This window comes from Excalfactoria chinensis, chromosome 5 (genome assembly GCF_039878825.1).
Source record: "Excalfactoria chinensis isolate bCotChi1 chromosome 5, bCotChi1.hap2, whole genome shotgun sequence".
Lineage (NCBI taxonomy): Eukaryota > Metazoa > Chordata > Aves > Galliformes > Phasianidae > Excalfactoria > Excalfactoria chinensis.
This window is the reverse complement of record NC_092829.1, coordinates 46689041-46814851: the sequence shown is the minus strand read 5'-3', so window position 1 is coordinate 46814851 and position 125811 is coordinate 46689041. Positions and strand designations below refer to the sequence as shown.

General features: G+C 42.2%; 4 protein-coding genes across 8 annotated transcripts; 3 read left to right on the top strand and 1 right to left on the bottom strand.

Annotated features, from left to right (window-relative positions):
- Positions 1 to 6507: 6507 nt before the first annotated feature.
- RAG1 (recombination activating 1) lies at positions 6508 to 9709 on the bottom strand. Its single transcript, XM_072339250.1, has one exon. It carries the CDS (start codon positions 9634 to 9636, stop codon positions 6508 to 6510), a length of 3129 nt encoding a protein of 1042 aa, XP_072195351.1. The 5' UTR covers positions 9637 to 9709.
- Positions 9710 to 16013: 6304 nt separating this feature from the next.
- TRAF6 (TNF receptor associated factor 6) lies at positions 16014 to 33165 on the top strand. The gene is made up of 7 exons (XM_072338763.1): positions 16014 to 16152; positions 21812 to 22137; positions 26952 to 27102; positions 27544 to 27702; positions 28188 to 28259; positions 28913 to 28990; positions 30862 to 33165. Exons 2-7 carry the CDS (start codon positions 21842 to 21844, stop codon positions 31741 to 31743), a joined length of 1638 nt encoding a protein of 545 aa, XP_072194864.1. The 5' UTR covers positions 16014 to 16152; positions 21812 to 21841; the 3' UTR covers positions 31744 to 33165.
- Positions 33166 to 36485: 3320 nt separating this feature from the next.
- PRR5L (proline rich 5 like) lies at positions 36486 to 95289 on the top strand. 5 transcript variants are annotated; one of them, XM_072338166.1, is made up of 12 exons: positions 36495 to 36534; positions 36772 to 37512; positions 37897 to 38000; positions 38173 to 44064; positions 61815 to 62088; positions 63446 to 63526; positions 66676 to 66724; positions 74119 to 74176; positions 77304 to 77395; positions 85256 to 85396; positions 86551 to 86677; positions 92614 to 95289. In XM_072338166.1, exons 5-12 carry the CDS (start codon positions 61919 to 61921, stop codon positions 92994 to 92996), a joined length of 1101 nt encoding a protein of 366 aa, XP_072194267.1. In that variant the 5' UTR covers positions 36495 to 36534; positions 36772 to 37512; positions 37897 to 38000; positions 38173 to 44064; positions 61815 to 61918; the 3' UTR covers positions 92997 to 95289. The 5 variants fall into 5 exon arrangements, with proteins under 5 accessions (XP_072194265.1, XP_072194269.1, XP_072194267.1 ...); XM_072338164.1 differs by having other exon boundaries at positions 36486 to 37512; positions 37897 to 44064; XM_072338168.1 differs by lacking the exon at positions 38173 to 44064 and having other exon boundaries at positions 36488 to 37512; positions 77304 to 77410.
- A 1002-nt stretch (positions 95290 to 96291) lies between these two features.
- On the top strand, positions 96292 to 114598 carry LOC140253323 (dystrotelin-like). The gene is given in 18 exon segments (XM_072338840.1): positions 96292 to 96377; positions 98191 to 98276; positions 99140 to 99228; positions 99903 to 99974; positions 100310 to 100473; positions 101346 to 101457; positions 103505 to 103650; positions 105251 to 105281; positions 105283 to 105420; positions 107059 to 107087; positions 107089 to 107127; positions 108611 to 108770; positions 110401 to 110567; positions 110569 to 110622; positions 110624 to 110880; positions 111446 to 111467; positions 111469 to 111585; positions 113296 to 114598. Coding segments are annotated over 17 exon segments (1767 nt in total). The 3' UTR covers positions 111584 to 111585; positions 113296 to 114598.
- Positions 114599 to 125811: the final 11213 nt, after the last annotated feature.

The following is a 125811-nucleotide window of genomic DNA, read 5'->3' as shown; positions in this document are numbered from 1 at the left end:
GTTTTTCAAAGGAATAAGTGAAAGTTAGAAAGAGAAATGAAAGTCCCTTCAAACTGCTGAATTTCAATAGACAATATCCTCTTTTGTTGGTTAGTCATAGGTATTACTCAGCCAAATTGTCATTAAAATATACATTCAGCACATGTTACAAACTCCATTTACATCAACAACAAACAGTCTCCACATTAAAATTCAAGAACATCATCACAACACCGACAGGAAAACAATAGATGCACACAACAGAAATCCACCCCTCATCCCTCCACCACTGTACAGCAGTGAAGGACTCCTCACAATTACTTTCAGTCCCTGGCAATAGCCAGTTTGCATTTTGCCTGTTACCCAGTTGCTACTGATATCTCCAATTCCTGAGGAGCCACACTGGGCAACAAATTTGTTTGGTCTATGACTTTTTTAAATGTATGTGTCACTTCATAAGGAGGGAGAAATCGCTTAGTCAAACCATGTCCCAGCCTTGCAACGAAGGGTAGTAGAACAAGCATTAAATCACATCTCAGAGTTACTGCTGGAAGAGTAAATCATAGGTAAAGTAAAAGATAAAATTCCTAAGGACTCAGGGATAAGGAAGTGTGTGACCAGTGACCTGTAAGTGAAAATGCTTCACATAGCATTCAAGGTTGCAGAGAATATTTAATTATTTGATAATTCTGATGAAGCTTTTGAGGCATGTACTTGTTGGAGCATTGATCGTCTTTTAAACCAGCTAATCAATAATCAGTTTCTTTCTTGTGCAAGGTAGAATTAGAGGATAAAATTAAGCAGATTTGAGTGCAGAGCTAAATCCCTATTGTGTCTGCATCCTACTGACCTGTGTGTTTTATAACCACAACAAGCAGCATCAGGGTTCCCAGTCACATTTTAGTGTTGCTGTTGTTATCATTAGCTTTTAAGATAATAGTATATGGTTTTCCTGCTTGTGGAAGGTACTTAAATGCTGAAGTGTCTAATTAATCTACAGGAAAGGCACAGCACAAACTTTAGTGGTAGCACTAAAACGTGTCATAGTTCAGAGTGACTCACTGTGCCAAAAGACCATTGAAAAGACTGAAAATAATGCCACTGGGAGCCCAAAGCAAAAGAAAAAGATTGTGCTCAGATTGAAAAGGAAACTATAAGGTTATTTACTACTAGGTTTAGTGCAGTGCACACAAAAGGACTTGCTTAATTGTTGTAAGGATTGGAGACTCTGGCTCCGTATTTGATTCCTACCCTCTCCCATTTCAAGCAAGACTAACTTCTGAGAAGAGCTTGAGAAAACTCCTGTTTTGTGCCTGTATTTGGGTTTTGGAAATTGTCCCTCTTTAACAAAAAAGCAAGATAAACATTGCAAGATAAAAGATGCATTGCATCTCAAAACATGCATTAGCCACTGCGATGTGTGCAGAACCACCCTTTTGTTGGTACTTATTGTGATTTCTCTTGTTCAAAATGCCCATCTTAAGAGGAAAAGCTGTGGGATGAAAATACAGCAGTTTTACCTTTTGACATCTCTGCTGGTGTTGCTAGAAAATCTGCTAATTAAATCCTTTCTAAAGTGTCTTTTGGGACTATGGGCAATATTAAGCTTGATGACGAAGGTAGAAAAGCTCCCATACTAAAGAGTTGGAGCTGATCATTTCTTTGAAGATTACACTATATTCGATCACCTGAAACAGCAGTTTGAAGAACAGTGGTGGTAGACCCCATTACTCTTCATCTGATTCTGATTCTGGTGAGAATACACGGAAAGTAAATTTCAGTCAGTTATTATGGCCAGTAGGGAGAGGAAGGTGATTGTCCCCCTCTACTCTGCCCTTGTAAGTCCCCATCTGGAGCACTGCATCCAAGCTTGGGGCCCCCACTACAGAAGGGATGCAGAGCTGTTGGAGTGGGTCCAGAGGAAGGCCAAAAAGAAGATGAAAGGGCTGGAGCACCTCTCCTGTGGAGAAAGGTTGAGGAGGCTGGGTTGGTTTAGCTTGGAGAAGATTCCAGAGAGACATTATGCAGCCTTCTTATACTTGAAGGGAGCTTACAAGCAGGAAGAGAACTGGATATTTACATAGTCTGATAGTGATAGGACAAGGGGGAATGGTTTTAAACTAAAACAGGGTAGATTTAGGTTAAATGTTAGGAAGAATTTTTTTACTCAGAGAGTGGTGAACTAGAACAGGTTGTCTGGGGAGGTTGTGGGTGCCTCATCCCTGGATGCATTCAGGACCAGGTTGGACAGTGCCCTGGGCAGCCTAATCTAGCAACTGGCAACCCTGCCTGTGGCAGGGAGGTTGCAACTAGATGGTCTTTAAAGTCTCCTCCAAACTAAGCCATTTTGTGATTCTATGATCATTAATTTGGGAATAAAGGAATGAAATCATCCCAATTTACCAGGAAACTGTCTGGGAGGGTTGGCTTTGTTTTTGTTTTCCTCTTTAAATGAGTTCAATTTTTTCCGTCCAGGAATTTTTATTTATTGTCAGCTGATAGAATTAAGTTGGTTATATAAAGTCTAGAAATTAGGTACCTAATTACCTGATTGCATCAGGAAATCAGGTAGCTAATAATGTAAATGCTCAATTTGCTCAGCATTAATTCCATCCAGACTAGTTGGTTTATGTAAGTTACTTGACCCTGAGATATCAATGGAAGGAAAGCAAATGGAAATCAAAAAGCACGCACAATCTAAATGAAAAGTGAGACTGTTGTCACAACCTTATGTGCACAGTCAAAAAACTATAAAGAAATACAAATTCAGAAACTTAAATACCTATAAAACCTTTATTTGAAAACAAGTAACAAAACTAAAACAATAAGTAAAATGATGAAGCTGTGCTGTGAGACTGCACACGGAACTCGGTGCAGTGAGAAGCTGGGATGCTGTAAATATCTAAAGTTTGTGTCTGAATTACCTGAGTACAAATCAAAGCTGGATTGCTTAGAGTCAATAGAATTATTCCAGTGAAGAAAAAACTTGTGAGACCACAGTCAAGACTTCTCTTGTATTCACATCATTTCATAACAAGGCAATTCATAATCTGAAGCCCTTGAATAAAACTAACAAAACAAGATACATAATGTCATTGTACGAAGAATGCAGTCAATACAATTTCAAAAAAGAAAAAGAAAAGCATTCACCTTGAAGTAATTACTGACAGATTTTTACCAAGTATTAGCATAGAAAAAGAAAATATGAAGGTTTGAGAGAGTACCATGAATAAAAGTGTCTCCACTTTTCTGAAGCCTCTTCAAAACCAAAAAGCTTAACAATAGGCTGAGTAAACAAATGATGCACCTGTCTGCAGTCAAAATGTGTTTTCTCTGGGATACATGCCTGTGTGCATGCAGCATTCTTATTTTATTCCTGTTTACAAAGCTCCACTTGCAGGTACCTACCCTTTCAGTTCTGTTTGTTTTAATGAGTTCAAAACTCTCAAAGAGTCTCTTGATTTACACAGAATGTTAACAATGAGGAAAAACAAAGATTAAAGTAGATTCAAGCCTAAAGAAAAAAATAAGAAAATATTAACAATCTCCTGTGTCAGTTGTTCTGCCCATAGTTGGTGGGATGTGAAACGTGTTTTGGGGGCTCCATAGCATTTCACAAAAGAATACTTCCTTATCCTCCTCCATGCCTGTGCCCCAGTCCATGCACTGTTCAGCCTGATGAGTACATGAGTTCGTTGTGAGAAATCAGACATATATGGATGAGATGTACTCAGCGCATTTGAATGGAGTGGGACAAATTGCTTGCTCCTATGTAAGTAGTGTGTTAAAATGAATTCGGAATTTGAAAATGACAGTGGAGTCACTGAGATTACGTGTGCAAAATGACTGAAGTCTGGCTTGTCTCTGCAGTGGTGTGTACGCAGTGCAGGAAACAGGTTGGGTTTATTTGTGGGTGAAATTCACTCTTGTGCAAAAGCAACATATGCCGCTTAAACAAGGTGAAAATCACCATGAGCTCAGTCAGGACTATTAAACTAGACCTTAGGCTATTCAAGCAAAGGAAGAATGAAAACTAAGGTAATACAATTGCCCTAAATAGGCATACAACAGGGAAAAAAAAGTGTGCAACTATTTGCATAATGAAATATAGTGTACTAAAAATACAAAGCGTGTCTGCATTTACTGCTAAAGGATATTCTTTGCCATACAGTTGATACTCATACTCCACGGGAAACAGTTGTACTTGTCTGCACTTATTAGTAAAAACTGTTACTAATGTAAACCTGGCATTTATGCTCAATGGGAAGTACTTGTTTTATTCAAGGAACTGAAAGAAATAATTTTATCTAGAAATGAACACCCAGTAAGTGCAGAGGTACATGGTAAGCCATGAAAAAGACTGCTGTTCTTATGACTCCTTAGAAGATAAAATGTAAGAAAAAGGTACTATTGCTAGCCTCAAATTTTGACATAATGTTAAACTATATTTAAAGAAACCCTATTAAAACTAAATCCTAAATTACAAAATACCTTAGAAATTTAAAATAATAAAATAAAATAAAAGACATCATCAGAATATTATTAATTTTTATACTTGTTTCTAATGCTTAACTCTACTTCTTCATAGTGCATAAATAGCAAATACCAGACTCTCAAAAATTTAGTAAATAACAAGAGCAAGATGTTACTAACAAAAACCTCAGACCAGTAGTCCTTTAAGTTTGTTCTTCCCTTACATTCGCAAACCAACTGCTGCCACATTAAAATAAAAACAAAAAGCACTGCTTTTTTTGATCCACGCTTTTGATTGTTTGTTCACTTAATCTTGTTTCTGAAGTATTTCTTCAGACACAATTGTGCCCTCGCTACAGGTGCTAATGTGAAAGGTTAGGCCATTTAGGGATATCTCAGATATTTCTGAATATATTTCTTACCTATGTCATTGAATAAAATCCATATTATTTTAACGTTTAATTTTTGTTAGATGTAAGCTACCACTAAATGCTTACATTATGTATGCATGCGTGCATTCAGTGGTCAAGTCACACTTGAATTTAAGCTTGCATTTGAACACTGCTGAATAAAGGTCTAGACTTGTTCATTTGCACTGGTGATATGTCCAGAAATAATTTAGTTTCCAAACCTCATGGTTTATACGCATTAACTTTTAAATCCTTTTATCTGTTTAAACCAACATTACCAACAAGAATTACTGGTGGAATCTCATCTGATCTGAGCAGCCTTCAGTCGTGTAGCAATAACACTTCAGAAAGGCAAATACTACCAACATAATGGTGCTCCTGATAGAGTTCAAAATATGAGGAATGCTAACTAAATATTGTTGTAGTAATGTAAAATACACTATACAGTAATTTCAAGGCAGCACATTGTTCTTTTCCCTATGCCTTTATATAAAATATCCTTGAGGTTAATAAACATCATTCTTGACATTTTATATATCTAGAAAATGAAATAAGTGACATGTCCTAGAAGAGAAAAGGCTCAGCATAGCAGAAATGGTAAAGGAACAATTTAAAGGAGAAGATCAGAACACCGACATGTACCTGATAAAGTTAACATCCACCTCTTGAGAAATGGGTCTGCTATGACTTTTTGTCATCGGGTGAAATTGTGGGCTTGCATTCAATGACAATTTAGTGGTGACTTCAGTAAGGCCAAGAATTTACCCAGTAAGATTAAAGTGGTACAAAGTCTACTACATACTGAAGTCACCATCAAAATCTGAAGTCTGTGTGAAGCAACAGGCTGCATAGCAGAGCTTAAATGTATTTTGTATAGTGAGATAAACACAAGACACTATAATGCTCATTTAGGAGCACAAGCACAGGTTTTCATTTTAGAGTAAATGCACTACAATAAAAATATACTAAAAAATCATAGCTACCTTTCTTTTATCTTCATATAGTAAATTAGCATGCTGATACCACCACCTGCTCCTAAGCAGAACTACAACCTAAACATTAAATGTTTTAAATGTTTGAGATCAAAGTTTGTATCTTTAGTCAGTATATTGTGTAAAAATACCCAAACTTTGTCCATCCCAAAGCAATTACCTAACTGTCTCACTACCAAATCTTGACTTATAAAAGCCAAAGAGCCATCAGTAAAATAATCAAACCCTCTTGAAAAGTAAGTAGCAAAATAGCTTATAAAATGCAAGCAGAACAAATAGCCATGCTTGGTTTTTCAGCCAGTGTCATAACTTTCCAGTATTATATTCATTCCAAAATACTGTTCTATATAAAACCTTGTTTACTCTGTCTTCCTCACTCGTAACCAACACTCCGAGACCAAAATAAATTCATGGCCCTTCTTTGCAATTTGTTTCAACTTCCATCTCACATAACAACAGGTAAACTCACTGCTGCACTGCTTCTGTTCAAAGCTTCCAACAGACAAGACATTTCATTAAACTCCACTCAGCATCTTTAAAAGGGAGTACAAAAATGAAAGCTTCAACCTTCCCTGTACCTCTACAGGCCTGAAAAGGAAGCTGTTTCCACTCAGAAAGACTATCACAAGCCCAACACCAAGTGTATTTTACATTTAGAGTTCCACTGAATCATTGCTTTCCAAACAGATCTCTGGTGGCAAAGAATCACCTAATCCATCATCTGGATCTATCACAAAGCCCTGGTTTTTTAACATTTTATGAGCATTCATGAACTTCTGGAGGTACTTAGAGGTATATAGCCAGTGATGCTTTAAGACATCCTCCATTTCATAGAATTTGGACTGTCTGGCATTCATTTTTCGGAACCTCCTAAACAGTTTGTTTCCAGACTCATTTCCCTCACTTGCCCAAGCACCAATGGACCCATCTCTTTCAATGATTTCAGGTACATGAGCAAGGGTTTTGTGGAAATAATTGGTAATCTTGCCCTCATATCTATATTTAAACTTTGTAGACAGAAGCTCTGCAAAACGCTGTGAATTGTAGCTGTACTGGCACAGCAATTCTGGACACTCTTTGGCAGGGCACGAAGATCGCCATACTGGTTTCATTTTCAGATAAAGGTCCATTAGTTCTTTAAGGGCTTCATGCCTTTCCTCACACTTTATTAATTCACATACTGCCTCTACTGTCTCTTTGGACATAAGCTTTCTGGCAAAGTTCCCACTCATCCTCATCATAGGTTTTAATTTCATCTTCTTCCTGAGATGTTTGTCAAGAGTCAGCTGCCACCTCTTCCTCTCTTCTTTAGATGCATCAGGATTCTTATAGACTTCACCAATCTCCATCTGGAAAATCCTGTAAAATTCCGTTGCATTGCCAATGTCACAGTGCAACGCATCTATGGAAGGAACAGTCTCTATAAAAGGTTTGGCCGAAACACCCTTCACTCTGTCACGGAGCTCATCAACAGATTCATGATATGGGTTGGACCTCCATATTTCATATCGCTCCAGATTTTCAGCGTGGCTTCTGGTGATAGAGTGGAAGACCAAATTCTGGGAGGCCTCCAGACGGGTTGCATCACAGAGGGTACAGATATAAGTGGAACCTGAGGCCTCCAGCCCTTCCACTTCCCTTACAAGTTTCTCATCATAGCCTGTACCTCGAAAAATGAATTTGAATGTTCTCAGGATGCCTCCCATTTCAAGAAGCAGTTCGCTGTTCTTCATAGCCTCTCTTTCTGCTATGAGAGGGCTCAGGATTGCTGTCAGAATTTCATGGTCTGATTCATCAGCCAGCATAAGGCACAAGGGTTTGCAACACAACTCTGAATTGGGCTTTACTTCTTCAAAGATCCTTATCCTTTCATTCCCATGGTCTATAGCAATGTTCATGACTGTAAATGAAAAGCGTACAGCCTTCTCTGGGACAGCAGGACCACTTCCATGCTTCTCGCTGACATCTCCCATTCCGTCACAGCACTCTTTTACTACCACAGTGAAGGGACCATTCAGATAGTCATCCAGGTTTTTTGCCTTCATGCCCTCCAAGATTTCTTCCTCCATGTCCTTTAAAGCAGAAACCAAGGCTGTATCATATCGAAATCTTTTTGCAATTGTGTCTATTGGGTAGTCATCAATCGAGAGGGGTAGTCCTGATAGTCCATCTATAATTCCCACTTCTGTGTTAGTGGATACATTTTTCAAGGGAGGTTTCCATTCAAAAGGATGATAGCCTGGCAAGAGGGCTTTCTCAGCAGTGCGAAGAGCATGCAGTGGCTGGAAGATTTGCCTCCCAGTGACAGCTTTTACAGTTCGGTACATTTTGTGATATTGGCTACAGCTGAGAAATGTGTTGATTCGGATTGCCAGGCAAACAGCAGGGTGAAGTCCAGATCCTCTGCCTTGCATTATAGCCTCCAATTCATCTGCTTGCTTGTGTTCATTTTTTGCTCTTAAAGCTAGCAGGAACAAAGTCATGCATACAGCCTTTATATCACCACCCTCTTCTTTCTCAGCAAAAGCCTTGACTTGACGTTTTAGTTCTCTCAGACGATGTTTCTGAGCTCTTCTGGTCAATGACAGAAGATGCAGCCTTGGTCGGCCACCTTTATTCACAGGGTTATAGAGCTCTTTGTCTTTCATCTCCTTGTGGTTAGAGAAGTGTTGACCATATTTTCCGTGTGAGATCTCTTCATCACATTCTGGTACAGGGCATCTTATGCTCAGGCTATCAAGGATGTTCAGGAAGGATTTCACAGGGGTTACCAGATCAGTAGGGAAGCAAGGATACCAGCAGGAGGGGCAGTAGCTGCCCATAACTTTGATACAACTGAGAATGCAAGTTCTGCAAAACAAGTGTCTACATGTTGTTTCCACTGGGTCTGCCAAAATATGCTCACAGATCTGGCAAGAGACGGATTTAATGAAATCGGCTGGATAATCAACTGCAAGCAGCTTGGTGCTGAGATGTCTGTTCTTGCAGTTGGTAATCTCTTTCATTACATTTTTGTTATTTATCAGTGCTTGGTTCTTTATGCCTCTGTTAACTCGAGCACGTTCTGCAGTGATCTTCAGACGTTTGCCATGCTGTACGTTGGGTGGTTGGCTTTTTCTCTTGACTCCCCGACTGGGCATGTGGCACACTTTGCAGTTTGCAGAGTGGGGCTGCCACTCCATTGTGCTGTTCCTAGGAAAATAAACTTCACAGGGAGTATTACTGAATTTCCTGTGGATAATGCTCCAGCAGTTGTGACAAAATCGAGTGGGATGGATAGTGTCAACATCCCCTCTCACATCAATCTTAAAAACTTTTGCAATAAGATCTGGCCAAGAGGTTGCTTTTTTCTCTTTCTTTCTCAGAAGCCACAGAGTTTCATCATCTACTGGTCCATGTACTGGATGAGTTCTCTTGTAGCAATCAGTTTTAAACGAAACTCCACAGATGCGGCAAAGATGCTTTAGGTTGTTCTGGTGAGCTGCGTTGTCTTGTATTTGCATGTCATTGGCATCTTTCTCATGTGCTTGCATACTGCCCATGAAGTCCATCTGTGTCAGAATTACCTTTTCTCCTCTTGGAACTTCTTCATCTTTATGCAGTATGTTGTTTTTGTCCGTAGAAGTTACCTCTTGTTCTTGATTCTTGTTTATGCATTGGTTCTTATCGGAAGGTGCTTTTTGAAATGGTCTCACTTTAAACAGCTTAAATTTCCACTCTGAAAATTTTGCATATGGATGCTGAATCTCTTCGGGCAGGTCCATTTGTGATGTTATCGACATCTCCAGTGTGGCAGAAACCAGATCACCTGAGAAAGAAGCTGCAAGTTAGCTTATATTCCAAAATGATAAATAGTGCCAGTGCCTGAGCATGTGCTCTTAACACAATATCATCATAGTATCATGCGAGTTGGAAGGGACCTTAGAGATCATCGAGTCCAACTCCCGGGTTTCGAGCCCCCTGTGTAGCGAAGCGGCACTTCTACCCCTGCGCCACAGGGGGGGGATTCGAACCCGGGCCCTCCAGTGCCGCAGGCAGCAGCTTATACCACTGCGCCACTGGGGGCACACTGGGGGCAATAACTTTAATCACTTTAACTGAGGAATGCTTTTCAAGTTCCTTTGCCTAAGACACCTACAAACTGAGAGATCCAAATGTGTCTATCCGCACAGTACCTCAGAGAAGTACTTGGTTGTGTTTTGACTTTGATCACGGACGGGACATCCATAGTCTATTGTACCACCAATGCATAATGCATACACCCATCATCAGGTCCTAATTTCCCAATATGCCACCTTCTTCTTATAACTGATTTTGCAGTAAGTAAAGCTATGATGGACAGCAGAATTATGTTCTGAAAGTGTGGCAAGTTCTTCATATGAAAGATTGGTGGCTTCAAGACATAATTTTTTCTGTCTTGTGCTGTATTATTTAAATCACTTGAGACTACTGCTGTCACACCACTTTTTGGTCCTTGATTCTGACCTGAAGTGTCTAATGCATGCCTATGCCTTCCTACATAGGCAGAGCAGCACACACCAATTGGTCCCTATGCAGACTTTATTCAGACCTCAATTTTGTAAGGTACTTTAGTATACGGATGCTGAATGTGAGTGGTTTCATTAAAGCTGTAGGAGCGTAAACTCTGTTGATGTAAAGTGCAATGGTTCCCTGGACTCTAAAGGAGATATGGCAATTTATACTCACTGCATATTTGCTCTAGAGAGAATATTTATACATTTCAAGTTAGTCATATGTTTAAGTGCCCTGCTGAGAACTCTGTTTGTAAGGATTACTGGTACTGGAAAGCTGAAAATGTCTGTTCAAATTTGACCCCAATTGTAGCTTTCATAGAGATGCAACCAAAAGTAATATCAATGTGGTTGCCATGGGAATATGGTACTGTATAAAAATAAATAGAAGACTTTCACCTCAGACACTGAAACTTTGTGCTACTGCATTAGACTTAGAAAACAAAATCACATAGAAGCAAATATAGAAGTGACTAATGTATTCTTGCTTATCTGACAGCAAGAAGTGCAGAAGGTGAACAAACAGCATAGAGAAGATTAAACCGTGTTCCCTGATTGTTTCATCTATTTTACTTTAATCTTGCTTTACTGATCCGATTGGGATGAATTAAAAAAGAAAACTATAATAATAGAAAAACTATACATTAAAACTGTGTACTTCAAACTAGAAATTACATTGGCATGGCTTTGATTTCTCTCATTATATCTCCCCCTTAGCTAGTCACTAAACTTGCTGGAAATCTGTTCTGTGTCTATGTGGAAAGTGTTCTTTATATGAAATATATCCATGCCATGATCTGGTGACGCTCAGGATGTTTCTGAGATTGTTTTATTGATAACCTTTCAATGAAGCAACATCACTGTACAAACTTTGAGAGTCCACTGGGAAAGGACAGCATGCTTTGATAAAGTTATAGATCCAGAATGACAAACCAGTCTTCTCAGCTTTCCTTAAGAGCAGTGTTTAGCTTCTAAATTGTTCATTAGGCCTTGGCAACCGAAGCTAACATTTGTTTTCTTTCTACTTTCTCTTCATTTCATCCTACTGAGAACAAGCTGCCCATACCTATGTCCCCATCTGCCTGCGTTGCTTGGTCCAGCTGCCCAAGCCACTGAACATCGTGAGCTGCACTGCAGCCCCCTGCTGTCCACAGCTGAAACAGCCTGGCAACGTGCTTGCTTGTGCTCTGCTGCCAGTAGATCTGTGATCTTCTGCTGTGCCCAGTTGTATTCAGATCATTTCTACTGCCCACTTGCTTGGCTGCATCCTGTGGCAGAGGTAGTAAAACCTATCCACTGAGCAATAACCTATTTGCCCCTGAATCGTCTTGCATTCCTACAGGTACGTGCTCTATTACCTGCAGCACTGGCTGCCCTATGCTGTCTGCAGCTCTCTTTCTGTGAAAGGAAATTTGTGTAATTTCACCATCTCCAGCTGCAATTTCAGAACATCTCAACCCATACGCAATGTTTATTCAGGGCAATACCTAATTCATTGTAAAGAAACAGCCACCACTGAGTACATTTAAAGCAAAATATTTAATACTCTCCCTCCTCAGCTATCCCTTAGTCTAAGTGCCACTTTGGTGCCTTACTGATCTCCAAAACTATTAATTACCAACTCTAATGAAGCTTTGCCTTCACTAAAGAAAAGTTGAACAATTTATTTATTTATTTATTTTCTCTCTCTTTCATTGAACATTCCCTTGAAGAAATGGATGATAAAGAACCCCCTAAGGTCCTGGCCTTAGCCCCTTGCAGGAGATAGTAGCAGCCAACAGGCTACTCATCAGACACTTTAAATGGCCTGGCTGCCAGGCAGTAGAGTTTCAAGCGGCTCTCCTGGGAAAGGTAGAAATATCCCCAGTGCTAGGAATATTTCCTTCTAGATTTGCCTTTGGTCTGTTAATCTAGTTGTGGGTCACAGTGAACAATCCTTCTCCTCACTGTTTATCCCACTCAGATTCTTACAGAGTGAACCTCAGCCATGAACCCCAGCCATGGTTATTTAATCAACTCTGACAGCTGTATTCAGTATCACCTCTTTTTACCTTGAAAAGGGAAAAGAAATCCCTTTTCTTCCCAGCTCGCAATATTTCATACACTTCTGAAGAAAAGCAAGACTGTGATATTCTTAGTCATGTCAAGGAAGACCTTGCTTTATGAACAGACTCACTGCACATATAGAATGAAATTGACTTGCACATTAAAACAGGAAAATGAATCAACATTCAGATGTCCTACAAGCATTTGAGTTGCTGTCATTATTTCAGCCAGCCTACCTTTAGCTCCCTGTCAGTGTGCAGAGCTGCTGTTATGTCTGTTCAGTTTGCTCAACATGTCAAGCTTGCTTGCTCTCCCGTGTGCTCTTGCTCTTTCTTTGTCCCCTCCGCTTTTTAAAGACACTGCAGTGCTGTTTATCTCACTTATCCCTGAGCCTCTGAGCTCCCAGTACCACTTTGGTGCAAACCACAGGTTACTTCAACTAAACACAATGCAGAACTCTCAAATCCAGGTGGCACCTGGCAATTTATGAGGCTTAACCACAAAATTCATAAAAACAAGGTCTTCTTGTGTGAGACTCTAGGGCTCTGAGATAAGTATGCAGACTCTCTGAGGAGCACCTGCATTGTTAGGACAACGTTTTGCATTTCGCTTTCTTCTTCCAAGCTTCAGAGCTTGTTTCCTCACTGTCAGCTATCAGAGAGAAGAACCTGGTGTCTGTTCACACTACAGTCACACACCGAAGCTGTTTCACTGAAGGCCGGGCTGTGTTAACAACAGCCAGGCCACTGGGGTCTGGGACCACAAAATGTCTTTTCTTCTGATCCCAGTATCTCACTTTCAGAGATATTACCTTCCTGATGGCATCCTGAAGATCCTTGACAGGACAAGAAATGAACAGTATAAAAGCTAGTTCTGCATTCTGAGTAACTGGTCAATAGTGCACCAGGCATAGGCAAGTGTCCACAGATGGTGGGCAGTGAAGTTCAGCACTCACACTCAGTTTTGACAAAGCAAATATGTCTCAGAAACTCACTCCAAGTGAAAAGAAAACAAAATCTCAGTTCTGCTGTAGAAACAAGTACACGTGAGTGTCAGGACAAGGTGGAGCAGAAATCACAGTAGTTGCCCCCAGCCCAAGGCAGGTTAGAGTAAGATTGTCCTGACTCTGGTGCTTGGTCATCAGTGAGAAGGTGGCATAGCCCAGCTGTAAGCACAGCATTTCTGCTCACCCCATCTTGCCACGACTTCCTCACAACCTGCCTGTCTTCACTGTCCCCTCACTAACATTTGGAGAGACCTTTTCAAAAAGATATCAGGTCCCTCTGCAACACCAGATATCAATCAAAATAACTCTCTGCAGACTCACGCTGGTTTCCTCCCTTATCTTGAAGCAGCAGATGCAGCTCACTGACAATGTGCACTGAAGGATCAGGGGCTCTCAGAGAAGTAGTTTAGCACATCTGTCGCGCTGTGGCACCCATTCAAAACCTCGCCCAGGCAGCTGCCCACCAACTCCATTCCCTGTGAGACTGAGGTCTGGTGTGAACAGCACCGGATGAGAGCAATCTGATCACCAGCACAGCCAGGTGAGCATATGTAAGCAGTCACACACTTAACTTCCAGCATACTCAGGAAATCACCTTGAAAAAAAAATGTTTTCTGGGAGGGATACTACGGGAAAATAAGGTTTTAACAGATCTCCAGTTGAAACAGCTTTGAGTGTGTTTTATGTGCATAAGAACACAATTGAGCTGCGCAGTCAGTGCTGGAAAATATTTTCCCTGTGCAGCTGGCGCCACCATGTGGATTAAAGCATTTATACATCTTTTTATGTTGCAGTATAGACACGGTACATGACCATTGGACAAGTTTGCCAAAACACATGAATATTTGGGAACTGCGCTGACCAAAAGATATTTCATTTACATTTGGGATAAAAACTCCTATGTTTCTTGTCTTCCTTTCTAATCAAATTGAGCTGGATATCCATGCTCTGACTACCTGACATATGGCTAAAAATGGTGGGATTTTGCTGCAGAAAACACCATTGAAGGATATCTATTTTATAAATCTATGATACATTTCCTCATTTAACAGATGATGAAAATAACATGTAATTTTTCCACTCCACAGGGAACAAGGATGGCTCTGCAGTTCAGCCAGTTGTCCAGCCAAGGGTCCACAAAGTTGGTTAAATTATTCTTAATGTAACTATTTGTTTCTTGTGATATGTCAGAGCCCCACATGAAGACCTGGCAAAAATAAATAAATACATAAATGTAACAAATACTCTGATGGCCAAAAGTGATACTCAGAAGGCTGGATTCAGGGCTTCTATAGGTCTTACTTCTCCTTACAGCTCCCTGAAAGGAGGTTATAATGAGATGAGGATTGGTCTTTTCTTCCATGAAAAGGATGTAAGAAAATAGCCTCAAGTTGCACAAAGGTAGGAAGCGGGCTAGGTTGGATATTAGGACTTTTTTTTTTCACAGAAAGAGTGGTGGGTGATTGGAACAGGCTGCCCAGGGAAGTGGTGGAGTCACCATCCCTGGGGATGTTCAAAAACTGTGTAGATGTAGCACTTAGGGACAGACTCAAGCAGTGGGCCCTGGTGAACCTCGTGTGGTTCAACAAAGCCAAGTGCAAGGTCTTGCACCTGGATTGTAGCAAACCCTGCTATCAGCAAAAGCTGGAGGATGTAAGGATGAAGCATAGCCCTTATGAAAGGGACTTGGAGGTACTGGCAGATGGCAAGCTGGACATGAGCCAGCAACATGCCCTCACAGCCCAGAAAAGCAAACATATCCTGGGCTTCACTTCTTTTGAAAGAGTGGCCAGCAGTCAAGGTTGGTAATTCTGCCCCTCTACTCTGTGTGCTGGTGAGGCTTCACCTGGAGTACTGCACCCAGTTCTCAGTACAGGAGAGATGCAGACCTGTCGGAGTATGACCAGAGGAGGCCCTCAAAAATGATCCAAGAGATGGAACATCTCCTGTGTGAGGATAGGTGGAGAGAGCTAGGGCTGATCAACCTGAAGGATAGGAGGCTCAAAGACCTGACAGTGGCCTTTCAGCGTCTAAAGAAAGGAGCGTTCCAGGGACCAGTTCTTCACTGAAGATCTGGGGCCCTGGATCAGAGACAAAGTTCACACACGCTAGGCTTGGGTACTTGCCAAGGACAGGCACAGATGCACACAGTGAAATTCCCCCTTCTGTGTTTAGGGAAACGAAGCTGTGTTTGCATTCGTGCTGTCCTAGTTTTTCACTTCCTTAGAGCCACCCACTGTCACATGCTACTGGGAAAAGCCAACATCCCCACTGCCTCAGGTAGCACTGTATCCTTAAGCAAGCCTGGCCACGTCCCCACGGCACCGAGGGGCTGCTGCCACCAAGCAGCTTGTCCAGGGCAGGTACCACAAAGATGTAACCGAAAAGCTCAGATGCTTCTAGGCTGCGACGCATTGTTTCCAGGTGGGATGGCTTTCCCTAATCACATCACGCCCTATCCAATCAATGCTTTCTGCCCCGCTCTCCTGTCAGCGCTGTTATGTTTCACATCACGCTGCGCTCCAGCGTATTTTGATCCCTCCACAGGCGGCCGGAGCGGAAGGAGGAGCAGCACCCCAGGCCTTAGGCTGGTGACCCCACCGGGCCGGCAGGAGGCGCTGTAGCGGGTTCGGGCTCAGACGGCCGCCGCACCGGCTCGTCCCGAGGAGAAGGCGGAAGCGGCGCCCGGCGAGGAGCGGCCGACGAGGCTGGCGGTGAGTAGAGGCTGGCGCCGAGATTACGGCGGACCGGGGTCGACGAGGGCGCCGCGCGGTTGCATCTCGTTGTGGGACACCAGGAGCGTGAGAGCTCGGGGCCTGCGGGATGGGGCTCTGGGCGTTGTGTGGCGGCGTGAGTTCGGCTGGTCCTCAGCGAGAGCGCGCTCCGACACTCGGGCTTCGCCAGTGGGAGCCGCGGTGCTGAAGGAGGGCGGCTCCGTGGCTGGGGCACGTCGGGCTGAACGTCGGGCTGAGCTCCGCCGAAACCGAAAGTGAGCCCCGTGCCGGGTCAGCGCGCAGCTGGGTGCTGGGCCTGGGCCGGCAGGTACGTGGTGGGGCCGCGCTCTGGGTGCTGGTTTCTGTCGGCCTAGAGGGGACGAGCGCCACTTTTCTGGCTGTAAAGCGGAGACGATCGGTTAAGGGAGCTGCAAGGCTCTGTAATAAGGTCCTGCGGGAATCGGTGTTTCTGAAACTAAGAGCCTCCCTCTTATGTTAGAGGCTGGCAGATCTGCACGTTTATAGCACACTTATGAGTAGAAGTAGGAAGTTATGATTGCAGTAGTGCTTTCCATCCCTGTAACCTGGTTTAGAGCAGTAACTGTGAGTCTTCTCAGGCTTTTCTCCTCTGTAGGTGAGAGGATAGTGTTCTAATGATACCCCTTATGCCCAGCAGTTTGGGCTCACTGAAAGTAGCTCTGTCCTCTGATGAGTTCTTCAGGCCGAAGGCTGTTGCTATTGGCAGGGAAGCCATGAGCCACCAGCTGTGTTAGCACCTGCGGCTGAATGGTATCACCTTCCTAATTACAAAGGGGCCAGAAAAACAGCCCTGCAACCCGCTGCTATCAAAAAAGAAGTCCCAGCAGTCTATTGATTAAAGCAAGTAGGTGACTTCTTTTCTGGCAGGTATTGCTCTGGGTATAGCTCAGGGGGTGCTGTATCTCCTCCAGCTCTTCCAAGCACCTGGAGAGCTGCAGAGCTCAGGCAGACTCTGCTGTATGAGAAGTCAAGGGGTGCAAGTGGTGGTTTGAGGTTTGTAGTGCTCTAGCATTGCAATGCTGCTTTCTGTTTTGAAGGTTTGGTGCTATATTTAAGAAAACGTGTTCATTAAGTATTAGAACCTCAGGGTGAGAAAATGGCTGAGATAAATGAGCTTTTTCTTCACTTGTAGGACTTCCATGACTTTAACACGTGAGTAGGGGTAACTTTTGCTTCCCTGCAGTACACGTTAGGTAGGCAAGTATAAAAAGTTGGTCTGTGGAAAACTAAGGGTGCAAGATTCTGAGTACAAGGCACATCAAAAAGAAAAGTAAACGCAGGGCAGAGTGGAAAGGGGAAATGCCTGAGCTGTTTCAGAATGCGTGCTCAGTTCACCGCTTATTTTCCCGGTGTCTCAAACGATTTTACAAATGCTAGCTACAAGCAAACTGCTAACAAGCATCAACAGATGTAGATGATAATAAAATCCAGTTTGGAGGCTCTGCAGAAATGATGCTTGTTCTTAACCATATTTTTCCTGCCCTTTCTTGAAGTACTTTCTGTCCTGATGTTTACTGTGGCAGCATCTCAGCGGAACCCTTGCAGGTTTTTAGAAGGAACCAGAAGTTGTTTTCCACAGTTATGAGTTCTGCATGAATCTCCTGTTGCGTTTACTTGACTTGCCATTTGATAGCTTTGGAATGAAAGTGTTTTATAGGTATTAATTAAAATAAGCTTGTGTAATTGCATGTGTTTTGCCAACTTAGAGCCACAGTGTTGATAGTTGTACACCTAACAATGCAAATACTGCTTATCAGTTGTCAGACGGTTGATTAATCTGCCTGGGAGTTGCAAGTATTGCTTCATAAACAAATCAGCCGAAGTCACTCTGGTCTGACCCAGAAATCTGTATGACTCATGCATCTGTATGTACAGAACTCTTCTTAACGGGCCAGAAGAAGGAAAAAAAACACAAAGTTTGGCCTGCGGTTTGCTTGCATGACACTGAACGCATTGCCCTCTGACTTTGTCCCAGCTGAGCTGAAAGCAGTTTCATTAGGTTTACAGCTTCAAGTAAGGAAAGGGTCTTGGAAGAACCCTCTGTGCTGATTGTCCTGGCTGCTTGGTAGGAATCTTCTTGGAAAGGTCATGCTGAAATTAATTGTTTTCAATATTTACTAATTAATACTCAACATTTTCTGTACCATAACTCGTAAGTTCCCTGTGTAGCGGGTCCTCTGTGCTTGCCAAATGGATAGATATCATCTCACATTTTGGATAAGCAGGGTACGATGCTTAGACCTTATTGCTTTGTAAGGCAACAATGTAAATAGCAATGCAGAGCATGTTCCCTGCTGAAGAGAGGTTTCATTATGATTTATTTGGAAAAGCGGTGTGGGGACTCCATAGGCCCTACCTGTGTCTGCTCTGCTTTGGGGTCTTGAGAGTTGAATCATTACAGATGGAGCATTCTGGAGTCCTGCAGCATAAAAAAAATGATCAGACAGCCTGGCGGTACTGGTTAGGCTGGAAAGCACCTTCTTGTCTTCTGTCAAACAATACAATGTTGTGGCATTAGAGGGGAAAAAAAGAACACCTTCGGTGGCCCAGGGACTTGTGGTGCCTGGTGTGTGCAAGCTAAAACCTGCTGTCTATCTGCTCAGTGAGTGTGATGGGACTTCCCAGTGCTGGGAAATAGTGTTTCAGCTGCACTGGCAAATGTAGAGCAAATGTAGAGCTTGGGTTTTCTCTGACTGAGAAACTTCATGCTAACGGGGATTGGAATTGCCCTGTGGTGCTCTGGTTTAACTTCAGCTGTTCCTCAAAGTGAAGGCTGTTAGATTGATTACCTGGTTGAATACCAGGGTACTTAATGTGTTATGCTACTGATATCAATAAACTGGATGGACTTAAAAGGTTTTGATGTAGACAAGATAAAAGAAAATCTTTTTTTTTTAATATAGTTACATTTTGTTTGAAACTTCTGCAGGCCAAAATGTGCAACAAGAAACAGGGCATCCATATTACAGCACTGAAAGGCTGTGCAGGAATTGTTTTCAGCTGTGAAGAGGTAATTAGGCTCTGACTGCTGATCTGAGAGAGGGCTGAGTGGGCTTTCGTTAGGTATCCTGTGCCCCATGCCCATAAATGAATGGGGAGGACAGAATTTCCTCCCAGCTGAAGTGAAATGAGCAGAGCAGAAGGAGGAATCCTGTTACACATTTTATGAAAAACATGAGCAGAACTCAAGATCTGACTCTTAATCACCCTATTTAAATTTCCTCCTCTTTACAGGTTGGGAAATTTGGGCACAAGCAGATATGAGACTCGCGCTTCTTCTTTGCTCACCCTTTGGTCATATACAGACCAAAGTCTCCATGTGGGAGCAGAGTTTATCATTGCACAGGGGGATTTTTGTGAGGCCGGGATGTTGGCTGGTCGCACTGACTCATGCACTAGAATGACTCTGGTGTAGGATTTCTGTTTCCATAGACTCAATGTACATACCTGTTCTGACTGTAGAAACGGACAAGCAAGAAACACCACTTGCACAGCACTTGAATCTACGGCTGTTGAGATTTTTGAGTAAGATGATGTGATCTTTCTTACAAGAACAGTATTTCAAACAGTATGTTTTATTCTGGAAGCCTCTTAAGGGAAGAGTAGCTCACTCTGCAATTAACGTGACAACTGAGTTTGGGTAAAGCTGTGATATTTTCTTCCTCGTGACTTCCTGAATTCCTTTGTGATGTTGCTGAAGGATTTGTGTTCCTTTTCCCTTAATCTCACTGAATATCCCCCTGTGGTATGGAATAATGTGAGTTTTTCTAGTCCCATACTGGCCTGTGGATTCTAACCTTGCATACCCACCTACACACTCCATCAGCCCAACTTAATTCCTGTGCCTTTTTTTCACGAAATGTGGACTCATCATCCTCTGCCACAGCGCTTAAATACAAGTTGTTATGAAGGCTGCTATGTTAGATGACATATAGGGATAATACATGAGGACGGAGAAGAGGAATAGAAGAGTGAACTTTACCCCTTGGATGCAGCTCCAGGCAGCTGTGTTCTGGGATGGCTTCTGCATGAAGTAAGCAGTCTGGCTGCTTCACGCCTGTCCTGGGTGCTGCTTTGAGACTCTGTACCATAATGCTGTCCTGGCCATGCCAGAAGCACTGCTCTCAGATGCTGTTTGCACTTCTGCGTGCTTCAGTGAAATGGGAAGTATTGCACAACAGAAGAAGTTATGTTTTGATTCTAACCTTAACCTGTATATAATGTGTATAGCCTTTATATACAACCTGCTAATTTTGCCTGTTGAATGGCTGGCTTTTTTTTTTTTCTTTTTTTTGTAGATCTACCTTCATTTTCTTTCTGTCTGAATACACGGAGGAAAAATAGCTCTTTTATATATATATATATATATATATATATATATATATATATATACACACTGTTAACATGGTGGTGTTGCAATAGTTAAGGCTATCGTGCAGGTGGCCTAAGGCGCATGTGTGTAACACTGTGTTCACAGGCTTCTAGCTGAGGCTCCTTATGATCAGCATTTCTGTTGGAGTCTTCAGGTGTCATGTAGTAAGTGCCCAAATAAAACAATCTATGTCTCATCCTCCCTTTATCTGTGAATGCTGTTAAAATGGCTTGTGACGCTCCAATTCTGATAAAGGCAAGAAGTTCTGTGCCCTGAGCTTGTGGTTGGGTTAACCCTCGCTCTGCATCCTCACTGCCCATGGATGCTGTAGCAGTGATGCATGCCAGCAGTCCTTGCAGCCCAGCTCCAGGCTGATCCTTATTTTTCCATCCTGGATGTGCAAATGATGTGATAGTCTTGCTGTGAACGCGGGGGGGAGGGGGATGTTTTCTAAAAAACAGGCCTGGCCATGTCATGCACTCCTCCTCAGGGAAATGTGATTTTTATCTGACATTCTTACAGCACTGTCACTTGCCCTCCCTCCCACCTATACCGGAAGAGGGATGGCAGAGCATAAAACCTGTTTGAGCACTGCTGGCTGGTAAATAACATTCTGAGCTGCAGAACTATTAGCCTTATCTTCTGCGCAGCTTCTTACTCAATTTCAAGTCCTACTGACAGTTCTGAAGCGCTATCAGCAATGCCGCGCATTTGCATTTTGTTTGTGGCGTGTCCTTTGCTCTGTGTGGCTGCCCAGACCTACCTTTTATCTGTGGATTTGCACCTAAACTGAATTGAAACCTGTACTGCAAATCTCTGTATGCAGGAAATATTAAATAACATCTCTCAGTGCAAGGAAAATATGGAGCTGCGATATTGCTGCACTCCATTACAGGGCTTTTTGTGGATACTCTTTGAATGCTTTAAAAGAAAATATTGCCAAAGGAAGAGAGGCTTTTCTCAGTAGGCGCAGCAAGGAGAGGCAGTGTTTACAGAAATCAAGTAGTCAGATGAATCAAGTGGCAGGGAGGTGTGTGTGTGTCAGTTTTTCAAGTGACAGGATGCTCTGCTCCTTCTTATGAGTTATGAGGTAAGTATGAAAAGATGGAGAAATAAAGCCAGTGGTTGTGTGGAGAACCAAATCTGTAGCACTGCTCCATTGCTTGTGGCTGCTGCTGGATCTTTTCATGACTGGAAGGGGAGATCTTGGAGTATTTTACATTAACACATCTTTTTATCACCTTGCAGGGCATTCTTTGTGGCACTTGACCAGCTGCTATGAGCTTGCTGCACAGTGATAGCAGCTGTGGAGCCCGAGACATGGATGGCGGCTGCTGTGCGGCCATGGCCAGTGCCTGCAGTGGGGGAGCAAAAGAAGACAGCGTGAGCGTCAGCAGCGGGACTGGCAACCCTCCCAGCTCCTTCACGGAGGAGACGCAGGGGTACGATGTGGAGTTCGATCCACCCTTGGAAAGTAAATATGAGTGTCCCATCTGTCTGATGGCCCTCCGGGAAGCAGTGCAGACACCATGTGGGCACCGTTTCTGCAAAGGCTGCATTGTCAAATCAATAAGGTAAAGGCAAACTTATGGAAACTGTTGTTAAGAAGTCACTTGACTGAGCAAGCATTAGTTAAAAATAATGACTTATTTGGAGGATTCAGACATGGTTTCTATGTCCCTTCTTCAGCCCAGGTTTGTAAACCTTGTCTTCTACCTGTGAGTGCTTAGGTAACCACAAGCAGCTACTGACAACATGGTTTCTTGGCGCCGATATGGCAATTTGTACTTTCAGTTCTCCCCTTTCAGTCTGCTTCCTTGTAGGACTGGAGAAAGTAATGACAAAATAGTCTGGAACAAAGAGTTGAGAAACTGCTGTATGGGAAGGATGGGAGAGAAATATGGAGGCAAGAATAGGCTGAGCTTGTAATGCTGAATGCTTGAGAGGAGAACGGAGGGCAGAGAGCATGCTGACTTGTAGACTGTACTTCCCTCAAATGTGGAGTACAGTCATCACTGTCCCACCTATGCCAGTGACTATTAAATCACATTGATAGAAAGTTAGATATTACTATATTTTTAATTCTTGACCCAAGCCAGATTTCTTACTCATGGATCAGTCCCTTAGCTCAAATGTCAAGGTGCTTTAGTAGGAGTCTTAACTGTGTGACCCACATATGGAATTGGTTAATTTCCCAAATTACTTTGCATGCCTTTGTACATAAAATCAGACTGTCTTCAATGTTACTTTAAAATGTATTTTTATTTTCTCCATGCAGTTGTTTTTTAGCATGCAAAATAGGCAGTACTTTCTTGTTTGGCTTTCCATACGTTATCCATAGTGGGTTTTTTTGTTTTGTTTTGTTTTTTAATCCATAGCTCATCATTTTTAGCTCACTAAATTAATTGCACGCCAGCAACAATGTTCTCTGAAGGCATTGTTTTGTGGACTTCTCTGTAGTTTCTGCATTGGCTGATACTAATGTATTTCTTCACAATGTCCCTTTTGGATGGAGGAGGAAGGTGTTGGAGCTCAGTAAAAGATGAACGTAATTCATCAGCATTCTCTACTTCTGACAGCAGAAGGGCAGGTTATTCTCTAGAGAGCCTGAAACTCTGTTTGCAGCTCTGCTTTGTAACATGAGTTTCATCAGCATTTCTGAGGAAAGGATGCAAGTTCATTATCCAGAAAATGCAGAGTATCCAAGTTGTTCACGCATGAAAAGTGACTCCCCTGTGTGTGCTGCAGTGGAGGCTCAGAGATGCTCAGTTCTCCAGTAACCTTGCCATGAAATCACTCTGCTTCATTGGTTTCTTTCCTCATTTGCTACATTGCTACTTCTGGAGAAGGGAAAAAGTAAGTCAGATCTTACCCAACTGCATTACTCAATGTCATTCATGTCAGCCAAGAGCATGGAAGAAAGCAAAAATGAAACTAAACCTGTCAGCTTTAACTGTAGGTGTCCAGTTTCCTGTGTATAATCAGGTGGCATCGATTTCTGGCCTTTGCTTCACATGTTTAATCATAAATTATTTCAAGTGGTTGTGATGCATAAATCCATGTGTGATTGTAAGCATCAATTTAGACTTCCATACTAATAGAAGCTGCTACATTGTGGAATTCCTTATTTGGTTTTCTGGTGTTTGTTTTGCAATAGTTTTTATATTCATTAACTTGGGTATTGCTGGAAGAACCAAAAGATAAGAAATCTGAAAGCCTTTGAACGTGAGGATGTTGCCTACATTAGTCAGTACTGAGTGTTAGAAATCTTTATTCACCAGTCATTTCAAAGATAATCATATTAAAGTTACCAAAACTGGGTCTCTCTGGTCTTTTATCTTCTGTAGTGATCCTGTTTTCTAATCTTCCTGCTGCAGATCTACCTAGATGGCCATTGGTAGAACTGACCCTTGTGTTTAGTGAGGAACTGCAGTAAGCTTGTGTTCAGAACAGAGCATCTCATAACAGGTAGAGAAACTTTTCTTAAACCTCAGGTGTGGGAAATGGTTTCTCTTCTGTTAATTAACAGAGTATCTGTTCTGCTCAAAGGTTTGGATCTATAAACAATAACCAGAGGTTTTTCCTTTTTGTATGCTCTTTTTCCCCTTTGTACTTTATCTCTGAAATTACTACTGGCAATTTCAGTGAATGCTAAACAAGAGTGTTGAGCATTCCTTGCCTTGGAGACTATCAGTCATCACTGTGATATTTCAGATGTTTCAATAACAGTAAATCTTCTCCCTCATTCCCCACCAGCATCTATCTGGGATTCAGAGAGCACTTAAGGAATCAGAGCCAGAAAGAAGTGCCGGACTGTTCTGAGGTGCTGAATTGGGATGCATGGGCTGAGCTATTGATTTGGACTGTCACTGTAGTATCCACAGTCCAACACTTATTTGAGGTTTGTGGTGTCTACAGTACAGTATTAATGGATGTCATTGAGAAGTTTGTATAGAATTAAAAGGGACTGGAAAGTGACTTTTACTGAGTGATATTTTTTTCATTAAGTGATAATCTTTCATTTCTGCTTCCCTGCTATACAGTCTGAGTGAGCACTGAGGATTAAGTGATACAAGGTGGTTGGACAGGTAGTTGTTGAGCAGATGCTTCTTGTGACATAGACAACAGTTGTAGTTGCCCATGCTGAAGAAACTACCTGCAGCTCAAAAGATTTATGCCTAAAGAATAAGGGGAGAGAGAGCTTTTAAGTGCTGTAGTCTTAGATCTTGTAATGTTAAGGGCATGGTTATGCCAGTTGGTTTTGATCACAGTAAGCATTTGCTTCCCAGCAAACCTTGGCAGAGTGAAGTGCCTTAAAGTGCAGTGAGTCACAATAGTGAAGAAGCTTACCTGCTTTAGTAACTACAGATAATAGTTTACAAACATTGCTGCATACAAAGTAGTTGATAAGAAATTTTAGGAAAACTAAGTTCAGATGCAATAGCTAATTAAACTTCATTCTATTCTCCTTTGTCGTACACCAAAGCAACTTAGGGCTTACAGTGGGGCTCACCAATTTTCAGAACTGTCTTTATCTGATCAGTGAATTACAAGCTGAGAAAGGGCAGCAGTGAAAGCTTTGGGTGCTAGCAGTTCATTAGGTAACTCACATGGCTCCTATTAAAGTATACACAGACTGCTTTGCTTCTAGGCTAAACTGACTAGTTGTTAATCACAGAGCAGATATTTCTTCAAACTAAGTTATTTCTGCCTTTTTATAGAAAATGCCATTCATTCTTAACTTTACTGTTAAACCGCTTCTTATTTAAACAAGAGATCTGGTCATGGTTATATATAATGAATATGTTCTTATCTTTCGTGTGTGGAAGTCAAGCTGCTGCTGTACCAGCAGGCCTACCAAACTACCACTGCACTGCATTAAGCGAGGTATTTGTGACCAAGCTGTCAAAAAGTGACTGCCTGTAGATTGTGTGTGATCTGGGGGAACACTTCTGGTCTGTGATAAAGATCAGCATGTTGCTAAGGGAGCTGTGAAATGAAGCTGCTTGCTAGGTGTTGTCTTTTTTCCATTTGCTTACGAGCGTGGTGGTCGGACTTGTGGAGAGCAACTCTTGTAAGCCAAACCTAGGAAAGGAAGTTCATTGTCATTTTCTAAACTCTGATTGTTACCCCTCACTTCCTCTGGCAGCATTACTGCTGAAGGAGTGCTGACCCATTATTTCCTTTTCCAGCAAAGAGCACGAATTCACTCCTGTCCTCCAAAGCACGTGGGGTTCTTCTTCCCCTCACACTTGGAAGCAGTAATAACGTACTGGCCTTTGATCTTTGCACCACAAGCGTGCTCTCACATTTTCCCACCCCATGGGTTTTTCCATATTTTTGCTATTTCCAGTTGAGGAAAAAAAAAAATAGAATCATAAAATATCCCAAGCTAAAAGGGACCCACAAGGATCAACGAGTCCAGCTCCTGGCTTTGCACAGAACCACCCAAAATTCAAACCCTGTGTGGTTGTCCAAACAGTCCTTGAACTGTGGTAGCCTGGGGCTGTAATCACAGCCCTGGGGAGCCTGTTCCATTGCCTGACCACCCTCTGATGAAGTATCTTTTGCTGATATCCAACCTGACCCTCCCCAAATGCATCTCCATGCAAGCAGACAGAGCCTTGTGAAGTGTTAACAGGCTGTGAGTTTTCTTATGCAAGTTGCATGAACCAATGCTCCACCATTGGACTCCAGGGTTCCACCAGTTAGCAAAGACTGCCTGGTCATAAAGGCTTCAGGTACAATATGCAAATCCAGCACTGTTTTCATAGTTCTTAGTAACTTCTGTGTCAGGAGTTCTTTACCCACATTGCTGTATAAATACATAAATTGAAGGGTGGCCAACTTATTGAGTGGTTGTACAAAAAAAACAGAGATAGCTTTTCAGAGAGTTCCAGATTAACTTATTTCACAGAAAAGATTGCTTTCTATCCCAGCAATGATCTCCTTGGCTGCTCATAAAGTGAGAAAGGAGGAAGAGCATGCCTAGCAATTTCTAAAGGACTGCTTTGGAATTGTGTGAGAAATATTTCCATGTTTCAGCTGTGTGAAGTACTCACAGAAACAAGGCCGTAAGTTCTTGTGTTCTCTGCATCCTCCACAAGCTTATTTGCAGGGTATCTATCATGTCATTTGGACAGTTAAAAGCTACTGATTTAGAACAGCTCTGCGATCTCAATAGTATTACCTCAAATGAAACTTTATGCTGTCAGTTTTTTCTAACTGATGTCATATAACTTTAGTAACTGTCACATAAATGCTTTTATTTTCCAGGACTTTCTTCACGTTTTGTTACCTGGCTGCTAATGTTTTGGTAGTATAAAAGTACTTTAAATTAAGGGCAAAAGAAACTCAAAATCATTTTCCTTTCTTTCTGGCACTGTAGAGATGCGGGGCACAAATGTCCGGTAGACAACGAAATTCTACTTGAAAATCAACTCTTTCCAGACAACTTTGCTAAACGGGAAATCCTTTCGTTAACGGTTAAGTGTCCCAACAAGGGCTGCAGTATGAAGATGGAGCTGAGGCATTTAGAGGTGAGAATTAGTTCTGACAACACAGAACCTTGTTTTTTATGGACGAGGAAAAATTCAGACTAACAAAAGGGGTCATACCTGTTCGTACTGATTGCATTCATTCAAGCCTATTGCTGCACTTTTAGTTTTGTTCTGATGAGCATATAGTTGTCATTCGCTGATTCTCAAAACAAACAAACAAAAAAAAACCCATGGAGTAAAGGAAGAAACAAGCTGAGTTTTAGTGGTGAGCATTCTTAGAGCTTTCAATATGTGAAGTCCTATCTTGGCCATAGAACATGGAGTTGTCATTGGTAAAGTCAGTATAAGCACACATAGGGGTCTTCTTGGAAAGAAAGGAGGGTTGCTGTTAGTTCCTCTTGTGCTGTGCCTTATCTGAAAAGCAGGTGACAAATCAGCACTTGTTTTCAGTATCAAATCTCTCTTTTTGTCCTTGCTCAGGAGCACCAGATGAATTGTGATTTCACCACCGTGGAATGCCCGCAGTGCCAAGGAGCCTTTCAGAAGAACCACCTCAAAGAGCACATGACACAGGAGTGTCCGCGGCGTCAAGTCTGCTGTCCAAACTGTGCCACATCTATGGCTTATGAAGATAAAGAGGTACTTAGTAGGAGTCTTTCAGCCTCCATTCATATGGGTTTGCTCATAAATGTGGCATCAGGTCTTGTAGAGAGGAAAAAAAAAGCTTTGGTCTAGAGGAGTTCTTTGAGCTGCATAGGTGAGAAGCTCTGAACACCAAGGCATTTATCTGGGAACCTTGCAGTGTGAAAAGATGTCTAACAGCTGTTGCTTTTCAGCCTCCTCATCAGAGAGGGGCAGTACCTACTGGCAAGTAATACACACAACAGTATCCCACACTTACAGTTTGTATACCTGGCAGAAAGGATCAGGAAGTGATCTTCTGAGGATACCTGCTGCTAAGACATGAGAACAGGATCACTTCAAAGTTCTTCTCCTAGCTCTACTTTTTTAACTTTATTTCTCAGTTGCATTCAGCTTTAAAATGTCTCATCAGAAGTGATTAGCGTTCTTTTAAATTGCGTAATGTTATTAATTTGTTTTCTTCTACTGCTGTTTGTTAACAGCTTCATGACCAAACCTGCCCTCTCGCCAATGTATTCTGTGAATATTGCAACACAATGCTCATCAGGCAGCAGGTAAGAAACTACTTTTTTGTGTGTGTGCTTTATCCAGGCCTGATGTTTTGTACTTAGAAATGCGGACGTTCTCTGCAAAGTATAAGCAAATATATAAAGTAAATACAAGCATGTTTGTCCTTAAGATAGCTGTGCTGCAGCCACTTCTTTACAGAACAGCTTTTGTGTTTTTCACAAATCTCAAATGAAATCTGAAGAAATGGTTTCTCTCCTGGCTGTTAAATCTCTCCCCATCTCTCTTAAAAAAAGTTGCATCCGCTGCAGGTGTAATAGTGATTTAAATGCTGTTAAAAGGCAAGCATCACTTCAGATTAAATAATGAACTGTGAAACTGTGTAACAAGAGAATGCGAAATAATAGGTTGATAGATGACCTGTACTGAGCTTATAAACAGTCTTTGGCCTGAGAAACCTGAAATTATCCTTTATTCTAGTCAGGGCTTGCAGGGCATCAGCTGAAGCTGTCCAGCTTTTTGGGATGAGGATGAACAGGGAGAATTTGGAGCAATAATTGGGTCTGTAAGACAGGGACTGTAAGGAAGATTGAAGTAATGTGGTCTTATTGAGAAGATAATAAGCAAGCCAAGCTTTTACAGTGCTATAAAGAGAATATTCTTGATGCAGAAAACTCATTTCAAACCTGATTTGTTTTAGATGCCTAACCATTACGACAATGACTGTCCTACTGCCCCAGTACCATGCTTCTACAGTGCCTTTGGGTGTCCTGAAAAGGTAAGCCTTGTCAGAAGCATGAGCTGCAGGTATCTTGCATGGCTGGTTGTCTGTTCCTACTGTCTCATCTACCAACCCAAACTTTCAGTGATTAGTGGAGTTTGGAGGCATTCTAATTCTAAAACACTGCATGTTGATCCAGTGTCTTTCGAAAGCCTTTCTCAAGTTTAGAGAACTTGAATGATGTACCTGATGAATGTATATGATTTCATGATTGTATTCTCAACTTTATACCAGAGAAGTAACTTCAAACATTTCTTACAAAGTTCTGACCAAATACAGTTATAATTTGTCAGGTTTGGTAAAGAAGACTTGAGAATGTTTTAAATATGATTAAATTCCAAAACTACGTGATCTGGTGTCAATGCTTTATGGGCTGGTTCTATGACTAGCAGGGCGAGAGCATGCACAGACTCATACACTGGAAATGGGGAATCATAGCAGGACTTGAGTTGGAAGGGATCATCAAGCTCTAACACCCTGCTTGTAGGCATGGCTGCCAACCTCCAAATATAATAATAGACCCGGCTGCCCAAGGCCCCATCCAACCTGGCCTTGAACACCTCCAGGGACAGGGCAGCCTGTTCCAGCACCTCACCTCTCCCTTGGTAAAGAACTTCCCCCTGACATCCAACCTAAATCTTCCCTCCTTCAACTTAAAACCATTTCCCCTTGTCCTGCCATTATTTGCCCTTTCAAAGAATTGACTCCTGTTTATAGTCTCCCTTTAGGCTGCAATAATGTCACCCTGCAGCCTTCTCTGCTCCAGGCTGAACAAGTCCGGCTCCCTCAGCCTGTCTTCGTAGGGGAGGTGCTCCAGCCCTCTGCTTATCTTTGTGGCCCTCTGGACCCTCTCCAACAGCTCTTTGTCTTTTTTGTATTGGGGGCCCCAGATCAGGAGGCATTACTCCAGATAGGGCCTCATTAGGGCAGAGTAGAGAGGGAAAAATCGCCTCCCTGTCCCTCCTGACAACTAAATAATAAGGGAAAGGGTATGGAGATGGGCCTAAAAACAAAACAGCAGCAACAATCAGAGGAGAAACCAGCTAATATACTAAATAAAATATCAGAATGCAAGCTAATACTCTATGATACAATGTCATACAATATAATTAGAACTGAAGCTAATAAATAAAATGAGAATGTCTGAAGGCCTTACACACTTAGTGCTGAGGTGAGATGTCTAGCCAGGCCAAGAAGAAGGGAAAAAGGAGCCATCTTGTGGTATGTGAATGGTTTTATCTTTCCCTCTAAACAGCACAGTCATCTGGGGGATGTAGTTTGTAGTTGTTCTTCTCTTCTGAGTACTGGGTACCCAAAACTACCCACGATCCACAGAATTGGAGCATTAACTCTTTAACTCCTGGTGCACTGTATGATGTTACGATATGAAGTACTGATAATAAAAACCATAAAGCCACGACAGCTGGATATTTTTATTTCTCTGTGCAATTACTCTGAAAATTAACCCTCTCATCCTCTTGCCATCAGTTCTCAAAGGTCTTTATCATCTGGTACCAGAGAGCCGTTCCTGCAAATCTACAAGGAAATGCAGTGCTGATTTAGCACACAAATACTTTTTTTGTTGCTGATGCTTTTTCACTAGGTGTATATTTTGTCAAACAGCATTTGTCCCTTGACGTTTGAATATATTTTTTTCATTTATTGTAGCTGGTTTTGGATTTGAAGCCCTCCGTTGGTACTCACATCACCTTTGCTGCTTTGGCTCATTGTTTGTCTTTGACTTGAATTCTGTTTTTTTCTCTTATTACAGGACTTGTTTGATTTTTATTTATTTTACTCCTTAGCACCACGTTTAGGGTGTGATTAATGTGTGATAGATTCTTACTGCTACGTCTCTTTACTCCTAGATGCAGAGGAATGAACTGGCACGACACATGCAGGAATTCACTCAGGTTCACATGAGAATGATGGCTCAGAGCATTCAGAATATCAGTGTTACTGCTACAAACCCTGTACCCTTTATCAACGGCCTACCGTTTGAGCCTGCCCTCTTCTCCCACGTGACACGTGCCCCATATAGTTGTAATCCAGAAGTTGAAAACTTTAAAGAAACTATTCAGCAATTGGAAGGCCGTCTGGTGAGACAAGATCACCAAATCAGAGAACTCATTGCAAAGATGGAGACGCAGAACACTCACATGGCAGAACTCAAACGTACTATCCGAGATTTGGAGGGAAAGATTACTGAAATGGAGGCACAACAATGTAATGGTATTTACATCTGGAAGATCGAGAACTTCAGTGGACTTCAGAAAGCCCAGGAAGAAGAAAGACCTGTTGTGATGCACAGTCCCGGCTTCTATACTGGAAAACCTGGCTACAAGTTGTGTTTGCGCCTGCATATCCAGTTACCAAATGCTCAGCGGTGTGCTAATTTTATATCTCTGTTTGTCCACACGATGCAAGGAGAATATGACAGCCATCTGCCTTGGCCTTTCCAAGGCACTATACGACTTTCTATTTTGGATCAATCGGAAGGCCCTGAAAGGCAGAATCATGAAGAAGTGATGGAAGCCAAGCCAGAATTACTAGCCTTCCAGAGACCAACAATTCACCGCAATCCAAAAGGTTTTGGTTATGTGACTTTCATGCACCTGCAAACTTTGAAGCAAAGAACCTTTGTAAAGGATGATACCCTTCTGGTGCGCTGTGAAGTTCTAACACGTCTCGACTTAAACAGCCTTCGCAGGGAAGGATTTCAAGCTCGCAGTACCGATGGAGCTGCGTAACCAAGTCTTAAGCAGAGGGATGGAGCCCTGGTCATACTCTTCCACCACAGATACATGCACGCTCCATTGTCCATATAGACTGAATGAATAAGATTGTAAATGCCACCATAGTTGATCTTCACCTGAATAGCTCTATGAGGTCACGTGCTTGAATACTAGCAATTGTTCTCTATTAAAGTTGTAAGCTACTTCTGTAGCAAGCTAACTAAAAGCGTGGTTAATCAAAACTTAACTGCCTACAGAAAAATCCTACTGAAGTACCTATGCATTTCTGTTTGGCAAGTGTGAGCCGTATCAGAAAAGACCTGTAAATCTTTGCAGCTCAGTGCCTTGGTGTAGATACTGCAGCAGGGAAATCATAGGTAGGTAAATTAATAAAGATGAGGGCTGGGCTTTTTTTTTCATGGAGTTTGGGAAAGCTTTGTCTTGAGTGAAATGGTTTCTATATTGACTTACCTAGGATTTTTGACTGTGCTTCTCTTGAAATCTGAAGTCAAGTTAAGGCTTTGCTGACATAACAAGGTGAGATACTTTGAACCTTTGCTACAGTTAGAAGTTGTGTGTCAGTATCAAGTTGATGGTAGAATTTCTGAAGGCAGGTGGTTGTGTTGTTGAGGAAGGCTAAGAGAGCCAAGATGGTCCTAAAGTGCTACTCCCCACTGCTCTCTGATCCAAACTTTCCTAAGTGAGTGTATGTGGTGTGTGTTCCAGGCCCAGAATCTCAATCATTGTCACTAGAGGTAAGTGTAGCATTAGACTGAGGTGTTGTCAGGAGGTGGGTAGATACATGAGCAAAGGTATACAGTAACCAGGCAGGGTTGCAGAATTTGTTGCATTTTTTTTGTTGTTGTTGTTGAAACCTACATTTGAAGCAGTGTTGAACTTGGGATCTGCATCTGAGTCATCCCTTCCCTTGACGTTCTGGGTAATATTAACTATGTAATCTCTTAATACTCAGTGGACAGCTGGCCATGTCAGCTTACAGCTGTTGTGGCCATTTCCTGTCCCATTAGACAATAGGTCCTTGGGCCTCCTTAACACTTCGGGAGAGAAGAAAAGCCTATTAATTAGTGTGAAGGAAAACCTGCAGTCCTGTTTGTACTCAGGAAAAAAACCTGCCTTCCGTAACAGCTCTTTAACCAAACACTAAGTTCACTGGTTCAAGGATTCGTGAGCTTCCTCATCTTACATGTGTTGCTGTTTCCTCTACTTCTTATTTATATGCCATATAAATACTAGTTTTGACCAGTCAAAGCAGAGTAGGTGAGTTCATTGGTGCTAATAATTTACCATAGTAAAGCATCCAAAGCATGGATCTTTTCCTTCAGAAACCGCAAAGAGAAGTATTGCTCCCTAACTGAAGTGTACGGCTTAAGGTAGAGTGAAGCAGTAAGCCCTACAGGAGCATCTCTTTTCCATTATTTCTGCAAAGAAAAAAAAAAAATAAAATAAAAATGGTGTGAAATAGGGTCAGGACTCAGGATGCTGCAACTTAAAAGGCACTGAAAAGCAGCCCAAGTATGCAGCCCCTTCAGAGCAACCTCATGGGGATCATCATTGGGAAAGTGCATGTAAGTGCATCTACTTAATAGGCACCAGACTAAGGAACAAAAACTAAAGTACATTGATAGGGGAGATTTCTTCACCTACTTGTAGGAACTTAAAAGTTGCAGGCCCCTCCACCTTTACTGGTTTGTTCAGCTGGATACAATGAACCAATTCATTTTGCAGATGGAGCCTAATAACTGCAGAGAGATAGTTCAGTTAAGTGTTGTTGCTGCTGAATGCTGAACTTCTGGCTAATTGTGACAGTCACAAGTGACTTCTTAGTATATTTGTTGTATTTGGAGGACAAGTTATCTTATATTACTCAGTAACAGGAAAAGTTCCATGCTTTGCATCTGTCTATTTTAACCTCTTAAGTCATACTGCATAGCCTCATCCCATTAACTGAGTTAATGTGTCCCCAGTTAAAGCAGTGGTGATAGTTCAGCCATTCTCAGTGACAAGCTTTTAGTACGTGTAACAGTACTCAGATCTGCGGTAGCCAGAAGACAGTTCTTTACACTGCACAGCAGTTCTGCAGTCCTTTTTGGACTGTTTGTTACCCATCATTTTCCAAGATATTCAAACATCACCGTTCTCCTTTTTCTGGGTGGGTCGGTGGAGAAAGGCAGAAGAAGGACTGCTAAGTAGTAGCAGGAAGCAGCTCTCGGTTCCTTACCCTGGTGATGTTAACAAAAGGGCCCTGTCTGATCTAAGAGTTTATAACAAAGACCCACTAAGTGCATTAATACTTTCCGTTTGAAGCTTTGTGTTAGGAAACTTTCAACTACAACAAACTGAATTCTTGCTTTGAGCCTTTTCTGCTACATTAGATATAGTTCTGCTTCAGGAGGAAACTCAGTGTGGTGGCAGGTTCAGATGTTTAAATGATTCAGGTTAACATTGTACAATAGCACAACCCAATAGCGAATAGAAAGCACAATAGAAAGCATGTATTGACCATGTAAGTAGGAATGCTAGAGTCACTGCTGCTATTCTACTCATTTCTGTTTTGTTATTATCAAGTAGAATTCCGAGTGATGCCAGGCTACCATAATGCCAGAGTTTTACCTAAGCTTTGACAGCTAATGTGCTAAATATTAATTACTTCTGCCCTGAAAGAGAAATGTTAATGAAACATTAACTTATGTATTAGTTCCGTTCCCTTTTCTTTCCCCACCTTTAACTGCAGTTCCAGTGTTTTCTCTTTCAAATAAGAGCAGCATCTTCAGCCAATGGAAAAACTGAGGAGTCTGGATTGGTCCCATCTCACTGTACTTGTCATGACTCTGACCCTTTATTCACACTTTCCCAAGGTTAGTACAAAAGTGCTCGGTTTCCATATGGAAATAGTCTTATTTAAATAGTCTCTTTATTTTTCCAACCTTAAGAATTTGATCATTCGTTTTAAGAAATCTTTATGGTGAGGTGGGCTGAGAACTCCTTTAAAAATGGAAGCAGAATAGCGGGCAGCCTTGAGAGTCATACCTGAAACAAACAAAAATAGGAGTATTCAGTCAGTTTCCTGTCTAGTTCTTTCAGGAATGAGGTTCTCTACCTTTCTGCCACTCGTGATGCTTTGCAGTATTATTGGATCTCAAGGTGTTTCAGTAAGGGGCTTAGCTTTGTCTTCTGAATTTCAGTCATCTTGAATGTGCTTCAAGTCAGACTCTTAGTACATGCATTTGCAAAGCTGCTATGGCACATTTTCCAGTTATAATATATTGCAGATGTGTTCTCTTTTTGCCTCTGAATGTCTTCCCCTGCAGGGCAGGGAAAAATGTACTGAAAATGTTGGTATGTGATGTATATATGTGGGAGCTCAGCATGAGCTACCTCGTGAAGTGGTCTCATGTTATGCCTGTTTGTGTTTGCTGGCGAGGGCTTCAACTCGCTAATGAAAGAAATCAGGGTGGCCTTTCTGCTCTTCTCTAGAGAGACTCTCATCATCGAGTACCTTAATGATAGATGCAAGAGATTATTCTGGGGTCAGTGTTAGAAGTTTGTATTGGTTTCCATTTGAACAGAATTTAAGGTACTCTTGTTCCTTTTAAAGTATCAATAGATTAATATATTTTGTAATTAATACACACCTATATTTCTGACAGGATTTTTTTAAAAAATAAAGTAATTAAACCATGCGTTGTATGGTACATCTTTATTCAAAGGGAGAGCTGTATAAAGCATCAGCTGCTCCGGAACTTGGTTCTCTCTCTGTCTTGTGGGTTTTAGTTGGCTGTGTTATATAATACTTGCTCTCCATCACTGTAAGTCAAAAATGCTGCATGTATTTCAATAGGGAAGGATTGTTGTTGTTTATTAAGGGCAGTGGCAGCTTTAGTCACTGTTAGAATGTATTGAAAGAAAATTGTTTGGTGATGGTCCTGTAATGTAAGCATTGAGAACCATTTAACACGGCCACCTGTTTGGCCACAGGAAAGGACAGACAGACAGGGGCTGAACTGGGGGTAACAGAGAATAACTGGGGACACCAGGGACCAATGGGGGATAACCAGAGACAACATGAAAACTGGGGACCAACCAACAGGCAACAACAGGAAGAGACAGAAGACAAGGCAAAGACACTGACTTTTGTTGGCTCCATCTGAAAGGACAGCGTCCGAAGAGCAGACTGGTGCCGCCACCACCCTTCCACCATCCAAGTCTTTACTTCAGGGTGTCTGTTCTTTGAGGTTTGGGGTTGGTTTTTATTGTGTTTTTTTTGTGTGTGTGGGTGTTGGGGGGGGTTAATTTTTGCTTTGCTGACTTAATTTTTATTATTATTATTATTATTCTGAGACCTCACCTATGCCAACAATACCCATCTATGTGAAAAAACACACGTCCCCAGTTAAGCACTGTTCCTGTGAGTGTGTCAGATCTCAGAACAGCAGGAGGTTGTGCAGTTTCTGCCATCTCCTTCAGTTCAAATGTTTTCCTTTAAGGCATAACTGCCTTTGTTGCTTATTGTTAATTTCCCCTTACCCATAAAGAAGCAGTTCTACCACAGTAATCCCAGCTCGTAATTTATTCCAAGCAGACCCATTATCATTCTCATCTGTTATAGTTCCATCTGGGAAAAAAAGTATTATCTCCTTGACTTTACTTTTGTTTTGTGACATCAGCCGGACTGTTCTATAACACACGTTTGCCGCTGCGCTGCGACCATTTGTCCCTCGCCTCTTGCCGTACCTCTCGCGAGACTTGCGGAGGGCGGCTGGGTGTCATGGCGCCGTCGTGATCGAGGTGACCGCTCTTGGGCGGCGGAGCGCGGTCCTCCGCAGTCCCTCTCGCGTCGCGAGCTGTGCCGAGCCGCCGCACGGTCACCGTCCACGAGGCCGCTGGGCCAGCGTGGGTTTGCACGGCGGTGTGGCCGCCCCGGGCAGGCTGTGCTGAGCAGGGCAGCGTGCAACGGGTGGACCTCGGAGCTCTGGTATCAGTTCCGCTTCACTTACGTCAGTGATTTTTATGTTCTTTTCCCAGGCCGTTTTCCAATGGTAGGATTTGCTCAGATGCCTGATCTTGAGTTAGCATTTCACATCAGTGTGCAAGCCGCTGGCAAAGATGAATAATAAGATGGGTTACCTGTTGAATGCGGGCAGGTACTTGTGTAGGTGCAGCCCCGTGCCCAGACCATTAGCTGCCACAAACAGGTGTGTTGTACGGAGCGGCAGGCACTGGGATTGCCTGGAGAATGTGAACTGCAGGACGTTGTTTCTAAATACTTTTCCCTCTCTACGTGGATCACCTCTGATTTCTGTCCCAAAAGGCAGATGTTTTTGGCGCAGGTGATGAAGTACAGCAGGAAAAAAGGAGAGAGGCTGCGGTGAGCAAGCAGGCTCCGCAAAGCTCCTTGGAACTGCAGAAGTTGGAGGGCGATGTGCAGAACTTCAGAGCGAAGGCAGCGCTGGATCAAAATGAACAGTTCTTTAACAGACTCCATAAGTGTGCCTGTCCTAGCGATGTGCTGGATTTGGCCTCAGAGTCTGCTGTCTCCACTAAGCAGTTCACAAACTGTTTAACTACCATTTGGAAGCTCCTGAGAAAGATGTCAGAAGACCAGCAGCACTGTGAGAAGCGGCTCATCTTTGAGAACCCGGCCTTTGTCAGGCTTTGTCAGCAGCTGCTGTAGGACTCCTGAAGGATGACACGGGGTGACCTGGTGTTCAGTCTGCACGCTGTGCTGAACCTCTCTTAGTCCAGACTTTGTTGAGGGTGTGCCAGGTAAGCATCAAAATCCCTCATGGATGTTTGGGCTGAAACACCGGGGTTAGTTTATGGAGGGTGTACAACATCAGGGAGGTTTGGGTTTACATCTCTGGTTTAGTCTGATGTTCAGAGGAAACAGGGCTCCCTTAGTCTGTATGCACATTTAGTTTCCTTCATTTTTTTAAACCACTGCCTAATTTCACACGTGTAACTGAGAGAAGGCTGAAAAATTGTTACCCTTTCCAAATGAAGTAGGGGACTGTGGAGATCAGTGGAGGCTTAAGCTTATGAACTGACTTCTGATGGGAAGACAGGATGACAGGTACAAACTAAGAGGTTTGCTTTTCAGAAATTGTTACTGGTCTGAAGTAATGTAGCATTGTTAAACTCCTTTAACAGGAAAAGCTCAATCAACTGGATAGCCGCTGTGTGTCAGTTTTGGCAACTACGGTAGCTGGGATGGATGAAGACAAGAATGTGAGCGCTCTTCAAGCTGGATTACAGTGAGAAAAATACCTTACACATGTTATTAGTATTTAAATCTTGTTTGAATGTGTGTCTTAAAAATCACGGAGGGAATGTCCATGCATTAAAGACGTATTGTGGTTTTAGGATCTAGATGTTATGTGAGATGAGGGCAGTACAATACAGTGATTTTTGGCATTGTCTTTTCAGTTCTAGGCAGGAAGGCTGCTGGTAGCGTAGGATGTTAGACCACTCTACAGCGCTGCATATTCTGGCTGGATCTCCATCAGATCAATGTTTTGTTTTGGTCAGGTTCCCTGACATGCCTCTGTTTTACCTGTGTGTAAAAAAGAGGAAATAAATCTGGTTTGAATGATGAAGTATTTTGATTTATCGTGATGATAAATACTGTTCAGCTGTCAAGGAGTATTTCCTTTTAATTTAGTAAGGAAAAATTAAGATGAAAACAAGTTCTGATTTTGTCTGTCTGTGACTGCAGCAAAGCTTTCTGGCGAGTGCTTTATCAGAATAACTTCTTTGATTGTCATGATTTTCTCTAGGCCAATGAGATTAGTGTGGTTATCCAGTGCTGATTTAAATGAGTTTCTTTTTACTGAGGCTATCACAAAACTTGCAGTAGTTTAGTTAGAAAGACTGAGATATATTTTTCAGTACTGTCAGAAGAAGACAGTAATTATACAGCATCTCCTATGACAAGTCGATGGGAAACAGATCAGCTCGTTGTGTGCATCCTCAAAGTAAAGTGACAGTGAAAAACAGGATATTTTAGTAAAACAGCTGAATTATCCAACCCCCTTATTCATTGGAGCAGAAGACTAGGATTTAAGGCACATTAGTCAGCATGCTGCTGTACTGACCTTGCTTGGTAATGATTCTGACTTGAAGATACACCACAAGCCTTCTGAAGCCACGAAAGAAGATTTACTGGAAGATGTTTTTTCTCTTTGTCAGAATTAAGGTGACAATTAAAAAGGAAAAAAAAAAAATCATGTTGAATTCTGTCTAGTTCTAGTTTGGATTTAAACCAGGTGGAGTCAGCATGGAAGCTAGACGTGAAACTGGGAAAGCTTGATGTGATGAGCTGATGTTTGTGGGGAGATTCAAGTGTGTAAGATTGCTTTTCTTCTTAAAATTCCTGTCCTTGAAAGTTACATTCAGCTCAGGAGAAAATCTGGAAGGAAGCAGCTACCAGGATTGAACTCATCACTACATGGTAGTTATTCAAAACATGGTATGCTTCAGTATGGGACTTTCAAACAAAACAGTTCTAGCTTTCGTCTGTCGCTAAACATACAGTGTGCAGGTAAGTCACAAATAGCTGAGGACTTGTGTGGCACAAGGTTAAAACAATAACAAGCAGGTCGAATCATTTGAACACTGGAAATCACTTTGACACCAGGCCAAAAGCTTAGCTTGTGATGATATCAGTATGGGATAAAAAGAGGATGAACTAACAGGCTTAGTAGCCAGCTTGTTGGAGTCAACATATAGTATCTATACTTCCAATAGGAGGGCAGATGGTCGTATATTTAAGGAAGCACCAGATAAGGAATCAGGAGATCAGAGTTCTATTCCTGGCTCTGCAGCAATGTTCCTATGTCACCTTGGGGACTCACATTTTTCCTCTTTTTTTTTTTTCTTAATCTTTTAAGTAGCAGAAATAATATTTACTTGTTGCAGGGTGAGGGGTAGTTGAGAGTCTAAAGTGATGCTGAAAAAGTGCTTTGAAGCTCTAGGAAGAACGTATGCAAGATCTGCAAAGCAGACTGTTTGGAAGAAAGGACACTATATGACTTCACATAGCCATATGCATATGACCTTCCCTCTTCTCAGAACATCCCATACCTCTTCATACACAGTGTATGGGAAATTGGTAATCACAGCCTGAACCTCTGATTAATCAGCTGAGGCAAGTGTTATGGCCTTAGTTGATACCGGGTCAGAAACATCAATAATATATGAAGATCCAACAAAATTCAAAGGTGACAGAGTGATGATCGGAGGCTTTGGGGGACAGACCATTCCAGTTACCCAAACCTGGGTAAAATTGGGGGTTGGGCGTCTCCCACCACGGGAGTATGAGGTATCTATTGCCCCAGTTCCAGAATATATACTGGGGATAGACATCTTGTGGGGTCTGGCTCTCCACACAACAGTGCCTTTGAAACATTTGTACTATTCTCCCTGAGTCTCTGAGCCTCTAGGACCACCGGAGGATGATTCATTTGGGACTGATGAAACACAGATAGACTTGCACCTCAAGATGGCTTGTCTCCAGTGACACCTATCAAGCACTGACCCACAGAAGACTCTGAATGTCCATCAAATCATCACTCAAATTATATCAACAACCATTGCGACGGGAAATTGTGTCAGCGTCGTGTTGGATCTCTGTAATAAGAAAAAACTCACCTAATCATTGAAGAGGTGGAGTGTATGGGAAAGTGGTAATCACAGCCTGAACCTCTGATTAATCAGCTGAAGCAAGTGTTGGGTCAGCTGTGGGAGCACAGGTGAGAATAGTTTAGCTGTGCCCCCGGAAGGAGTGGAGCTTGACTCCACCTCCTCTAGACCTCATTTAAGGACTGACCACCACTAAAGCAACATCTCTTGGAGATGGTTCCTCAGTGGAGGTTGCCTCAGTGGTTCCCAGCAGACCGAAGGCTTCCATATGGGTGAGTTTTTCCTGTAAATAACCTTTTGGGTATTTACAACTACTATCTTTTCATTTTTGTCACCGTACACACAGTTTTCCAGAAATGAATAAATGGATTAATCTGTATTCCATATTTGCTAGAAAGATAAACAGCTGCCAGTGAGAACCTGACCAAAGAACAGACTTTATTAATGAGAGACATTATTTATATCTGAGAGAGCAATAGGCTTGTTGATACTGTTTGTCCCAATATACTTTTACATGCAGAATAACATCTCTGATGGCTTTTATTCTGAATTTGCTGTTCTTCTTGCAAGCTTAACATTCAGTACAAACTTAAGTATCCTCTTTTAAGAATAAATCTTGTGCCAAAGTCCCCCCCAAAATGTCTACTTTTTAGAAACCAGTCAGTAGTGTCCCTGATTATAGAGGACATTATAGAGCCCATTAAAATCAGCTAGTCTTCAAGGGATTTTTGAATCAAAGACCTAGCAAGCAACTGTCATTTATTCTGAATCCTATGCCCAGTAAGTAAATGACCCTACCTTCCCTAATAACTAGTTGGCGTCAGAGGTGTAATGCTTTCACCACAGAACAAAGAGTTTCTTCTTTCAGAAAGAAGGTGTAAGCTTTGGGTTGAAGTTGAATTATAGCACAATCATGGTTAGTGCCATTTGTTGTAAGAGGGGAAAAACAACAACAACAACAAAAACATTATGAAGCTTTTTTTTTCTTTTTCTTTTTTTTTTCCCCTCCGTTATGTCTCCATTTTTCTTGTTTCAAGATTCCATGTCCCCGCTAAGGGTTTGAACCCCATTCCAAGCCAGTTCTGGTAAAAGGGAACAAGAAACACCATGGAAAAAATGCTTTGGTAAACGTTAGACAATATGTGTAGAAAATGTGTTAATTACAGAAAAATACACTGCATTTTCAGAAGTCCATACTAGAATTTTGTTTGCCCGTGAAGCAGAAGGAAACAAGAAGCATAATTCTTTTAATATCTCAATTTATTCAAGTTTTATTCAACTAGGGAAGAAAAGCCTGTTGTAAAAAATAATGATAATTTTAAAGCCCTCTTTCCTTCCTGGCACAGGAAATGTAAAAATAGGAATGGTTTACTTCCAATTCCTGTGAAAAGAGGTGAAAATCTCTCTTTTACCCTCTCATTTAGTTCTGAAAAGACAAATATAGTTCCCTAATCAGTTTCAGCTATAAATATGCTTATTTGCTCTGTTTGAAGTGACATAAAAAAGACTAAAGTACACAGAGATGCTATCTTGGTTTGCAGTATTGCCATCACATGCTCCAAAACTGTGTCGAATCAATTTGTGTGCTGTGAACCACTATCCATCCATAAGACATATGAGCATTCAGTGAAATGACTTCTTATAACTCAGTGACTTCTGACTACTGAAAGTCAGTTAGCATTATCAGTACTGCAGTGAAAATGACTCTAAATATAACATGTAACTTTTTTTTTTGTAAAAATAATACAGTTTTATTAGCTAGATGTCAAATACATAATTGCTAAACACCAGCAGTATGGAATATGCTCCACAGACTTCTTATTCCTTTCTTCTTTTTTTTTCCTTCATAGAACTCCTTGTCTCGTTAGTAACAAAAACTTGATTACTGCTTTTCTTCTGGCCCGGGTTTGTGCTGAGGTATTGATTCCTAGTTGCAAACTTCCCATGCCCCACCTCTCTGTTCTCTTGGTCATATTAAATCTATAGCTTGAAAATGAATGTCTTAGATTTTCAGATGTCCAAGAGAAGCTTCATTTTCAGAACCAAAATGATTTCTAATCCAAATACATATGTCTCAAATACTGTGCAGCTTGAACCCATGTGTCTTGAAGCAGGAGCCTTAGATTCTAGAATTCTCCTTCCCCTGTACTCATGGACAGCTCTTCCATTTCTCAAGATAAAGGAGCAGGAGAGATATTTTGGGCCTCATACATGACTTGACTATAGAAGCAGTCAGATTTGGGGGGGGCTTGAGGAAAAGATGAATCTCTCTCAATTGCTAAGGCCAACTCTCCTGTCATCTAGTGCAGGGAGATTTCTTCCAGAATACTTTCTCGGTTGTGTCCTGCAGCATGTATTCATCTCCTTCTGCAAATATGATCTACATGATTAGCTGGAACTGAGTCAACAACGCCAGACTAGGGCACAGGATACAGGAGGATTTTATTACGAGTTAGGTTTCCTGGAGGGAAGTCCAGTTAAAGAGGAGACTCACATTCTCCTTAGTCTATTGTTCAGTCCAACTTGGACCCTGGCTTCTCCTGTTTATTTATTCAGACAGCTCACCACCTTGCATACCATTCCATATGTGTACAGTAAACACTGGCAGCTCACTGTAGTAGTAAAAATATGTTGCAGCTATGACTGTCCACATCTTCCTAAGGTCAGCCGCTAATTGTGGTTCCTTCTGCTCTCTTTTCCCTATTGACAGGCTAATGCAAGTAGGTACATGCTTGCAGTCTGTATCCTGTGCACAAAGACTTTCATTCCCTTGAGCACTAAAGTATACTGGAACTTTCATCAGATAAAAAAAATACCTTTCTGTCAGCAAAATGTTTCCTTCAGGGGCAGTGGGAGTGACAGAAGAATTCATTGCTTAACCTTCTGTATTAATTGCAGAGGAAGACTTCATTATGGTGCCCTGTGCTTCCGTAATTCAAACACCCCCCTGCCCTGAAATCTGGCATTGTTCCCTGCCAGGACCAAGAGCCACTATAACTCAGTGTGATAGATGGCAAAATGGCTTTTATTGGGGGTAGTTAGCACCTTATATACTTTAATCGCTTTGTCTACGCCTCCTTGAGTGTATATTTGAAATATACGCCCAACATAGCAACAGCCCAGTTATGTCCCTATACCTCCTCCCAGGACTAGGTGCCATCCTTGTGCTATGGAATTTTCCTCAGCAAGGTATCTATCCTTCACAGACTTTGGGTAGTGTGGATGTGGAAATGAATTCAGATATGTTTGCAATTGCGAAGGAGTGATTGAAGAGCAACAAACATTCCTTGCTAGCTTTAATTTAGCTAATACAGGTAAAAATAGTGGTGGAGATCCATTCTGGCCATTAATATGCTACATTGCATATTGGGGTCCCTGCTAGCCTGCCTGAGCTGAGATTTATGCACTCAGGTTGCCAATTTTCAGTTTCTTGTAACAACAGCAAAATTAGACTAACCAAGAATCTGTCCTATGTAAAACTAGCTTATGAGCAGGTTGGTCATTCACAGTGAAAATGAATCTATCTGATAACAAACATACAAATGCACTTGCTTTTGCCTTTCACTTCAAAAATCCTATGCACAGACTTGAACATCATCCTTTCCATGCAGATGAACCCCACGTACTGGATGCAGTTTACCACGATGTCCTTTTGTATGACATGTTCCTCAGCTGCAGGTGAGTATCAGTTTGTTGCCCTCTGCCAATATGTTCCACCTGACAGACCTGCTGGCCCGTGATGTAATGTAGTATTGCTTAGACATTGCTTTATTTATGTCTCATAGAAGGTATTTATTCCACAGTTTGGGACTGTGCCTTTTGTTAGTCATGACCTTGGCAGATGTCCCTTCTGTTGCAGAGAGAAGATATGAGTGAGGGCATGCTCAGGGCATGATACACTTGGCATTGTTGAGTGATAAACCAGAATTGCTGATTAATTGACATGTTTTTGTCACTTTGATTTCACGTTTCAGCAAGGTGTGAAAATGATGGGGAAGGGAGGGAGGCTATTCTGTTGAATGTTTTTTAGAAGTGAAGCCTGAGTGTTGGCCTTGTATCTGCTCTAGTGAGTTAACACACACAGAAAAAACCAAAAAACTTGGGACTCCTTTATGAATGATTGAAATTCCAGTCTTGCCTGGCACAAGAGTAAGTTTCACATAAAGAACTGTCTCTGTGGAGGGTTTTTGAAAAGCAACCAAAAACCTGAAAGACTAAGAAAAATTCTAATAATTGGAGATGTGACAAACCACATTGCCCAGCTTCATCTTGGCACAGTTAGGATATGAGTCTGATCCACAACATGTACAGCCCTAGACAGATTCCACAGCTGATATTCAAACACCTATATAAGCTCTCTGTAGGAGAATATGTCTGTACACACAGTCATTTGGCCACCTCACAGTGCTGCTCATAAGCAATGTGAATGCACATGTGCGGGGTTCTCTAGGTAACTACATTTATACTGGCAATCATGAGCTGACTTCTACAAGTGCATAGGCTAATTTTGATTGTGAAATGTTATCACATGCAGACTTCACCTTCATTTAAGTAGTACTTTTATCATATCTTATTTCCCTTGCAAATACTATCTCAGCTACTCTAGTGTAGTTTATGGTATCTTTGTGCCCCAAAGATCTGTCTCATCACAAATAATTTGGGATAAAATGCATCTGGTAATCTGGAGAAATAATCTTTGGAGCTGTCCTTCACTTTACCACCCGTATAGCTTTCACAATCCATGCATATTCTGAGTAATTGCATTTTACTAAGTGTATCTTTCAAATACCTCTCTGTGCTCCAAAACTTCTCAGCCTCTCCACTTCAAACTTAGAATATAGCCTCACTCATCACTTCTGTTCCACACTGAGCCATTATAATCACTTCTAGTGCAACTCGTCATTTTCTCCTTATCCTCTGACCAAATCATTTTTTGTGCCAGTCAGCTCAGGAGGTGAATGTGTCCTGCTGTGTCTATGTAGATTCATCAAATTCAGCTGGCTCTGAGGACTACATAAAACCATGTTGAATAGGGTTAGACATTTTAAAGGGGAAAACTTGTGTTTCTGACTGTGAGATCTCCCCACAGTAGTGGCTTTTACCACATCAGAATGCTTCTGCCTCAGCCATTTCGTACCCACAGAATGTAACATGGTCAGCAAGGAAGATGTGGGAAGTTAAAAAAATAAAGTAAACCAAAAACCAGTGGATGAATCACAGCAAGATGGGTTGAGTAGAGAAAGACATATTAGAAGCCTCTTGTAACTAGAACTGGGCAGTCTGACATCCATTTACCAAGAAGAGTCATCTAACACCTACTGATTCACTTGTTTTGCAGTAAGGAAAATGCCTTATACCACGTGCGTACTCTTTTGGGTGTGCAGCTCTGATACAGAATGTAACCTAAAGTTGTTGCCAGCAGATAGCTGATACATGAAATATCAGACTTCCTCACAACTCATGACTGAGCCATCGGTCACCTTGCCAAAACTACCACTGCGGTGACCTCTATGCAGACACAACCAACAGAACAGTCTGTAAATTAAGTGAGAAGCTGAGTCAGTGATATTTGTAGCCATGTTCTTTGTGGTTATGAGTGAGTCTTCACTCATATCATTTTTGAAGGCTGGAGGAAGAGGTATTACGGTCATTTTGATATGAAGTGACAACTCAGGCTGAGATGTGGGATAAATAAGGAGAGTATTTGACAGAAGCTACTAAAAGCATCTGGAAAGTTTAAGCATTGCCTGAATATGAAGATCTAGAGAAAGAAAGGCATGAGTCAGAGGCAGGAGGAGCCAGATCTTACATATATTATGCTATAAAATGGAAAAAAATAAGTGCTAAGATAGGAGAGTATAAACATGAATTGGTAATTAATTTCTTGTGCGTGTGTTTTAAATTGTCTGGATACAAGATGAAGGAGAAGAAAAGCGACCAAAACACAAAGTCCTCCCTTAAAAAGATACAACGATAAGGCAAAAAATAGGTAGGAGAACACAAAGCACAGAGGAATTTTGCAAGAGAACAGCCTTGTTGAGAACAGCCATGGATGGCACGTTGGAGGTCATGGGAACCAAACTGAGGATTGACTGAAAGGTATTTAGAAAATTTGGCATACCACGCTGAGATCTAGCGTATAGAAACCAGGTTGGAGAGGTTTTAGGATGGATGTTGAAGACTGTAAGTAGTTAATTTAAACATTCTGTTTACTGACCTTCGGGATGAAAGCCAAGAGGGAGAAGAAGCAGATAGAGATGCTAGAGAGACGAAGTCAGGAGATGTGAAAAATTAAAGCAGGATAATGGAAGGAAGGGTTTATTGTGCTTTCTTGTCTCCTTTGGAAATTTATATTATGGTTTCTAGCAGAGGTCAGTATAAAGAAGGCTGGTTGCCACTGCTTTTGCTTGACTAAAGAAAGCTGGTTGCTGTTTCTTTTGCCTGGCTATGATTTGTGACTGTAAAACATCATACACAAACATGCTTTAGTTCTTTTCTTCATTTAGATCTTCTCTCCCGGAGGGCTAGTTTGTTTGTCTTCTCCCTCGGTGGTTTGCCACTGACGTGACAAACAGCACTCTATGCGGGAGAAACACAAGCATTAGAAACACAGAAATTAGAGATGGAAAATTCCACTGTGAAAGAACAACTAGCCCACTGTGCTTTGTAATCCAAGGCATAAACAATAGTATTGGACTTATTTAAAATACCACGAGAAGTGCCCCTGAGCTACTTCTCCACCAGGTGATGGATCTTATAGCCTAATTATTGCAACAGTGCTCATCGTAATCTTTGTCATTTCACCCTGTTTTCTCCTTCTTCACAATAATAGCGCTCTCACTTTTGCATACCTCATTTGTTCCACTCTCATGGTGCTTTATTCCATCTCTAATTTTCTCAGCTTTGCATCTTGTACCTCATGCACAGCACAACCAGCTGTGTTTAGCTCTTTCAGCTCATGCGACAGTGTCTCTAAATCAGTACTTACAACTTCTACTTTTAAAATATGAATTCCTATATATTTGCTAATGTTTTTCCGATGAGATTTTTAGGACAGAATGCAATATTCTATTGGGGTAGATGAGAACTGTTAGGTCATGACCTGAACCAGTGATTGAGTGCCTGTTGAAGGGGCGTTGCCAGCCCTGAAAGCACAGGTGCAAACAACTTACTGGTATGACTGGAAGGGTCCACCTGTGCAACTCAGGGCCCACCCCTCCCTGACCTTAATTAAGGGCTGGCAGTTGAGAGGGGTTCACTTCAGTTTGAAGGCTACATCCTGTAGAAGTTTCTAGTGAGTACTGATCCCTGGAAAGGGGTAAGTTATTCCTTTTTTTATTGTGACTACTGTGTTTCTGGGGTGACCCAAAATTGGTTAAAGGTAACAATATTTTTTGTCTCCTATCCTTATGTGAGATTGCACTACAGTACCACCGACAGAGGTCTTTGTTTTAATTCCCACTTATGAAGCATACTCTTTGATTGTATTTGTCTGTTCCTGCTAATTTGCCTGTCATCTCATCTTACAGACATGTCTGATTTACTGTGTGCTGTCCTGTTGTTTTAGGTGCCTTCAGCATTATAAATTTTGAGAACCCTCCTTCTGAATGAATAGCTTTTATTTCTCTATGAATATAAAATATGTTTCCCCCACTCAGTCCCCCGGTGGAACTGCAGTTTCCTGAACCTCGTTTTTGCCAGAGCTTTGATCTGTAAAACTAATGAAGTTCTCTCAACCCTGCAACTTGGAGATGTTTTCTTTCCTTTCCCTTCCAGAGCTTGAAATCATAATTTGAATTTTCAACTAAGGAGAAAAAAAAGTCTTTGCAGGAGTTGTTTAAGCTTGGTAGCATCTCAAATACACAGAATTTTGTCCTCAAGCTGTAAAAAGGAAGGTGAAAAGAACTGCTGAACAACGTTTGCAGTGTCTGAACCTTGGATAGGAGGTTACAGTTGACAGCTTATTCTCAGCCATCTGCTCCAAGCTCTTTAAGTTAACCTCAAGTGAAGATTCTCCCTAACCCTTTTCTATTAAAACCATCCACTTAAACTCAAGTTGGTTTTTTGTTTGTTTCTTTTTCTTTTTTTTCTTTTTTTTAACTGTTTGCTTGTGTGCACTCTCTTTCTTTTGCTCATTTGACAGCTAGCAAATATCTGCTATCCCAGCAGATGGAAAGGGAAAGAGATCTTTGGACAAAATAAGAACAGATTGAAAGATGGCGACTACTTAACGTGGTTCAGCTGCAGCTCTCAGCCCCTTGAAGATTAGTGCTAGAATTAGGAACGCTCTTCAGGCATTAAAGTTCTCCTCATTGCTCTGCTAGACTATGCTGTGTGTATTTTGTTGTTGTTTTCTTTTTTCTTTTTATTCTCAGAACTCATTTCTGAGAAGCATATGGTATTGAAAACCTGTCAGATCACACAGACAAAGCGAAGGCTTTATGCCATGGATTCTTCCCATCATCGAGTGCATTATAAAGCAAGCCAATTAAAGGTCACATTTGTTAGTCACAATTCTTGTGGTTTGGCTCTTAGTGAGCAGCAGGCTATGTGAGAGCAGGACGTGTGTGTGCTCAAGGCTGTCTTGCAGTCAAGTGCTGCAGAGAGGATGTGTGGTGTCAGAGCAGAGTGTCAAAAAGAAAATTAAGGCTGTAGCTATTTCTCACATATCTGCTCAATATCAGCACTTGTAGCAGCATCTTTGATGTTGTCAGTTTACTTGCTGTTTAGTTCTTTTAGACACTGCTGCATAGCTGAGCAAGGCCAAAGAGACAATTCCTTGCACACAAACCAGATAGCAGACTGTAGCACTTGTAGGCTCCAATGCTAAGAGCACATGTTTGTGAGTTATCACTTGTCTCTGGTTTCTGAAGAAAGTTTTGTGCTTCCTACATTATTTTTTTCTTGGTGATCTCACTGAAGCCGAAAGTAAAAATGGAGCTGCTGAAGGTCAGTTAGGTGTGTTGCAAAAGGTGCTGCCTTAACTAATCAGCTGAGACATATGGACTTCTCCAAAGGGTAAGCTCCTTCCTAAAGATGCAGTTACAAGGTCGACCCGCTTTCTTACTAGCACAGTTGCAGCAAATTTCTTTAGCTCCTTCTTTCATTTTCCCCAGTAAGTAGCCCATCCATAAAACAGGATGGCTATAGTAAGTTTGTGTTGTGGGAATGATGTCTTGAACTTGAGACCCACTGGTCTGGTGGACAGCTCTCACCTAAACCTTAGGTTACAGACTTCTGCGTGTTCAGGTGTCTATCTCACACCTGATTCATTCTCAGGTTTTAATTTGTAACCATATGGGTTTAAATTTGGGGAAAGATACTGGCTCCTGTGGATTTTTTGTTGATTTTCTTTTTTTTATGCTGAAGACAGAACTTACTGTGTTTGTGTAACATCAGAAGCTGAGACCTGCTCTATGGTTTGTACTGGTTTGACCTGAATACTTCTCCCATTTCTTGCCCTGTTTCTCTCAGAGCATAGCATTGACCAGGTATATCAGGTCACCATTTGCTAATATGTAATCTTTTTTGAGTTCTTTTGCTGGCTCACGAAGACGAATCACTTGAGCTTTGTTTCTCCAGTCGCCTGGCATCTTTAGTTTCCTGGCTAGATTGTGAACCACAGGTTGGAGACCACCACTCTGACTCTGCTTTTGCTATGCTGTCACTGAGGGATTAGCAAACATTGGCTTGAAAAGCAGATTCAGAACTAGTGGCAGCGTGTGCTTTCAATTGTTAGTAGGTTACCAGATAAACTAAAATTCTGTGTGCTGGAGTAGTTATCAACTGTCATCATATACTTCATCTTTCTGGGACAGGAAACATGTTTTTCTGTTGCATTCGTAGTCTGCAAGTTCCAGGTACTGATTTTGTGTTCTTAAGAGTAAATCTTTATTTGTGTTCCCTTAGCAGTAAGAATAGGCAGTAGGTTAGGGTTACAGCGCCCTCAGTGAGGCTTTGTTTTAAACATCTAGATTTGGAAAAGGAGAAACAGAGCCACATGCAGCAAGTGATGTCCCCTGAGCTCTCTAGGGCCACCTCCAGCACAGCTCAGTGTCAGATCCCAGTATGACCTGATGTGAGAACACAGCACTTCTAGGGCAGCACTAACTTTTCTGATGCTCAGACCAGACTCGACTCAGTTGTAAAGCTAGGATTTTTCTTAAAAAGCAGAGCTTTACCAGGAAGCAGCAGCAGCCCTGTGTGCTAATGAATTCCTAGAATTCTCTTAAGCACTCAAAATGGCTGTTTTGCCAACATAAATGTCTTCTTCCCGTGCTTCAAGGTCTCAACTCCTTCAATGGAGCTTCAAGTAGCTCTTCACACTTTGGCGTGACTGCCTGATGCTACTCTGATATGCGACTGCAACTCCTTGTGGCTTTTTAATCTCTTGAAGGTTTCAGCAGCTTCCTGTCCGATACTTGCAGCAGAAAGTGACAGCTGAACACCGGCACGGGGCTGCGGCTGCCGCAGCGTCCTTGAACCGTAAGGTTAACGTAAAACCCGCCCTAGCTTTAAGGGGCAAATCCAGCGCACCCGAGGAGCAGTCCGTGTAACGCGGTGCCGAGGAGGGCTCTGCACGCCGGCTCGGGCTGGTGACGGCCGGGCTGGGGCCGGTAGCAACCTCAACATCTCCGGCCCGTCGGGGTCAAGGGCCTCCGAGCTCCTGCAGCGTCGTTTGCTTTCTCTAACGGCCGGAGGAATTTATTCTTCCTGACCCACCGAATCGGGGCGGGATCGGTAGCCGGGGGAGCAGCTCCCGTAGCCCCGGGGCGGCTCGGCTCGGCCGCCTTTGTCTGAGCTGGGAGGAGCCAGCGAAAGGCAGATTGTAAAAACAAGGGCTGGCCGAGAGCCAGGAAGTGTGGAATCCTGGCCGGGTGGTGGCAAATTTCGGCAGATCGCGGCCAGAGGCAGCGCGTCCTTCAGCCCGCGGCGGGGCGACGGCGGGAGCGGAGCGGAGCTGAGCAAGGAGCGGAGCAGCGGGCGCGGTGCAGCGGCGTTCGCTGCCGCCCTCCCCGCAGTGCGGCGGCGGTGAGTGCAAAGGGAGATCCGGGCCGGGCTGCCGGGGAGGGGGCTACGCCACCGGAGAGTGGGGCTGGTGCGGGAGGTGCGGCCCCGAGGATGTGCGCGGGGCGGCCCGCGGAAGGCACGGGGCTGAGTCTCCGAAGCAAAGCGCCGGCGTAAATCCCGAGCAAGTTTTCCATTTGAAAATATTAAAAATAGACCCGTTCCATAGTGCCGCCGAGTGAGTCATTTCCAAACCGAGTGTGTCCGCCTTCCCCCTCAGGGGACACAATAATTCTGAAACCGAGGGCGAAGGGAAGGAGACTTTTCCCCTCCTCTAAACAGACCGAATTTACACGTAGCCGCTGCGAGAGGAGACAAAAGCCTGAAGCGGCGGGCTGCCTGCTTAATGCAGCGCGGTGCGGCTTCGTCCCTTTCTCTCCTCGCCCCGCGATGATGCCACCCGCGTTCCCCTGCGAGGCTCTGGGACGCTCACAGCCGCGTGGACAAACCCCACTGTTTTGTTCCTTCAGCTGTCAGACCCGTCCCCCCGTCACCCCTATGGGACGTCAGCCACAGCCATAGCAGTGACCGACGCCTCTCCTGGCTGCCTACGCTGAGAAGCGGCGTCTAAAACGCGGTTATTTTTCTCTGCCTTTCCCGGTCATATGATGATTTGTTCATGCAAGCAGGCTGTCTCGAGCGGAGGGACTCTTTGTTTGTCAGCAACAAGTGTTGAGCGTATTTATAGACAATGCTGCAATTCTTTGTTGTGGAGGGTTTCATTTATGCAGAGCTCAGAGCTACCCAGATCTGCATCCGAGAGCTATTTACATCTTTCTTATGATGCTGTATGTACACACATATTCAAAGTGTATGTCCATGGCTCTTATTTCACAGCGAGGCAGTATGCCTTAGGTACAGAAGCTGATGTGCAGGCTGCGTTTTTCTTCTCAAGCAGAAGCTGCTGTTCGACTATGAGGTAGTTTCTAATGATGCAGATGGACTAGCGGAGACAAAACCTGATAAACTGCCCATCTTTTACATTTGGAAGCACCTAGCTGGGGGCAAAGTCCTGCCATTTGACCCCTAGGAAGAATTAAGTTAGCACTCTGGCAACAAAAATGACCTATAGCTGAAAATATGTGCAGTAAGTTATGCCAGCTATTTCACAGCCTTGTGAAGGATATGAGGTTTGAGAGCAAGATCTGTGGTAGCAACCCAAGCCCAATGCTGTTTCTTGGTAAGTAGAGAACCGTGATGTAAAAACCACTTGCATTCTCTTTTTGCTGTTTAGGTTCAGTTTCTTTTAACACTATTTATATATTTTACAGCCAGGGGAGGCTACTATGATTTATTGACTTGTCACATAGGGTGCAGGGTACTCAGACATTCCTGCAGTCTGCAGTGTTTCTTTTAGCTGTTACATGTAGGAGATTCATCTACTTAAAAGTGCCTCCGAAGTACCAAACTGGGGGGGTGGGGCAGGTGGAAATAAAGTAGACATCAATCTTGTGTTCCAGAAGACAAGAAAAAGCAGACATAGCATCCCATGAAAATGAAAACTTGCTTGTAACTTAAGATATATTATGCACGCTTCATAATGAATGTATGGTGTTGTTGCTAAGTATTTAGCGCTGTGGGCTTCTGTAACATCCTGGAGGGAGGAAAACACTTCAACTAGAGTCCAAAATCAGCTCTTTTTGGTGAAACTTGGAAGAAATTTATCCAGAGGTCTGTTATTCTGTAGTTGTCTCTGCGGTTGTCCTGAATCTCTGACTGACGTAGCTGTCAAGTTGCACTGAGACCTACACCAAAGGTTTGCAGTGCTGGAAGTGGTCAGGGATGTTCAAGCAGACAGTTCCACGTGGGACTATTATTTTCTATGTCAATTTAGCAGCAGTGTTTCCTTTTGGTAGTTTTACAGCAGACTTCAGGTGGCAATTCAGTGGCATATCACGTTTAAAGTCATATCTTCAGCCTTTAAGATTATCCGTTTAGATACTTAGATGAATTTCTCTGTAGTTATTTTCTTGCCGTATATTTACAGGCTGTCTGATATCTGCTCAGAGTCTGATATGACTTCCAAGATTCACTTTCAGAGCTCATCTGGAGTGCAGGTAACATCTACTGACTCCTCAGCTCCATTTGGAAGAACTTAAATTCCTTGCACTTCTAGCGATGATGGGCACAGAATAGATGTGATAGTTCTCACTTAAAGTGAGAAATTAATAAAGGTAGCTTCCATTCCTTATGGAAGGAATAGAGGCCCGAGACTTGAGTAGATCATTGAAAGCTTGGAAATAGCAAGTAAGCACTAAATGCGTACCTTTTGTACTCAATGTGTTCAGCTTCATGTTACTTTTCCAGGCCTTTGTAGGTTTTTTTGCTGTTGTTGTTGTTTCTTGCACACATAATGTATGGCCTTTTGTCCTCACTGTTTCTGCTGGTGTGAATTCAAGCATAAATATACATTGATTGACTATGTGCTGGACTCCAGAGCTTATTCAGTAGGGCGTAACAACCTGTTCTTCCATTAGATAGAGCTAAGTGTAACTCAGAGTGTGGAAGACTGTACTGAAGACTTTGGCAAACACCCTGTGATACCAGAGGTGGCCAAGGCTGGGCTACCATGTAAATCAGGCTACTCAACTGCTGTGTTTTGTAGTCATAGGGTTCAAACTAAGGAGTGTATTTCTGTTTTTAATAATAACAATAGGAAATGTGAAAACAAGGAAGGGGGGAAAAGAGAAAAAGGAATATGTATGAAGTGCAAGAAAACACAAAGATGATAGCCATTCTACTTGCAGTGTTCTGAATATTATTGCAATTGCCGACATTTTGTTTGGTCTTGAAGGAGGGTATCTTGTCAGCTTTCTGATTCATGTTACTAGAAAAGTGAGAATGTCATTATGGTCAGATTTGATACAGAGTTTTGCTTCTGAATCTGTGTTCCCCTTCCTCATTATTTATTTATTTATTTATTTATTTTTTAATGGATGACCTTCATCCTGGTGTCTTTAAGAAAGCATTACTGTCGTTCTCCTTTAATCTGTTCTCCTCTTGTAACTTTAAGAATTAGTGAATTTCACTGCACTTGACCAAGGAAGAAAAAGTCAGAAAGGATAAAGTTTCTCTGAGCTTTGTGAAAGCATTTTTAGAGCTTGTGCTGGAAGCTCTGGAGGGACTTATCCCTTCCTGCACACGTGAAACCCAGAGGGAGCGCTCTAGTTCTGCTGCTCATGTAACTACTGAATATGACCAGCTTATTTGGTGAGCTGCTACATTATTTTTTTTTTAATTATTATTTTTTATTTTTCCCACACAGCTTCTCCACATGCTAAACAAAACTCCTCTGATCCCTACAGACTGCTCAATGTACTTTGTAACTTGCTCTGAAAGAGTTAACACAAGTATTTCCTGAATTTTGTAGCAAATGCTACTGGGGAGTTATTGGAAACAGGTTGAAGCTGCTAAAAGTTTAGTTCATGTGTTTGAAAACACATTTGTCATTTCCATCTTAAAGCCTTTTGTACAACAAAAAGTCCAATAGCTTACTCATGCTGTTGTCATTCTAGTGCTGCATTCTTGGCTTGTTTTGCTCCATCCAGGAGAGGTGCCCTAACTGGTGCATCTGCTAAATGCTATTCCAAACAGTGGAAGGAAATAATTATTTATGTGTGTTGTCTCTTTCTGGTGGAAAGTGTTCTTGTGCTGGGGCTTGTTCCAGTGTAGCTGTGCTCATTAAAAGACATTCTGGTAGTCAACAGAGTTTAAGGCTTGAACATCAACATGAAGTAGGCCAGAACTGATGGGCAGCTTTAGGTGCTGAGCTCTTTGGATTGCTATTTTGCTATTAAATCAGTTGTGTTTTTAGGCTGTAATAGTTTGAGGTTTTTCGTGTGTGTGTATAATCTTTATCTCTTTTTTCTCATTTAACTGGCTTGCACTGTGCCACTGCCATTTTCATGCTTTGTTCTATAGGGAACTGTATGCATGTTTGTATGAATGTGAATTAGTCTTCCTTCTAATATGCCATGAATTCCAAAAGGGCTGCGGTGGTCTCTGAATTACAGAGAAACATCTCATCCCAGGATGGGATATAGGCAAAAGTGTGGGGTTTTTTTGTGTTGGTTTTTTTCCTGCTCAATCTGACTACAGTTTCACTTTGAGTTTCAGGTTTACTTTAACCTCAAGAACTCAAAGCACAACTAAGTGGAAACCACTGAATTTCTTTTCTGTTGCCATGTAGCTCTGCTACTAAAGCCCAGTTAGAGAGATCCTTCTGTTTATTTATTTGTTTGGGATATATAACAAATAAAAGCAAGATGCAGGCCCAGTTGGGGGAAGAAAGTATGCAGAAAGAGTTTAGTGTATAGATGTAATTTAGGGGAAGTGAGATCTTGTTTTGGGTAACTAAAGAATAGTAGTAGAATTGTCAGATATATGGGTGCATACCAGAGGGTTGACATGGTACTGGGGAAGGCTCTATTCTCATATTCTGTAGGACCTCTTTTTTTTTTTTTCCCCTCATATGTTTCATCTCCACAACTAGTTGAATTAGGGATAGGTGGGGATTGAACACTTTCAGATTACTTATAGGCCTCAGAGTTTGTGCCTTCGTAGTGGATAGCCCAGTAAAATAATAATAAAAAAAAAGTTGGCACCTTTTGGTATTGAGCTACTTTTGAATAGAAGAACAAGGAATCATCTGATCTACCTCTTTACAGCTCAATGGAATCCTTTTAAAAGGCTTCATTAAAGGAGCTTAGAGGCATATTTTTATTTCAGTTTTTTTTGGTGGGTAGGATCCTGGCTTGGGAGGTGGAAGACCTGAGTGAGTCATCTTGCTGGCTTTGCAGCTTCATTTCCTCAACCAGAAAACGGAGATAATGATTTTCACTCTCCTTATTAATAATCCTCCTAGAGCTCTTGATGAAAAAAGCATTTTGCAGGGCTGAACAACCCATCCATGTGGGGCTGAACATGCATGGTCTGCCTTGGGGCTTTCCCTTACTGTGGGATGGGTGGGCTGGAGGTGTAGGGCAGGCAGGTGTCCCTTCAACACTTGGCATTGTGTGCACTGGGGGCAGCCAGGGAATGGCAGGAGGTGTGTGGTGGGGCTGCAAGTAATGTGCTTTAGCTTGCTGAAGCTGTGTTTACCAGCTGGCATGGAGTGTGCGCTGAGAGACTGAGGGATCAACTTGTTTTCTTCTGTGGGACAGCCTGGTGAGGTGCTGGTGGAGCATGTTCCTTCCTCCTGCACAGATCCTGTTCCCAAGTGTAGGTGTGATCTGCAGTCCTGGATTGTAGCTTAAACAGAGGTTTTTGTTGTTGTTGTTTGTTTGTTTATTTATTTTTAATAACAATGTTTTTGAGCTGATTTTTGTCACTGGGATTTTGGAAACAAGGGGCAATTATATATAGGGGGGATGTGGGAAGAAGCTCTTTCCTGAAGGCTGTAACATGAATCAATCCTAATGATGAAATTGCCAGACCAAAATACTGGCCTTGCACCATTCCGTTTATCTTTCTGACCTTGGATGGTCTCTTAGAAAGGACTGTGCCCCTGCTAGTACCATACGCACATCTGAAGGTGTTCTGCTCCTTGCGTGAGTGGCTGCTCCTGTGACAAAGTATCTGTACTTTGCCTTGCTGGTTTGTGAATTGATCCAGAATACGAAGGCCAATGTTGATGTTCTTATTGTTCTCGATGGGTTGTGTGTTAGAAACTAAAACCGTCATGAGTCAGATTTCCAAAGTTGTGAATGAGTAGAAAGATAAGGGGTTTAGGAAGGACTATGCCTTGAGATTGGGCCCCAGCCTGCCCTCAAACTATTGCTGAGACTCTTGATTTCAGTAACTCTAATGTATGTAAGATATGGCTTCCAATCACACTATCCAGGAAGGAAATCTTTTTAGTTATGGAATAACTAATGCGTTTTTCTTAAACTTATGCTTGTTTCACACCCAAAATCATTATAAAAATAAAAATCTGTCACATGATGCAGAATCCAGACTTATGGGTCATCAATAAAATTACATTGTTGTCAGATTGACTCACAGTCCAGCTCTACGCCCCCAGTTTTGGACACTATCTTCTAACTTTCAGTTATTTGCGTGTTTGAAGACCTGGGTTTTATACAGGTAATATCTACCTTGTTTGATATCTAGAGGATTTGAGCTGCTAATCACAAGTAAATGGGGGCAGAAACAATCAAGAGAAGAGGAGGAAGAACAATAAACGCATCTCTCCTTGAGTTAAAACAAGCTTGCCAAAAAGAGGAATGCAGGGTCATTAGATGAGAGAAGACGGGGGTATCCTCTGTAATCAAGCAAACAACTTGGCTCTGTTGCCACCCCAAGTGTTGCCCTAGCGGTTGGAGCATGTGGCAGTGGGAGATTATGTTGGTGTGGCACTATCTCTTGTGCTGGATCTGAGTTTTAGCCTCCAGCTCTTCTTCTCTTTAATGATTAATGATAAGAGAGAGGGTGCAGCTTGGTGGCTGCAACCACTGGCATCCTGCTGCCTTTCTTCTCTCTGTGGTTGATAAATAGTACGATTGTAATCATTAGATGTAGGTTTTGTTTTATAGTCTTCAAAAACAATTTGATCTTGGGAAGAGGAGATGTGAAGGATTTTGGACTAAAGGCCTCTGGGGAAAGAATATTTGTGTAAATCTTTAAGACTTTTCAGGGCAAATTAGAGAGGAAAACTGTTCTATAATGCGTTCAGTGCTTTGCGTAATACTTTTCATTCCCACTAGCTGAAATAGCCCTAAAACCACGAGGGTTTCTGACTAACCTGTATTAATACCCCTCCAGGAACAAGGGTAGTTTCCCTCAGGGAAAGAAAAAAATGAATAAAATTGCAGGCTACTGAACACATAACATGAATATTACTGACAAACTGCTAATGGAGCTCTCCTGCAGAAACAAAGCAGTGTTTACAAGGGTGTCTTGTTCTTGGTGAAACTTCCAGTGGGAACAGAAAATCTGATCTGAAGGAGCTGTGGAGATGGAGTGCTTCTGCAGCTATTGCAGAACAATTATGTAAGATTGGGGTCTGGTTTGAGGGCTTTGTTTTATTATGTTCCGATGCATGGGATTTGCAAAATGCAAATACATTGTGCCAGAAGTCTATTTTCCAGCCCATGCTCTCTTACCTCTGGCTTTTTGAATCTCTGAAAATAGTTTTAAGTAGGCTGTGGGGATGGTTATTTTCACAGACCTTGGTATTTCAGTTCTGATAACATGATAACCAGTTGTACTTGATACTGCTCTGGTGGCTAGCTTGTATTGAAAGGAAGCATGCTATAACTGCTGTGTAACAGCTACCTTTTTAGGTAAACTAGGAGAGGTTGCTTTCTCTGAATCCTGAAGAAGTGAATCCCAGACTCTGGATTTGGCCTAAAGCTGATGATCTTTTCTTAAATCCCTGATGAAAATCTAAAATAAAGTTATCTTAGTCTGCAATCCTCAGTACTATGGGTCTGGGGTGAAAAAATGGGGAAGAGGATCATCTTATATGCTCATCACAGACAGGAGCTTGTTATTATCTGTCTGGGTAACTTTAGCAAGGGTTAAGGAAAACAGTGTATATGTTTCCATGAGCAGAAGCAAGCATATTCCCTTGGTAAGAAGGAAGCGTTCAGGAAATTTGTCATGGGGCCCTGTGTTCTGCTGCTGTGGAATCAGGCTCGTAAAACCAAAGACCAAGTCTGGGAGAGGCCTTTGTGATGGCATTGTTTCACCTCTGTGCAGTGTGTGCAAAAGGACTTCCTACGCAACATTTAAGTATCTGTATACTAAGTTACAAAGCTTGTTCTCCTTACTTGCACTTCTGAATTTAAACTTTCTCCGTGCAACTTAATGCAAGTTAATACAAATACAGCTTTATAGGTGGCTTTTATTGCTGGGGATAAGGTACTGTATGCAGTTATAGTGCTTGGAGTACTGACAGGAGGGTTAAAGGTTAGCACGGGCATCTTAACTACCACTTTCTAGCTCTGTTAAGTGTCTATGCCTGATCTAAAGTAACACTTCTCATTATATAGCTCTGAAGAACTTCTGTTCTCTTCCCTGTACAAAAATTGTTGAAAGAGTAGTTTTAGTTTACTGCTGGGTGAAGTCAGCTGTCACTCATTCAGCTCTTCTCACTGTCAGCTTTGGGACTTGATGGTGGCAAATATCGGTACAATTACTTGTTTTGCAAGAGAAATATCTGTTATGCTGACTCTGCCTCCCAGGTACCTCTCAGTGTGTCGTGAGTGAAGTCTGTCTGCCCTCAGCTCTCCAAGGTGCTTCAGCTTTTCTCTTCTGACAGTTTCTGATGTGGTTAGTATTGCCAGTAGAGAAACTGCTAGCAGACTGAAAACACTGGGCAGTGAAGCTGTTGAGGGGCCTGGAGAACAGGCCTTATGGGAAGAGGCTGAGGGACTTGGGATTGTTTCCTCTGGAGAAAAAGAGGCTCAAGGGTGACCATATTTCTCTCTACAATTACCTGAAAGGAGGTTGTGGTGAGGTGAGAGTCAGCCTCCTCTCCTATGTAACTAGGGATAGGACTAGAGGGAATGGTCTCAAGTTGCACCAGGGGAGATTCATGTTGGATGTTAGGAAATACTACTTCTCCAAGAAAGTGGTCAGGCACTGGGATAGGCTGCCTAAGGAGGTGTTAGAGCCACTGTCCCTGAAGGTGTTCAAGAAACATTTAGATGTTGTACTGAGGGACATGGCTTAGTGGGAGATATTGGTGATAGGTGGGTGGCTGGACTAGATGATCTCTGGAGGTCTTTTTCAACCTTGATGATTCTATGTGGGCAGCATAAAATGAACAGAATACTGTTTAAAAAGGCAAACATAAGACAGTGATTTAGTTCTATTATTATTATTTTTTTTAATTTATTCTTTATTTGTAAATGTTATATTGGTGTGTGTTTTTTTTTTCTAATGGGAGCAGAGCATCAGCCCAACCTGCAGCTTGCTGTCCTTTCTGGTAACACCTGTTAAACACCTGTTAGGGCTCAGCTTTCTTCATGATATTCTGTCTTGCCTTTGTCATCTCTAGAGACAGCAGAGTTGTCTAAAGATCTATCTGAACTGCATTCAGCTCATGGGGGGATGATAGGTGTATTTATTTCTTGAATAGTAATGATAGTTCCATGTGTTTTGTGTCCTGCAAGCAGGGTGTTTGCTCTGTGTTTTTCCCCTGTAACACCATTGGTGTCAGGGCCTTGGTGTTTGCAGCAGGGCTGAGGGCTTGCTTAGGCCTCCTTGGCTGACCAGAACAAGGCAAAGAGGAGGCAGGTGATGAGCTCAATGTGATGCAGGGCTGGCTGGGTGGCAAGAGAGCTGCTCTTCTACTTGTCAAATGGTTAGTTAAGGTTTGCAGAGTGTGAAGAATTTCCTGGAGCTGAGCACTAGCTAAATTAGAAGCACTGTGCAAATACACAGTGTAGCTCTAGCTGATCATATCTTTTTTCACCTCATGCTGCAGATGTCGTGGAAAAGAGAAGGCTTTGCTTTACATCTTCTATGTGTGGTTTGGTTATACGACTAACTTTTTTTTTTTTCCCCATCTCTCTTTTCTCTGACATCTCTGTTCTTCAAACTGCCAACTGAATCTGCTGCTTGTACTTGTCTGAAGTGGGAAGATTCTGAAGTGCAGCAGCTTTGCCAGAGCTTTTTTTTGTGGTTTTTATCCAAGTTGATTCTAACTTACTCTGTTTCTGTGGTTCACTTGGGGCTACGTATTCATCTATATGGAGATGATGATCAGAAGGGAAAGTACAAGAATTTTGTATACAGACAGCAACTGGCTCCCTATAAAATGAAAATTAACCAACCCAAACAGTCCTGCTAACTCTCAAAATATATGTTGTCAGAGCTCTTTTGCAGAAGCTCCTTACGGTAACTATTAGTAATAAGCTGATAATGAGTTTTATTCTCTTGCATAATGCTTCTGAAAAAAAGCATAGGGTTTGTCTGTTTGTCTTTTCTTTTGTTGATCAAATTTTGCCTCCCTTTTCTTTTTTTCTGGTGAAATATTTCTCTCCGGTTTCCCTTACTTTATATTAGCTGAACAGAAACTCTATTTAAAGGTATTTGTAAAGTGCCTCTGGGAATGGTTTAGACACCTCTGTTCTTGCATCTCTGCTAACTGAAATGCGAAGAGAAACCACACTTGTTTTTCTGGCTGGCTGTGTTGTGTCATTCTTTAAGGGGGAAAAGCTGCTGCTGTTGAAGAGTTCCTGAAGATTTGCCCAAGTTTGTTCTTAGTGTGATTGGCTATATTCAGTCCTCCCCTTTCTATCTTCTTCTTTCCCTTCACTTTCCAGTTTCTTTATTTTTATTGCAAGTCAGTATCACAGCCTCATGTGGTGGGGAACTGCTAGTCTGAGACTAATTGTTCACTTTCATTGCAGGCTGAGTCCTTAGATTTGAAGTCTTGTTGATGCCAGTGAAATAGGTACCTGGGCCTTCAAGAGAAGAGGCTTTCTGATAGATCCACTCCACTCCGTTCAAGCCTATGACTGGGGGTTTCACCGTAGCACCATCCTTTGCTCTCCAGTTGCACAAGATGGGTTCGTTCAGAAGGCCCCGACCTCGCTTCATGAGCTCTCCAGTGCTCAGTGACCTGCCACGTTTCCAGGCAGCTCGGCAGGCCCTGCAGCTCAGCTCCAACTCGGCGTGGAACAGGTGAGCAGCACCTACAGTGTGGAACTGATCTTTGTACTTCAGGCTATTTATGGCTAAGCTTGATTATCTATAAGCCTGAATGAGTTTTTGGCATGTCTGAGGTTTGCAGGCATTCTAACTCTCTGCAGAGGTGACAATCAGACTTAGTAATTTTTGGCCAGCCTCTTTTTTTTAGCCTATGTTTTTTCATAGATGCTGTCTTGAAGTAAGACATAACTGATCCATATTTACAGTTCCACTTTTTCAATATGTTTTAGGAAAACTATTAGTTTAACAAAGGTCAGTTTCTTAATGCCTAGCAGGAATTTATTTGCATATTATGAAGCTTTTATCAGAAGAACTCAACTGTGGTAACTACTAAGCTTGTGGCTTCTACTTCTACTAGAGTTTCATACTGACAGTCAAATCCTGTCTGCAGTGCATATCATGCAGCAGTGACCACTGGAAAAATGGTGTGTAGGGTGAAGTGTGAGATGGCCTGCTGCAACTAAAATCAGGTGTTCCCACCTTTCTGCCATCTTGCCCCATCTTTGTGCTCTGCAGACCCCTTTCTCTTGCTAAACTAGTTCTGCTTACTCATGTCACACAAGTGTAGCCCAGCAAATGCATCGTGTTGTTACACTAGGATAGAAAGCTGAGGTTACTGAAGTGTACAAGTGCCGAGCTTGTTTGCAGAAGACAACGTCTATTAAACAAGTGGCATCTCCTCTTGTTGGCTGTGGCAAGCTGTTACAGCTGCTAAATCATTCTGTCACTTCAGGACTTCCTCTGCACTGAAAAAGAAAAGTATATCAGAAAAGTATTACAGTATCCGGCAACAGCTGTAGCCACACCTTATATGTGTTAACAAGGCTTGAAGATGGACCTGATTGATGCTGGCTGCAGGTCTTCCAGCACAGCCAGGGTCCTGCCAGATGTTGCCGACTGGATGGCTCAGCTGGTCCTGTCAGCATCTGGATAATGCAATGTGATGTGTTTGGCAGACATTGCTAAGAATCTGTGTCTTCTCATAGCTAAAAGCAAACAGCACATATTGGAGATACCCTAACCAGTTCTTTTTTTAAAGGTGGATCTCCTGTGAATGTGTTCTTTGTGAAAGCTGTCCTGGTGATAACTTTCCCTTGCTTACTCTGAGTGCAGTTTAAGATTAGTTCTGCTCTGTCTCCCATGGGAGATACAGGTAAACAAGAGTTATGATTTTGAGGGACAAAAAGTGGAAGTATTTAAGTGCAATTAACCTTTCCCACTCCATTTTAACCACTAAACTTTTGGTGAGTATCTCATGTTGCTCTGTGTTTAAATCATACTGGCAGCTATTATTTATGGCTGTTGTACTGTCTCATTTCTTTCTTGGCAGTGTTCAAACAGCAGTGATAAATGTGTTTAAAGGAGGAGGCTTGCAGAACAATGAACTTTATACCCTCAATGAAAATATCAGGTAAGCTGCTGAAATGTGTGCGGAAGGGGTTTTTGTTGCTGCTTGTTTGGTTTTTTCTTGTCTTTGTTCCCAAGCAGAAACTCAGCGAGAGGAGATTGGTGGGAGAAATATGGATGGGTAGGAGAGAACTTAAGCATGTATTTTAAAGTTCAGGCTGGTTTGAAGGGTATTCGGGATTTTAGGTAACGTTTCATTGACTTATGTGGAGCTCTGACAAATAAAGGATATTTATTGACTTAGACTACAAGGATTTTGTCCCCTCCTATGGAGTTTTCTTCTTAGGCCTGTTTCCCTCCCCCATTTCTTTAGGGGCATTCATAACAGTAGTAATGTTTTCAGTCACTGTTTTTCTCTAAAATCAAGCTTCTCAGAACCATAGAGCATTTAAACAACAACAAAAAAAACCCACAGTAAAATACAGCATTTCACATAGAAGTTTTTTAGTGATTTCAGAAGACCGGAAAATACTAACTCAGAAGATTAACAAAACCCTAGAAGTCTAATAGTGATGATAGAAGTATTGTTATTTTTTTATTATGATTTTATTTTAAGCAAGTCCTGTGGTTATCTGTGATTTCAGTCTGATTACTTGGAAACTTCAGTTAATGATAGATAGGATTATAGGGCAAATACAGAGCGGCTGATTCCAAATGGTGCTATGAGGAATATTGACAGTTCACAACTGTAGTTCCCTATTCCTCCTCTTTCTCACTACATCCATGTTCATCCATCGTGAATGTTGTCATATAGGTCTCAACTTCCACATTTGTATGCTTATCCCATCCCTGCTGTGTTTTTGCTGTGTGCCAAATCAAGTGGTTGCTAGAGCCAAGAACATACTGAGCAGCAAACTACCCTTTTCCCTACTGTCAAAATAAATGCAGGACATGAGTCTCTGTCCTACTTGATCTGGTCCCAAGGTAAAAGCTTCATAAAGTTGCAATGTCTTATGCTTTAACAGTATTTAAATGTGCTCAAGGCAGAAATCCTCAAGTTAGATTTAAGTACTTGCAGCAGTATTAATTCTCCACGGGATGAGGATTTCTGTATGTGAAAGGGAAAATCAAATGTCGTAAGCCTTTGGAAACACCCTAACCCACAGCCCGTAGCGTACTTGAAGACTGGCTTTGGGTTTTGTGACTTGCCTCCTAGGCTGCTGCTCATTGCAGTGGCTTCAGCCTGCTTTTCCTGAACTGGTGCAAGCAGGTAATCCTTCCCTGCTTTTTACTCTGAAGAGAATAGCCCCTTTGGATGGGGTTGGCCCCTGTGGCTGGACCATGCTCTTCTAGAGTCAGTCTGGACTGTCAAGAGCTGGGTGTAGAACAGGAAATTCTTCGTGACATTTGTATGCTTTGCATACTTTGTGTACAAAGTGGTGGTGGTGGGAGGGAAAGTAAGCTTTTCCACTTGCAGGCAGCACTTGGAAGCTCTCACCTTGAAATTAATGTTCCTACAGGTGCCCTCGGCATTGCTCCCATCTCAGAATGTTACTTTCCAAACAGTCTGTCTTAACATTCAAGCAGTTCATCAAATTAGTCTAAGGAGCAAAAGGCATGCAAGTGCTTGCATGTTTGTATATGCCTCTGCAGCTTTGCACCTGTGATTCTTGATATAGCACTCAACTTAACATTGGTGCAGTGTGTATGAGGTTTCTGGCCTGACACTGGGCAAGAAACCAAGCCCATCAGACAGACATGTCTTTCGTGCCATTAGATTGAGCTGGTGCATTGTCATCCTTTGTATTTCTCCACTCAGCTCATCAGTGGAAGTTAGCAAATGCAGTGTTCTAGTAGCTACAGACTCTGCACGGTGCTTAACTGTTTGACAGTGGGAGATGAGGACAGTTTTAAAGTTGGGCAGTAATGACAGAGTTAGGAGATGAGTAGCTGGTAACTCCTTGCTCTGGATTACTCTCACCAAGTCTCTGTCTTGCTGTGATTTGATAACATCTCCCAGTTTTGTTTTTTTAATTGCTCTGAAAGTTGTTATGGCAAGAGGGAGTGTCAGAAATGCCATTGAGAGATGGAATATAGGACACAAGGAGTGACCTGGTCATGGTTAGGAGAACCCATCAGGTTCTCTTTGGAGTGTATGCTTTTGTTTGCAGGGGTGGATGCAACGGTCCACTTGAGAGAGCAAATGTCCTGCTAGGGCTGGTAAATTAGCTAATCAAAAGCCCTTGGGGTTCTACTGATGCCAGTAGAAGAACAGCTCACAAACCAGCCCTCAAAGACTTATCTGCTCTCTCCATCTTGCAGAAATAGAAATGTACTTTGAGATGGGTGGGGTGAATGTAACTCATCTGAGAAAGATGTAAAGGTACCTCTGTGCTTTCTGAGTAAACGTGGAAGTTTTGCAGAGTGCCTGGTGAGGAAGATTGCACTCAAGATCTATGTTCACCAAAGAGTTGAGAAAAGAGATGTAGCTTCTTAGTAAGAACCCAGCCTGAGGACTGGATGTCCCAAATGCTATTTTTGAGCACTCTTGGTGATGCTTCATTTTGGTGAATAGCAAAACTCTTAAACCAGCCAGATTTAAAATCCAGCCATCTTTAATCAGAAGTATTTGTTGAGTGGCTTCTGCTTGCACGTATGTAAACAACATCGTACTAAATTTCTACAAACGTTTTCATGAAAAATACGCTTTGTTTTCTGGTTTTTGGTTTTTATGCAACAGCCATGGGGAAGCCACAGCTGCTGCTTGCTTGTTTGCCTCATAGCTTCTCTACTTATCCTCCCACCTTCTACTTCCAAGAGAAAAGGAAGTGCTGCAGTGGGGAGAGATGCTATTTTCAATGCAATTTAAGGTGATTTTCATTAAGGAAATATCAGAAAAAAGTTAAACTTCAAACTAAATAAGAACTTCTAAATTATTTTCCAGCTTCTTATACATTCAGGGATGTGAATGTGGTTTATCTGTTTGTTCCAGGTAAATGACTTATAAACAGAAGGTTCCAGGGAATCTTTCTTCATAATTTTAAAGTTGTTTTCGTAGGCATTGCTAGAATATATACTTAAATGTAAAAGAAATCTAATTGTTGCTGAAAAGACACACGTGCATCTTTGATATGACTGGTAGTGAAGTGTGAATCTTGAAAGAAATGACCAGCAATGGCTGTTACTTCATGGATGCATTCCTTCTGTCTACAGGCGACTGCTGAAGAGTGAACTGGGATCCTTCATCACTGATTACTTTCAGGTATTACATGATTTACTTGCTCACTTCTTGAGATTTGGTCTGTTCAGCTTTTTAGCATATAGGAGTCCTTTTTACAAGCATTTATCTGACAAGTTTCATTCTTGTTTTGCCGTGAAAGGTCATGGAGGTACAGAGTATCTTTGCTCTGAAAGTATATGCTAAACTAGGGGTAGTCTTCCTTTGCGCTTAAGAAGGGCTACCAGCAGCCTGCCAAAAATCAAGGGATTCACTTGAACTTTTAAAAAAGATGGGGCACCTTCTTTCTTTTTTGCTTATTTCACTGATATTGAGACTTCTGGACTAGGTTTTCTGAAACGGGGACTAGCAAAGGGGAAGAGAAAATATACGAGCTTTCTGTTTTGGGGGGGTGTGGATAAGGAAGTCCCTATCAGCAGGAAATCGACCTGGTTACTGTTTGTCTTCTAGAATATAGATGCAATCTGTAGAAAAGCAAAAGGTGAAGGATTAGGGAAGATGCAATCAATCAAAGATCGGTTACTGAGTCTTACTGATGTAGTCCGGATAGACAGAGGCATAAGATGATTTTGAGAGAACACCAATGGCTTTTGGTATTGCAAGCTTTTCAGCGTATTGCTGATCTAAAAAGATGGAGGTTGCTGAAAACAAGGGATGTTGTTGTTGGTTTTATTCCTTTTGAGTGAGGAAGAGAATTTCAGCGCTTTCTGAAGTGGCTGATGCTGCTGTGTGCTGTGCCAACAGTTTTAAAGGGGGGAGGTGGAAAGTGTTGTTTCCTATCAGTATTATATTACTTGACTTAAAAAAGAAAAAAAAAAAAATCCCCACTGTACTATCTAGTGAGAAGCAAACTCTGCCTGGGTGGTAATTTTGTTTCACTTCTTTAGTCCCTATCTGTACAGCTTTCTTACTGGAAAGAAGCAGCTCCTGGTGTGAAGTGTTTCCTAGAAGGGGAGCACAGCAGAAAAGGGGTGAACCTGTAGTACAACTCATAAAGCTGCTGGAAATCTGTTGCTACCCTCGCTAGCTTGAAAGTGGGCAGTCAAAACTTCGCAGCTAAACATATGTGAAAAATGGAACTTAAATAAAGCTTCGTCAAGAGCCCATATACTGTTGTGTTAGGCATGGCACAGTGGTCTGGAAAAGGCAGAGAGTTTCCAGAGGCAGCTTCATGCCTTTGTAAGGCTGAGCAGAGCACTGAGCTACGTGCGTCTCTGAGGTGCGTGGGGTGCTGAAGACTGGCTTTGAAGATTCAGTGTGTGCTGGGGAAGGCCTGGGTGGCTTCCAGAGCTGAACAAGATGCAGCTGCATTGCGTCACTGCACAAGACGGGCCGAAGATGCCTGGAGACAATGCTAATGGTGGGTTTGGGTGTGATGATCTCTTCTTCCAGGTCTCATAGATCTCCTGCCTGTTGTGATTATGCCAGCACCAGTGGTGTTAGCTGCTCCCCCTTAGATCTTCTAGTTGCAGAGATAAGGCTGGAAGATATGGATTATGTTATGATCTGCTCACTACTGGGGCCGCCAGTTGGACCTACATTGTGTTTCTGTTGGCAAGCAGAGGATACCTGACCCCTTCCTGGGAGAGAGAACTGATCACCAGCACTGCTTCCCTTAAAAGCAGATGTGAGAATGTGCTCTTTCGCCCTGATGGCAGGGCTGTACTACTTCATTTGAAGGTTGCGATTGCAATGTATATATTCAGCACTGCTGTGGCCTTTGCCTCAGAGAGCTTGCAGTGCAAGGGTTAGACTGCAGTCTGTTCTGGATTTGTTTTTGTTTGCTTGCATTTGTATGAATATCTCAGTGTATATGTTCAGCTGCTGATCTCTCACTGAATCCTGGGACTAAAATTTATTTTGGGGGGGATTTCTTAAACTCAACTTAAAAAAAAAAAATAAAAAAAAAATTAAAAAAAAAAATAATGAAACAAAACTTTATCAGTCAGACTAATCCTGAAGCAAAACTCTTGGTAATGGCAAGCCATGAAACAAGCACTGTGTGATAAAGGCTGTTGTAGGAAATGATCTCTTTTCCCTGCTGCGAGTTAAGATGAGTGTTTCTCATTCTAGACTGACAGTGTGTGCCAGTGGCAAACGTTACTGTTCCCTCTGAATGTCTTTCCCCATTCCATGGCCCTGGAATTTTTGAGTAAAGACTGTTCATGTGACAGAAAAGGGCTGACAAAATTGTTTTATTTGTCTGTGGATTCAGTTTCACTGTTGATGCCAGCTGACTTCAAACTATGTTGCTCCACAAAATGTCTTGGCTGAAAAAGAAAGGGGAAAGAAAAAAGATTTAAAGCTTATGGTTGGGTTGACTGCCCCTTTGGTCATGTGCTCATCCCCTCTAACAGGAGGGAGGTGATGGGAGCACGTCACCAGGATGAGGAGGGGAGTGGAGAAGCTTATTTTGGCACAAACTTTTTCTGCATCTCTTAAAGCCCTTTTGAGAAGTTATTCTGAGAACTGAATTGACTGTTAAGTTGAAATAAAACCTGAAGGATCTGCTGTCGTCTGTAGCTTGTCAGTTTTAAATATCCTAGCAGCAATTAGATCCACTAATTGGTTCATATTTGTATGTGACAAATTGGCTTAAATGGTTTCCATTTCTTACGCTGCAGCACTTGTAACAGGAGCCACTAAGATCATTTTGGTAAATAATTACATTGTGTGTATTTTAAACCCATGCAGAGAGACCATTTTTTTTTCTAACCACTGAATGTTTAAGAGTAAAAATGAGCAAAGCTACTTTTGTGATCAACTTGAGTTGATTACTCACAAATCATTTTCACTAACTCCTGTGAAAATTACCAGGTTTTAGCTACTGACGTTGCTAAAGGAATGTTTAGGGAACTGATGGGGTTTAAGCGCTCTTTCCCTGTGACCAAACCTTCGTCATACCGGAGTCTGGTTTGTGTTTGAAAGAGAGATGTAATTCCTACAAGGGCTTTGGTAGAAAGTCAGATGTTTCATTCTGAAGGAGATTTGTGTTTATAAATCTGCTGCTTTAGCAACCCGATTAGATATACAAGTCTTATCCTTGGATCAGAGTTTGAGTGCAAATGCCAGATAGTTGGGATTCAGAATACTCAGTATTTGTTGCTGATTTACCTTAGAGTTGCTCCAGGTTTTCCAGCATTGAATTTATCCATGACCTGATACAATAGCTTCCTGCTGCACGTTGCACCCTCTCCTCTGCTCAGTAACTCTGCAGAGCTCCGTCTGATCTCACTGCTGGGTTAACTGGCTGGTGGGTTAGCAAGCTACGGGCAGGGATCCTGTGTTAAGATGCCAGTGTTTGGAGGAACGTGGTAAGCTGGAACTGCTCTGGGGCATCTGCAAGACCTTTCAAGTATGCTCCCTTCATGCTGTTTGATAGCTATGTTTATGAAGGATATTTCTGAAACATAAAACTAATGAGTGCTACCTGATGCATTATCTTTCTGATTCTGTGTGTGTATCCTGAAAGCAAACCTTTGGAGATGAGCTGTTACTTTTCACTCTCTGGGGCTTGTTAATCTTGAAACTCACAGAGGAAAATGGAAACATTAGCTGTTTCACAGCTAACCGCTTTAGCAGAACTGCCCGGTTTGTGCACGTTAACACCAAACTGCCTCCTCCCATGGTAGAGACCCCATCCCTTCCCCAACACAACCACCTTGACCCATGCATAGGAGTGACATGCAGACCTGAAGCCCATTGGTTCTGGTGCCAAAAGTTGTGGCTGATGGGTGACCAGCTGGGTAGGGGTGCTCACTTGCTTCAGCGAGAGCTTTGACATCTCAGAGGTAGAAGGCTGTTACATAACTCTTATCCTGTTGTAGTGTGCGTGCTCTGGGAGGGCAGGGAGCCCTGACTCAGGGTTAGGCCCAGCTTTCTGTCTATGCAAAATCATGCAAACCGCAGTGCACAAGACATGTTGCTGGTGTGTTAAAGTCAAAATAACAAGATCAGAGTGGGTAAATGCAAAACTAAGCAGCATCAGCCCAAGCCCTAATCCAAGCCAAAATGGATTTTTCTGCCATTGTTACTGTTAGGAGTTCAGTCAGTGGGGAGCATGTCCATCCCTGTGCTGGCCAGTTGTGCAGGGGGGATGTATGTACTTGTGCTTTGCTTAAATCCCTGTTTTTTCTGTGGCCAGGACTCTGCCTTGTACAGTGTCTCTTTCAGTACTTTTTCTTCCTTGAAAGTGCTAACAGCAGAAAACAGTGTGTGCTGCTCTGTCCTGCCCAGTCACACAGAACACTGGTTTATGTGATGCTTCCCTTTACAGTGTCAGGCTTCTGCCTTTGCCCATTTCAGAGAAAGGCAGGAAATGGTGGTGTGGGTGCTGAAGTAGCTATTGCTGCTCAGCAAAGGCACCGTTCACACTCCCTTTGTGCCTATGGCTGGAGTGGTGCTGCCTCTGAGGGAAAGAGATGCCTCCACTCCTGGGTGATCTGTGGGGCTCAGCCGTGCCCTGCAGCTGTCCTGTGGGGCAGGCTGCTCTTTGCTATTGTACCTCCATCTTCAATGGCTGAGAACCCTTCCTCAGCCAGGCCTGCTGATTATTTCTGCTTCATCTGGTGCTTTCCAGGAACTGAGCTGGCATGGCACAACCTCAGAGATTTCAGCTTTGTTAGCATATGGGGCCTGGTTCGGTTCAGGTCCTGGCCTATAAGCCCAGTGCAGGAGCCAGTCCTAGGTGGCTATGGTAGGAGATGCCTACTTTCAGACCTCTGCTCTGTGGATGTGCCTGTTTCACTGCTTGTTACTGCTCAGAACTTCCTGCGGGGCTGTCCCCAGGCAGGCTCCACGTGAGGCCTTGCTTACGGTAGCAGAGCTGTGTGGGCACAGCCACATGGGATTTTCCTGTAGCTGCTGCCAAGTGGGTGCATTGCGGTCTGGGTCATGGCGGAGCTGCCTACTCGTCTGCCTGCTCTGCCCTTCTCCTTACTCCTTCTGCTTCACTTTCTCTCTTCATGTGGGGTTTCCTTTTTTAGTCTGGATTTTGAGCAAGGCTGTCTCTAGAAGAGTATTTTAAGATATTTTTTTTTTTTCTCTTGCTGTTTGTTTTCTACATAGGATCAAAATGTTTTCTGTGTTTCTATTACTTTTTCCCTCTTCCTAGAAAGAAAATGAAAAATGGGGGAGGGGTGTATGCTTTGGGTTGAAATTCTGCATGCTAGCTGAGCTTTGCATTTTTAATACTCTGCCAGAATTAGGCAGGTGTTTGTGTGCAGCTGGCATCCTAACTAGCAACTTGTTAGAAAATACCTGGTGTTTTTGCAAATTAACATCAGACCATCCTGGAAACAGTGGTGGTGAGTTTGCATTGCACAGGGCGTTTCTGTGACCAGGCACCTGCACCTCCCACGAGCAATGTCTCATTTGTTTCTGGTTAAGTCAGCTGGGTTTGCTTAGGCTCCTCGTGCTGTGCCATCAGGGGCTTTGGCTGATTTTGGTCAGAGCTTAGCAGGACCCCACACAGGCTCAACTTTTTCAGATGAATGCATCCTTCAAGCTTGCTTGGTGCAAGTCTCTACTTGATTCCCCTTGTAAAAAAATAACATATTTTCTTTTCATCTCTCAGCTCTGTGCTTCTTGTTTTGCCTCTGGCATCCAGGGATAAAGCAGTAGTGAAACCTATAACCTAGGCAAAGTCTGATACAGACCTTTGCTGTGGCTGCCCCTATTGATTTGTATTGATTTGTCAGCAAACCATGAAGGATTTTTTCTAATATAACTTCCTTACTTGTCCTACTTGATCTGAGGGGAAAAAATATTTGAGTTGAATCAATTTCTAGGACTGCAACTTGGGCAGAAAAGCAAAAAATAAAATAAAATAAAATGAGGAGATGATTGAAACATCTGTGGTAACTACATGTTGTGGAGTTGAACTTTTTTCTTAGAAGCTCTAAGAATAAGACTGTGTAATGTAGGACGTGGGAATAGATACATTCACAAAGGCATTAAAACAGGAAAAAAATTACTCTGATCTGGGGATATCAAGAGTCTGGAAAAGCAGAGTTCTTTTTGGAAGAACTTGATGGCTTCTTGAGCTGGTGTCAGCAGCTGGAGAGAGTGGGGCTGGGGCTGCTGGAGCTGCAGGGACCAGAGCAGACCAGGGTGGGAGGCACACAGCCTGAGACCTGGGAACTCACTGTCTCTAGCATTGTGGAGCACTCTGCTGGCACCCTCAGCTCTTTGACTGCAGTTAGTCATTTGTGCACTCTTTGTGAATGGATTCAGAAGGTTACATGCAGAAGTCCTTCGGGCTCTTGTCTCCACACAGTTGTCTGTGTATGGAAAGGCAATTTTGGCATGTTCCTGTGCCAAACAGGAACGTTCAGGTCAGTTCTGATTCCTGTGCTGGAACTGCGTGTTGTTGGATAGTAGGCTATGGAAAAATTTTGTAGTTTGACTGGACAGTGTGTGGGTAGGATTGTTTCTGTACTGTGCCAAAGTTAGCAAAGGTTAGTCTTGTGACTTGCATTGGCAATTCAAATAATTTCATCCTGTGTTTTGATCTAAAATGCTCTGTTTCTGTTGTGTAACTAATTTAAAAGAAACCCATATACTACATTACTTTGAGAATAAGACTAAACTAAATATTTTGGGGCTTGAATTCGGGTGGAAAGGATAAAAGATTACTGCTAGTAGGACTACATTAGCTTAAAACAAACATGACCATTGACTCTTTTAAATATTGCACAGCATTTTCAAGAGAGTGTTATTGCTACCGCCTTGAATGGCCATTCTTCTATCCTATCATGACTGAACTCTGGGTACAAACTGGGGGACTCTGCACCAGTACAGTGCAGCCAGAGATGGGATGTATGGCGTGGGGGAGACCTGCAGTCTCAGTTCAGTACTGGCTCTTGTAGTAGGATGGATGCAGAGGTGGACTTCTCTCTTGGCTTGCACAGGCTCATGCTGTTACCTGTTTGTGTACACTGTGACCAAACAAGGCTGGTACATGGTTACAGAGGAAAGCATGTCTGACATCCAAAGCAGCAGCACAGGGGCAGGTTTGTGGTACAGCAGAAGGTGATTTGGCAGGATACTGTAGAGGCAGTATCCCATGGGGGCAAAAATAGATATATATTGCTTCTCAGCTGCTGAAGCAGTTGAGACATGCAACTTTGACCTGGTTTCCTATGAAAGGTCTTCCTCTGCACTTTTAGACAAGTGTTTCAAGTATGTGCTGGGTCTGTTGCATTCATCCATCAGGCTGTGTCAGAGAGGGGTGATGAGTGTGCAGAACTTGCAGTAAGACCATGTCTGGTGGCAGTGCTTTGAACAAGTTCTGTGGCATGACTGATTTTCAGCTATATATCAAGTGGGTAACATCTGAAAAGAGCACACGCATTCTTCCATATTTATTTTGAATAATAGAAAAGGCAAATACATGTCTCTCTCTTCTCTTTTGGCAGAACCAGCTTCTTGCGAAAGGCTTGCTGTTCATAGAGGAGAAGGTTAAGCTGTGTGAAGGCAAGTACAGTAAGAAACCCATTTTGGAGTGGAGTCCTTGTGGGCCATTTCAAACCATGCTTTGACATTTGGCTGGAGGAGATGATTCACACAGCTGAAAAGTATGCAGCCATTTCTGGTACTACCTGAGAGGATTACACAAACTTTTGGAGCCAGGTTGCACTGCAGACTGTGCATTCCTTATGTCTAGAGGGCTGTTTGCAGAACCGTGTGGCTGCAGTATTCCTGCCAGCCGTGGCTTCACCATTAGAGTAGTAGTGTGGGTCTTGGGTGGCACTGGAACCTGGGCTTAATGGACTTCTGGACTGGATGTGAATCCTGTGTTGAAACTGTGCTGAGAGTCCTCTACCTTTTATTTCTGAATGTGATTTGCAGCCCTACAGTCTGGCTGTTTGGACTCTTGAAAGCATGATTTTAGTTACAGCAGTTCTGTGTCATTATGCTTTTGAGAGCTGAGCTAACAGGTCTTGTGTAAATGTAAAGAGAAGATGGTCATATGGATGGGATTGAAATTCTTCAGGAAAGAAGCTAACCATTCATGAAGAACTGTTCAAACCACTGGGAACAGATGCCTGCTGCCTCAGAGCCGGTGGACCATGGCTAGCTTGGAGCAGCAAAGCTCAGGGGTAGCTGTTGGGGGAGTTAGTCTTGTTATTAATGGTTTGCTCAAGCAGACAGTGCTGGCTGAAGCACACATCTTTATTCAAAACTAGGCTACCATTTGATTTGACCCATTTTTGTAGCCTGTAGGGAAGATCCCTTGCTAATCATCAGCTTGCTGTATCTGGGTCATTAAATGCCAGTAGACACTTCTAATCCTGTGTCATTTTTTGTGCTGGATTCTTCTGCACTGTTCTTCATCAAGTGACTTGTCCATCTGGCCAGCATGCTGTGGGACTGAGTGGACCTTGATGTGCAGTTGCCAGCCCTCTGCTTGGTGTGTGCTTCTTCAGCACAGACTCCGTGATGGATGGGGAAAACAGGCAGATTTATGTACTACTCATGAACATGGGTACCTGCCATGCTGCTGCCAGCTCTTCAAACTAGACAGTGTATGGCTTATCACAGTCTGATATCTTGGTTTTTTGTTTTCCTGTTTATTCATATTAAATTATTCAGGTTTCTGCTTTAGCATGAGGAAAAGTGAGCTGCAGCCTACCCCAAACTGAGAGAAGGCGGGGAGTAGTTTTTGTGGGATGAAATTTCCCAGGCAGACTGCAGATCCCCCTTGCTATGCTTTGGTTTTTTTCCCCCATTTGAAGCAACCCTGGAGCCACTGCACCCATGCAGGCTGGCATCTCTGCATGAGATGACTCATGACCACTTTTCCTTCATAACATGTAGATTTGTTCCAGGTCCTGTGGTCGCAGCAACAAGAACTTCTTGTACACATTCTCTGTTAGTTCTGTCTTCCTGGAAAATTTCTCCTGTCCAAGTACTCAAAGATGGAATCATGTTTGTGCTGCGGGGCATGGCAATGTTTTACTGTGTCTGGTTTTTCTAACCTCAGTCTCATATTTTCATGTTGCTTTTCTTGATATACTCTATCAGACTCTTTTTCAGTGCCTGTAGGATTTATGAGTTCTTGAAGAAACTAGCTACTCTCCCTTCTCCTTCAGAAAGGCATTTCATTTCTGGTTCCACACAAACAAGTTACAGTCCTGGGGTGGACTGGGGGGGGGGAGAGAAGTTCATCTGTTTCCTGTTGTCTTTTTCACTTACGGCTGGCAGTTTCAGGCAGTGGGTATCTGTTATGGGGGTGCTGGGTAGGTCTCATGTGCTCCACTTCTGAAGCTGGTGACATAACTGAGATACTTCCCTCTCAGCACTCACAGCCAGTGAGGTCTCTGCTTGAAAGGAAACATCTGCAGAACCTGGTCCTGCTGACTCTTCCCTCTGACTGGGCTATAAGCAACAGGACCAATGGGCAACCTGTTGGGGAAAGCCCATGTGGGAGTCTCCAGATGGGGAAAACGCATGAATGAATAGTGATAGGGTTCCCCTTAGATGCAATTTTATTGTGTTCCTTTTCTTCACTTAAGCTTGAGACTGAGACTTTGAAGCTGCCTTGAGCAGCTGTTTTCATCTACTTCTTTTTGAATCTTGACTACTTGAGAGCTCCTCTGTATGAGACTATGTGAAGTATCCTGGGAAATGAATTTGTCAGAAACTCGTATTATTAAACGTGGGTTGGTATTTGCCCCTGGAATTTCTAGGGGTTGCATCTAAAACTTGAAAAAAAGCTTGGCAGATCATTGGCACTTGGGATGGGAAACATCCTCTAAAAAGCTCAGAGGTTTTGGGCCTAAATGCCAAGAAACATACATCTCTTCAAGTCTATAAAAATAATTTAGTGTCTATTTGAACTATTATGTTCAGTAAGGCATTTTTTCTGCTAATAACAGGTTTTTGGTCACAGCTGTATTCTTGTTATGGGAGTCACGAGTTGCATAGCATAGTCTGCCTTCATTTGAGTTATCCACTTATGCTTGGGGCTGTGTGTTGGAGTCAGATTCACATGAGGGCTAACCACAAGTGGATTTCACTCAGGTTCCTTCCAATTTGCCACGTTTGAGAGGAGAAGCCCTGAGAGGAGTGCCGTGGCTTTGTGGCCTGCCAAAGTTGTGGGTTCCTGCAAGAGTTCATGACTTCTGTGTCTGTTCTTGAGGGTAGTCAGATGCTGGAGATGGCTCTGCTCTTACAAAAGGTTTCTCTGACTTAGTGGCTGCAGGACAGCTGATACTGGCTGTGACCTCTCAGCTTCCATGTGCTGCTGCTAGCGCACAGCTAGGATCCTGTAACAGTTTAGTAACTGTGAGTTGTCAAGTTACGCAGTCCTTTGCTTGGAGTTAGTCTCCTTTCAAAGAAATGCTTTGCCATTTTGTTGGAGCTTTTGCATGTGTTTTGCATGTTCTCTTTGCACTAAGTGACAGCGGTTTATGATCACAACCTTGTGTCTCTGCCAGTTTAGGCAAAGCTTAGCTGACCTATGTCACTTTCTGTGAGGAAACTGAATGTGACTTTGTGTCTCTTACTAGGGGAAGTAGAGAGTAGTGGAACAATTCAACTTGATTTCAGTGTCTCTGTTGCTAAAGCTATTTCTCACTCCCAATCTCTGTTTTTGTAGGTGAGGATCGCATTGACATCCTGTCTGAAATTTGGGATCACTACTTTACAGAGACTCTTCCTACACTCCAGGCAATATTCTACCCAGTACAGGTAATCTTCATTAAAGTAACTGAAATGTCTGCTAACAGCGCAGGGAAATGTCTGTTTCAGAAGAACTGGCTAGTGGCTAAGCAGGTCTCAAAACCTTGAAGCTAAATCTGAAAGGAAGTAGCCTTTGTCCAGATCTTCCTTAGTTTTTAAGGAGGACTGCTAAAATCTATTGGGCAGGCACAGTCTTCCGAGCTTTTATTTGTCTACTCTCTGTCTGTGCTTAGCTAAGCTTGCACACCTAAATTATTGAGTTATTTGTCTAGATTGAAGCTCTGGACCATTTACTAAAAGTAGGTTCTTCCATTCCTAAATATTTGGAACTCTGCTGACGGTGCTGACAATTTACCTTCAGGGAAGGAAATCTGAAGATCAGATTATGAGCAAATGTGTCTTACTCATCCAAACTACTTTTGAAGTGTTTATGTACAAGCTGTGTTTTTGGAAAATCCTCAGTTCACATTTTTAAAGCTTTGATAAAGGGGCAAGTAAATCTCTAAGAAGAAGTGAACAACTTGTGTAAGACTTCTTTATGCTGGGTATCCCATCAGAATTGTTGGGCTCTATCAGTTTTTCATATAGCTTTGGTCAAAGTTTCTGTATGAGGAATCTGGATACCCTCCTAGGATATTTTGATCTTCTGTCCTGTCAGAGAAGCAAAAATGTACTTCATGAGTGGACTGACATTCTGAGAAATGCTGGCTCCCTTCTCTTGATTATTTTTTTTTTTTTTTGCTGTTCCATGAGATGCGTTTTCTGGGAAAGCATCTTTTCTTTTAGTAATATTCCCTTTGTTTTGTTTGAAGGGCAGCATGTAAAGCTCAAAGTTTGCCATCTTCCTCTAATTCTGTTCAAGTTAGCATCTCCTAAAAGTGCAGAGGCCTTCTATAAAGACAAACGCTAACCTTTTTACTGTGTTTATTTTATTCTTTCCTTGCTGCAGAAGCTTAAAGGTAGGTGTTTGGCAGCTAAAACTGCATGATTGCAATATGCTCCTTTTCTCTCCCTTTGCAACTAACTCACAGTAATGGAGTGATGTCATCTATTTATGTATCAGTTTGTCTGCTCTACAGCTATTTGTGCACTGTAGAAGAACTGAGCTAACGGTGTTACGTGATACCTGCAAATGCTAATAATTCTTATGCTTACTAGAAAGATCTGCTTCAGTACAAAAACTACTGCACAGCAGTTGCAGCCTTTGGAATTTGGTAGCGATTAAACTGAGTATGGGATGCTGAGATTCTTTGAACTAGCAACTTCCTTAGTGTTCATCTTGTTGCACAACTTTTGTCAAAGATCTTACACAGCAGCTGCTAGGGAATCGTTGTCGTTTCATAGATGAAGAACTGAAATGTAACAGACTGCGTATTTAAAACTTTGCAAACATGTATGTCCTATGTACAGCTATGGATTTGACTCCCCTGGATACATTTAAAAACCTGACTCTAAGTGAGCTATCCTAGGCTACAATTACAGGAGTTGCTGGTGCAGCAAGAAACTAATGAATTATGCTCTTATCCTGAGCTAGTGCCCTGATTACAAGCTTGGTTTTTTCCTATGAATAAGGAAGTTTATGTGCCTATTTATCTGGTGTATTACCATATATAAAGAGAGGTTATCTAACAAATCTCCTTCACCAAGCTGCTGTTATTCATGCGCTACTCCAATAGCTGAGAAAGTCTGTGCACTGTTGATTCCTCAGTGTTTGAAACTCTTTTGTTGCAAATGCTAGCCTATAAGTTTTGTGGCTTTCTGTGATCCCAGCAGCTGATCCATACTGCACATGATGTTATGATGTGGAATATTGACAACAACATTACAAAACCATGACACCACTCCAAATCAAAGACAGTCAGCCAAATACGTGAGCATGTTACCAGTGGCGGTAACCAGAAGTAACTTTGTAGCTCAACTAAGTTTGAACCTGAGGCTCATAGCTGTTGCAGAAGTATGACCTTTAAGTAGCCAAGTGGGCTAAATTGCTGTACAGGGGGAAACTATGTAAACAGGTCATTGACTTTAATATAATTGCAGCTGTTGATGTAACCACTTGGTGTGGAAAAAGAATAGCAAGTCTTGTTTTGTTTGGCACAGCAAGATATTTGCATTTTGAAATGAGATATGAGATTAATGGGGCTAAACTGCATGATATTAAATAAAAAGTGTGCAGCTGCTGAAATACAGCTTGGAGATAAATATGAACCAGGCTGTTCTACACCTTGATGTTTCTAAGCACTCAGTGATGGTTTACAAACAGTAAAGTGCTTTTACAGCGGCTGTGCTGCCTGTCACCCCACTGACTTTAGGTTTGTCATGGGGTTATCCCTATGTCTGTGATGGGGGTGGGCTCAGGGCCTGGGAAAAGAGGGGGAGTGGGGGTGGGGACGGGAAAAGGAGAGACAAAGGAGTGAAGGAATACATGTACATGTACCTATATACATATATATACATGGAATAACTGACTGCACTCCCTGAGCATCCAATTCCCTTGTGGCACACACTGGATGTCCCCGTTTTTTCTTCATCCTCCAACAAGTGCACCCAGGTCCCTGTGCGAAAACATGAAGAGGTTTGCCCTTTTCAGAAGCTGGAAGAACCCAAACCACTTTCCCAGCATGCTCTTTACAGGTACTACAGGGACTTTATCTTCCTCTACAGTATGTAGGGAGCTGGATCGTGTAGGACCATCTTGATTGACCTATTCTCTGGTGTTGACCAACCAGGTGGCTTCTGCCAGATGCTTCTCCCAGTGTTTAAATGTTCCATCATCTGTTGCTTTCAACATGGTTTTTAATAACCTGTTGTAGCATTTGATCTTACCAGAGGCTGGTGCATGATAGGGAATATGAGAAACCCACTCGATGTTATGTTCTCTGGCCCAAATATCCACAAGTGGATTTTTGAAGTGAGCTCCATTATCTGACTCAGTTCTTTCTGGAGTGCCATGTTACCACAGGATTTGCTTCTCCAGACCCAATAAGGTGTTTTGGGCGGTAGCCTGTGGTACTGCATATGTTTCAAGCCACCTAGTGTTTGCCTCCACCATGGTAAGCACATAACGTTTACTCTCATGAGATCATGGCAAGGTGATATAATCAACCTGCCATGCCTCCCCATATTTATACTTCTGCCATTGCCCTTCCTCCCCAGAGAGATGCCAGCTGTATAGCCTTTGCTTCTGTGAACTGACTTGATTCTCCTTTTCCTTCAGTGGCCTCTGCAACCTGTCGTGTGGGGTTCCACACAGCAGCTTTCCATCTGTGATGCTTCCCTACAATACAATGCATGGGTGAACAGGGCATATTTCTTTTAATTTTCTGGTAGTTCATTGTACAGTGAGGCCTCTTTAGTATGTGACACCTCTTCTCTTGGTGATGCTCCGAACTTTTTACCTTCAGGCCAGTCCGTGTTCACCTCTAGGATTCCTGGACAGCTGAGGTTCCCCATCTGAGCTTATTGTGTAATCAATGCAATCCACTTAATCCAGGTTGCATCAGTAGCACGATGGGTGGAGGGGACCTTTCCTTTAAACATCCAGATCAGCACTGGCAGTCGGAGTGCCAGGAGCTGCGTTTCAGTGCCGATTACTTCAGAAGCAGCCCAAACCCCCTCATATGCTGCTAGGATCTCCTTTTTGTTTGCAATGTAGCACTCTTCCAGTATGCTCCACTCCAAAATCCCAGGGGTTGACCTCAGGTTTCTCCTGAGGCTCTTTGCCACAGGCTCCAAGAGGGGCCCCTCTCTCCAGCAGCAGTGCAGAGGATGTTCTTTATATCCTGTACTGTCTTCACTGGCCCCAGGGCCTTGGCACAGGCTATCTCCTGTTTAATCTGTTCAGATGCCTGCTGCTGTTCAGGACCCCACACATAATTGTTCTTCTTTGCATCAACTGGTAGTTTGGGATGTGCATCCTCCAGAAGCCCACTACACCCAGAAAAGGCTGTCTCTTTCTTGCTAGTTGGAGGAGATGTAGTGATGATTTTGTCAATCATGTCTCCTGGGATGTGACAAAACAGCTTGTGAATGGGGAGCAAGGAATCCCTGTTGGTGCGGTACTGCCATCTGTGCACTGTTTTCCTAGCAATTGGTACCTGTTACTCTTTTACCTGTAGTAACCCCACAAAAGGCAGGTCTTCTGACAGGCCAAACAAGACAGACAGCTGCCTAATGTTGTCTGTATCTACAGCAGCTATTCCAAAAGCCCATTGGTATCCCTTGGGATCCTTGAAATGCCCCCTTTTAAGATAATCTATACAGAGAATGCATGGAGCACCCTGTCCGGTCACTATAGGATGCTTCTGCCAGTTTTTACAGGTGAGGCTTATTTCTGCCACCAACACAGGCAATTCCTGAGAGCCCCCAGTCACTCCACAAATATAAATCAGTTCTGTCCCTTTATAACTCGAGGACATCAGAGTGCACTGGGCACCAGTGTCTGCCAGTGCTTCATATTCCTGCAGTTCTGATGTGCCAGGCCATCAGATTCACACAGTTCAATACACTTTATTATCCCTTTCCCTCCCCTGGCTGAGGGCAGGTCCTCTCTACTTGTTACCTGAAGTAATGGAAGCAACTTAAGTGGTGGTTGATCTGCTCCACAGTTCTCTCGCCCATGCTTGTAGTGCAGGAGTAGGTTCATCAGGCTACTTCATGTCCTCTCCATGCTCACATAAGTAGCTCCACAGGGCAGCACAAGACATAAATTTATTCATAAATTAATTTGCTCGAACAGGGGGGTGTTTACCTTTGATAGCTGAGACTTTAATCAGTTTGACCAGCTCCTTCAGCAGACTCTTTTGGTCATCCTGGTCTTCATCGGGTGTTTCTGATACTGTCACAGGTTCATCACGATTAATCACCAGGGACAATTCCTCCCACATGTCATCCTGGCTCTTCTCCATTTTATCTAGTCTTTCTGCCATTTGGCAGATAGCTGATATAGAGGCATGGGATGGCAGTAATTTTTGTTGCAAGTTTTGAAGTGTAAGAATCAGTTCAAAAATTGGGGGTCTTCTATCTAGGTCTTTGTATCTATTGGTCACTGCTACCAGTGAAATGCCATACCTCTCCGGTGCTGTAATTGTGAGTTTCCGCCACAGTTCAGGTGTACTTGTTGCTCTTTCAGGATCATGGTCTTGGTGTGGATCATTAGAAACAAATGTGGGATCATACAGCATTTCTGCTATGGCTGTTTCTCTCAAATACTGGATTCCTTTCTCAACAGTATTCCATCTTCTCAGCCCAGGCTCCTGCTCAACTTTGAAAGGATGTCTTTCCTTCACAGCCAATAACATTCTTTCCCAGAGGGTGGTGATTCTGTCCAGACTTCTAATCCCTCTGTCAATAGTTGAGTCTCAGGCAATGTTTTCTAGTTGGTGAGCTTCATTACTGTTTAGGGACACGCTACTGGCCCTGTTGTCTCAACACTGAAGCAACCAGGCAACAGCAGTTTCGTTCAGGTGTCTCATAAACTCCTTTCTTGTGCCTTGGAGTTCAGTCATTTTCAGGTGTTGACGGACAGTGGTAACAGTGACTCCCTCCTCATCACTCTCCTCTCCATGCCTCTTACTTTACTCCATTACCTTTCTCAGTGGTGGTGGTTTTGAGGAGGGCCTCTCGCCTGCATCTTCCACTTTTTCCTCCATTTCTTCTTTTTGTTCCAGATGTGAGGACACCTGTTTCCACTTCTGGCCTTCCACAGGAGCAACTGACACTGATAATGGTGCCTCCTGTGATTGATCAAGATTGACTTGGAGGTTTCCCCTTTTGGTTTGGATCTCAGTTTGGGAGCTCTCTCTCTCCACAGTAGTATTATATATAGCTCGGTAAGCACAAGCCAAGCCCCAGATAAGCAGTTCCTCCTCAGATCTTTCTAAGCTGCACCATCCCTTACTCAGATACTCGCTTAGTTTCTCAGGGTTCCACAGGTGTTCAAGAGTAAAATCCCATGACACCGGGGGTCCCCATGCTTCTAGCCTCTCTCCTAGACCTCTCCATATTCCCTGCCACTCACCATTCTCCAGTTTTGGGGAAGGCTTCCTCCACATGATGCAAGTTACTATTTCAAAGAATACATACAGAGAGACTAATAGCATGGTACCAAAGCTGGCACTCTGAACATGCATAAGGAACTGTGAAGAGCACCTGCAAACCAGTCCAAACACCACATTGTCAGTTAAATTAGCTGGAATGTACAAGGACCAGGCAGGTATCTCCATCAGTGCCCTTAACTGATTATAGGAATGTGCAACTCTGACTCAGAACATGAGGAAAAGAAACCAGCATGTTCCAAGGAACATAATGGTCCTTAGTCTTCTTTACAGTGCTCTTAAAATGAAGTAGAGACCCATAGATCCCTGGCACCTCCACCAATAATTGTCACAGGGTTATCCCTAGATCTGTTACAGGGGGGCACAGGCCCTGGGAAAAGGACAAAAAAGGAGAGACAAAGGAGCGAAGGAAAAGAAATGGGTTTGCCATATGACCTCGCTGGCTCGGGGACACGTGCTTTGGTAAATGGGGAAGGGTGGAGAGTCAGTAGATGGTTCTAATGAAGAGAAAACACAACAGGAATTGACTAAATGTAATCAAATCAAACAAAATGACAGAGACAAGAGTAACCAAAGTAGGAGTCAAACCATGACAGCGCAAGGGCAGGCCAGAGGCAGAGAATGGCTGGGGTCTGGTCTGGAGTCCCACTTCACTTCCTCCTTGTGCTGAGTCCTCTGGGAACCCAAAATGTCCCAAATGCTGGTAACACAGAACCAGAACATGAACTCTTTAACTGCCACTGTTCTGCATGATGTTCTGATGTGGAATACCAACAACAGAAATCGCAAAACCACAACAAGGTCATATTTACATATTGATGATGCTGTTAATTGTGACATTAAACCCATTTTGAATTAATGATTAACTGGTGTTAATTCCTTCCAGCTAAATATTTGCCTCAGTGAGTATGTTATGGACACTATAATATGGTTACAAAATGGAGTGCAGGTCAGAGATTAATGTGCTGGGGAGAACAAGGAAAACTTTGGGCTGGGAAGTAGGCAGGGCCAGGAGGAAACTTTCTGCTGTTAAATGGGGCGAGATAAACTTACATGTACCTTAAGCCTAGCAGAAAGAAATGTAGTAACACACTAGAATGCTCGATGGGGTCCAAGGATGTCTACTGTGCTAAGAAACAGAACCATGTCTTGACTTGTTAAACTTTCTCACTTGTTGATGTTAAAGGACACAGCACTCCTTGTGGTGGAAATCAATGCTGATGCCTTCATTCTGTCTAGTTGCTTTTTAAATGATGTTGGTACAAGCAGTCCAACTAGCTTTGTTCTAGCCTAAATCCGAAAATCTATAGTTGACTGCATTGTGGGTTTTTGTCTTACCAGCCAGGTCTGAAGTGCAGGTGTTGAGCAGACAGACACAAAACAGAGGTGTACACTTGATTAAGGAATATTCTTTGCCAGGCTCTTTCCCTACCAAATCCTTAGCGCTTTCTCAGCTCCAAGCATCAAAAGCACCAGCTGCATCCACCCTGGGCTTCCGGTGTCTGTGACCAGATTGGCTGTCAGTTGGGTTTTATGAACATGTAATCTGGTGAAATACTGGCCCCTTTTTGGCTTTACTCCAAGCCTAACAACACATAACATAAGATGTTACTCCTTTCAGAACTTATGTATGTGGGACTGAGAGACTGAGTAAGAAGCTATCATTGCCAGAACTCCTCGCACTGAGCAGCTGGCGTGCTTCACCACAGCAGTGATGGGAAGGATGGACCTGTTCTATCTGTGTATATACATGTGTTGGTGTGGTGTTCCCATATTCCTTTACCAACTCTTGAGTTTTTGCTTTGTTTTCTAGGGTCAGGAGTTGACCATCCGTCAGATTGCTCTTCTTGGCTTCAGAGACTTGGTCTTGCTAAAAGTGCACTTGGAAGAAATTCTGCCTCTGGTCCAGACAAAGCTTCCAGCTTCCATTGTCCAGATGCTGTTAATTCTACAGGTGGGGAGCTTCTGCTTTTTCTTCTTGTACTCCATTTGAGACTCTTGTCATCACTAAACTGATACAAACTTTAGAAAGAAGAGTGAGGAGGGCAGTGGGTGTGATGGAAGGGAAGGAAGATACATGTTCTTATGTGAGAGTGCTAACTGTAAAAAATGAAAGCTGAATTTGAATGGTTAATGTCCTGAGCTTTCCTGGAAGTTGCTAAGGATAGGTTTGTGAAAGGGCCAAATTCTGCTCTTATGTGTTTGCAGACTTCTTGTGAGGACTGTCTTTTATAATCAGGCCTGAAGAGAATAGCATCCCTGTCTTCCAAGCAGGACCTGTGTGGACAAGTTTATCATTTTGTGTATTGCTCAGCCTGACAGTCCTGAAAAATACCATAATCCAGGTGGCTGTTTGGGCTCCTCTCACTTTAATTTCTCTTCAGATCTACCTTACGATGTGTGATGGGGAATAAAACTTGAAGTATGTACGATCAAAGTTGCAAAGTAGCTAAGCTGGTATTTCTACGCGAGTTCTCAGTACAGATCTCCCCTGTGACCCAGGCTGTAATAACAGGAAATTCTAGAGTGCTAGCTCAATTTACTTAAAATATCTTAATAGAATGAGTCTGGGGGCAAAAAGAATCTCAAAGTAACACATCTGAGAAAGAAAAGCCTACTGAGGGCTTGCAGCAAGCTAGTCTGGGGGGACACTTTCTGAAGTTACAGTTAAATTGCTTAGAGTTAGCTACACTCTTTCCTAACTATAAGCTGAACTAGAGAGGGTGCTTCTCTTGCAAGCCTGTCTTAAGAAAAGAGCAGGGCTTTGCTCAAGCTGTGGTAAGGCATTTCCACAGAGATATTTCCTGGCAGAACTGCCTTGGTATAGCTGCACTGCTGTATTTATCCTGTGTAAATCTCATGTTACTGTAGCTTGTACCTTCCTATTCTTTGGTCATTAAAAACAAGTCCCTTGGCAGTCTGCTGACTATGACTTGAACAGGGAGGCTGGTGTGAACAGCACGCAAACCTCTATTTTGGCTTTTCAGCTGTGTTCCTTTCAGGGTTGTACTGATATGGCTGTGACATTCCAGAGGCAAAATATTTGGCAGACCTTAGCAGAACCTTACTACAAATAGGTAATGATGGCTTTTCGCATTTAAATTTCAGAGTGTCCATGAGCCCGATGGCCCCAGTGAGAGCTACCTGCAGCTGGAAGAGTTGGTCAAGCAGGTGGTGTCACCATACTTGGGTTTGTGTGAGGACCACAGCTTCTCTGGTAGCACCTGCTTGCTCGGTAAGACATGCAGTAGCATATGGAAGCTCTTTCAAACACTTTGTGTGGTACAAAGGTTGGCTAATAGGACACAGTGTACATCTGTACATTTAAGGAGGTACCATATGACTGCAGGAGGGAGAGATAACAAAGGTTAAAGCACCCTTAACATATATCTGAATGTAGATCTTTTGATCTGCTTTTCATTTTCCACTGCATATATGTGCAAAGTCTCCACTCTTTCTGGAGGCAGGCTGGATTTTAAAGCTTCACTCTGTGCCTGAGGTGCTTTCACCCTCTTGCATCGGTGAAATTGCACACGTTTCTTGTCTGCCTGCTTTCTGTTCCTTCTTGCTTGCCTGCTTTGACTACCTTGATTCCAGCAGTTACTGTTGCATCTGCCACCCTTTGCAAACTGCTCAGTTCTTGCCTACTCATCTCGAGGGATTGCTTTATTTTTTATTTATTTATTTATTTTTGCATGGAGTCTTCCATGCATTCTGTTTGGGGGAAAAGAAATAGTCTATTTAAACTGCAGATAAATGGAGCTAGGAGAGAGAATTGGCACTGCACATCAGAAAGGCGATGGTCATATTTTGAAACCTCCATGTATAATTCAAGGGCTCTGCTAACAAGCATGGCCTGTGAGAAACAGCCTAGCTAAGAAATAGATATGGCAGCGCTGGTTAGGCAGCAAAAAATATATAAATAAAATGAAATGGAGTAAGTGAAGAAAGCTCTAGACCCCCGCTATTTTGTGGTACTTCAGAAGCTGTAGCCTCTCCTTTGATACAGTCTTTGTCTAGATGAAGGAACAGCCTGTCTTGTGTTATACCTTAGCAGCATGGACAGGGTAGAAGGTGGTCTTATGTTGGAATGGTTCATCAGGGCTTGGATGCTTTCTGTCTGTAACAAACTCCCAGCCTGTATGGTGCTGGGATAGTGTGAAGTGTAACTGCCTGGCCTATACTGAATTTCCTAGCTAGCCTGGATTTCTGCCAGCTGAGCAAAGTATTGGTGTCATAAAACCAAAAATAAAAATAAAAAAAATCACGTGAACTGGCCTTGTAAAGTTCATGTGCCTTTTAAATCATTGTACTTCCTTCGGTTTTTAGCTGTCATTTATTTGTGTGTGTTTTCAAGGTGGCCTTTTGCCCCTGCTCCACCCTATGCTGAGCAAGGAGGAGTAACTCTTGTTTGCATTACACAGCGGAGACAAAAAGGGCAGCATCTTTCTGCAAGTAATCATGCTGTTTTCAAAGTGCTCCTGTGGTGGTGGTTTCATCTAATAATTGCTGCTTCTCACCAGATTTCTTTCTCTCTTCTGCTCTCCTTCTTTCTCTCTTCTGCTCTCCTTCTTTCTGTCACCTATTTTACTTTCTTAGAGCCAGTGTTTTCTCCCACCAGGCAGCTAGTAGTGACACAGTCCCAGCAGGCTCCCTGCCATACAGTGGCTCTGTGATTCCCTTCTGTTGGACTTTGGATGTGCTGTGGAATGCAAACTACACTCTAGAACACAGCCCTCAAGTTGCATTGGCGTTGAGAAATGCAATTGAGGAAGATGATGGTCACAGCTGTATTCACATAAGGCTTTGGCCTTCAAGGCTGCAGTATGTTAAACTTGACTTAAGCTGAGAGGAGAGCAGCAGGAATAGATGTGAAAGAAAGAGAACAGATCAGCTTGCAGAGGTGACTTGGGGAGGGCAACCTCCCCAGCCAAAGTGACAAATCATAAAGTCTAGGTGGAGCAAGGGGAAGCGATCCACTTTGCACAGCCTGACTTGGATGCCAGACGCTGTGGCCTGTTTCATTCTGAGCTCTGTAGTTTGCCCTGCTTTGTTGAAAGCACAGTTACTTCAGCTGGATTATATTTCTTTCACTGTGCTTGTTACTCTCTTGTCCACTGTCCTTGCTTCCTCTGTGTGAATTCGCCACTACCTTCATTGTAAGGACAGTGTGTGCCAGAGGGGTCCAGTTTTCTCAGAAATAATGTTTAAATTATTAATACAGGGGAAAAAAAAAACATTCTCACTATTCACCCTGTGTACTGAACCTAGCGTCACTGCTGAACTGAGTTTGCCTCCAAAATAATCCCTTAAAAGCTCTTCCCAGTTTATGTTCCTGTCTGTAGCACAGCAAAACAGAACTTTCTGGTTTTAGTTAAACTATGCATGATGGTTCCTTTAAGAGAGCTTCTTTTCTGGCTGTTGGTAACAGACCATCCATTATAGGTGAAGTGACCTTCTTTCCACTTGAAGCCCATGAGAACACACAAGCTAATCTTTGAGTTCTCAGACAGCTCTTTTGTCTTCCGTGCCATGATGTGGTTGTGGTTCAGCCGCTGCACGTGCTGGATTGTAGCTCTGAGCAGTGGGGTTTGGAAACATTAAACTGAGATGCCTTTCTCCATAGAGGACTACTCCAAGGAGGATTTCAAATGGGAAAGGTCATAGGAGAAGGTCACAGTGTTTTATTTCAGCACTCTGCTGCTTTGTTCATCTCCCTGTCTCAGATTTTGTCTTTCAGGATAGATTTCTGTGCATTACAGTTCTTATGGCAACTCGATGCGGTGCATATGTAGCATTGTTACTGTGTTCCAGTGGTGAGGCGGTGTCCTGCTGCATGAGTAGATAAGCACAACACCTGGGGAGAGACAAAGGATAGGTGGCTTGCAGAAAACAGACCGCAGTCTGATGCTTCTTAGCCATCAGTTCACAGCTGGAGGTTACGCAAGAGTTGCAGACTGTTCTTAATTTCCCAGAGGACTGTGGTTGCTTGATAGAGCAAAGGGGGAAAAGTAAAGCAATAAATGTATGCTCAGAGTTCATCCTAACTTTTTTTTCCTGAGTGCCATAAATAATTTTACTTCAGTTTCACAGCAATCATCTGTGGATGGTCATCCCTCACTTGAAGAGAGGAAATGGTGATCAATTCTCCACATTTCTCTGTTTCAGTACCTGATCAGTGATGTGTTACCCATTGCTACAACAAACCTGAAAACCTCCAATGAAGGAGGATCCACAAGTTTTCTGTGTGATTACTTGCAGCCCTTATTCTTGGCATTAGATCGCATTGCTTAATGTCTTAAAAATGTCTGCTGCTTTTGTGGGGAGAAAATAAGTGCAAGACCTCTTGTTGCCTGCCCAGTTATCCTATCTATATTTAATAGGTACAGCTTCTGACTAAATATTTGGTGGCAAGAGAAGGAAGAATTCTGACTTCTTCCATCGAGTCCTACCAGCTAGGCAGTCCGTTTCCAACATGTTTCTGTGGAGTCCCATCAGTTTCACTGCGACAGCCGGAGACAGGGCCATCCCCCAGTGCTGTAAAGTCAGATAACACCCGTAGCTGAGATAAAATTGGAGCCCTTTGGCCTTTAACTTATTTCATGCTCCCATCACCTTCCTCCTCTCCCCTCTGTCCTAACTTCTGTGGAATTTTATGGTCAGAGATTGACTCTTACAAAGGTCTAGGTTATCAAACATGCTGGGATACTTAACCAGCTGTGTTTCTAAGTCCGCCAGTGAAATGCTGCCAATATCTTGTTCCTAGTGCTTCTGCTGAGCTGCGCGTCGAGAGCTATGCAGGGAGCTGCCTTCTCGATAGTGAACAGCTTGGAGTCTGGATCCAAGCAGAAGCCACTGAAGTGTCAGAATAGATCTTCACAAACTTCAGGTTCTTCACCAGGGAGGTCTGGTTAAAGATCATCAAGTCCAGCCGCAACCTAACCATAGTACCCTGAAATGTGTGGGTGACAGTGCCTTCAGGGGAGTTGGAGGGGGGTTTCAGGTCCCTGCAATGTGTTGGAGAGCACACTTGAATCTTTGAGGTTGGCAATGTATGGTTGTTTCTAATCTATTTGAGGTATCTAACCATCATTTCAGTTACAAACCCTTTTCTAACGTTAAAAGAGAGACTTGCCTTGCCAAGAAAGCTTTCTAAATGCTACCCTTTTCTCTAGAAACTGATGTTCCCGACTGGCCAAAGCAAATTTCAACTGCTGATCCCTTTCTTAGACAAATCTTCCCACAACTCATTTCCTCACCATAATGGCAGGCATTGCTCTGCTAATTGCTGTAGTATTTAGGTCAGTGTATTTAAGGGACATTTAAGGGTTCTAGAGGTATGATCTAAGGCTAGTGGAGTAGGGAATCAGATGGAACGGAAACATGAACTTCTGGATTATTCTTAATTTCTAAAATAGCCTTTGCTTTGCTCCTTTTTAGCATCTGCCTTTGCCATTCTCTGTTTGTCTCAATCGTTTGACTATAGCAGAATAGAAGGGAAGAGGAAGAGGTAAAGCTTAGTTTTCTCTGATTTAAAACATGCACTAGGAGTAAACTTTTATTGAAATGAGAAGCCATGAGAGCATGGGTCTGTGTGCAGTGTGGATGCCCGCACACTGGAGATTGACTGTGTGATCTGGGTGAGCTGTGGCCGTGCAGTGACAGTTTGGGCCCCAGCTCACATTGGATGCACGTCTGCCCTGTCTGTGGACGTTTTGCAATCTGATCTCTGCTTAGTTCTGGGCTGAGACGAAGTGTGTCTTCTGTCTTTGCAGTGTATCTGGGTTATGGTAATTACTGAAGTGTGGTCAGACTCAGGACCTTTGCTTTATTTTTGCACACAGCAGGCAGCATTGCACTGCTGTTCCCATGCTGACAGGCTTGAGGAGAAGAGTGTGGTCTTGTGCATTGCTGTTAGTGCTCGCTTCAATACCAGCAGATTTTACAGTCTCCCCTCCCAGATTCTGGTCAGATTTTGAAATCTGGATGATGTCAGATGCTGAAGCACCAACACGTGCATCAGCTCTGTAAAGTCTGCTCCTCAGTGAGTGTGTGTACAGCTGCACGTATGAACACAAGTACACACATAGCGTGTGAGAGCCTCAGAACTGATGAATACAGCCTGGCTGGTTGGACTGCAAACTACTGCAGTAGTCAAGGTGCACTTGTTAAGCATTTTGCCACAGAACACAAGGATGAAGCAGAAGGGAATGTCAGGACCAATGTTTCCGGTTTATGTGCAGGGATGGTTGCCAGGCTTGGCAGGAACAATTTTATGTTATTGCTTCCTACACTGTTCTTGCATTCAATGGACTTTAATCTCTCAGGTCCTTTGGCTCGGCTGTTTCAGCAGCACTAAAAGTCTACAGACAAAGTGGCACTTCTTTCTCACGGGAATATTTTTATTTATTAAGTGAACCTCAAGCCATGGCTATGATTTTTATTTTCGTGTGCATCCTGGCTTCTTGGGAAGGGCTGCAAGCTGTGCCTGTTTAAAGAGACCGTATTTTCATTTTAAATGTGACCAATTTTTACAGCCTAGGTGCAGACAGCACCAGAGATGCTGGTGCTGTGCTGCAGTGCTGTTACCCACGGCTGCAGGGAGTTATGGGAGTGCTGGTGTGGTTCCCCTTACACAACCTTTCTCTGATGATCAGCACTGTGGCTTGCTGTGCTTGAGCTGCAGTGGACACATAAGGATGATATCAACTGTAACCAGCCTCAAAACTCACTTGCACAAACTCTTAAGCACAACATGAAGTGTTCTGAATGTGTTACTGAAAGCACAAGGGTGAAGTGTTGTCACTGTCTGGCTGCTGTCAGTGGTGGAGTCTGGCTGCTCAGCTGTTTCTTCTTGTAAAAACACTGAGCTTGTTTTCTGCCTTTCTTATTGATGCAAGCTTTCAAAACTGTTTCATAACCTTCAGAGGTGAGTGCTTTGCTTTGCTTTTTGTTACTATCTTTGTGCTTTGCAGTCTTGTGGAAAGTCTCCTACATGATCTGAAAGGCTTCTGACCTTAGGACATGAAACCCTGTGCTTCAAGGAAGTTGGTGAAATGCCCAGTGTGGCTGTAAACTGAGTCCTCTGTGTTCCCTGCAGCCAGCCTAACAGCTTGGACAAAGCTTTGCCTCTGCCCTGTTGCTCATTCCTGCTTCCTTTTTTTCTTCCAGAGAGACGGTACTCCAGATCTCGTTCCAGAGCTGGTGGACTGAATTACTCCTCTCACCTGGCGACCAGTCGGCAGCCCAGTGAGATGGCCCTGACACCTCTGACGGAGCAGGAGGGTGAGGCTTATCTGGAGAAGTGTGGCAGCATCCGTCGCCACACTGTCGCCAACGCTCACTCAGATATTCAGCTCCTGGCGATGGCCTCCATGATGCACACAGGCATGGTGATCGAGGAGTCAGACAGTAATGACAAATGTCTCCTCCTGCAGCCTAGTTTCAGCCACAGGCAATGTTCCAGTGAGCCCAGTATTGCTGACGGGCCTGAGGGAGGCATGGCAACGGGCAGACAGGACTCAGCAGAGCTGAACTGCACATCAGTCAGCTAGAAGTCTCTCTGAGGAGAGGAAGATCGTATGTGCTAAGATGGACAAATGCTCATGTCAGCCACGCTGGAAAAAAAAGGAAAATTGGAGTTTTGCTCCAGGTGTTGAAATGGCCTTGGATGATCTAATGTCTCTTTGGGAATGCTCTCCAGACTTGTTTTCCTTGCCTGTTTATGATGGTTGTTGATAGTGGTACCAGCCTGCTCCCAGATGAGTGTGGTGGGCTGCAAAGTTGAACATTGCTGTTAAACTTGTGTAAGCTCTTTTACTGTACTAACCTAAACTTTTGGGCCTCGGGTTTCCTTCTGTTTCTTTGGTATGATACAGACGAGCCTCTTCCTGCTTTTGTCTTTCCTGGTTTTGTGCTACTTGTTTGCATCAGAGGAACCCATGCTTAATGTTCTTAGCTTCTGCAGTTGAAGTGGTGACTGCTAAGGACTGCCTTTTTCTCTTTTGAAGTTGAACTCAGGGATGAAACCACTTGCATCTTGCAGAAAGATCTGCTCAGATGGCTTGTGAGAGGAGATCCTTTGCTTGCTTCCCACAGATGTGGGTGAAAAGAGTCTTGAAGAAACCAGATTGTGGTTCTTTTTTTAGCCCACACCTGAACAGAACTGGATATGCATGGAGTGCCAGCTGAGCTCCTCCAATATGCTTTATTTAATTCCAGTTATGTCCTTGGGGTTGCTGTTATAAATTAAACAAAAAGGAGGAAGGTATCAAGTGAGAGCAAATACAGTCCTGAGCATCCCAGTGTTTGGCATCAAATTGCTGTTAAAGTTTTGGGGTGGTACAGCTGCAATGAAGGGAGAAATCTAAACAAGTCCCTTCAGAAAGGGAATGCCCATGCATTTCTACTGGGACAGAGCTAAAGGTGCTTCTCCAGGATGACTGTCATGAGTGCAGAGCAGGAGGTGACGCACAGGGCTTCTTCCTTGAGCTGCTTTGGTACTCCCTGCAGCTGCAGGGCTCATGAGACTGAAGATAAGCAGCTCAGCGCAGAACGGAGCGCATGTTTGCAGCACAGTTGTGAAGTGCTTCTGACCTCCAGTGGTATTTTGCTCAGTACAGCATTTCTGTAAGATGAAGCAAGGACTACTTGCAGTCTTTGTTCCTGTTTCTGTTTTGCAGGTTAGGAGTGGGTACTGGTGTGTGTGCCCACTGTATGGCACCACTTGGTTCTCAACTGCTGCTTCTGTGGGAGCAGAACTGGTTTGTTGGAGCAGTCCTCTGGTGCCTTGCTAAGCAGATTTGCGAGTGTAATTACAGGCTTAGAGGTGAGCTGAAATGCTGCCTTAAATGTCAAATAACATTAAAAATGTGGCTACATCATCACAGCCACTAGAATCCAGTCCCTGTGGTACTGACTGCAAGTAAATCTACCCTGACAAGGAAACAGGAAGTTAAGATGAGCCTTTAGGATATACTTTGCACACCATGACATTTGCCCTGCTGCCATTGGGCATTAAGCACCCTTTATTGTTCAGACCTGCTGGCATTTTGCTTTAGTAGTATTTGCTGCAAAAAGCAACTGGATGGTTGTTTTACCACAGAGCACCAGAAAACCCAACAATGAGCGCAAGTCAAGTCTTGCTGTCTGTGTATGTGAAGGTGCTGCTTTGTTTCCTGTGGTTTGCAAATCTTGAGATAATTGGAAGTTGGTCACCTGTGGCACCCTCACTGCAGGCCTTTGTAGAAAGGCAGTGGTTTTGTCCCCAGCTGTAATGATATGGAGAGAGATTTAGTTGTGCTGTTTGCCTCCTAGGAAGGATGTGTCTGGGGAGACAGGAAGAGGGAGATTTAAGTTGCCCTTCCTTTAAATGGATTCTAGGGGAAGTTGTTGCTTTCTTATTCCTAAATAGGACTGATTGTGCTGCCCTGTTGCTGTCACACGCAGTGACTTGCAGCCTTATCTCAGCCACAGTGGACACATGGGGACGTGGTGATCCTGCAGCATTTCAGCTCGCTCCTATTAAAGTGCTTCTCCTCTCTTTTACTTCTCCTCTCATTTCCCTTTTCTAAATGCCCAAAGTGAGCGGCGCCACCTTCTGCGATGAAAATGAGCGTGATTTGTTTCCTGCCGTACTCTTGGATCATCTCTAGAGCTAACAGGAACCCGGTCCTGGTTTTAACTTGAATGTCTTTTGTTTTACATCTATTCATAATTAATTTGAATCATTTTGATTTTTGTACCTGTTACTATTGCGGAAATTTGCACCGAGCCACTCTGAACCGAGCGCTTCCCCACGGTTGTTTGGATGTTTCATGTAGGGAGAATTAAAGTTGGTGGCTTTACTTTTTAAACTGAACCAATCTCGTTCTTCGACCAACACGGGGGGTCTGCTCAGAGCTCAGATTTTGTGGGTGTTTGGTTGATCTCTGAACCTTTCTTTTGTCGGTGTCTGTATTGCTGCCCTCTTTCTCTCGGGAAAGAGAATGCTGCAGAACTCGGGATGGCTGTGGGCAGTGAACTGCCCCTTCTGTTGGGGTGCTTCTGGGTGACGTGGGGTCAGACCCTTCCCCACAGCCTATTGACTCCTCCAGGGGTTGGAGGATCTCCCCTACCCTGAACTCATACCACTGTACAGAGCAGCTGTGGACTGACAAATATTGATAGTTCTTGGAGCAGAAACTGGAAGTCCTCCCTTCTCTCCTGTGCATCTCTTCACTATTACAGGGGCTGTCTGCTGCCTTCAGGCTCCTCCCGGCCCAGTGATTGATCATTGATTTGCTTCGTGGTTGCAAAAGAAACAAAGGGAAGGGGGGAAGCTGCTCTGAAAGAGGGAAATGATGGCATTTGTTCTGGAAAGCTCCAGGAAATTTGAGTCCAGTACTCTGCTCCTGGACACCAGTGAGCTGAGAGAGGATGGTCCTGGGAACTCAGATAAGTGTTTGAGACTTTGTACCTCCTGGATTGAGAGTGATTCTCCTTTACAAGGAGAGAGGAGAGGATTTGTTGTGATTTCTTTCTCCCACCCTCAGTCCCTTCCCAGAAAGTTGGGGGGGAACAGCTATCATGTGCTTAGCATCAGTTTGTGGTGATAGAGCATAGTAGATGGAGTACCTCCAAGCTATACAGCCCGCAGCTGGCTGTCAGCCTGTCCTGTGGCCCTTAGATGCAAGGCATCTTTCTCCATAGGTTACTTCAGGGAGAAAGTGAGGTCTGGAGCCCTATAGTTTTTCCTCCATTCCTTGTGGTGGCTGCTGTAGAAAGCATCAGCCTCATTTCATGAGTCCCAGTGGCACTTTAAGTACAGATTCACTTTCGAGTTGTTATAACTAGAGGGATCCATAAGGGATGTACGTATTGGTCTATACAGAGCCTTTTGGCAAGAAGCCTCCAAAGCTTCAGCCTGAGGAGCCTCTTCTAGGTGATTTGCTGAGGTAAGTGGAGTTTGTCAACCTGGTGCAACGCAGAAGCCAAGAAAACTTGTACATACCACTTTTCCTTGACAGTAACTTGGTTCCTTTTTGTGCTGCCAAAAAGCCTGACTCAAACCTGGCTGCAAATGCTGCTTTCTTTAAAACAGCGACAGAAACAATATAGTGCATAACGGTGACCAAATGCAGAAAAGGAAATAAGAGCACTATGCTGTAGTGTACTGTTCTAGGGTTTGACAAGTCGCTCTCACTGATTTCGTGTTGAAGAACAGAACCATAGGCACTCACTCACTTTCAGTGTTATGGAGTTGGTGGTAGCAGTTGCAGAGATGACGTCTATGTCTGAGGGCAGGAGGGAAAACCAAGAGGTAACCAATGTGGACCTGCAACAGACCTGCTGGGCCTCTGCAGCCTACACCTGTTTCTGCAGAGCATGAAAAGTGGGATAAGGTAAGTGGGGGTCTTGCTTTTTATTGCTATTTTTGAACACAGCAATTAACTTGTATGGAAATGAACTTGTCTGAGAGGGGTGAGAAGCAGAAGATGAATGTTTTGAGGTGGTTTATCACAGGGCACTCAGCAAGGAAGCACTTCTACTTTTAGTTAGTTAATGAATGCAGGTGTTTCTTCCGAAGTTATTGCTGCCCAACTGCTAAAACACTGCTCCATTTAATCAAGCTCTTCTTAAGGCTCTTCCGGAATCATCAGATTTAAAAGGAAAGGCTTAGTTCATTGTTGAATTATTCCCTTTTTCATCAGAGCAAAGCTTTTGACTGAGAATGTGGTTAAGATACAGATGTTCTGCAGCATTCTGTATTGAAATACTGTTAACCATATGATGACTACTATTTAAGATCCCGTGTTATTAATGTTTTGTACCAACAAAATCAATTAAGTCTAAGAATAAACAGATGTATTTCAAAGCAAAGCTAAAAACATTAAATGTATTTTGTAATTTTCTTGCTTTACGTACCACCTCAGGAAAATCGTTTAGAAGAATCTCCTTAACAGGACTGTCTTGGTTTTTTCCTCCTGTTTAGCAAGGACAGTATATTCCTTTCTTTATGCTGTAATATCTTTTTATAGATCTGTTTTCACAAGTTTCTTTTGTTTTCACAAGCTGCATGGATAGGATAGAAAAAGTATTTCATTATTTTCTTCAAATCATGTTTTCTCTGTGCCATTCTCCACTTTCCATTATCAACTGAAAGTTTTTCAAGACAAGAAGATATAAGTGCTCTGCCATGTCTGAGTGGTTGTTTAATTGCACGCTTTTCATATGGGTTTTTGGTTGTATACTTCATGAGATTTGAACATAACTGTCACAAAAATCTTCTTGTAAGTTCCATTAAACAGCAAAGTCTGGTGAATATTCTATGCATGTTCTATTTGAATTGCAATGAAATTAGAGGATGTTAATCCAAGAGGCAGTTGCAGGAGTAGGTCTGGGGCCACAGTGAGGTTGCCTGATGGTATAGTAGAAAAAACAGATTGTAGTCCTGCTTTCTCAATCATATTTGGGAAGGCCTTTCACAAGTAAAGAGGAAGATTAATTACTTTTAGGATGAGTATTATAAGAATAGAATTATGTTTTAATTAGAATGTGAGGTCTTTTAAGGAAATAGTGTATTTTTAAGACTGCATGCTATCTTGAACATTGTAGTCATGTTCAGTTACAAACAGTCCTAGACATAAAATATCACTACAGTGCTACAACTGCTGTGTACATACAAAAGAATATGAATGTTGAAGTTATCTTACAGTGTAACTATTTGTGTTTTTGATGTATGTAATGTAACTGATTTTATTTTTCTAGGTCTGGAACAGGTTATATCAAAACCAGATCTGCTGCAGCTGCCCTAATTGCCCTTTCCAGGGACACTCTACTTGCTAAATACAGAGGTGGGAAATGTACGGTTTTAGATACTGTGTAAAATACTGAATGTTGAGAAAATACTGTTTTTTGTTTGTTTGTTTGTTTGTTTTGTTTTGTTTTATTTTATACTTTAAAGGAGTAAAAATCTGATGCAGAAAGTAAATTATGTTGTAGGAAAAGGCTGATGCAGAAAAGTACTTTTTCATCAGTGTTCGTATTCATCTCTGCAGAAATGGTCAAAGCTCAGTAGTGAAGACCAAGTTCTGTTTGCCTAGCAGAAAAAAGCAGAAACCCCTGATTTTAAATTTCACTAGAGCAGAAAACAAATGTGTATATTTGATCCAAGAAGTCATTAGAGATCTTTTAAATATTAGACAAAAAAACGCTTGAAGAATTATAAAAGGTAAAGCTAGCCCAGTGCACAGAGCAGCACAAAGACATTTACCTGAATTAAATGCTCAAAATGGAGAACAAATGAACTTCAAGAGACATATTGGCTTCATACTCTCCCATTGCTTATCATGCATTTTCTTTCAAATTACTTGTAATTGTCAATTCACAATTTAAACAGGACATATTTAACTGTGTTTCTCGCAGCCGTAAAAACGAGCTTCGTGTTTCCTCCATCCTTCCAGTCTTAGCTGTTAAGGATAATAAATTGCTATAATTTCATTCTTAATTTGCTTTCCTCCTCTTTTTCCTTTCTCTGTTGGGGACAGTATAGTCAGCAGTTGCCCAGCGCCTGCTAGATTTGACAATTAAAGGAGAGTTGTTTTTAGAGGTTTACTTGATACTTTGTAATAATGATGCAGATGTTTTGAGAATAAGTAGCTAGAAGACTCTTCAAGCTTTACTAGGATTCTAGTTTCCTTTCTTTGATCGTTTTCAGCTTTTTTTGAGTTTTATGCTGTTCCTGATGGGAAGAAGGCCTTGATTACCCGTAGTGCTCTGAGAGGCCTGCTAACAGACTTGAATCAGGTAATGCCACTGCAGTGCTTTTAGGTAACAAATCTCAAAGAAGGAATTCTAATCCAAAAGAAGAACATACATTGTTGATACTTTCTGTGTTTGATTCTACTATGGCACTGATGTCAGCAGGACACTGTGTGGGCTTAAGGATCTGCCGTACAAAATAGGCAAAATAATCAAATTCTCTAGCTATTCTTTGAACAATGTCTGACATTGGTATCTATGTGTATTCATTTTGCCTGAGCTTAAAGGTTCTGGGAACAGCTGCATGCAGCCGTTGCTAAAGCAGCTTCAAACTTCAGATGTTTGCACTTGCTGGAATAGCGTGCAGTTGCAGAATAATACCTTAGCATGCAAGTATTTCCAGCTGAACTGGTGCTAAAAATGGGGTCTTAAAATGAGTCCTGAGTTTCAAACCTACTGTCCTTCAGTATCCTAATGTGGTAACATAGTGTACTGATCCATTGGAATAAGTGTGCTGGAAGCAAGTCATTCTGACACATGTTGAACTCTGAAACTGTGCACTGATGGTAGGAATCTGAATAGATTTTATTGAGGAGAGTATGTCAAATGGCATTTCTGAAAGGTGCTTTACCACCGGTTTGCTGCCACCATCTCTGCTGAGCATAATGGGAGCATCTGTTTTTTAATGAGGTGCTTCTAAGCCTTTCTTCTCCATGCAGATCCCAGCCATTGTAGGAGAAGGCTGCACTTTGTCTTGTGTGGAAAGTGCTACTCAGAGCTGTTTCCATGGGGTGAGTGAAATTCAGATGTCCTGGGACATTACTTTGAATGTCGGTGATAGATTAAGATTGGAAGTGTAACACCATGTGACATATACCAGTATATACCCTTAAGAAGCAGGGCTGTTTGTCATTCTTGCAATATAGAGGGTGTGATATCTATGGAAAGAAAGATGATCAGTAAGATACTACCGAAGACTTGCATTTATTCTAAACCTTTTAAACCCAGTAGTATTTTATATGAATGAAAAAAAGAGTCCAATATAAGAACTTTTATTAAGAACTGTAGATAAGACACCAGTTGTTTTCAAGGAAATGGCTGAACTTGAGATGTATATTTTTTCCAGGTTCTGAATTCAGGAATTGTTGAAGAAAAATTCCTGTCTTGGCTGAGATCAAGTCCCGCTCTTCTGCAATGGCTCCCCACATGTTACAGATTATCAGCCACAGAAATGGTTTCTCACCACGTTAGATGTAGAGTCCGCAAGACTTTCCCCATTACAGGCCTCAGGTATGTCAGTAACTACTGTAACTACTACAGTATCCACCTAGAAAGCACTTACTTTGCATACTCTGCAGGCTTAAACTACTATATTAAGCAATAGACATGAGACATAACAAATCAGATGTAGGAAAGAGAGGACTATCCCAGTCTCCAGCCTGGCTCAGACTTCCAACCTGTTTCACTTCATTTCACTGGCACAAGCATTATTATGGACACTTACAGAAAGTAAACTTGCAGATCAGTGGTAAAGCCAAGAATTTAACTTCTGTATCTAATTTTGTAGTTCTTTATCCCATAATCAGTTGGGCATAATAACTGACTAGTTAAGTTAGCCATCTTATGATCTTATTCATCTAAGTAAAAATGCCTCCTGATTAAAAAATAGACATTACCTATGGACCAGAACGCATAGAGCAGTGTTTTACTGCTACTGCTTTCTCACTGACAGCAAGTTTAGAGAGTATGTGTTTATTTTTTTTAAAGTTTTTGTGAAGTTACAAATTCTACATGAATAATGTAGTAACCTTACAGTTCCACGAGAGCAGCAGACAGAGGTAAGCTATAAGAAACATGAAGATGTCACCGTATTTTCAGAAGTGATACTAGAACAACTGTTTGTTTGGGGATTTTTTGGACTGAATTTCATTGCAGCAAATTAATAATACCAAAGATCATGACTGGGTTCTGGAGATTACTCCATTGTCATGTGCACAAGATAATGCTTGCTATTCAGAAAATGCAGGTGAAAATCTTTATTCTAACTTAGGTGCTTCTCTGCATTTTAGAATGCAGGGATGTGAATCCCTAGTAGTCAAGCTCACTTACATCAAGTTCTCAGTTGCAAGAAAGTAACTTAATCCTTTTCTTTACTTTTACAGGTATCGCTGTTTGAAGTGCCTGAATTTTGACCTTTGCCAGGACTGCTTTTTCACTGGCCGTCTCAGCAAACCACATAAGAGTTCACATCCTGTTGTGGAACACTGTGTGCAGGTAAAGTCCTACTCTCCTGTTCTGGTTTTTCATATGGGCAATTAGACAGTAGACTCTTGAGCTAAACTGATTATATAAAATTATGTATATATTAACCATGGTACCCATGAGGTATTAGGATTTATTTATCTGAGAACAGTGAGTCAGGGAAAAGAAAAAATGAAGACTTCTAACTTAAGAAATGTTGTGTTCTGAAATAACTGAATAGAGCCATGGAATGTCAGAGTGCAAGTCCTCTTCCCAGGGAGATGTTTAATTAATATCATCATTAAAAATAATGTAGAGATGTCCATTCCTCCAAATATCCTTCCTTATTCTCCATGAGAAAACAGAACAATCAAATGACAGCTTATGTCCTTATGCAGTGATTTCTATTAGGGACGTTAAATTGAATGGGGAATGCATGGGAACATGTTAATGTCAAAGCACAAGAAGAAAGAGCAGGAGAGATGTGTCAGAGTCAGGAAATGATGCAAGCTAGATTCCTTGTTCAGCAAGCTCATAGCCCTTCCATACACACAGCTTCTCAGGACACTCAGATTAGGAAAATAAAAAACAGCCTGAAACAAGGGACAAAGCCATTTGAAGATGATAATGTAAAGGTAAGGGACGAGACTTGTGGCTATAAGGCATCCAAGACAGAAGACAGCAAATAAATCCTCACGACCCACAGAACTGAGCAGAGGTGGAGAGGTGAAAGATCATGACTGAGAGTTCCAAAAGGAATTAAAGTTGCATCCAGAAAACAGCACAGTGCAAGTAACCCAGGAGTCTGAAGGAGAATTGGCATCTCTTTTCCTCCATGTCAGTGTAACTCACTGTAGTCATGTGGATACATACACCTTGGTACGTGAATGCTGGAGAGACCACCTGAACACACGTACAGTAGTAATTTTGAGTGAGTTAGTGTGAATGAGTGAAATCAATTTTGGTTTAAAATCAAGGTCTCTTTCTCTCTTATACCGTATGACATTAAGTTTTCCTATGTTGTTGCTGCAATATTGAAACTGAATAGCTGGACTCAAGTTTTGTAGAATGGTTTGTGTTGGAAGGGACCTTTTAAGATCATCCAGTTCCAACCCCCTGCTATAGCCAGGGACATCTCCCTCTAGGCCAGGTTGCTCACAGCCCCATCTAGCCTGGCCTTGAATGCTTTCAGGAAGGGGGCATCCACAACCTCCCTGGGCAGTCTGTTCTAGTGTCTCATCACCTTCACAGTAAAGAACTTCTTCCAGAATAGAATATCTCATCTAAATCAACCCTCTTCCAGTTTTTCTTTCTTTCCTTTTTGTGAAACATATGAGAATTGCTAGTGAGCTCTTTTTCCCATGCATTCTACTCTTAGCAGTGCTTGGTCAATTAAATTTTCACTTTGTCTTAACTAAGGTGCGGGATGCAGAGATAGATTTCAAGCGTCAGCACTTTTTCCTTACTGTGCTGCCGCCTTGTGGTAATATTGAGTAATGACTGGGATGCATGCTGTATGTTTTCTTCTGTTTTCCTGTTCAGTCTGTTAAATCTTTCCCAATGTTCTGCACCAGTCATTTTCTGGGAAATAATTGGTTTGTGCCCTGCCATAATAAAGTCGTGGGGCATGGTTGTTTCACCTGACACTGCTGAGAGAATTGGAAGTATGGTTTTCATTGTACTATACAAGAGGAGGATGTGAAACACTGAAGGCTGTATATATTAACACTTCATAACAATTTAAAAATTACTTTTTCTTCTATTGTTTGAAAGAGAATTTATGAACTAGTTGGACAGAATTCTCGTGCATTTGCTGAAACACTGTGTTAAACATTTCCAAGCTGCTTCAGCTTGGCCCAGGCAGGGTATTTGTTTACGTACAAGAACGGGAGCTGATCTTGCCTGTGGCCCTGCATCATCATCTACTTCATCTCTACATCTCAGACAGCAGCCTCGGAACTCTTCAACTGTTGAACAACTAGAGCTTTATACAACTTACCTTTGCCTCGGGCTGTGCCTACTTTTGGGCAGTACCTGTTTGAAAACTCACCCCCTTCTCTGTTATCTTGTATTCCAACAGATGTCAGCAAAGGCAAATGCAAAACACCTTCTTTGCACTGTCAGAAACAACCTGTTTCAAGCCTGCTGCAGAAGAAAGGAGGCTCAGGGAAGGAAAGATTTGGAGATAACAGAGGAGAAGCATTTCCCTGCTGACAAAATGATTCAGTGAGTTTGTTTTAAATTACTTTTTTTTCTCTCTGAATAAAGAGTCAGGCTGTAGGACTTGATTGAGTTCTTTAAGTAAGTGACTTTGTCATGATTTTCCCATAAACACCTGCAAACATAAACGGGAAGTTACTGCACATTTTTCTGTTGCTTAACAATGATTACTATGCTGACAACCTAATGACCAGTTGTCTTAAAAGATAGAACTTGTTTGTGTCCTTCCCTCCTTCCCTATGTCATCTCCATCTTTCTGTGCCATGTCTAATGCTCAAATTAAGGTGAAGCATTGCAAATATTTAGCACCTGTCATGGAAAAACTGCGTGGATTTTAAGCACCTCCTCTGTGACAAATTCATTGGAAATTAAGTGAATATTTCCTGTGTGTGACCCACCTTGCTTTCACTGAGTAGCATTCTACTCAATCCCACTGGATAGCAGTCCTGTGCGATTACTCACTGTTGTGAGTAGCTTATTTTTTGCATCACCATTCTTTTAGGTCAGTTCTATTTTGCCTGCTTTTAGTTAATGTGTAAATTCATTACTGTATTTCCACAGATCACAGTAGTTAATAATGTGCACTAGAGGTTGTGTTGTGATTTTCTGTGTAGTTACTCCTTCTTTGCCCTGGGATTTTGGTTGATATTTAAATCCAGAGACTGAAGAGAACAATTACAGGAGATGAGCACACAGACTTATGACAGATGAAAAACCTTGCTTGTTGTGTAAAGACCTAGAAACTCTCTTGCATCTCATGTGTTCTGCAAATGAGAGTGAGAACAAAACAGATAAAAGATCACTCCTCCCTAAAAGAGTTATATTAAAATAACTTTATCCCTGTGGGAAGGAAGAGAAAGATCTGGTTATAAAACTCGACTATGCTGTAGTGCTAGGTAAATCTAATTCTATTCAAAACCAATTTGTTATTTTCACTGTGATCAATGGATGATAGTTACAGTGATTGTCATAAAGAATAGTATTTCAATGTTTGTACTTCAGAACATGGTAAAACACAAACCATTTTCCACTGTTAATACATCTCCTCTTGTTCTCAACAGTGATATGTTTCTCCATTCTTGAATATTGTTTAATCCTTCTGTGAGCAATCAAGATTTCTCTGTGATTCTCAGTGGGTTTTAGCTTACCTTATGCTTGGGTAGCAGTTAGTGAAAAAGAAGCATTTGAGGGTGTCATTATAGGTGTTGCTGTGTGGCTGATAGGTATCTGGGCTTTTCCCAGCATGGAAAAACCTGCACAGAAGGCTGTCTGGCCCTTTGCTATTGTTTCATCATTGAATTTCCCAATATATTTAGCTCTTGATTAATACCTAATGTGAAAAGTAGAAGTAGCAATTTGCAATGATGCTAAATGGAAGGAGAGAAGAATCTGATGTTGAGGTGCTGTTAAAAGAGTGAAATTTCTGAGGAATTTCATTCTTTCAGCTAAAAAATCTGCCAATGGGCATGGCCAGACCATACCTCTTTGTTAGTCAATAGCACAGCTGTTCATCTGCCTACAGTACATTAGTTTTTTCTTGGTCATTCAAGGTACCAAAACCATATAAAGCTTGATCTTTACTCAGTGTTTCTTTGTTGGTATGCAGTCCCCCAGAAGAACTCAGTGCTTCACCCATTCCCTAGATGTGAAAACCTGTCTCTCCCAGTGAACAACCCTATTCTGGAATCACCCAAGTTTATATCAAAAAACAGAACTGTACTGCACAAGAATGACAATAACAGCAAGATACTGGAGCAAGGCAAGACAAAGATTGAGGTTAGTGAGACATCAAGATGTAACAGAACTAAAGCTTGAAGGAAGACCTACTATGTTAACTATGTTAACTACTATTAAGTATGAATGCAAAAGAATTGTGATGGACAGCTTCACCTTTCTGTGAAAAATGAGGGAACTGAAAACTTAGTGAACAAGATCAGTGACTAACTCCATGACTTCTGTGACTTTTGGAAGCATTTGTAGGAATGTTTGCTTTAATTTAATTTTTTTTTTTTTATTTTTACTTTCAAGTTGTCTTGGAGTATCAACTTAAAGACTAGTCAATACTACAGCCCCGTCTCTTTTGTGACAGCAAAAAATGCCATAAAGGCATCTAATTCTTATTAGGCTTGAATTTTTTCTTTGTCAGCATAGCAATAAAAGAGGACAGTATGGGCCTTTTTTAAGGGTTAAGTAGCATCCACTCCCAACTGAAATAGCTCATGCACAAAAGCTTTCCACCAATCTATTTCTGGGTTTCCTGCACAGAAGCAATACTAGAGGAGTGGAAAGGACAATGTGAATAAAAGTAAGTAGATAGCAGTTCTGTGTTTCTATATTTATTTGAGATGTTCATAGTTCTGCCCTTACTTGGAAAATATGGAACACTGGGTTGTGTTCAAATCAGTTTGTTTCATCTATTCATTCTGTTCTTCCCAGAAGCCAAGAGTGCAGTAACTGCGAACTACCCTGCATGTGTCAGATCACTCCCTTGACTGCTACTCCTGTGCTTCTCCTTTTGAAGTAGGACTGTCTTTTAGGTCCCTCCCCAGCATGAGATATAATGCTAGCAAGCACAAATCCACAGTAGCAATTGTGAGCAGAAAATGCTTAAGCATGTTGTTTTGATGGTTCACACCTGTCATTTCAGAAGACAGTGAGACACAACTATATAGGTACTCTATCAAAAGCATTACTGTGTTGTTGAATTTTCTATTGTGTGGAATTCTTTTGGAGTATTTTAATACTGGTTTCCAAAAGTAGTGCAGATTGTTTAAAAAGATGCAGACTGTAAATCCTATGCAGGGTAACTTCTAAAAGAGTCCATAAACTTGTCCTAGGGTCCCAACTACAGGCAACTCATAATTACCTGGTTGCCCAGATTCTAGCCCAGCTCATGCCATGCCTCTAAAGCAGCTTATCTGGAAACCTTTGTCTCCATGTCTTCCGGAACTACTGTTCTGCATGGCCCAGAGATTACTATTTGCACCCAAAGATCGGAAGTATTTCTTCTCCCTTCTACATCCAGTCTGACTTCCTACATTTCCTCATCCCAAAACAGCAGCGTGACTTGAGAGAGACAGTTCCCAAATCAGAATATTTCATTTTTCAGGATTGTCAAAGAATTAGGTTTTGTTCTGGCTGGAGAGAAAACATATTCTGAAACACTCAAAATGTGTCCTATAACAAATAATTTGTCCTATACTGAGCAAAACTTCCAGTCCATTTTAGCAGCCATTAGAAATACATTGATGTATTTGTTGGTTGCAGTCAGTTGACTGAGAAGTTAGCTAGTAAATCCCTAAGACAGGGCAAATCCCCCAGTTGCTATTCCTGTTTATAACAGAATTTGTAAAGAAAATGAAATTTTATTGTTGATAAATTTATGAACAGATATTTTTCTCTTCTTTATTTTAGGCAATTCCACCTTTTGAAGCAGATGTGTTAAATGCACGATTCCATCAAAAGTATTCACAATAACAGCAGGTAGGTAAATGTGGTATTTCAGTGACCAATGACTTCTGGGCACACATGTTCACTCACTTCCCCTCACCCTGAGTGGGATGCAGGAGAGAATTGGATAAAACATAAAACTTACAGAATGAAATGAAGATAGTAAATTAGGGCAGAAAAAAGTAGGATAAATGATAATAGTATACAAAAGATGCGCAGTGCAATAACTCACCACCTCCTAAATCCAAAACACAATGCAGCTAATAGAAAAGAATATGAACTCTATTCCAGCCAAAACCAGGACAGCAATACAGTGAATGATTTTGAGATTTTAAATGATTTTCTCTCAAATAGGGATGAATGAAAAAACTCAGCAACAGAAGTTGCAAGTGAAGGTCACCGGAAAAAGTTTCAGGCAAAGAAGAGCCCTCTGACCTAAAGCTTATTGTATCTGGCTGAATGAATCACATTACACATGGGAAGCTTTTTGTTCTTATGTGTGGACCAGCTTACAGTGTTTATGTGTCTGCTCATAGAGCTGAACTCTGAGGTAGTTTAAGGCAGTAATTAATTTGCTGTGAAGGCCTATTAAATGCTTTAATAGGGGACAAAATTGTGATAATAAATTAAATTTAAAGTGGTCTAACTTGTCCCTTTCTGACAATTTGTGCACAATTGCAGTGAAGCTGATGTTGCTCTTGTCTGTGTAAACCAATGAATGTACAAAAGAAAGTGAGTCAGATAAAGCTCTGGATATAACTAAATGAGACAGGTAACTATTTTGGCTGGGTAACATGAGGCAGTTGGCTTATTACTGCATCATTAACCAATTTTTCTATCTGTCTTCACCTCAGCCATGGGAAAGGCACAATTGTTTTTCTGCCCAGACTTGTCAGAGAAAGCCCACTTCTAGACCAGAGATATGGGTGGTAGTTGTAACATCCTGCACTTTGTGTAAGGAGTTTCTAAATCTTCCCCGTTTGCGAGGGAGTGAAGCTTCTGATCACAAAAGTGTCGGTTTCATTTCAAGGGAAAGTGGCTTGCACAGGGATAACTGATATTGTCAGACAAGCTTTACAGAATGCCAGGAGCAAGAAGAGATTCAGTTAGAGAGGGAAATGCTGCTTTTATTCTTATGATACCTAGAGAAAAAGGATGCAAATCTTTTGCAGATCAGAGATTTGCCTTAAAATTGCCAGAGAAGTTTGTTCCTAGACAGAGGGACTGCTCTTTATACTGCAGCTATCTTTATGGCAATGGTAAACACCAAGATGCAAGTCTCCATCCTGGCTGATCTTCCACTCAGCTTGTACCTTTCCTTGAGAATATTCCTGTTCTTGGTAATTCCCTGTATACAGCACAGTTCCAGAAATGCTATCATCTCAGCCAGAAGCCTAATTGACAAAGAGAAGAAAGTTTGCTCTACAGCATTGGCTCTTTTCCATGATAAGAAATGTGTGTGTGGAGGGGGAGAAATGGATCTAGCAATATTCCCATGCTCCTATCTCCCTGAAAGGCACATGAAGAAGCAGCTGAATAAATGGAAGCACAAAATGCAATTTCTTCATAACTGCCAGGAGAACAAAAGCTTCAAAATAGAGGCAAAACTCCAGAACCTGAGAGTTTGTCATGAAAACCTGCAAATGGAGCTGCATAAAATGAGGCAAGAACTAAAGGTATAGTGATAAAATTAATGAAGAATCTTCTCAGCTATGGGCAATTACTGAGCACTAACTACTTCTTTTCTTGCAGACCAGTTCCCTTGAGTCTGTTTCATGCATTCTCTGCTTACCTGCTCAGTCAGCTGCACTTTTTGTCTTCATAGAGAGCAGATAAGCTCTTTGTGGCAGGAATTTTCTTCTTATTCTGAATATATTTAGTACCTAGTATGGATAGACACATTTGGAATGTTTAGATAATATTGCATAAGATGAAATAATACAAAAGATAGTATACAATACAATCAAGAATACTTTCTTGATATACAATACCTTCTACAAGAAGGATGGCGATAGATACCCAAGCAGTTATCTATAGGAAAAACTCACCCATATGGATGCCCTCAGGCTGGCTGGTAAATGCTGAGGCTGGCTATCCAACCACCACAGAGGAACAATCTCAAAGAGATGCTGCCTTAGCGGTGGTCAGCCCTTAAATGAAGTCTAGGAGAGGTGGAGTCAAGCTCCAACCCTTCAGGGAGCACAGCTGAATCACCCTCACCTGTGCTCCCACAGATGACCTGACACTTGCCTCAGCTGATTAATCAAAGGTTCAGGCTGTGATTACCACTTTCCCATACATATTGCAATGAAGATAAAGAGGAAGAATTCCAATAAGAGTGGGAAAATGATTCCCAGCAGAAGCATTAGGTATTTCATAGCAGTTGTTCACTTAGAGAGGAATTCTATATAGGCACAGAGGAAGTAAAATTCTGTTCTATCACTCCTAATTGTTGTCTTATACTGGGGTATAATGCAGATATCCTAGATTTTTTTTGTATTTCTTTTCATTTTTATTAACTTTTGTTCATTTGAACTATCTCTGAGGTTCTAAAAAGATTCTGTGTTTCAGGGAACTCATACATTTTTGATACTACAGCTTCTTGCGGTATTTTCTGTCATGCAACTTATAGAGTGGTTTTCAGGTCAAACATATAGGATACAAGACACATCTGCAGTGCATGTTTTTATGGCTTGTGCACGTGGAGACCAGTAGGACCTTGCATGTCACCATTTTGTGTGCATGCTGTGACACTGTCCTGTCCACAACAGGCAGGATTGGCTGCATACATGCAGTTAGGTGCCCAGTGTATGCACCGTTAGTTCAGTGATCATGCAACAATGGTGTTTGCCATCCTGATACAGTATAGAAAATTCCAAATAGAATTGTGGCACCAAAGCTAGCCTGGTTTTGTAATTGTGTATGTCAGCGGTTGTGAGGTGTTTGATATGTGCTTCATTTGCATATATGTCTTTTCTCTTAGTTTAGTTCTTTTAGATTGACTTTCCCTGCATAGTTAGTCTTGGAGCACTATTATCTTCAATTTTCAATGGCATTAAAGCGTTAGAGTACTCAGATTGGCATTGTGGGGAAAAAATGGCCACATCGATTTATCCAAACTCAAAGTTTTATTTCACTGCAAGCAATCACTTTATATGTAAAAAATGTTGGTTAAAGTACACCAGAAATTGAATATACATATATTATTCTGACTCCAAATGACTTTTCCCACCCTTTTTAGTATTACCAATGCACAAAAATATCAGTTATTTTCATGATATATTTTCTATGTTTTGTCTACTGTAGACAGTGTTACAGTCAACAGCACATCCTTCATTTTCACTGTGCCAGAATATGATGCCAAGAGATCAGCATGTTCTTCAGGAAAGCAAAATGCAGGGTGGATTAAATCCTGTTCAAATAAAACCAATTTCCAGAACAAGTTCAGACTGGAAAGCCTTGGATCACCTCAACTGCAAATAGAATAGAGGTTTTAGAGTCACCTGAGGCTCCTGCTGCAGTGGACTTTGTTCTCAGAAGACCTGGTGAAGTCAGTGACCTTGCAGAGTGACAGAGTTTGTATGGGACGGTTTAAAAAAATAGAAGACAATCCAACATATCTACCTGCATTGATAGAAAACGATGACAGCGGCATCATAAGGAATACAGCTCTTACTTCTGCTGCAATACAGATGCCATCTGATAAGACAGAATTCTGTGATGAAGTGGAACTGCAGCAGCTAGTGATGAAATTGATGGATGCAATGTCTCATCAAGCCCAACCAGGTACGAGTTCTCTCTGTTATCTAGATGCTGTCTTCTCACTTTCATCCAGTTTGCTTTATAAATCACTCATAGTCATTTAACTCTCAGAGGAAATTCGGAATCTTGCCCTTGCCATTATAAAAGTACTGCATTGCTGTAAGGTACATTATAGGTATACTGTAAGATGCAGAACTTACTCCTTTAAGGTAGACTATAGCCTCTAATATTTGAGTAATTTTAAAACAGCATGTAAGAAGAACTCAGTCTCAGCAGTCAACTGAGGAGCAAACTCACATTGATGAGGGCCCCAGAGGTATTTTCTGTTGTCAGCTAATGCTCTGACACTGTAACTCTTGCTCAAGTCCCAGGCAAACTTTCAGCAGTACAAAATGCATTTGAAATCAGCAGTTATACTACAGCAAAACTTTGTTCAACACTCATGATGATAATGAGGATGTAATGAGGAGAGTGACAGAAAAAGCTGCTGCTTGTACGGAATTGTCTATTATTAGAGATTTATGAAGAATATTTTAGAGCTGTGGCAGCAACCCAGTTTTCTAAAAGAACTAAAATCTGCTCTTTTTAGATCAACAGTCAGCTTTGAAGCAACATCTCTACAGCTGAACACGTTTGCAGATCCTTCTCTGATCACATCAGCCAGGTAACTGCCAGCTTGGAAGTGAAAGAAAATGGTGTTCACCTCGCAGCTCCACTGAACTATTGATGGTAATTAAAGCCATGTCACACTCTTTAAAGTACCTCAGATGTTGCACTGTAGTAACTGAGCCTAACAGATTTCTGCATTTAACAACTTCACCAGGAACCATAAATAATATTAGAGAATAATATTTTTTTTCCATTAGTAGTTTCTAACTCCTGTGCAGTAGATACAGGGGCAATTGATTAAAATGAGTATAACATCACTAATGCTGCTCTGGCTTTCGCAACTGTCCTGTCCTGTACACTCTTTTCATTGCTGTATAACTGATAACAAATTATGTTTCAGAAACATATTTTTTTCCCCAATAAAAATGGCTTGAGGCAGGTGGTTTCAGTGATATGTTGTCTATCAAGTCTTTTTATCTTAGTTAAACTGGAAGGAAGGAATTCTTAACTGTCAGACATCTCAGGACTTGATAGTCACATCATTCCAATCTGAGAAATACATATTTAAAGGAAAAAACAGTTTTGAACATTTAAAGGAATTTGGTTGCTCTAGATGAGCTGTTCCCTTATGGATTGATATATATGTATTTATACTAGTATAGAACAGTTAATAAGAATGTAATGTCTAATACAGAATGGTTAATAAGAATGTAATGTCTAATACAGAATGGTTAATAAGAATGTAATGTTACCTACAGCATCTAAAATATGTGAGAAGTCATTTTTGATTGGTTGCTAGCACTGTACGAATCTAAACCTTCCAGAGTGTTAAAAATACTTATAAAGCATGTACATACACATATAGGAGTACAGCTGCCTACATAAGTAAACAAGCAGGTACTGCATGGAAGTTTGGAAGCAGATGATTGGCTAATGGTAGTAGATTGAACTTGTAGACATAAACTACAAAGGATTTATTAAGCCTAAGCAACAAGTAGGCTGGGATTTGAAGAGTAAGGAATATACTAGACAAAAGAAATACTGCTTTGGCCCATTCGTAGTTTAGTCTAGGTTAATTTCTTATAGTGATGAGTGAATAAAAGCCTTGGAAAGAACTTAGTTCATTCTTAGGAGAAAAATAATAGGAACTCATTGTTTTTCTTTCACCATTCCTTTTGTTTAGAAGGAACGTATAAAATTCAGATGTGCTAGCTTCTTCCCAGAGGGTGTTATGGAAGATTCTGTTCACATTCTGGTGTGTTTTGTTGTTGTTGTTGTTTTCTAGAGCTTGAAAGCATATGAGAACAGATAGAATCTGCTCTACTACAGTTCCAATCCCACTTGGCTGGGCATCCGGCCCATACTATATTTCATTGTTAGTCTTAGTAACTGTAGGGATTGTGCAGGAAGACAGTCTCTCTGGTGTTAGTAGAAAGCTGTGCATAACAGGACTTTTAGATACATTAATATAATTTAGATAATTTACAACAGTAGAATGAGAGTGAGCAGATCTGTTGTAATGACACCCTTGCCTCCCTCCCACGTGGTAGCAGAGCTGTCTTACAGGCAGCAGCTGCTGGCAGGGGCAGGTGGGAGCATGCTCCTGTACTCACATTACTGTCATGATCACTTCTGAGTTGCAGGTTTACATGATTAGTTGAACACTCAACTTTAAGCACTTATTTTATTCCACTGAATTCCTGTACTAGAGGCAATAGGGGGACATTGGCTCTCACCCCAAAGATCCCCAAAATACCAGGCCATCTTGGTAGAGCAGAGTGATGCAGTAATAATTGTAACTAATACTGTCTACCCAGTATCTTTCCTTAGCAGAACTCCTGTAGAACTGGTATTCCGTGACTGCTTTGAAACAACTGAAGCTGCGCATTCCAGCCGGTCGGTCGGACCTGAAGGACGATCCCTTAGAAGATGCAGAAGACGCCCGGTTTACCGACAGCTGCAGTTTTGTGAGACGAGGAAGCTGTAAGGCAGGATATACGGTAACTGCTACTGACCAGGTAATCGGAGCACAACCATCAGCTGTGGGGGCTTCCCCTCAAAAGGCTGAAGTAACTGCCTTAACAAGAGCCTTAATGATATGGACAGATGCTAAATACGTATTTGGGGTACCACACGCTCATAGTACCATCTGGAAAGAGCAAGGATTTCTCAAACACAGGGAAAACATCATGATGTAAATCTACGGATGGCTATTACATGTTGTAAAGGACATCAGAAAGTAACAGAGTACAGGAAACAGAAAATAAGACGATAGATCAGGTGGCAGAACAGACAGATGAAGAAGGCTTCAATTTCAGACTGTTAACTTAAAATCTCTGAACCCAAGTCAAAACCTGTAAAATATTCTAAAGAGGACAGGAGTCCAATTAATGATTTAGAAGGGAAGAGAGCAAGGTGACAGACGAGCGCACACCCAGATGGGCACATTGTTATGCCCTGTAGTATTGTATGGAAATTGTCTGTAAGGGAAGATAAGAGAATATATTGGTCAAACAGACACTACAGAGTACGATCCCAGTACCAGCAACAGGGCACGAGTGGGTCTCGTGGGAAAGGGCAACGATGACAAATTGTTTTCACACAACTCCCGAGAAATTGGGGGGTATCGCTGTATGAAAATTTCTGTAACCTTAGAAACAATTGAGAATGCTGACCACTAAAACAGCTTTTCTGAGTCTGCATCACCTTGCTACTCTCAGTGTGCTTTACTTGTGTGGTAGTAAGATGCTTTTTGTGTCAGTGCCAGGATTCCAGAAGGGAATACAAGGTATGGGAGAGGCATGAGCAAAGACAAAAGGCAGAGAGAGGGGCTTATTTCAGGATGTGTCAAGAAAGAATAAAATGATTAAAGAAAAGGGGGGAACTGAAGAGTGAAAAAGGATTCCATAATAGGTGAAAAGGGAACATAGAAACTAAGGCGAAGGGTAGTTACAGATAGTTTATGTTAAGGGGGCAAAGAGAGGGGGAATTGCAGACACTAAGTTTGAGAAAACAAGGGGAAGAAGGCCATCTGGCAGAAAGGCGATTAGAGATTCACAGGGCAAGGTGACACCGACGTGTGGGGGCGCTGCACCTGCGAGGCCGGGAGAAAACACCGGAAGAAAACAGGAGCTTTCACGACAGGAGAGCAATCTTCATTTCTAAACAAAGATGGAGGGGGGGGGGGGGAAGAGAAGGGGCCTGTGGGTTTGCAGGGAATATAAAGAATATGTAACAAAACCTCGGGGAAAACTATTGATTATGTATTAGTTCAGCCTATATCCATAACACGCTTTTTCCTTACAGCGAGCAAGTTTGGAGCATTAACCCCTTATGCCAGGGCTGCGTACACTTCTCTGTATTAAACATACCTTCTTTATATCCTAACGGGCTACAGAGTTGGATTCTGCATGTCATGAGCATGAGGAAAATCAAAGAAAATAGTTAGCAAGTAAACACTGTATATTTGGTGATCCACAATAAAATTGTATTCCTTCATTTTTCTTTTTTATTTTTTCTTTATTTTTTGATGCTGTTGTTAGAGTAAGACCCTGAAAATCATGTTTTCATTGGAGAAGTAACTCTCTGCTACAGGCTGACAAAACAAAATTCAGCCTATTTCATAAAACACCAAACTCTGTGTTTGTAATTAGCCTTCATTTTGAAAAGTCATATGTAGTCCAGTTCACCTGTCTACCACTTGGCCTTATTGTTATATGTCTGTTTACAGTCCATCTAAATTTCTCTTTAAGAATAAATAAAGATGACAGAATAAAAATGTCTCAAGTGAAGCACTTTGTAACATATCTATGCAGAGCTGGGGAAGCCTCCAGCGATTTCCAGCACCATAGGTCACTCTTTTTTCACATTCACGTCCTATTTTATGCATTGTTTTTTTATGTTGTTGTTGTTGTTTTTCTCATGTGGTTAAATGCTGGTGACAAAGCTCACAAAGGGCTGGATTGTGTGAAATGTGATATTTTTCTAGGGACTAACGAAGCTGTTCTTCAGAAACATCCACAACCTGTGTTTTCAGAAGAGAAAAAATGGCAAAATTTCTCCTGCGCCACAAGAGAGCATTTGTTTGACAGTTCTTTTAAACTGTGCAGTACTGAGTAAGCAGTAAAATAGATGACTGTCACCAAAAAGCAATAAATAAATAAAATAAAAAGCATAAAACAAGCAAAGAAAAGCACAAAACCAAAGCAACTGACCTTTGCGTTGCCTCTATGAACACCGAACTTTGCTAAAGAGAGGAAAAAAGATGAAGAGAAGAATGGTGTTTGAAGATGCAGAAGAGAATAGACTGTATGAATGATAATAGGTGTGTGTTTTATGTGCCGGGTGGTTGAGATGAAGGTGTGCGTTTGTCAGCATTATCGCTGCTGGGTTTTGATTGTCCCAGCAATTTTAAGATGCTGTTTCAGAAAGGATGCACAAACGTCACAGTCATTTGAGTGATCTAATAGAGGTTGTGTAGCCACAGCTCAGAGGAAAAAAAAAATAGATTTGCTCATTTGCTTGAAAATAACCTTTCTTCCTTGAATTCCTGTGTACTCTGTATAGTACATAGAGTACTCTGAAGGAACTGCAAGAATTGCCTTTTTAAGTTTTATTCTTATGGATGTAAATCAGAAAGTCTGTGTGCCGATGCCTTCCTTTCTTTGAAAATGAGCTTGTTTCCCTCTGCTTTTAATCTGTTGGAGTGAATTTCTTCTTTAAGAATTTCAGAAGGTTTTCCACGAATCTGTAACCGAGTGTGAAGTTAATACAGACTCCTCCTAATGAAAAGTATAATGGTGCTGCACTCGTGAGGGTGGGAATTAAATTAGCCAACAGGAGAAAAAGAGGGTGGGACACAGAGAGGTGAACTGAGTAAACAGATTTGAAATGTTATAAAGGGTGAAAAAGGAAAAGATGAGGCCTAGGACAGAAAAAAAGTGCCAAATGAAGTGCATAACAGAATACAATACACTATAAATTAGTAATTATGTAATTTCCTGGTGTCACACATTCTGGTTGGGCTTTGATTATTTCGAATGTTAACTTTATGGATAAACAACTTAATTTGCACAAAGAGGTACAAGAGGTGCCACGAGCATCTTCTATAACTAAAAAAAGGGCTTTGAATTCATGTGGTTAGCAACAGCCGTGGCCTAAAACGCATTATAATCTAAAATGCATTCTCCAGGTTGTTGTGCACTTCTTCTATTTTAGTAATAGATCAATTGTGTCTTAAACAGGATTTGATGTAATCAGTGCTAGAATCTATGGGGAAAGCTCTTTTAGTATATTAGTACTGCTCTATTTTGATGTTATTGGCCTATTAATGAGCCTTTCTTAATTTGCAAAGACAAAACCTGGAAAGGAATCCCAAGCACAGGGATGACCCTGTATCACAGAACGGATACTTCTGTTTTACCCCACTAATCAGAAGTTTTAAAACATGACCATGCATCACTGGAGACAAAGGCGCACGCTAATAGAGCTAAATTTGATAGCTTTGGGTGAGAGCACAGGAAACTTGTCTTTAATATCACTCAAAATAAAAAGGAACAGATTTTTACTTTCGCTACAAGTTAGGGTTATGGGATAAGTGGGTTTTTGTTTTTGTTTTTTTATCAGTGTTGAGATATTTTCTCAGATGTTCACATATGACATAAATGTTTTCTGTTTTAAAATATTTCTGTTTTTAAGGCAATTTGATTTACTTTTGTCCACACTGCATTTAAATCACGATGCATAATAAAAGTATAGTGTGACGAACCGACAAAACAAAGACTACACCGTATCACTCAGTTACCCGAATGGACATTTGTACCCCAGTCAGCATTAAGTTAACGTGGGTTACCATTAAATAATACTCACGTCGAGCTGATAAAGCTTAGAGGGACAGAGGGCTTCACGCTCAGTAACAGCAAGCAGATGAAAAATCCCTGAGTTATTTTTGTAAAGCCTATCGGTTTTGAAATCTAGAGAGAAGCTCAGCACTTGGCTCAGTTTCTAATAGGCAGTGATTTCACTTGCCTTGTCACATGGGAATATATCAGGACGGAGCTGAACTTCCTATTACCCATCAGCTAGAAAATATATATATTTTTCTTGCAGTAAAGCTGAGAGCAATACGTTGTCTCACCCGAATTTGCCTCCCGGTTAACATGAACAGATTGGACAGAAGGAATTTCAGGTGCCAGTTATGGCGATGAGAAAACCTGGTTTGTTCTCGGTTACGGTCAGAATTTTGGTTTCTCTCACTAGAAGCGTTTGACTTTTCATCAGGCAGCCTCATGATTTTCCTTTGAAGGCTTGAGAGCTGTTATTTTAACGTATCCAGAGTGATAGTGTATTACAGAACTGGGTTTGTTGATAGATTTAGTCGAAAGTTCTCAGCGTACCTTTGATGTGTTGAACGCGATAAAAGAATTTCACAGCCTATTCAGTAGCTATAGGTATCTGTGATGGGTTTCCGTGGCAAGATTTTGGGAGGAAGGGGAGCGGCAGGAGAGCGCTCTGTGAAATATCAGGGGACGGCTACAATGATTAACGTCGTTTTCAGGCTGCTCTGCACCACACTTATCCCAGGACCTAGGTTAGTTTGTAAGCGGACCTAGTGGTGAAAAGGCAGGTAAGAAAAGACAGAAAGAACTGTGTTGCGGTACAAGAAGGATTTTACAGAGCAGCAGCCATGGATCGAGATAAGGACTTCACGGAGCAGCAGCTGCGGAGCAGGATAAACGGCACGAGAACCAAGGACACCTCTAGGAAAAAGATGAACGGCTCGCGGCTTTGAAGGGGGGTTTTAGGGTTGTTACTGCGGTAGCTTTCCTCCAATTAGCGCGTGTGATTTTCGGACGCCCTCGTCTGTCTGCTATCAAAGTATGGCTTTTCGGGCAATAAATGGACGCAGCTCTATGTAACCATATTGGTGTGTGGCTGTTTGTCCGAGCTGAAATCTGTCAAGGAGGGGATTCTGACTGTTCCCCATCGCTCTCCCTCCCACCCTCGGTGCCGAAAACGGGCCCTGCCGGGATTCGATGCGCGGCGCCGACCCCCCTCCACGCTGTCGAGAAGGGAAGTCGCGCCCCCCCCCGCTCGCCCCCGCCCTTCGCTCCGGCCCCGACGTCAGCCGCCCCCTGCGCTGCCGCTCCGGCCCCGACGCTGCCGGTGCCGCTGCCGCCTCCCACCCCGCCCACGTCGTTCGCCCCGACGCCGCCTCTCTCCGCCGCGTCTACATCGCCTGTCGCTGCGCCTCTGCAGCCTGCACGGAACTTCGCTAATGACAAGGACGGACCGGCCGCTCGAGCTTTCCTCCAAGAACGGGGGGTTCGACATACTACGGGCATTGCTCAGTCTTCCACTGGACAAGCTCTCATTGAGCGCATTTATCGAACACTGAAATCCATTCTTATCATTAATCAAAAAAGGGGGAATATGGGAGACACAGCACGAGAAAAATGATGCAAGGCTTTGCTTGTGCTGAATGTTTTGGATCGTGATCATACAGACACAGCTCGTGTGGTTTGTCATTTTGGGGCCTTCCCAATGCTCAAGAGACATCACAGAATGGATACTTCTCTTTTACCTCACTAATTAGAAGTTGTAAAATATGACCATGCATCACTGGAGACAAAGGCGCACGCTAATAGAGGTAGATTTGATAGCTCTGGGTGAGAGCACAGGAAACTTGACTTTAATATCACTCAAAATAAAAAGGAACAGATTTTTATTTTCACTACAAGTTGGGGTTATGGGATAAGTGGGTTTTGTTTTGTTTTGTTTTGTTTTGTTTTGATCAATGTTGAGATATTTTCTCAGATGTTCGCATGTGACATAAATGTTTTCTGTTTTAAAATATTTCTGTTTTCAAGGCAATTTGATTTACTTTTGTCCACACAGGACTTCTCCGGGCATCCCGTGCCGGTTCCTCACCGCCCTACTGAAAAATTTGTGTCTCCTAACATCTAACCTAAATCTCTTCTCTTGTTGTTTAAAGCTATTCCACTTCATCTTGTCACTATGAGGCTGTAGAGGAAATGTCAAATCACATCTGGAAGCTGTGATTGAGCACCTGGTGGGAAGGCAGGGCTAACCCAGGGGAGCTCAGGTGCACGCAATACAGATGATTGACTGGAAGGGGTGGAGCCAGGATCCAACCCCCTCCCAGATCTCATTTAAGGTCTGGCAGCGGAGGTGAGAGTTTGTGGCCCAGTAGAGGTTTTGTGAAGGTAAGCGGCTTCTTTTCTTGGTTTCTGCATCTCTGGCTGCTCCCGTGTTTGGGCTCACTCTGATCTGCTGCAGCCCAGGACTTTGTGGTGCTGCTCTTATTGCTGTGCTTTGTATCATGTTGTGGCATTACAAACACAGACCACATAAAAGGCTAGTCCCTCTCCTGTTTATAATCTCACTGCAAGTGCAAGGAGTCTGCAATAAGGCCTTTTTTCCTCTGAAATAAATAAACCCAGTTCCCTCAGCTTTTCCTGATAAAAGAGGTGCTGCAGCCCTTTGCTCATTTTCATGGCCTTTCTCCAGACCTACTGTGGCAGCTCCGCTTTATTTCTTACCATTATTTATTACCATTGGCCTTCTGGGTTCTAAGTAAGCACACACTGTTGGCTCACATTAAAGTTCTATTCCTCCAGAGCCCTCGAATGCTTCCCTGCAGGGCTGATCTCAGTGTGTCTTTTTTCCTGGTCTGTGGTTGTACCTAGGAAGGCCCTGACCAAGCGTGATGCTTGGCTGTGTTGAACCTCACTAGGTTCACAAGGGCTCACTTTTGAGGTGTGTCTTAATACCTTTGGAGGGTATCCCTCTCTTCTATTGTATGAACCGCAGTGCTCTGCTCGGTGTCATTGGGAATGTGTGTAGGGGGTGCTCAATCCTGCTATTCGTATCATTTGATATGATGTTGAAGAGCACAGATTCCAAGACAGGCCACTGGGGAAAACAGTGCATCACTGTCACCTCCCCCCCCCCCCACCTGGACATACAGTTGTCTGCTGAGTGTCTGCTGAGCAGTTTCCCCTTGAAAACCCACTTTCTGAGCTTGGATTTTGGGGGGACCCTGCTGGGGCCAGAAGAACTCTCACGCTCTTAGAAAGGCATCCTTAAGGAGTTCCTTTTATGTTCTTTTATAAGTCAGCAGTTGAGAATATGTATATAGATGTTTTTGTTTTGTTTTTTTTTGTGTGTGTGTGTGTTTTTGTTTTTTTTTTTTTCTTGTGATCTTTTTGTCTGTTTCTGCAGGTGGGCCTTCTTAACAGTGTCAATCTTGGGTAGGATTAATTAAGATAAGGCTCCTCCTAGCCCAGAATGCATTGTGGCATTAATGGGTTTGGCTGCATAAATGGGTCTCCACAACTGTCTTCCTCGGAGGTACCCACTGATGAAATAGATTTTCTTCATAAGAATTTGTTTGACCCATTCTCGTGTGCTTTTGCTACGCTAGACAAGTTTGTGGGGTCTCATCTCTGGGGAATCTTATTGAGAAGTGTATAGGAAACTGTTAATCACAGCCCGAACCTCTGATTAATCACATGAGGCAAGTGTTAGGTCAGCTGTGGGAACACAGGTGGAGACGATTCAGCTCCACTGCAGCTCTCCTAGTTTTCATGTACGGGCTGACCACCATTGAGGCAGCATCTCTTTTGGAGAGCTCTCCTTAGTGGTGTTTGTGTGACAAGCTTCAGCATTTTCCCTCTAGACCAAAGGCCTCAGAATTGGTGAGTTTTTTTTCGATAGTTAATGTCTGGCTATCTATTTACCACCATTTTTGTACAATTTGAACTGTACATTGCTGTTCTTGCATTATTCCACTGCACAAGAACGATAAGCAATTCAGCTTCCCTCAGGGAAGCAGTTCTGTCTGATGCTTATACTGCACTGTTATACTGCAGTATAACAGTTAGTTATACTGTAACCTGTAAGATTTGCATGACTGTAAGGGAACTGCAGAGTCAGGGCCCCAAGCACTTACTGAGCACCTGGAAGGAGAGACAGGGTCAGGCTCCGGAGCACAGATGAAAAGGATTCAGCTGAGGGGAGGCTCTACCTATCTTAAACCTCATTTAAAGGCTGACCGCCACTGAGGGAGGATCTCTTTCAGGAGATCCCTCTTTTGCAGAGTTCTTCTGTGAGCTTATGTCATCTTTGGAGACAGATGAGCATTCTTCTTGTGTCATCTTTTGTGCAGCAGACCGGTGCAGTTACAAAGATGCATTCTAAAACATGCATTCTAAAACATTGCCCTTGCCTTCCTTTTTCTCCTTCTGCTGCTGTTTTGTGCGCGCATCGAGTCCTTAAGAACCTACAGACTGCTGAGAAAGCCTAAATCAGGTAAAGAAGTTTAAGACCTCCTATTGTCCTTGTAATGTTTTGTTTTTCTAATTAAAAAAAAAAAAAATAATAAAAATCTCCTTAGTTTGGCATTAATTGTGTAGGTATGGGGGGGGAAAGACTTTGCTTCTCTGCTGGGTAACCCAAATTGGTGTGGAAGGGAGATGACTGTGGATGTAATTACCACAGGTCAGCATAGATAGTGGAAAAGGTTAATTTTTTTCTCAGTTGCTGCAGGCTTAGAACTCCACATATACAATTGTAGGACAAAGGTTAGATTTTTAAAGCTGCTTGCTGTCTAATGCCATTTGTTCTCACCAAGCTCAAGTGATTGGGGCTTTTGTTTCTGATTTATCATAAAAATAAAAAAGAAAGGAAGTCCTTTGTTGTCTTTGCTGGCAGAAGGATACTATTGTAGAGTCTGGCTTCCTGGTTAAAGTGAGAGGGCAGGGAGAGTTTGTACCTCTGTTTGTAAGGGAAGACAGTGCAAGGTCCAGTATGAATAGTGAAAGCTCTCTTATCAATGGAGGCACTCAGGAAATATATTATGACCCCACAGACAAGTGTGAAAGGGGGTGTTTCAGTGGGGTGTTTTTTTTTGGCAAATTTAGGTTGTATAGCTGCAACCCATAGTTTTTGTTCAGCCATTATTGATAATATCATCATCATAGTATCATAGTATCGTGCGAGTTGGAAGGAACCTTAGAGATCATCGAGTCCAACTCCCGGGTTTCGAGCCCTCTGTGTAGCGAAGTGGCACTTCTACCCCTGCGCCACAGGGGGGATTTGAACCTGGGCCCTCCAGTGCCGCAGGCAGCAGCTTAAACCACTGTATAACCACATTATTTTATTATGTATATATAAATATATTTTAGTTATTTATTCTATAATATTTATTATTAAATAAATATTTAATAATTTTATATTATAATAGATATATTACTATAATGTTATTATAATTCTTATGTATACATTATATACATAATAAGAGTATGCAGAAAATGTGATTTGTAAAATGACAGTGATTGTAAGAATGTTCAACTTCTGGGTAATTGAACAGATTTTATTCCATTCCACAATTAGAACAATACATCCATTAACTTCATCTATCTCATACATTCTTAGAACAATACATCCATTAACTTCAGCTATCTAATACATTCCAAGTCAGTTAGTGGCTGTTATATTAACAGAACAAAATAAGAAAAAAAAATATAAGGATTTCAGGAAGCATCCAAGGAAGGGTTCAAACTGCCTCTGTTCAACTTTGCTGAAAGGCAGTTTTGGCAAGGTGGGGTCCGCTTCTTTTTCCTGGTAGCTTTTCTGTTTGTTGGGTAAGAGGAAGTACAGGCTGGAGATAAAGAAAACCCTCACTCCAAAGAAGGTTGAAATATCAGAACAGGCTTCCCTGAGGCAGCAGTCATAGCCCAATGTTGACACAGTTTACAAAGCATTTGGATGCAGCTCTCAACATAGAGCAGTTGAAGTCAGGGCAATCTCATGCAGAGGTAGGAATCGCATGTCCCTTCCAACCAGGTCAGCTTTCTGATTCTGTAAACAAAAAGACATTTAATTGAGTTAGTGGATTTGTTTATCCATAAACTTACTCTCTGTAATATACATTTTAGGCATCCCTATGTAAAATAATTCCTCCTCCCCCCCCATTATGTTTATCACAGTGAGCAACACCTCAATTGCCTACAAACATCATACGGAACTAGTGAGTGAAATTATCCAATAACTCATCAAGACTCTGTTGCAGTCAAGTCATTACAGTTTGAGTTATGTATAATGCTGCTGCCCTATTTTCTCTCCTGAATTACCCACACGTTTCACTTTAGTGTCAGCAGAAATAGATCCTTAACTGATTGCAAGTGAAACCAATTAATAATTGGAGACTTGTATAAAGATATAAATGCTCATGTGTAGTATATTCTTGTATGGCAGAAATGCAGTGCAGTTCCATTACTTTTGTTAAAGTGTACAGTGCAGAGCATGATGCATTTGTATAGTTAATGTTAATGCTGAGTCTCTGTTTGGGACAAATGTTCACATGAACTAACTTACATGTTGGACTTACAGGGTCACGCAGTGAAGCACCAGCTCAGTTAACCTAGTGAGAAAGCAGAGATTATTCTTAGTGAGCTCATCTTAAAAATGGACAGCAGAAAGTTTTTTTATTTTCTTCATTTATTTGAAAACAAGGCAGTCACTGCTACACCAAAGTCAGGAGCACACAGGCACCTGTGAGCTCAAGAAACATTTCCATTTGTAAATACAGCTACAACAATCCAATACAAACACTGGCACCACAGTTGGCCATTTCACTCTGCACAAAGCAAGTCTGATGCACAGTATCTCTGCCATCGGTATCCTGTAAAAATGTTTGTTATTGATTTAAGTCTCCCTTTTTCTTTTACAGAACATGCAATGCCAAATAGCAGATCGCTTAAGGGATCATTTTTCTTCCTCTTCACGTTCCCCAAGATCAAAACCTTCAGCAGCAAAGAAGCCGGGCCAAAGCACGGAAATAGAGCATCCTTTTTTCTTTCCTTCTTTTGAGGTAAGCACTGATTTCCTGTTAAGTCAGAGACAGACAGGTATCCGCTTCACTGCAAAGCCTCAAGTTGCTAAGCCCAGTCTTTCTGCTACAGGGCAGATAGTCTTGCCATCCCAGATGCCACACACAGCGCAGATCAGCGGCTCCCACTGCAGAAAGTCTTGCTAAAAAGCTTTCACAAGCCAATAATTCTGCAAAAGGGATTTATCACCTGCTTCCCAAACCACAGAAATAAGCTTAGTTACCAGTATTTTAGAGGTACGCATTGAAATGAGGAGAACAGAATTCTATCCTGAAGTTCTCCTTGACAGTTATGCTCAAGTAAGAAGAAGCAGGAGACACACTATTAAGGGCAAGCTAGCTTTTCATTATTTAAATTCAGATATTTTAAAAGTCCCCCATCTTGCAACTTGTGACACTTTACAGGGGGCACATTAGTACAAACTGAGTAAAACTCTGCCCACAAAGAGATAGTTTTCTATACTTAATATGTAATTGATATATAACTATTAAATAAATAATTATAATGCATATAATATGCTATATGAAGTATAGTATATATACTAATTGATAAATAATTGATATAAATAATTGGCCTCAGAGAGCTCTCACAACAGCTTTCACAAGCATTTCCATTTATTTGCCTGTTAGGTTTTATTTTTTCTCCCTAAGAGGAAATGACAATAATGTTACAGAGAACAGAGCAGCCACTTCCCTCCTCAGTAACCACTCAGTCTACCTAGATTATTGATACCGTAAAACCATTCATAGCACATACAGGACTTATGCCTGTGGCACGCATCTCAGTGTATTCCACCTTCAGCCCCTTAACCAAACTTCTGTAAACAGGAAATCCCCATAGACCCCCTTAGGCACAGAGCAAGTGTTGTTTCAAAAAGATCTTACCTGAGGCTTGAATTAAACCAAGTCTTCTTCTTCAGCAGGACCCAGAACGCAGCTCCTCCTCACTTGAGCTTCTTCCCTCAAGATCAAGAGCACCACCACCACAAAGGAGCCACCCCGGCTCCCAAGGAAGAGACCCCTTCACCAGGGAGGGGCTCTTCCGCACACACCCCACTCAGAGGGTGGCCCCAAGGGGACAAGGGAGGGACCCCGAGGGGCAGGGCCCAAGTGGGGACTCAGGGGGCAGCCCCCAAGGGGGCAGGGGAGGGGCTCCAAGGGGCAGGGGTGGCCCCAAGGGGGCAGGGGCTCCAAGGGGCAGGGGAGGGACCAAGGGGGCACAGGGGAGGGGACCCAAGGGGGCACAGGGGAGGGGCACAGGGGAGGGAGGGACCCCGAGGGGGCGGAGTCGGCCCCCAAGGGGGCAGGGGGCCCACAAAGAAAAACTATCTGCCACTATGTTTCACCCACCATCCCGCCCAAAAAAAAAATTATATCTTTTTAAAGATAGTGCAAAACCGGGTCTCCAGCATTATTCCAAGGGGGGAGAACAC

Bases quoted from the DNA above. Each gene is read 5' to 3' on its own strand.
- RAG1 (XM_072339250.1), bottom strand. From the start codon at position 9,636: ATGTCGATAACATCACAAATGGACCTGCCCGAAGAGATTCAGCATCCA.
- PRR5L (XM_072338168.1), top strand. From the start codon at position 61,919: ATGACTGGGGGTTTCACCGTAGCACCATCCTTTGCTCTCCAGTTGCAC. The intron at 63,527-66,675 runs GTAAGCTGCTGA...TTCTGTCTACAG, and splicing joins ACCCTCAATGAAAATATCAG to GCGACTGCTGAAGAGTGAAC. The intron at 77,411-85,255 runs GTAACTGAAATG...TTTGTTTTCTAG, and splicing joins TACAGGTAATCTTCATTAAA to GGTCAGGAGTTGACCATCCG.
- TRAF6 (XM_072338763.1), top strand. From the start codon at position 21,842: ATGAGCTTGCTGCACAGTGATAGCAGCTGTGGAGCCCGAGACATGGAT. The intron at 22,138-26,951 runs GTAAAGGCAAAC...CTGGCACTGTAG, and splicing joins TGCATTGTCAAATCAATAAG to AGATGCGGGGCACAAATGTC. The intron at 27,103-27,543 runs GTGAGAATTAGT...GTCCTTGCTCAG, and splicing joins TGGAGCTGAGGCATTTAGAG to GAGCACCAGATGAATTGTGA.